This window comes from Ixodes scapularis, unplaced genomic scaffold (assembly GCF_016920785.2).
Source record: "Ixodes scapularis isolate PalLabHiFi unplaced genomic scaffold, ASM1692078v2 PGA_scaffold2__306_contigs__length_199485367, whole genome shotgun sequence".
Lineage (NCBI taxonomy): Eukaryota > Metazoa > Arthropoda > Arachnida > Ixodida > Ixodidae > Ixodes > Ixodes scapularis.
Window position 1 is genome coordinate 143,706,525 of NW_024609857.1, and position 121,896 is coordinate 143,828,420.

Consider the following 121,896-nt stretch of genomic DNA (forward strand, 5'->3'; position numbering starts at 1 on the left):
TTGTATAGGCAACGAGACCATGACAAACCCTTTTGGTTGAAAGACGATAGTTTTGTTTCTGGAATCGTAACATTGTTTACGATGCCGTTAATGTTCATTGGTTCGAAGTTGTGCAAGTTGAAGTGTGACTTCTGTACATCGTATCTGGTATTTTAAGGCATTGCTGTGATGTTCCTGTGGGTGGAGGACGGAATATAGTATCAAGAGTAGACGTAGGTTCTCTTTCATAAGCAAGGCGAAAAGGGGGTGATTAGTCATACCCTGTGTAGAGGTATTATACGCGTAGGTAACAAATGGTGATATGATATCCCAGTTTGTGTGTTCAGGAGAAACATATCGAAATCATTGCTGCAAGGGAACGGTGAAAACATTCTGGAAGTCCATTTGTTTGTGGATGGTAGGGTGACGTGGTTTTGTGGATAACATTGCATGCAGGGATCACTTCTTTCAGCACATGAGAAAGAAAAGCTCGGCCCTTGTCGCTAAGCAGAACGCGGGGTGACCGGTAGCGAAGGAGCAGGTTTTACTGAAGACATTGGCTATTTTCGTTACGTTGCCGGTGGGAATAGCAGTCGTTTCCACGAAACGAGTAACGTGGTCTACAGCGGTGACCACCGAACGGTTTCGAAAGGCCGTGAAGAGCAAGGTACGGGTATTGATTTTCCAGGAGGTGGTGTAGTGCGATGTTTGTGCTGTTGACATAAGACATAAGACTTTATGTATTTTGCAACAGAAGAGTAAAGGCCAGGCCAAAAAAATTAATAAAAATAAAGCGTTGCCGAATACGAGAATATGTTCTGAATAATCCGAGGTGTCCTGCGGTCGGATCATCATGTAGCGAGTGAAGTATGACGAGACATAATTAGCGTGCTATCACGAGCACCCAATGATCACCATCGGGAGTGTAATTCTGGCGGTACAATATGTTGTTGTTAAGCCGGAAGTGCCGTTGCTGTTGTCTGGAACTGCTCTTGGCGTGGTCTGCCGTTCCGTCCATTTTTTTCAACAAGTTTTCAAATTTCAGGATCTTTGTGCTGTTCGTGCTGTATTCTGGTTATGTCAAGGTTGAAATCCGCGGGTGCGCTTGGCTTGATGTTAAATAGACCAAGATAAGTTTTTATAAGGGGCAGCGAGGATAGAGCGTCTGCATCGCTGTGTGTGCGGCCAGATTTGTAAGTGACCGAGAACTCATATTCCTTAAGACGCAGACTCCACTCTGCGTCTTCAGAGAGTCCATCGACCAAGCCGCCCGGATAAGTTCTTAAAGGGGCAGTGCAACGGTTTTAATGTTGAAAGAATTGCCAGTTTGCATTTTTTATATTGTTCATACAAGCCCAAGTGACCAAAAACGCGTCACCTTTCCCCAAAAAACGGCAATTCTGCTGCGAAATCGCTAGTCAAAAAACTAATTATTTGCCGATCTGCAGCCGCCGGTGGCGGCTACGGGAACTAAAATAATGGCGTCTCTGGGGGATACGCGGAAGTCAACAAACCCTTTCCCCCTCCGCTGCTACACTCGCCGTCAGCCCCGTGGCGAACCGTCCTTTGTGTCTATCGCTCGCCGCGACCTTCGACGAGGCTAATCCTTTGAAAGTCGACAATCGCGGAGGAAGCTGCTGGGGTATCTGAAGAGAGGGCCCCCAAGGGGAAACCACGTGATCCCCCAGAGACGTCACTCGAAAGTCAGCGTGGAGAGTTGAGGGGCACTTCGACCTTCGATTTGTTTCATTTTTTTTTTTAAATAGGAACTGGCGCTCACAAGAAAATACGGCTTTCGGTTTTTCGTTCCATAGGTGACGCAGATTAATTTCCGCAGTTTGCTGGCCAATGTCCGAAAATCGTTGCACCGCCCTTTTAACCGTGGCAAGCCTGCATAACGCATTATGATCTGTGACCACGTTAAAAGGTCGGTAGCAGTAAAAATAATATATTAATGTTTATTATTATTATTATTATTATTATTATTATTATTATTATTATTCAAGCAGCTTTTGCTGCCTGCCTTCACTTCCACATTTCTTGTCATAAATTTTTATATTTCCAAGGCCACTTTTTCGTTATTTTATCTTTCTTTACCTTGGTAATTGCTCTTGTTCCGCAGAAATATCAATTTTCTCGTAAGTTGCCTCACGTACATTCCTTCAATCTTTCCTCGCAGGTCAACAACACCCACGTGACCAATGGAGTGGTACCATGCACACAACCAGTGGATTCCTTACAGCGACCCTGCTGCTACCTATCATTCTTTTTGGTACAATCAGTACCAAGCCAACGTCTATTGTCAACCGCATTCCACACACAGCCCCAACGTATACTTGCCGTTGTACCAACAGGGCGGGTACAGCACTCACGGTGTAAACTATTCCCGCACTGCTTATATGCCAAAAGTGGCCGCCGACTATGTCTTCTTTGAAAGGGGAATAGAGCCATTCACTCGCTGTCACAACCAACGAGTCCCCATCCGGCAATCTGTGGAAACACAAACTGAACATTCAATGGCACCTGCAGATGACACCTCCTGCTGTGCACACCGAGAGCTCTTGCCCACATCACTGGAGGAATGTCACGAGGTCCAGCCGATGGATACCTCGCCAGATTCCTTATCAGTGCCGGAGTGGTCAATCCCACTGCCATGCAGCAGGGCCGATCCCTCTCACTTCGTTGAGAATACAAAAAATCTTCCAGGAGATTCTGTGGAATCTTCCACTAAAGGCGCCAGCAAAATTACAAGCGAGGTGCCGAATGGGGCTCAGATTAAGCGTATAACTGAAGAGGCAATCGTTAGTATTCCACTGGCAAAACTAACGAGATATCCCAAGCCCAGAAAACAAACAGGCTACCAACATTCACAACCTTCAAGCAGCGTTTGTCCTCCTGATGTACTGCATTACCCTTCCGAACCTGAAGAGCACGAAGGAGGCACTGGATCAAATGAACAATTTCAAACCGAAAGAATTTCATCCTCCAGAGACGGAGAAAGCTCCTGTAACTGGGATCGTGGTTTCTCACCTGCGCTATCTAAAACCGAAGAGCATGATTACGTTCTCGTGTACGATACAGAAGAAACAACGGGTGCAGAGGCGAGTAATGTCAGCCGTACTGACGGTGTTGACTCAGCAAATTTAATTTATCAAACAGACGACCCTAACGAAACTCCATTGGAAAGTTTTGAAATTGCTTCCGAAACTTCTTTAGCGGATGTCACGACGAAAGGTGGCCTAAAATGCACGTTACAGCGCACCGAATACCATGATGGTTTTCTGTGGTGCTTCAGTTAGTTGGTGTTCTCTTCTGAATTGTGCAAAGATTTCACGATTAGATCGACCACGCCATGTACAATCTTTTTTTGTAATTTGCTGTTGGTTATATTCATCATGTATCTTCGCTGTATTAGAACGATCGCCATCACAAATTGTTGATTTTATGTATACTGCAGCAATTCTTACCCTTGAATGTATACTTATGTCGGAAGTTTTATTTTTCACATCTTCATATAACATCGGATATTTGAACCCTTGTTGACCACTACACGTTACGGTGAATAAAATCCACGTACAGCCCAAGGGTACTATTGACACAATACGTGCCATTTTGTGGTTCCACGCCCTGGACGACGACACGAGCTGTGCAGCTTTCTGTCGCATGTATCACACTTCCTCTCGCGCCAGGAAGGATGAGCCCCATGTCAACCTCGCAAACGTAACCTTCATTATCCGGTCTCGTCACTCTCCTTCAGTTCATTACTTCCCCAAAGAAGTCCTTTAATGTCGTCAGTATTAGCTATTTTGGTCAGTTCCAACGACCGCAGATGGCAATAGGTGAATACTCGTCGCAATTGACCACTCATTTAGAAAAATTGACAGAACATCTTAAATTCATTTCATTTTTCAATTATTTTCTCTCGAGGCCCGAAGGCCTTACAGAGAGGAGTACGCACTGTAACTTACGTTAAGATACGCTAAGTTCTATATTACAGTCACTGCACCATTGGGTGTGATGTCTGCAAAAATAAATGGAACTAATGAATATCTAGATCAGGGGTCCCCAAACTTTGTGGCTAAAGGGCCGAATTAGGTATATGTCGCAGTCCCGAGGTTCAGAAAATCAACGAGTAAACAAACTAGAAGAAGAAAAATCACTAACTAAATACACCTAGTTAAAAGCCGGCCTACAAAATCATTTACCGCCGGGTATAGGAAAACCCTCCCCGTCACCCTTCCCGTTTCCCCCTCTCCCATTGCTGTCTTGACGGCGGGGTGACTCCTTCTGTTGCAGCCTCTTGGAGCTGGATAAGCCGGGATAAGCTCCCGGCTCATCCATCCCCAAGATGCAGCAACAAAAGGATTTTACTGCAATCAAGATAGCAGCGAGAGGGGGATTGGGAAGGAGGGCGAAAAGGGGATTTTGCATTTAAATACAGAAGTTTAAAATTTTCAAAAGAGTCCAGGGTGCAAGTAACGGTACGGTTCAGTATATAATATAGTTTTTTTTTAGCCCAGAAACCTCACCGGGCAGAAATCAAAGTGCACAGGAATGATGTCATATTCGCACAAGGCAGAATACTAATGAGAATGGTAGGGTTGATAATGACAGCACGCGATGCTTATGACACAGGACGCTAAGCACAGTATACATGCGAACGCAAAATAATTTTAGCGTTTTTGCACATACATTAAATTGATACTGAACTGAAATATCAAGCTCACAAAACAAGGCTGGACGGATACGCGGGACGCTGCAAAACCCAAAAACATCACTCATACAGCGATGTCTCAACGGATCGCCGTACTTTTGGAAGAGACGTGGGCGATCGAACACAGCCGACGAAGCCCCCTCGTCTCTACACGCCGCAGCGCGCCGCCTTACAGCCTTACAGCCTTACAGCTTACATCCGCGCATCCGGGGCTTCTTGCAGAAGCGACGGTCGCTACCCGCAGGGCGGATACAGTGTACTAGAATACCGGGTAGTGTTTGGACCGGCCCGACTAGACAATGGGAACTTGTGATGCTGCGCGTGTAGACAACAATCGCTGCGCTGCAGTCGACAAGGCAGGAGGAAGTTTCTGCAGTCCACACGTGCTGCGGCACGTTCGCGTGCACGCGGTGCACGTGCGCTACCATCATACAGACCCTACTGCCGATGCTCCGGTGTCGACACCAATCGCGATTTACACCACACGCCTCACGTGAGTCGCTCCACTCCAACACTAGTACACTCTGTTCTAGTAGACTGTACTGCGGACTTGGCATGGGCGTACCAACCGGAGGGGGGGGGGGGGGAGGCATGTGTTGGCCCCCCCCCCCCCCCCCCCCTGAAACAGCCGCCACTGGGCAGGGCAAACACTGGCCGGCGGCGCCCCAGTGATACCAAAGGCACCGTCCCCCGGCCCTGGAGGAGTGGGGGGTCTGGTTCCCCCCCCCCCCCCACTCACAAACAAGTTGGTACGCCACTGGGCCTTGGATCCAACATGGCCGCCCTGGGCCATGTTGGATCCAAGCGGAGCACCATTGCGGTACTCTGCCCCGCAAGCGGAGGATATACAGTCATTCTAGGTGTATGGCCTGGTTTAGAGTTCCTCGATATGCTCCCCTGAAGGGGGAGCAGAGTTTCGCATTCGTTTCCCCGCATCGCCACGCCGCTATTCGCCGAGTTCGATCACGTAAGAAGCAAAGTATCCACCGCCGTGCAAGAAGGCCACTGCTGCGGTCGGTCCGCCAGCGTTGCTCGCGCCCCGGCGTATGTTCCCCTGCTTTCGCCTCCTCCTCCTTCTCTCCTGTTTTCCATGCGCGGCAGCGTGCGCGGTGCCGCTATTCGCCGAATTAAGTCACGTGACGAGCAAAGCATCCAGGGCCATGCAGGAAAGCCGGCGCTACGGCCATCCACCGAGGCTGAATGCGCAACTCTGCTACCGTAGGTATAACTATTACCGTGGAAGAAACATTTAGTGATGACTCTCTGTCCGACGCGGCGACCACATTATGTCCGACGCACCGAGCGCTTCACTCGCACGGGGATAGATGGCGCCCAAGTATCGGGTCCCTCCCAAACCGACCGCTCCGGTTCTCTCCCAGCGGTGGTCCCGCATTCCCTCGCTCGCCGCTTCTTGTTGTATCCACGGTGGAAGAAACACATTTAGGTGATGACTCTGTCCGACGCGGTGGCCACATTATGTTCGGCGCACCGAGCGCGCTTCACTCGAACGGCGATAGATAGGGCCCAAGTATCGAATCCGGACAATTTACAGCAGTCTGCCCAACTACGGGGCTGAAGGTAGCCTCCAACGACACAAAAAGGCTTGTTGCAGACACGAAAAGTAAACTGGAGGACTGGTGGCAGAAGATCCACCTCAAAGAGCATTGATACTTATACGCTCCCAGGCTTGGGCATAACCCTCGTTTGAGTCCTCCCGATTCAAAGTGACATAGGGAAGGGGGGGTTGGGGGGGGGGCGAGTGGTATGGTTGGCCGGGAAGAGGTTCCCGCATTCTCAGATCAAGCTCCTGCCTAACAGCTGCGAAGAACGCCGAGCTTGATCGTGTTGAATGCACGTTGAGGTAGCATTATGGAAGCTTTAAGATATACAACGTAGTAAACTCGTTAGCGTTCTCCGCCAAGTCACCATCAGAACTAAGTAGCTCCACGAGCAAGCCATACTGCCGCGAACTGGCGCTGCTTTTTAGGAGCCTATGACGTGTTGGCATTCCGACGCAGCTTCACAAACCGCTACCAGGCCCAATTTTTTTTAATTTGTTCATTCGTTTTGTTTGTTTTTTTGTCTTATTTATAATAGTTTTCTTGACTTCTCTACCGGCACCCAGGACACACTAGTCTAGACTACTGTTTCTGGACTGCCGGCACAACATAGACCACATCTAAACAAAGAAATAAATACCAACATTTCGTTTTCCATGGGATGTGTATACTCCAACGTCGACGAACGCAACGTGAACCAGCGAAGTCCGACGTTCATCGGCCACTGCGCAACGTCACGCCGCGCCGAGAAGCGCCCAAACGACCGTGTTTACAGTCAGCACGGTCCAGCGCGCCCCGACGAACTGTCCCACTTGGCGCATGCGCGTCTCCGTGGCAATCGCATCGTCTCAACACCGTATTTCCGCCTTCTGGTCGGTACCAATCATGCAGTCGGTCGGTCAGAGCGCTGCGGTCGGTGTGATGATGATGGGGGATAACAAGTGCAAACCATTTATTTTCTCCAAAATGTCACACAAATTTTGGCGGGAAAATAATAACAATACCGCGTCTGTCGCAGCTAATCGCTTGGCAGGTTCGCCGGGGTCGTGCCAAGCGACTCCGGTGATTCCGCCGGGATGCTTCGATGAAATCTATGTACGCGATATTCCACAGTAACTTCTTTCTGACAGATTGCTAGTGTGTTATCATAGTAGGCTTTCACGCTGACTCAAGATACTAACACCGAAGAGAGCGGACGATGCCTAAATTACGCAATGCACGCGTTCGAAATTGTAGCGCACTCTACGGAGCCCACACAAACAATACAAGATCCTGTCCCATTTGCATAGCCTACCTACTATATTACAACGTGGGACACACCAGTTGAAATTTTTCTGGCCGGCTAAAGCAATTTTATTCAGACCAGTAAATAAGTTAATAACTACATCTTGTCCCCGAAAACTCCAAGCGATGGAGATTTAATTTGTTCCCCAACATAAAACACTAGGCGTATATTTTTCTGAGGATATGTCATGAAACTTTCATAATAATTATTTAATTAAAAAGTTGTCCACGGTAGTTGGTGTGCAATTTCTTACCTATCAATATTAAACTGGAAATATATTACGCCTTGTTTAACTCCCACTTAAGCAACTGTCATTTGGTTTGGGGAATTACTACTAAAACAAACTTGCATAAAATAATTTTGCTTCAAAAAAATTATGAGCCATTACTCTGTGAACGTAGATGACCAGCGAAGCTGTTTAACACACGACACAGACGTGACACAGAATTTTGAACAAGGGTACGAACACATTTATTACCTTGATTGGTGGTCATTGTGACGAAAGCTACGCGCACACATTTATTGTTGTCTTGATGGGTGCTCATTATTTCGCGTGGACGATTATCGCCGCCCCGAGGAGCCGGAGGAAACTAGACACGCGCGAAGGGACCGCCACCCCGGGAGGGCGGGAAGAAAGGAAACTGGGCACGCAAGCGGCTTGGAACGGCGACAAAGAGAGAGCGGTGCGAGTGCAGACATGGCCGACGCGAAACCTTGGAGAAACCTTTATTATCTATCTGAGAGTCTACTGATCTTGAAAAAGTTGCCTATTGATAACTAATCTATTGAATAGACCTATTGCTAAATTACCCAAGCATCAAGGAGAATGCAGTGATTGGTGTTCTACGCGTCACACGCGCACGCCTTCCCCGTATAAAAGATTCGAAGTAAATAACCAAAATGAAGCGTTGACGAGCGGGCGTGCGAGATGCAATTTGATTTAGGCATTTGCTTTAAAAAAGAGTTACTACTGCTGAGGCCAGTACGTGCGGCGCGTGGAACACCAATCCCTGCAATCTCCTTGATGCTTGGGTAATATAACAATATGTCTATTACCCAAGCATCAAGGAGAATGCCCCCGCAGGGGGCACCTGTGATAGCAGGTGTTTGGAGAGTGGCGTCTCCACGGACCCCGAGCCCCGCAGGGGGCGCCTACACCTTCGGTGTTATGTGCTTGGTGAGTAGCGTCACCACGGGCCCCAGCCACGTGGGCCGCCATACCCGCATGCAGGGGGCACCTGCCTTGGTAGATGCTTGGTGAGTGGCGCCACCGCGAACCCCCAGCTATGTGGGTTTACCCGTCCACGTCTGGCCGTGCGTGGCTTAACCCGTGTCCGGGGAAAAGGGGATCTTGGTGGTTGAGCTGAGCCCGAATACGTTTGGACCCTTCGGGGTCCCCCGGGCGAGGCAATATTCGCGACTCCAACTAACTATAGGTGGCGCCACTCATTTTCCAAGATGGCGGGTTTAGTGAGGGTCAGAGATGCGTGCCGCTGTTGAGCCTGTCTAGTGTGCTGGCTTCACTGAGCGACATAAATTATTTCTGGTAACACGAGGAAGCTAATGTTTTAGGAGCGTAGGTCACCTCTTTGACCTGAAAACAAGAGCGGTGTTTAGCGTATTAATTACGGAAGGATGCGCGTTTTAATTCTGCAGCGAAACCGAAACTTGCCTCTATTTTGGATTTAATTTCTCGACAGAGGTCTTAATTTCGGATTCTTTCATGACTCAAGATGTGTCGCACATCGTAATTATTTACTTAGAAAAGTTATTCGCGGAAACTTTATTTTGTAACATACTGTTCGATCCAGGCTGATATTCGTAGTTGTTGAAAAAATCAGTGCTGATATCTGTGCGTTCTCGCTGCCTTTTTCTCGCTCAGATAATTGTCATGGGAAATAATGACAATTATCCCAGCACAAGAATAAGAGAATAATTCCAATTTTTACAATATGTCCACGAAACGCATAAACTAATAAACGCTGCTCTCACTGCAACAACCCAAGACGGAATCTGAGCCAGACAGCTGAAGTGCGTGTGTGTGTTTTTATAGCACCGCGTGACGCGTAGGACTTCAGATTACATCCAGCGTTTAACTGTTTGTCTATCTTGATAACTATGTCAGAGTTTTTCATATGCTAAAAAGAAAACAAAATTATACCTTTCTGAAAAGACTATTATAGTTAAATAGAGTATTCTCGTGATCTTGGCGTTAATTAGAGGCATACATTGCCGCGATTTGTATTAATAATAATAATATTAAAATTCACATATTTGAATAAGTAATTCTTCAAGCTATAATCTAACTTGTTGCTTATTATCTAATTTTAAACGCGCGAAGAAATATGACAATGAAAACTGTGCTAATGACCATCACTGGTTCCAATTGCTGCATTTTAATTACAAATAAAATAAAAATAGTATAAAATCAATGAAAACATTCTAGCTAATGTGAGAAATCCATGTAAAATTGCATTAATTGTGGGTAAAGTATATTGTGCTATCAAAGTCGCGACTTTTGACAATCGCCGAAACGTCCAAAGTTGCCGCCAATATACTTCCAGACCAAATGCCTAAAAGTTAAAAAAAGCTTTTTTTAATTACTAGTTTTTTCATAACATTTATTTACTTTTGTATTTGCTCGCCGTCGTTTTGCCAATCTCACCCTTTCCAGTTCGAAGGAACTACCTGCTTGCACGTCTGCTCAATGCAGCAGGTTTTGTTGGGGTTGGAAGCCGGTGAAACAGTAGTGAGTTTTAATATTGTCACGGGTGGTGACCAAACAAAAAAACAGGAAATAAACAGAAAGAAATAAACGTTTAATGTGGCGAACTTGTGCCAAAAAATAAAGAAGGAAACAGAAGAAAGCAGAGCGTCGCGGGCGTCGAAGTCGGCGTGTCAGCAGAATCGAGCGCTGGGGCGAGACTGACTCGACAAGGTCGCGGGCGGCCTCTTATCTAGAGTGCTCCGCTATCTCGAAGATTCGGCGAAAGCGGTTCGAGCGTCGCGTGATCGGGGCGAGAATGAACACGCACTTTCTAGAAAACAAAAGCAGGGATAAATGATAGAAGTTACGTGCGGTACATGAATAAACGGGAACTTTCTGGAGGACCGTGACCGAGCGTTGCTTTCTCAGCCTTGGGCGCGGCATTACTCCCCCCTTTAAAAGTGCATCGCCCCGATGCAGTGTAAAACAAATCAAAATAAAAAAGAACGATAAACTAAAGAGTCTTTTGGAGCACAAAAGGTCCACAGTCCTATCGAGCGTAGTACGGCTTCAGGCGCACGACGTGGACGACCTCAGGTCGTGGTGGGCGGCGTGACGATGTTCGTGTTCCGTCGGGCATCACCTCGTAGTTCAGATCCCCGAGTCGACGAAGCACTTTGTAGGGTCCAAAGTATCGTTTCAGCAATTTCTCACTGAGGCCGCGGCGACGGATGGGCGTCCATACCCACACCCTATCTCCGGGCTGGAAGTGGACGTCCCTGCGACGAAGGTTGTAGCGGCCGGCGTCGACGCGTTGCTGGTCTTGAATTAGGAGTCGGGCGAGCTGGCGAACTTCTTCGGCGCGTTGAGCAACCGCCTGGGCGTCGTCGCTCTCGTTGTCAGATGGCTCATGGGGCAGCATGGCGTCCAGCATGGTCGTTACCTTCCGACCATGTACCAGCTGGAAAGGGGTGAATCCAGTGGTCTCTTGAACCGCCGTATTGTAGGCGAACGTGACGTAGGGCAGCACCTCGTCCCACGTCTTGTGCGCTACGTCGACGTACATAGAGATCATATCGGCGATTGTCTTGTTGAGTCGCTCGGTCAATCCGTTGGTCTGCGGGTGGTATGCAGTGGTTCGACGATGGCCGGTGCCACTGAGACGAAGGATCTCTTGCGTCAGCTGGGCCATGAACGAAGATCCGCGATCTGTAATCAGAACCTCGGGAGCGCCGTGCCGGAGGACGATGGACTCGATGAAAAACTTGGCGACTTCCACAGCAGTCCCTGAAGGAAGAGCTTTCGTTTCGGCGTACCGCGTGAGATAATCTGTGGCGACGATGATCCAGCGGTTCCCCGACGTCGAAGGCGGAAAAGGACCAAGTAGATCCATTCCGATCTGCTGGAAGGGTGTAGTTGGAGGAGAAATGGGCTGCAGAAGTCCGGCCGGCCTCGTCGGCGGTTTCTTGCGTCGCTGGCACTCGTGGCATGATCGTGTGTATAGGTGGACGGTCTTGGGGAGCTTCGGCCAGTAATACTTTTCACGAATACGGGCCAGTGTCCGGCTGTAACCAAGGTGTCCGGATGTCGGGTCGTCGTGGCAGGCTTGGAAGATCTCCTCTCGAAGGTCACTCGGGATTACCAGCAACCAAGGTGTGTTGTTGTTGCCGAAGTTCTCTTTGTAGAGTACACCTTGTCGGATGGCGAAGGTCGGCAGTACTCGTGAGAAGACACGTGGCACGGTACTCCTGCCCCCTTCCAGGTGCTCGATTAATGCGCGCAGCTCAGGATCGTCCCGTTGACGTCGTGCCATATCGTCGGTGTTCACTGCTCCTAGAAAGCACTCGTCGTCATTGTCGTCGCTGCAGCCGGAAGGGGTTTCGACGGGGGCTCTGGACAGGCAGTCGGCGTCGCTGTGCTTGCGGCCTGACTTATAAACCACAGTCATGTTGAACTCTTGTAGTCGAAGACTCCATCGAGCGAGGCGTCCTGACGGGTCCTTCAGCTTCGCAAGCCAGCAGAGCGAGTGGTGGTCCGTGACTACACGGAACGGGCTGCCGTACAAGTACGGACGAAACTTCGTTATTGCCCAGACGACCGCAAGGCATTCTTTCTCAGTTGTGGAGTAATTTTTCTCCGCCTTGGACAATGTCCGACTTGCGTAGGCGATGACACGCTCGATGCCTTCTTGCACTTGGACTAGTACTGCGCCCAGTCCCGCGTTACTTGCGTCCGTGTGAATTTCTGTTTCCGCATCCTGGTCGAAATGTCCAAGCACAGGAGGAGTCTGGAGTCGTCGTTTCAGTTCGTCGAATGCCTGCTGTTGCTCCTCGGCCCATTCGAACTTCTTGGCGTCCTTCGTGAGATTCGTAAGTGGTGCGGAAATCCTTGCGAAATCCCGAACGAAGCGTCGATAATAGGCACAAAGTCCAAGGAATCTTCGCACGGCCTTCTTATCTGTCGGCGCTGGAAATGCCGCGACGGCGCGAGTCTTCTCGGGGTCTGGGCGGACGCCTTCGTTACTAACCACGTGGCCAAGGAACTTCAGTTCGTCATAGGCGAACCGGCACTTTGACGGCTTGAGTGTGAGTCCGGCGGTCTGAATGGCTTGAAGAACAGCTCGGAGTCGTCTCAAGTGCTCGTCGAAGTCAGCTGAAAATACTACGACGTCGTCAAGGTAGACGAGACAACTCTGCCACTTCAGCCCTGCCAGTACGGTGTCCATGACACGCTGGAAAGTTGCTGGCGCTGTGCATAGTCCGAAGGGCATCACCTTGAACTCGTACAGTCCATCCGGCGTGACGAAGGCTGTCTTCTCTCGGTCCCGTTCGTCGACCTCGATTTGCCAGTAGCCGCTCTTCAGGTCCATCGGTGAAAAGTATCGAGAGTGGCGCAGCCGGTCTAGAGTGTCGTCGATGCGGGGGAGTGGGTAGACGTCTTTCTTCGTAACCGTGTTTAGCTGCCGGTAGTCCACGCAGAACCGAAGAGTTCCGTCCTTCTTCTTAACCAGCACGACTGGAGAGGCCCATGGACTGCTTGAAGGTTGGATTATGTCGTCATTCAGCATCTCTTGAACTTGCTGATGGATCACCTCCCTTTCCTTAGCGGAGACTCTGTACGGCGATCGATGCACAGGGCGCGCGTCGTCCTCAGTAACAATGCGGTGCTTGGCAACCGCGGTCTGGCGCACCTTCGACGACGTCGCAAAGCAGTCGCGGTATTCGGCGAGGAGGTTAACCAGCTGACGCCGTTCAGGGTCCGGAAGCTTAGGGTCAATGTCGAGCTGCGCTGGCGACTTACTGTCTTGCTGGGGCGGCGAGGATTCGTCAGTGATCGCAGTGATTTCGGCGGGGTTTCGGAGTTTCTCGACGTGGCCCACGGCTGCACCTTTCGTGAGGTGTTGCGTTTCGTTTCGGAAGTTCGTCACGAGGGCCACAGTCCGCCCATCCTGAAGTTCAGCTACTCCCCTTGCGACGCCTATGCCTCTTCCCAGGAGCAATTGGAGGCTTCCCTCGAGAAGAACTTCGCCACAGGAAGCTTCATCGATCCCGACAAGTACGAAAACACTCGACCGCGGTGGTAGGTTTACGTGGTTTGCGAGGACTCGGACCGTGGGTGACGTCGCTTCGGGTTCCTCCGCTGGTGGAGCAGGTTTTCGTAGCGTCAGCCGGTTTGTTCCGAGGTCGATGACGGCGCCATACTCGCAGAGAAAGTCCATTCCGAGGATAACGTCCCTCGAACAGTCTTGCAGAACGACGAACTTGACAGGGCACGTTTCACCGTGGATCTCGACGCGAGCAGTGCATCTCCCGACTGGTGTGATGAGATGACCTCCGGCGGTTCGTATTTGGGGTCCTTCCCACGGCGTCATGACTTTTCGAAGGCGGCGGGAGAGCCTCCCACTCAAGACTGAGTAGTCTGCTCCGGTGTCCACGAGTGCCGATGCGTCGTGACCGTCGATGACGACGTTTAGGTTGTTGGACACCGTTGCAGGGGCGTCGTAGCGATGCGTGGCGTCGGGAGAGTGGGAGCGCTCCGGCGTTCTTGGAGGCTCTTTACATCGGTCGTCTTCGGCAACTCCACCTCCAGGGGTTGCCGCGCCTAGTTTCCCCGGCGAGGAGCGAGGGGCGACAGGCTTTCACGTCGGGGTCGGTGCATCGGCGAAGCTGGACGTCGTGGCGATGGCGACCGGAACTCTCGGCGGGACGCAGGCTCGGGGGACTGAGGTCGTCGCAGGTACTCGTCGATCTCGATAGGGCGTTCACCATGACGGGGGCGCGGGTCGTTCGGGTGGAACCCGCGTAGCCCGAGTCGTCGGTATGGGCATCGGCGGTAGGTGTGGTCCGCTTCCCCGCAATGGAAGCACAGAGGGCGTCGGTCGGGCGTTCGCCACACGTCGGTCTTGCGGGGTGCGTGAGGCTCCGGGCAGGCGTACTGGACCTGGTCGTCGTGGCGTCGGTCGTGCTGCGGCGCAGGAGATTGACGTCGGGGCGGCGTGACATAGGTGCGACGAGGAGGCGGTGGCCGTCGGGCCACTGCGGCGTAACTCAACGTCGGTGGTTCCGGAGCGGTGCTGACGACAACCTCAGGCTGCAGCGCTTGCTGGACTTCTTCCCTGACAATCTCGGCGATTGAGGGCGAGGCTGGGCTTGCGGCGGCAGGTAGAAGTTTCTTGATCTCTTCCCGGACGACGTCTCGGATCATCTCGCGGATGTCCGCGGTGTTGCAGCCGGAAGGCGAAAAGGAACCGACGCCGGGAACTCGGTGATAGTGGGTGGCTCGTGCTAGAAGGGCACGTTCGATGTTGGTGGCCTCCGTCATGAAGCCTTCGACGGTGGTAGGCGGGCTCCGCACAAGACCACCGAAAATGCTTTCCTTGACGCCACGCATCAAGACTCTGAGCTTCTTTGCTTCGGATGCTTCGGGATCGGCGCGGTTGCTCAGTCGCAGGACATCTTCCACGAAGCTAACGATGCTCTCGTTAGGGCCTTGAATCCTCGCTTGAAGAAGCTCTTCCGCGCGTTCTCTTCGGTGTTCGCTCATGAACGTTCTTCGCAACTCAGCCTTGAGTTGCTCCCAGGAAGTGATCGAAGCTTCGTGGTTCTCGAACCAGTTCCGGGCGGTGGCTTCCAAGGCGAAGTAAGCGTTTTGCAGACACTGTTCCGGTGTCCATCCGTTATGACGGGCCACTCGTTCGTACTGTTGTACCCAGTCGTCGATGTCTTCGTGGCTTTCGCCGTGGAATGGAGCCGGTGTCCGAGGAGCGACGGGTAGGTAGACGACGGCAGGAGCGGTGGGGGGCTGCGACTGGTTGTCCATCGTCGTCTTCTTCGGCTTGGGTTTGTCCAGCAGCAAACCGTACTCCGGATCCTCTCCCTTGGTGCGGCGGCTGGTCCGAGTTTCAGGTTCCGCGCTGAGTGGTCTTCTCAGCGAGCTTGGAGTCGGGCTTGCACTGCGGGTCCTGGGAGGGGAACGCTGCAAGGGCATGCGGTGCTCCGCACCTCCACCAAATGTCACGGGTGGTGACCAAACAAAAAAACAGGAAATAAACAGAAAGAAATAAACGTTTAATGTGGCGAACTTGTGCCAAAAAATAAAGAAGGAAACAGAAGAAAGCAGAGCGTCGCGGGCGTCGAAGTCGGCGTGTCAGCAGAATCGAGCGCTGGGGCGAGACTGACTCGACAAGGTCGCGGGCGGCCTCTTATCTAGAGTGCTCCGCTATCTCGAAGATTCGGCGAAAGCGGTTCGAGCGTCGCGTGATCGGGGCGAGAATGAACACGCACTTTCTAGAAAACAAAAGCAGGGATAAATGATAGAAGTTACGTGCGGTACATGAATAAACAGGAACTTTCTGGAGGACCGTGACCGAGCGTTGCTTTCTCAGCCTTGGGCGCGGCAATATTGCGTATACGAGCAAACTCAAGCCCTGTGTGTTTGCGTTAGCTTTGCGCGTTCCACCCTGCGCGTGCGCGGAGCCCGAAATTGCGGTCTTGGATGGCGCATGGCGATGAGGCGCACGCACAACGTGGGGCACGCAACTCTAACGCAAACACACACTGCTTGCGTTTGCTTCTATGCGCAATACTAAAACTCTCCAGTAAGGTACAACGGCTGCAGCACTACGTTGGGACAGGGAAGAGTGTTGTCTGCATTCGGAAACGACATTTCGCGAGCCATGATCGCGAGCAGTTCCGCCATGCTCGCTGAGCAGGAGAATCGGGGGACCCTCACTAGAGCGCTTCCCGTTTCCGCCGCGGGAGGGCGAGCGTCGAGCTGGAGACGCGAATATCGCTTCGGCTCCTGCTTCTTCTCGTAGACGGGTGTCCTGGCTTGGCCCGACCAGGATGATTCCTCCCCCCCCCCCCCCACACACACACACACACTCAGTCGCCTCTTCTGCCCTCCTCTTCCTTCTTTCGCTTTTCCTTCCACTTCCGCTTTTCTTCTACACTTTCTTCCTTTTTCACCTTCTTAGGTGGCAAGGGCCAACCTTGAGTGAAAACAGGTCTTGTCCTTGCAACCACACTCGGGTATAGTGCCCGGGCAGCACTGGTAGAGTAATTGTGTCAGTCAAGCCCATCTTGCTATGACACACTACCTACCCCCTTGTTTGGGCTCCGTGGTGGGCGATGCACCAGGACACTGAACTTTTCACCCCATCTCTTATGGATCTGCACAACAAATCTTTTCTTGATCGGCCCCCGGAAAGGGGTCGCATCGAAGTTTCTACCTCGCACAAAACACACTCTACTCCACCTAGATTCTTAAATTTCTTGGTACTCCACTCTGAAAGCGACAAACCATTCTCAAAAATGTCACCATTTCTTGTTGCAAAGGTCTTCGAGTGTGGTTGGAAAAATTTTCAAGGCTAGAAATCTGGCAGCTGGCAATTTGCTTTTAGAAATTGAGACCAGCCACCAGAGTTCTGCACTCCTTGCTTTCAACTGTCTGTCGAACTACAAGGTTACAGTGACACCCCACAAGACATTGAACACCATATCCAAGGAGTCATCTAGGAGGACGACCTTCTGGACATGTCTGAGAGCGAAGTAGTGGAGGGCCTTTCAGACCAGTGGGTTGTAGCTGCAAGGCACATCTCCTTGCGTCGTGACGGTGAAGAGCTGAAGACGAAGCACATCGTGTTTACCTTTGAATCCACCACACTTCCTGAGTCTGTAAAACCTAGATACCTTCACTGCATAGTTCGTTCTTACGTTCCAAATTCCAGAAGGTGCTTTAACTGCCAAAGATTTGGACACGGCTCGCAGAACTGCCGCGGCAAAGCCGCATGTGCTTAGTGTGGCAAAAATGATCACGCAGCAGACTCTTGCTCCAACGACGCACTCTGTGTAAACTCCGAAGAGCCCCACCCCGCTTACTCCAGATCGTCTAAGACGTGGAAAGTTGTGAAAGAAATTCTTACCCTTAAAGTGAAAGGAAACCTCTCATACCTAGAAACGCGTCGCCACTTCGTTCTTTGTTTTGTTTTTTCGCAAGGGCGGCTTTGCACAGGCGGTGCAGCGGGGACCTACACCACTGAAGGTTGCAGTGGCAAACCAGACGTCCTTCCCGGATGCCAGGAAGCCGCCGCGGTTCCCAACACCCTAGCTGAAGCTTCAGCTTCCTGGGCGTTCACTCTCGGCTCGTAGTCCTACATCCTCCTCCGGCGAGACTTCTACCTCTTCCATGGGGCAGCAGCCTGTCCCCTCTCATGCAGAGGGTTCACAGGCTGTTTCTCCTTTTCAAGATGGGTCGGCTTTGTCCGCACCTGTCAGTGCTTCGCGGTCTCCTTCTAAAAAGAGGGGACCACGCTCCCCATTGAACTCTTCGGAGACAGCGTCCTCATTCAAGTAGCGGCACGATTCTTGTGCCACTCTTCCATCACCCAAGGGGCTGGAGCAGGTGTGCTTAGGCGACTGCCTGCCCAGTACCTCTGCTCCTCCGGTTGGTGGAGCTCGGGGCCGGGGTTTTCCAGCTCGTGCCCAGAGCCTCCCTAAACTGGCAAGCCTCCGCCCATGAGGCAGAACCAATGGAGAAGGGTGCCGAACCATTCACTCCTGCGTCTGACCCAGACGGCATGGAGTGGCAGGTCCCCAAGGGCAAGAACAAAAGTAAAAAACAAATTGTTCCACCAAAGTGATAATTATACTCCACAAAGCTGGTATGTTCTCTCAACGGGAACATCATCCTGCATCCTCAGTCGCTACGCTGACCTCACGACACCTAGATATCTTGTTCATTCCCATTGGTCCACCTACTCCTAGGGACCAGCCGAGACAGAGGAGTAACGGCGACTCCCTCGCCAGTAGCCTCGGCCCGAAGTCTCGACGTCCTTGGAGGCCGGAGGGCGCAGCTACATATAGACCAACCAGAGGACTACTTGCCACTCCCTCGCGGCTTTATTTTTAATTGTTTTTCCCCGAAGGTTCGGTCGGAGCTGCCTTCTTGCAGACTTATTATATCATCATTCATGTCCATTTTAACATTTTATGAAATTTACCTTCTGTGACTGGCTTAGTTTTGCTCTGCTACCATTACACAAAGGTTGTGACTATGTGGTGAAGAGCTAACTGCCTAACTTTAATCATGCCTGTTTTTGTTTTTTTCTTACAATGGAAGTGCCGTGGACTTTTTTTTCAATTACGACGACATCACCTTTTTATTAAATAAACACCGCCATGCTGCCTTTTGTTTGCAGGGGACGCACCTTAAAGAAAGTCACTCAAATGTGTTAAGAAAAGAGAAGTTGAACGCGTCTGCGGCTTTCGGTGGTGCTGCAGTGGTTGTCCAACGCATGGTCCCGTCCACTGAAGTGGCTTTGCTAACCTCTCTCGAGACTGTGGCTGTCCGCATGCTGTTGGACCGCGTGATTACTGTCTACTTAGTGTACTATCGTGGACACTGTTAGCTATAACACGGCAGCGGCGGCCGTCCCGTACCCCCAGCGCCGCATTGCAGGCGCCGTCCGAAACTCCGCGCATGCGCCGTGTGGCGGACTCGCTCTTCCCGCCTGCGAGCACACCCTTGCTTTGTCGTCTGATAGGCGCAGAGAAGACGACGCCACAGCGCTCGCCAATTTTCGCTGAACACGTTTCAGCGGACAACCGCGTAAAAGGTACCCACGGTTCATTCCCTGACACCGCTGGCTAAGGATAATCATCGCCACTAAATGTAATATCACGGTAGATTGCAGTTTTTATGGGACAAACTTGCAGTTATACTCCGTTTCACTTTAGATCTGAGCGCAGCGGACGCTACGAGACGATAGGGCCAGCCAAGCAGCGACAAAAGCGCACTTTTTGCAACTTATTGGGTCACCCGGTCATGCACTCCATGACGTTGCACCTTTGCCGCTATTTGATCGGCTCTGTCGTTTTGTAGCGTACGCTGCGCTCGGACTAAGGTGAAACAAAGTATAAGTCTATTTCTGTACCATAACTGCTGCGCTCATACTGGTTTGCGAACGTATATTGTTAAAGATGCATTGCAAACTCCTGTTCCTGAAAAAGTGCCCCAATGACTCTGCAATCTGCCCCAATAAAAATCGCCGGTTAAAAATGAGTTTGAAACCAGTTCGCTATGGCAAGGGTACCAGACGAGCAGCACTGTGGCATCGCCTGCTCTGCGCCTAACAGACGGCAAAGCGAGGGTGTGCTCGCAAACGGGAGGAGCGAGTCCGCCACACGGCGTATGCGCGAAGTTTCGGACGGCGCCTGCTATGCGGCGCTGGGGGTACGGGACGGCCGCCGCTGCCGTGTTAGAGCTAACAGTGTCCACGATAGTACATCTCCCCGGGATGTCAGCTGCAGTACGAGGAGCTAGATGATCTAATTAACCCCCTATTGGGAAGACCAGTTTGAAAGTGTAACTGGTCAGACTGGTATTTGTACTGGTCAAACTGGTATTTGGACTGGTCATACTGGTCTAACAGGAAATCGAACTGATGCAACTGGTAGCCAGACTGGTCTAACCGGTAGCCATACCGATCTAACTGGTCACCAGATTGCCTTCTAACTGTTCACCAGATTGGCTGAACTGGTCACCAGATTGGCCGAACTGGTCACCAGATTGGCCGAACTGGTCAGCGGAATGGTCGAACTGGTCACCAGACACCGAACTGGTCACGAGACTGGCCGAACTGGTAACCAGATTGACCAAACTGGTTACCAGTTTGACCCTTCTTTATCCCTTTATTTATTGGCTTTCTTCCTTCTTTCTCACTTTATTTACTGGCTTTCAAAAAATTACGGCATGATCGAGCGTTTACTTTTTACTAAGAGATTAATCCCCTGAGCCATTTAATATACTCTCAGAGGTATGACATTGCTGGGAAAAAATCAACATGCTGGGAATATTTTTTATTGCTTAGGCGGTCACCGAGAAATTCCGCACGTTCAAAACGACCAGTATAAAATACGGAAACGCAGAGCTCGGTAGTAGTGATCAGGTCAGTGTGCTGTTGTATTGATGTTTGTATGTGCCGTGTATATGTATGCGCTCAATGGATGTTCAGCTGGTGCTTCTAGTAGGCGTATATGTCTACATTTGTGGATAATAAAGATTCCCGAGGCGCAGTGGTGACGTGAACAAATTAAAATATTTTTGTCGAACCAGTGTGACCAGTTCAACCACCATGTCCAGTTCCACCATCATGACCAGTCAACCAGTATGACCAGTTCAACTGCCATGACCAGTCAACCAGTGTGACAAGTTCGAACCACCTTAACCAGTTCAACCACTATGAAACTAGTCAAACTGGAGAATAACCAAGTTTGAAACTGGTACCAGTTTCAACTGGTCTCCAATAGGGCCATCTTCCGGTGCTGACATTATTTTAGGTGATTTCAATACACACAATCATTTGTGGGGAAGCTGTAGGGGATTCTCAAGGGGCACTCGTTGAACGGTTTCTCCTTTCGACAGGATTGTGTCTGCTCAACACAAAAGAAGCTACTTATCTTAGTTCAGCAACTTGTAGTTTTACTTCCATTGACCTTTCGTTTTGTCACCCTTCGTTAGACCTCCTGCTTTTATGGAAGGTCATCCTAAATTCATATGGGAGTGACCACTTTTCACTCATTTTAGAGTTGAACCATCCTCCTGCTGGTCTTTTAACACGAACCCCTCACTGGAAGCTTGAAAAGGCCGACTGGTAAACCTTTACAGAAGCCTCTTTTATAGCATGCTCATCCCTTGATGATCTTTCCATCAATGATGTCACTGAGCATATTACTCAGCACATCTTTCAGGCCGCTATGCTTGCCATTCCCATGACATTCTCACATATTCCAAAAAGGCAAAAGAGAACGAAGACTGCCGCCAGGCAAAGAAAGAACAGAATCGTGCATGGGGTATTTTCAGGCGTTACCCCTCGTCAAGTAACCTTATCGGTTTCAAGAAAGAAATAGCGCAAACAAGATATATCCGACGGCAAGCCAAGCGGCAAAGCTTCATAGGGTATGCTTCTTCAATTAATAGCAGTGCATCCTCGAAGGAAGTTTGGGACCGTGTGCCTAATATTGGAGGCTCCTACCGGGTATTTTTTGTCCCACTCCTAAACCGAAATGGAGTACTATGCCCTGCTAGCCTAGAAGAACAGGCAGATGTCCTTGGTGAACATTTCGAATTTGTTTCAAGTTCTCAACACTACACTCAGTCATTTCAGAGACACAAGCTACAGGCAGAGAAGAAGGCGGTTCCTATGTCAGGTGGCTTGCAAAAACCCTGTAATTCGCTATTTACACTTTTCGAACTACAGCTTGTACTTTATTCGTCCAAACGGACGGCTCCTGAGCCAGGCGGCATTCATTACAAAATGCTTCAGCCCCTCCAATCATCAACTCTTGAGCTTGTTCTATATTTTTTCAACCGAATTTGGTTTGAAGGTTGCTTTCCCTCATCTTGGAAGGTGGCTATCATTATTTCCCTGCTGAAGCCAGGAAAGGATCCTGCCTATACGTCTGGCTTAAGGCCGATAGCGCTCATAAGCTGTTTTTCAAAGACAGTAGAAAAGATGATAAATAAAAGGCTTATATTTTATTAAGAAAGAAACAAGCTGCTTGGCGATTACCAGTGTGGTTTTCGTTCAGCGCGATCGACGGCTGACCATCTTGTCCGCTTTGAGCCTGCTATGCGAGAGGCCTTTGTAAATAGACAGCATTGTTTCTCTGTCTTTTTTTACTTGGAAAGGGCATTTGATACGACCTGGCGCTATGGCATATTGGAGGATTTGTTCGACATTGGTCTTCGGGCGGAATGCTATAGGTGTCATCCATATATAGTTACCTCCGGGACCGCACGTTTTGTGTGAAGCTTGGGGCAACTCTCTCTAAAGAATTCACGTAAGAAAATGGAGTCCCACAGGGCGGTGTGCATAGCGTCACACTCTTTATTGTAAAACTGAATTCAACTGCTCGTATTATACCCCCTTTGTTCAGTATTCGCTCTACGTCGACGATGTACAAATTTCAGTCTCATCTTGTAATCCGCCCATCTGTGAACGTCGACTTCAACTTGCAATCAACAATTTGGCCAAATGGGCAGATGTAAACGGTTTTACGTTCTTTCCTGAGAAAGCAATTTGTGTGTGCTTCTCTTGTAGCCGCGGAATTTTACTTGAGCCTTCTTTAATTGTGTATGAAGTCCCTATTGCTGTAAAGAACGAACACAAGTTTTTAGGTCTTAAATTTGACTCTAAAATGACTTTCATTCCACATGTTACGAGCCTCAAAATTAAATGTGTGAAATCACTTAATATACTAAAAGTCTTGTCGCATGTGTCCTGGGCGGCTGATCGATGTTGTTTATTGCGCATCTACCGCTCGGTCGTACGTTCCCGACTTGATTATGGCCGTATTGGGTACGGCTCCGCGCGGGCATCGGTTCTCAAGATGCTGGACCCATTCATCATCAGGGGCTCCGACTTTCCACTGGTGCTTTTCGCACATCTCCAATACTCAGCCTATATGTAGAGGCAAATGGGCCCTCACTCGAGAAAAGGAGGTTCGAATTGGGCTTCATGTACTCTTTGCGAATTAGGCATGTTCCTGGTCACCCGACCCTGGGCTGCATAGAACAAATACATTATGAGCACACTTTCATAAATGAGCCTTCATTTGTTCCACCTGTCGCCATGAGGATTCGTTCTTCTGCTGAGTCCGGAAAGCTGGATGTGCTGCCCTCAGTTGTGCAATGCTTGGGCTCAGTAGCTTCTTGGAACCTCATGCCCATCCACTGTGAGTTAAAACTAACAAAATACAACAAGAAAGAGACCCCTAATGAGCGTCTGAGCACCACCTCTCAAGTGCTGGTGCAGAGCAGACTACCTCTGTAAAAAAGGAAGTAAAAAAAGACGAGAAAAAAAATGCCGGAGGAAATAATGCAGGAAATAAGGAAGGATCATTGGTACATTTCACGGGGGAGCTCGTTGTTATTCGAGGCTAGAACAGGAGTGTCGAGGACTAGGACATATAGGACAAAGCATGAGAAAATTGTTAAAACAGCGCAAACAACGAGGGACAAGAAGCAGAACGACACATATACAGCGCTGTGCAGATGTCCTTCTGCTTCTTTTCCCGCGTCGTTTACGCTGTTTTAACCTTTTAAAGATGTCACACCAACTAGCCCAAGCTTCAACCTTAGCGAGAAGATGGATACGCGGTGCGCCATATGCCAAGGGGAAGACGGGACAATCGGGAGTTTTCGTAGATCGTTTCCGCCATCCCGCAATGCTCTCCGCAACCCGCTACGAAACGCGGGTATCTTCAGTCAAGGCTAGCCGCGCGCAGGCGCAGTGGCGGTCTCTTCATTGCGGATAGCTTAGCGGAAAGAGGAAAGCGGTTTACGAACACTCCCTAATAGGTAGTTTTTGTAGATCGCGTTTCCCTATCCGCTAAGCTCTCCGCCACAAAGAGGCCGCTACTGCGCCTGCACGTCGGTGACCTTGACTGTAGAGTTCCGGGTATTGTTGCGGAGAGCGTTGTGGGACGGCGAAAAAGATCGACAAAAACTCCCTAATAGAACATGTGGTGTTGAGGTGCACAGGGCTTGCTGTAGCCGATCGCGGGCGGCTTGGTAGCCATTTCGCTACTCTTGGTGTGTACGGCGAAGGTATCTGATAAACCGACGGACTTCATGATAAATATATCATCGCAGAAGCAACGAAATGTTATTCATCTCATTGCGTGGCCTCGTGATGAAGTTGGAATGTGTTGGTAGTCTTGTGTGATGCGTTAAATTAATGGGCTGCTTTATGTCGAACTTTTCGTTGCAGTTGCTGCGCGTAAGCAAGTATAGCTTTGTAAGTGCTATTTGTTACTACCCCCCTAGTCTCTGTTTACTCTGTTCTTTAAATCTCATTCGCGCGAAGCGCGTTTGTGGCAAACACACAGCAGTCGGATCTTGAGAACGCAGCGCTTCTTGTTTGCACCGTACATTGTGCTCGCTCTTTGTTACTGATGCAGTTTCACTAAATGATTCCATAGCCGCTTAGCTGAAGAAAACAGCGCAGCTTCTGCATTCCGATATGGTGCGCACTACATGTACAAAACTTCACGACCTGACTGTCTTTACGTTTTTCTTCTCTTTTATTTTTTTTTTTTGGAGTGACAACTGAACAAAATAAAGCTCACAACGTTACCGACGTTGCCTTTATTAGCAATACGCATAGTCAATCGAATGCCGGTGTACTTATGAGAAGTTCCATTCGCTTCATTCCCAAGTTCAGGCATCATAAAGAGCTATACGACACAAGCTTACGCTTGAGCAGCTGCAGCGTCAGATTAGCATGTTCTGTGTACTGCTTTGTCGGCATGCCGGCCATGCTGCGTTGTTCCCCAAGAAGCAAAAGAAAAGAAAACGACCGGATATTCACACAGAGTGCGCGAACTGCATTCGGAGGTGCTCTAAAAGCCCGTTTAGGGGAGACTCCGACGGAGTGACTGGAGTCCACTGCTCGTGTCGGAGTCGTGGAGTCTCCGCTTAACGCACCCACTGTCATCATCGTCACCACCATCATTATTGCATTACAGAGGCTGGACACTGACTAGAGTTACAGAGCGCCGGCGGAGAGCAGCAACGTTTTCGGATGACAGAACGACTGCAGTCCTACCATAGAAGGCGACCGAGCAGCGCGGCGGAAGGCGTGCGGTGCGCGCCGAGTCCCCGGTCGAGGAGCCGGAAAACGCGCGTGCGGTGTTTTAAGCGCTTTTAGGCGTGTGGAATTAATGCGAGAATAATGAGAGAAAAGAAGAAAGGAGGAGTTATTAAAAACTGGTTTATGATTATAACTCCTGCCGCAAATGGGAACACAACGAACGCGCTACTCTGACGACTACGACGTCGCGATTTGGCTTCGCGTTACGGGGAGGGTGTTTTCCGGGAATAGAACTACTGCTAGCAAAATAACGCCTAGGATAACGTGCTGGCTTTGCAATATGATTTCGATTCTTTTCCCAGAGATAACTCCTTCAAGTTCAAGCATGGTAGATGTTGTGCAGAGATGTAATTAAATGTTTCAGGAACATTAATCTATAGGAAAAAATAACGTTCTGTTCAATGAAACGGCGATCTTTATTAAAGATGACACATGGTAAGATGTCCAATAAATTACTGGGAATGCACAACACGCATCCAACGACCAATACACAAGGTACTCCGCTCATCTTGTGAATGTCTAGAAAATAGGATAATGAAAATGGCTAGAAAACCCAAAACAGTGAGGAAACAATGGGCAAATTATTAGAAAAGTCTCGTTAAATCACTAGAAATGCAACAACAATAATTAACAAAGATAATACAAAATATTCTGCATATCCTGTAAAATTCCTAGGAATACACACTAAACGCTGAACAAGTGACCAAATTAATTTAAATACCATGCAAAATGACAAAGAATCCACAAAAAATGCCCGACACTTAATATAAAACATATTCATTCTGAATACCTTGCAAAATGACCAGGAATATGGAGAACTTTAGCAAGCACCTTAAAACACCACCGTGAAGTTCATATGCATAGTGTTTGAACAAAGCTTGAAATTATTTAGAACAGAGAACACTAGGAATAAAGACATGATATCTTCAAAGAGACGTTATCGACTGCGGCAGAAAAAGATACTAATTAACTAATTAACTGAAATCTGTTAAACAGCTCTTACAAACTGTAATTAGGGTGTGGGGTTATGTCAGATGGTTCAAGGGGGGGCGGCCGTATTTCAAGAGTTTCATTTCGTGGAATTGTCCTAACCAGCCTGTTTTCCGAGATATCCATCTCCAAACGTTCCACACAATATAGCTAAATTGCATGCAATACGTAAAGATAGGTTGTGACACCGATATACCTGTGTTGTATCCTGTTTAGCTGGATTCTGCGGAACGTTTGGAGAGGGATGTACTGGAACACAGGCTGGTTAGGTAAATTATATAAAATGGACCATTCTTGAAATTCGGCCACCATGAAGTTTCCAACATAAACACCTTCCCTAACTAAAGTATTTAAAAAAAATTACCGAATTGTAATCCAATAGTATGTGCATTGCACTCCCTGACCTCCACCATGGTCGATAAAGTCATTCCAAAGGAATCATTTGATTTATATCAAGCGTGCTTTGCTTAAAAACATATTTTCCCCTTTGGTTGAAGCACGCTGTATTTACTCTAGCCTTCTCTTCTTGATGAGCTTCTGCTTTTCCCTACGGGATTCTCTATCGGAAAAAGTGGTGGGGACAGCATCGTCCCCCAGAAGTCTGTCGCACTGGATCTGGACGAGCTCACCGTTTACATTTCGCTTAAACGCCTTCTCAGTGTATTGTTCTTCAAAGTGCTTCGCACGCACACACCACACACGTACTGTCGAGGGTTCTGTCCGAACGCCTAACCGTTCCGGGACCGTGTCCCCAAACGCTCGGCGTCCCTCGGAGTACGGAACAGCGGCACTTTCATTTTGCAAGACTGGTGACCGCTGTTACAGTTTGGCACAAAGAAAGATTTGGCTCTAGACGGCATTGGACGCCAATAACCGGCTGCGCTCCCCGCGTTCGTCGAAACTCAGCTGGCTCGGCCCGGCGGCACACGCAGTGTTGCCGGCGGCGGTAGCGGGACTCCTGGAAAGACTTGTACGTAATCCGTTACAAGTAACGAAATTACTTGTAATCCCTTTTATTTATAAGTAATTTAGTAACGGAATAATTACATATTTTCTAGAGTAATTTTAAAGCAATTCCTTTACATTTTTTACGTAACGGATTCCTTGTAATCCGTTCCATTTTTTTACAGGACCAACCCCCCCCCCCCTTTCCATAGAGTTTTTTTTTTTTTTTTTTTTGTAAAGTCGAGGCGCAGTGACACTGTCACGCGAATTGACCTGCGCAAAGGGAGGCTTGGCACTTTTCAGTTCCGCAAAGCCTTTTTTTGCAACACCAAGCCCCTGAATCCATTTTTTTAGACCCTAACAACAATGTCAAAAAGTCCAAATAAGCAGTTCTACAAAAAAAGAAAAGGGGGGGGGGGGGGGGGGAGTTATATCCGCTTTCTTAGTCCCTTTGTTTTTTCTTTGCGATCGAAGACGGGGAGAGGAGGACACCAAGTGACTGTGTGCCTCTTCGAGAAGCTCGAGGAGGTAAGTGCACAGATAATAACTGACAATGTCATTCTCAGTTATAGTGACTACGGCCATTTCATAATGCCACAACACGAGACAACGCTCCGTCTATCCTAAAATCCGCTAAAAAAAAGATGTGATAATATGTGAAGGTGTTATTGTCACAAGCATCCTCATTCGTTGCTACACACTTATCATCATCTCTTAGAAAACAGGATGTATTTTTTCTGTTTCTTTCACCTTATTTGACCCTGTTTTAAAAGCTACTTATTTTTTTGTAGTCCAACTTCTAGGGTTGGCCCACTTAATTGGTGAATTGCAGCCAGGTTATCTGCATCTCAGTCACACTTTTTGTGAGTCAGCGTTCTTCTTCCTGTTTTTACCCCAGCAGGACGCATCTTATCTCAAGCAGATATTTTCACAAATGAAACATATTGGTGGCTGACGTAGACCTGATATTCTGGGCTTGAGGAGAGAGGGAAACTCGTGAGCGCGGGTCACAGTACTCTGCCCTTCGCTGCCTAGCTGTGGCATCAGCGGACGTCTATCTGGAGAACACCGGAGTAAACTGCAGTCTGTTCGTGCTCCCTGCATTTTTGAACGGCATCAAAAAAGGTACGCACGGCAAACGTACGTTTACATTTCCTTGTTTTAATCGACGTTATAATTAATTGTTGTTATGAGTGCACTTTTTTACGATTACTTATATTTATATACTGGAAACTTTTTTTTTTTATTCACCAACGTCTCAACCGAGACTCGACATGTTCAGAACCAAAGGAAGAAGAATAACGAGTCAAACCTTATTTATTATTCAATTATCACCTTAATGTTCCAACTATGTTTTGCTATTGTCTGGCCATATAGGCTGGTATAGTAAACCTGTCGTATTACACCTGAGACTGCGGTGGAAGAAATCGGAAGAACTTTCAGTAGAAGGAACAGACACAGAGAACGTCTCACGACATGATTAGCTACCACCAGCTCGCCTGCACACTCACCGTCTTTTCACTAATGGTATAGTAAGATGGACATAAATCAATTCTTATACTAGTTTTGGCTAGGTGTATGATGAGTTTTACTACTTCGCGATTTCGACAATGGAGAATTTTAGAAGATCGGTCCGATGACTCCGAGAAGGGTACCCGGTACTCCGCCGCCGCCTTTTCGCATTCATCATATTGTTATCGGTGGTATCGGAGCGATCTACTTAAACTCTCGAATATCAGGCGCTGGATACTACGACGAAGCTTTGCTCTACCTTCGAGGTAAATAGTACTTCCATTGCTTCGCTGCAGAAGCCCAATGCAGAGCATAAAACATTCGTGAGGAACAATAGGGCACTCCCATCGAGTGCCTTAGTTCAAAGTGTGTTCAGCGTAGCAGTTTACATACTGAGTAAGAAATAACGCAAAATGTCGGGCGAGACTTTCGAGAGTCACCTGTTGCTGAAAATACTCAAGGTCATTAAATGGAACAGGTTACAACAATAACATCTTGAATAAGCCTCTTCCCTTTGTTTCTTACTTGAGGGCAATAATGTTGAAAGTAACGCCACGAAAGTAACGGATTACTTTTGGGGGTAACGGTCACTTTTATGGGAGGGTAATTGTAATTGTAATAAATTACAATTTAGCCTTGAGTAATTGTAAATGTAATTCCTTACTATTTTTCAGTAACGTGTACAAGTCTGCTCCTGGATCGAGCGCCCCCTAGGGCCCCAGGAGCTGTAATCCGTTCGCGTTGCCTCGGTGATCATGGAAAATGCCTCCGCTCATCACACTATATAAAATATAGTCCGCTGCAACTCAACAAGGTGCGTACCGGGGCACCGAAGTGCGCCCCGTTGTCTTGTCCATAGGTGCGCCCCGGACGTCCTCGATCAACGGAGCGCACTCCCGGTGCAGCTTTTCGTTGCCCCGACGGGCACCAAGAATATCGACGGTGCGTCAGGGTGCAGTCCCATCGCATCGAGCACTGCGGCCAGGAGCTGGAATAAATGAGCCTTGGAGCGGCACTCGGTGAATGCTCAAGTTCTTCGGACAGCGAGGACGACGAGTTTCTTACCATTGCCGCGATTACCGGTGATTGCTGCAGTGGCAAGACGTCCGAAAGTTGTGAACTTCGTGGAAAGCGTTGTGAGGCGTTTCGATGACACCGAGGGCAACCGAGGTGCGGTCATTATCTGGTGGTACTCTTTCTTGAACCCACCAGGATAGGAAAAATATACCTGTAGAGTTGTAACCCGCTTCGTGACCCCATCGACAATCACGTGCACGATGTTCATTTGTGAGGGAGTCCTAAATCCGTGATTCAAAAGCCAGGAAAAATTGACAGCAGACGGGCACCGCGCGCGGACGTACGCAAGAAAAAACGAACAAAACACGAAGTGGCGCAGGGTGGCTCTTGTCGCGGTGCAGAGGCGAGGCGCGGTGCAGTTTGCTCTCGAGGTTGCACCGACTTCGCGCAGCACGACCGAGGAGGGTTGTGCACTGTCCTGGTTTCAGGGCGATTCCGGTGTGGAGACTCTCTGGGCCTGAAATACAGTTCCGACAAATCGGGAATAAATGTTTATAACGATGACAGCGGGGACCCGCTGAAAATTCAAGACGTTTTAATAGAACAAGTTTAAAGAAGTATAAATATCTATTAGGGATCGAGGAGTGCCGCTCCCCCGCGGTTACCTCTGGAACTTACGCTCTGTGGCCATGGCCTCCGAGACCCCGAAGCGCGCACGCGAACGTTTTCGGAAAAAGAGCGTATTCGGGAAAGCGTATTCGGGAAAAGAGAAGGAGGCGCCGTCCCTCCGCTGGGAGGCGCTCTCAACCCTGTCATCGAATTCGCCCTTTCAGTGGTTTCAGCGAAGGAAAAGAGTCCAAGAAAGTCTTGCTATGTCGAGTTACTACAGCTTCTACTTACATATTTTTTATGTATTGTGGTAGAACGGTAAACAGTTGCTCTGGGGATGGGGACAGACAAGTCGTGATGCTAATTTAAATGTAGGTATTCATCTGGACATGTTGCGGCTAGTGCTACAAGCGCGGCTTTTGATATTTTGATTGCAGTCTGTAACGCGTATAAAACTAAAAAATAAAAAAAAAGCTTTTTGCGTAGAAAATTTGAATTTCCCTAAAAAAATTATTATGCTGTACTTTTTTTTTTATCTCCGCACATTGTTTTACTTGGCTTTTTGAGCTCGTGCACAAGGTTGGATACTATATAGAGCAGTCCGTGTTGTCCTTTTTTTAATATTTTTATCATTCATTACGCAATTTATGCGGGTCATATTGTGGTGTTTTCTTTTACTAGAAGTACCTCTAAGCCGGAGTTACACTGCTAACACATCATACAAAAGACAGTCTGCACATATCAGTCACCAAGATCATGCGTGGTTCGAATGCCGCGTGCAGAATGCCTCCTTGTACTCGTTGCCATGCGGCATTCGAAGCTCAGATCTCGTGGTGACTCGGGCTCAAATCTGTTTGCAGATTTGAGCCCGAGTCTTCTTACGCTTATGATGTATAAGCAGAGTGACCCCGGCTTTAGGGAAAAAATAGTGGCTGTGAGATACGACCACCACGCAATGCTTTCGCCATTATAAACTTCGTGATAATTCTATGTACTGATTCAAAAGGTGGAGAGTTGTTGTAAACGTCTAGTTTTGGCACATGTAGCACACACCACCGTATCCCGTTATGTACCTCGTGATATAACTTAATTGATATGCAAACATACAATGGGATCACAAAAAAAAAAAAAGGAACTCTGGTTTATTTATAAATTCCAACCTTGTTCCAACCTGGTTTATTCGGTATTCCAACCTCGTATATTTACAGATTCCAAACCTTGAATTTTTAGACTAGACGCGAAGTAGTTTGCGATGCAGTGGCTTCGAGCAGTTTCTTTCGATACGCTACCCTGTCTGTCATAGTCATGCCTATGGTGACCAGGAGTGGCCGTACAAACGTCTCTATTACAATACTATAATTTTTTGTCTCATAATCATCTCTTGTAACTCAAATAAAACTAAAACAAAAAATTAACCTCGTACAGAAAAAAAAATTTCCTGAATAGAAACAACCATGCAGTACTATCTTTTTTTTTTTAATCTCCGCGCGTTGTTTGACGTAGCTTTTCGATCCTGAGCACAAGGTTTGTTACTACAAAAGTGCAGCCCCCGTGTTATCCTTCATTTCCTATTTTGCTATTATTTATTTTGTTAAGTAAATTATGCAGGTGATATTGTTTGCTTGTACTATAAGCACGTTTAGGGCAAAAATTATGGAGGTAAGATACGACCGCCTCGCAATGATTTGGTCACTTTTTTTTTTGTAAACTTCGTGATATTTGTAGGTACTGATTCAACAGGCAGGTAGTTTTCTAGTAACCGTCTAGTTCTTGGTACATGTAGAACAAACCATCACATCCCATTATGTAGCTGCAGTTTGTGATGTAACTTGTTATGCCAAAAAAGTGAAAGCCGTTTACAACTCCCTGTAACGCCGAATTAGAGCGCAGCTCTTGAGGAGGAGGAGGGAAGGGTACTGGGGGGGGTCAAGTGACCTTGGGTGGGGGTCACGTGACCTAGGGGGGTCAGGTGACGATGCCGATGACAATGCGGATACCGATGACGTCATCAATGACGTCACTGATGACGTCATCAGCGATGATGACAATGACGATGCCGGTGACGTCATCAGTGATGATGACGATGCGGATGCCGGTGACGTCATCAGCGACGTCACTGATGACATCATCAGTGATGATGACCATGACGATGCGGATGCCGGTGACGTCATCAGTGATGATGACGATGCGGATGCCAGTGACGTCACTGATGACGTCATCAGTGATGATGACGCTGACGATGCGGATGCCGGTGACGTCATCAGTGATGGTGACGATGCGGATGCCGGTGACGTCATCAGTGACGTCACTGATGACGTCATCAGTGATGATGACGATGCGGATGCCGGTGACGTCATCAGTGATGATGACGATGCGGATGCCGGTGACGTCATCGGTGACGATGCGATGCCGGTGACGTCATCAGTGACGTCACTAATGACGTCATCAGTGATGACGATGACGATGCGGATGTCGGTGACGTCACTGATGACGTCATCAGTGATGATGACGCTGACAATGCGGATGCCGGTGACGTCATCAGTGACGTCACTGATGACGTCATCGGGGGTCACGTGACTTGGGGAGCCACGTGACTTTGGGTGTCACGTGACCTTGGGGGTCATGTGACCCTGGGGGAGGGGTCACGTGACCTTGGGTGTCACGTGACCCTTGGGGAGGGGTCACGTGACCTTGGGGTCACGTGACCTTGTGATGACCTTGGGGGTCAAGTGACCTTGGGATGACCTTGGTTACGCCGACGGCGACGCCGACGCCGCTCAAGCCGGGAACGGGCCCCTAAGAGCTGCGCTCTAAAACAATGAGATCTATTGGCGACGAGCGCGACCGAAAGCGTCGCTGTGGTCGGCCTTCCACGATTGGCCCAAAAGCTGACTATGACGTCGGAAAGGGTATACCATCGGCGGAAATAAGAGGAATGAAAGAACTTTAATTTCGACGGTGTTGGCTGTGTTGCTTTGAGAGCGCAAAGATTTCAAGCTTCCACCATGCTATTTACAAACACCATCGAACTTGTTGTTCGCAAGGTAATGACGTCACAAGGGGGAACCATAGGAGGGCGCCACCGATTCATCTCGCCGCTAATACTCCGCGACAACTTTTCTTGGCAATGCAGTGGAAGGTACAGGCCCCCGTCCCCTCTCCAATTTTGAGTGTGCGCGGGCTCTCCTCCTCTCCCCGGAAATGGGGGAGGAGGAGAGCCTGCTGGGCCACATGCTCGCGCTTGTAGCATCGGCTGCGTCTGGACTGAAGCTGAAACGAAGTATAGAACAAGCGGCCACGTGATCTGGAGCCGATTATATGCAGCCAATGTAGATCATAGCCACGCGCTGGGGTTGGCAAAGCACAGGGCACGCGCTGAGTTCTAGATATTGTTATGGCTCGGCTTTTGTCGTCGTTCCAGCGATTGGACACGGGCCACTACCCGAATGCTTCTCGAGCTAGCAATTATCACGAGCCCAAATCGAGTGCCCACGCAATGCTCGGGTCCAATCTATGAACATTATTCAAATATCGTCATATGGGTGTACTGCGATACCAACACCACCTAGACAGAAGGCCTCCGCATGGTTTCCTCTTCCTCTATGAAACGTCATCACCGTCGGATCGCGCTCGGTCGGCTATTGGACCCGAGCCCGACCTTCGACGCGCTGATTGGCCACGAGCCGCAGCCGAACACTGACGCAGCACTCGTGCCCAATCTCTCGCCTCGATCGATCTGACTATGATGACGCGTGTGGAGGCCTGTCCAGGTGGTGTTGGCGATACCCACGTTACGTCATGAAATTTCGCAAAGGAGAGGTTGAATGAAAATGATCGCTTTTGTCCTTGAAATTACACCGCAATAAAGGAGTTTCTTGGCCAGCGGAGTTCCGTGCGAGTATCCTTGAGTCCCACTAGTGCCAGTAAGCTCGTGTATAGTGAAAAACATTCCACCTGAATATCGTTGCACAGCTCCTTTAAAGGACACTGACAGGGTATTTATGCTCGCCAAGGTTTATATTTGTACATGACACATGAGCAACTATCCAAAACACAATTTGCGGCTCGAAATTCGTTCCTTCTGCCCGAAAACCTCCGATCGAGAACTCGCCGATTTGAGTCGCGCTCACTCTCTTCTCCATGGCCTTGTGCCGTTTTCTATGGTTTAGACGCAATCACCAAAGATATTCAAAGTCATGAGTCCTCGATGGCACTCGCTCAATATTAAAAATATAAAGAGAAATATGATATTCATTTTTTGTTGCTTCTAGAAAGCTGCAAATACGTTCATTTAAAAAAAGAAAATGTGCACAGCTATGTGACTTGGGGTAACTTTCTTCTTTCTCCCCAGGCTAGTTTCGGTTTCGACCAGTTCCTCTATATATATATTTTTTTTTTTACTTTATAAATATATACGTGACGCTTTAGCAAAATATTGATTGGGTAGTCTTCTTACAACCATAATAAATTGCCTAGCCAAAAAGTTTAAAAACATATATTTTTGGCGTGCTTTAGTGTCTCTTTGAAGACCGACGACCAGTTCGCGCTTTCCACTTTTCCCCTCACTTCCTCCTCTCCCCCTTCTGTCCTGTCCACCGTTGCCTGTCTCCTACTCCCCCGTGGTGAGGAGAATCTTCTGCCTTGCAGAATCTCGAGTCTAGTCGTCGGCCTTTAAAGGGGCGGTGCAACGATTTTATGATTAAAAGAATTTGCATCTCGTCATTTTTACGTTGTTTATCGTGTCCCAGAGGATAGAGAAAACATCTCCTTTATTAAAAAATGTCGCGATTCCGCTGCATAATCGCAAAGCAAAAGTCGAGCTTTTTCCCCCACCTGCAGCCCCAAGTGGCAGCCGAAGGAACTACGGCGGAAAGATTACGTGACCTCGCTTGGCTCTAAGCTGCAGCATAGCGCCCGCTAATGTACGCAGAGAGAAAGAGGGGAAGCGTCCTCCGAGATAGCACACGGGAAGCTACACGGCACTCCGAATGCCGTCACTGGGAGTGCGACCAGGGCCGGTTTTCTCGAAGCGATGGTAAACCCATTTTGGTAAACCACGGTGCCTAGGAAGGAAAAAGTACCTAGGTACTGTAATAAACGGCTGGATATAGAACAACAATAATTATTTTTGATTGGGCAGTAAGATGCGCCATCTATCGGTGAAACAAGCCAGTCATTTTGTTTATCCTTTTTTTTCGCTGGTTGTTATCGATCTAGTATGGTATTTTAAGTCAGAATATAATAATGTTGTACTTGAAGACCAATTTATTTGCTTCAGATGGTACGAAGAAATTTTAGCTACTATGCTAGAGTTTGCCGACGAATATTCGAAAATGTAGGAAACATTTCCTTCAATATGTTTCGCCATAAACAACGCATAACTTTCCCGTGTGCCTTCCAGTCTGGCAACGCCGGAGCTGTAGTCACGTTTTTCTTCCTTGCGATGCACGTTTCTGCGATTCCTGCTGATCTCAACTGTTTGTCCCCTTTCCTTTTGCCCAACCGATCCACCGGTGACGAGGAGCTTATCTTCTCGTCACCGTTGAATTGGTGGCCACCAAAGATATGTAGAAACCTCAATGCTGTCGGCATGCTGTGGAAGGCTGTCGGCATACTGTCGGCATACTGTCGGCGCACTGCGAACAAAAAAACAATACAATGTCCCAGCTGTTCACCCGAAACGAAGACTTTATCGAGGATAACCTCCTTTCTCTGCAAAGTAATCGCTGTTCACGAGTTGGCGTGCATAGTGTAACAAATTAAACGTGTTAGTGTAAATACATACCAACACTCGTTCGCAAAACCTTTTTTTACTCACCATAAAAACACTTGCAAGGCTTATGTACCGTCATATGTCTTGGATCCCGGACTGCTGAAGAGTGATGCGTTCGCGGAATGCTGCCGTCGGTTAGTTTAGTAGTCCCTTTGAACTACCGCTTTGCTTGAGGCGCTAATAGGTAATTGATGGAGCGTCATTAATATAACAGCCGGATCGAAATGAATGTTCAGCAGAACCAAGAACTATTAGCCCTCATTAAGCGACGTCGCGGCCATTTTGCTTGTAGGTACTGATCCTCCCTCGGCGCCCCTGCTCTCCCAGTCACGTGACCTAGAATTCCCTCTTCTAGGGACAATAGTTAACTTCAAACCACGGTTCGCGTTCGAGAAAACGGGCCCAGGTGTAACCCTGAAGACTGGGAGTGAGTTGAGGGGTGCCCGAAATGCCAATCTTTATCTTTTTTTTACGCAACAACTAGGACACGCAGTCGAAATCGGTTTTCTGTTCTTTACTTCAGAAGTGTCAGGGGGCAACTTTCAGCAATCTTTGACCGAAGTCCGAAAATCGTTGCACCGCCCCTTTAAGCACTCCGACAGCCGGCCCGGCCTTGCACGACGCTAATCTTCACGAGCCAGATGCCGCTTTATTTTAGCCCAGTATGAATAGCTCACAAATTGCGCGACATGGCAGCTCGCTTGCCCATGCTACACATAATTCGATTACGGTACCCGATAGTCAGTAATATTAGCATATCATGTTTTTTGCTGTTTTTTTTTTAGTTGGATTCATCGGCAAGCATGGGCAGCTTGTTAAAAAAAAGACACCCCGATCGTCCTTTTCTGCGACCAAACCCGCGCGGAAGGACGGAAAAACAAAAATGACAAGCAGCACTTAACAAAACCATGTGCCACAGTTGAAAAGAAAGGGAAACGTCGCGACGGGTTTAGACAAACGACGGACAAAGTTCTAAATTTCCCACTCGCTGCGTACAACCGAAAAAAAAATATATATATAAAACAATATCGACGTCTTTTGCGGCGGTCTGCGAGAAATTGTTCAGGAAAAGCATCCCTCGGGGGAACCTCTTCACCCATATTGGGGATGCACGCATTTGTACGTACAGATAATTTACGCATGTGTGTGTGTTGATGGGGAGAAGCGGTGGTATGATGGCGGCGCCGCCGGGGACCAAAGGAACCGCCGCACCGCTAGTGCTATGGAAGAGCATTCGCTGCACACACACCGAACCGTACAAAAACGTACACGCACACACACACACATGCTTCAGCATCCGTTTTTCCCCCACTGCGGTTCCTCTCCCAACCCTCGAACACGCTTCCAAAGTACATGCCGCTAAAAAACAGTAATGGCTGGTTTGGCCCGACTCATAGACTTGAATGCAAGGCGCGTACCCGACCCGGGCCCTTCATGAATGTAGCCGTGAAGCCCGAGCCTGGCTTGCGGTCCGGGCCGGCCTGTGGCTTGTACCCAGTGTTGTACACGTTCCTAAAAAAAAGGAACGAAAGCTCGTTCCTCGTTCCTTCTGATTTTTGGAACGCGTTCCCGTTACAAGTTCCATCTGTGAAAAAGGAACTCGTTCCCGTTACAGCGCAAAAAAATGGAACGTATCGTTACATATACGTTACATTTGTAGTTTGCTAATTACCATATTTAGTTAAATCAAGCAAAGATTGTTTTCTTTTTTATCTATCCCATCAATACGAAACATACGATACGGCATGATTGTAAACCTGAGACTGGGGCAGAAAAGAGAACACAACAGAAGGTAATAAAAAGAGGAGGCAACGTCTAGTAAAAGAGGAGGCAACGTCTCAATTGAGACGTTGCCTCCTCTTTTACTACCTTCTGTTGTGTTCTCTTTTCTGCCCCAGTCTCAGGTTTACAATCATGTTCAACTTACACCAGCTCGCCTGCACTCTGATTATTTTTTCGTATACGATACGAGTTTGTATGTCGCGATGGAAGAGCACCAGAAGAAGAAAACGAGCGGAAGCAAAGTTTTATTTGTTGATATATTCAAGTTAAAAATCTCAGCTTTTAACCACATTCATGTTTGTAGTGGACGATTGAGACGAGCCAAATGTAACCACAATGCACGAGCGTTTTACAACAACCTCACACGTTTCAATTTAACAAAGTCCCTTGTTAGAACTTAACAACAGTTGCTTCTCGATGTTGCTGTCCGCAAGACGAGCAAGTACAGGAGCGGGTATGGATTTTTGAAGGTCAGTCTTGAAAACTACAAATACTTCTTTGTGAAGGCTGGATTTGTTGTTCAGTTTGAAGGTAGGGGACAAGAGAAGAAATAAAGGTTATGTTTTGTGTATTTTTTAAGTGACCAATGTTCGGGATACAGGGTGCGTTACATGTCTGTCAAATTGTGATCTTGTTGTAACTGTAGCTCTCGTTAGGGAAGTTCAGAAATGGCTGTAGTTGGCCTTAGATTCCTGAGTGTTGGTGTATGAAGGTTTGTGAAACCAAAAAAAGTAGTCGAGTTTGAAATGACCCTCTTTGTTTTTTCCTACGACTAAAAGCATTGCTTTTTGTGCCGCAGTCTCGGGCACTCAAAAAAGAGTCAATGTCCACCAGCTCTCCTGCACCCAAAACTATTAACAAGCGAGGACCACACAAAATTACCCATAAGATTAGCAGTCAAATAGTTAACGAAATCCTGCACTTCGTAAAGATATTGTTTTCGTATTGTAAAAATTTCCCTGTTATAAATAAAATAAAAACTACCCCACTGGACGAAATAAAGGAATGCCGTTACTCTTTCCGTTCCAGTAAAAATGTAACGCGTTCCCGTTCCAGTTCCAGCGATGCAAAATGGAACGGCGGCGTTCCTTCGTTCCTCCTAAAAGGAACGCGTTCCAGGAACGCCGTTCCTTGGAACGCCGTTCCGTACAACACTGCTTGTACCAGTGCAGATATCTACCTGCGACGCTGATGGCTCGCCGCTTCGTTATGACTAGGCGGACATCGCCACCTTGCGGCGAGCGACGGGGTTAGCGCAATTACACTCGTACTGCTGGGGAACGAGTCGAATGGGACGGCTGGAGAAGCCTTCGCGCACGCGTTTCGGGATCTCGCAGGCTATGCAGGCCATGCTGTGGCAAATCAACGTCGGACAAACAAACCCTTCGACAGCAGTCATTAGTGGATTCACTGCAATGGAAGACGACGACGCAAGGCTCGCGAAAGGTATGTAACACTATACCTTTCTCCTGAAAGCATCCAGATGGAAGTAACCTAGGTGGTTCCCTCTTATGTTCAATGTCACCGAAGTTTTCTTAAAGGGGCCCTGTAATCATATTTAAGCGTCTACCTTTTTTGCGGTTTCCACATCTCGTGGGGTTCAGGCAAGCTAGCGGGCACGGAGTGAATAACTAAATATCAGTGCGTCATATTTTAACCGGACGACGCGGAAACCTCCTCCACCTACGGGGGCGACCCGCGGTGTCGAAAGCGCGTAAAATGTGAAGTCTTTGGTCCTGGGCTTACTACTGGTTAGAGCCGCTAAAAGCTTCTTTTTTGTCGAAATACAAAATATAAGTGGCGTGAACCATATTAATTATTTATAAAATTAGTTTTTTATTTTTTCAGTGTTTTAGATCAGAAAAGAAACAAATGCAGTTGATAAAGTACTGAAAGAAGAAATGACCCGTCGACATACCCGCCACCAAGCGTTGGAAAAGGCGGCGCATACTATAGTCGGATGCAACCTGAGAACAATCTTTTAGCTCCACCCACAAGCGCATTGCGCCCATCTGAAGTGCCATCGCCGTCGAGAAAGTAGTTCGCTAGCAACGTTGCTTTTTCTTCTTCCAGGAAACGTGTCTAAAACTACTACAATATTTATTTAATAGACCGATCTCACCAAGCATTCGACGCATGCGCGAGGCAGCCATAACTTTAGTTCACAGGAGGCAATCGGCACTGCACGAGACTGTTCGGGCCCTGCACGTGCAGAGCTCCAGCCAGGTTGTGGCACGCGCAGAAAGACTAAAGTTCCCTCGATGCATTGCGGCAGCAGTGGCGTAGTCAAACTGCCAGGTGAGATCGGTCTATTCATTCAGGACATGTAAATAAGTTAGAATACGTTTTTGTCAACGAAATAGCTGTTTAGTAAAGAAAGAAAGTCATGTCGAATGTACCGTCTTCCCAATTCATTTTCTGTCCAAGATACTGTCTAACATACCGTCTAACATACCTCTCAGCAGTGCTAAGCCTCGCGCCCGCTTCGAAATTTTCGTTGGCGGTAGCGTCGCTGGATTCTCACGTTTTCGCGCAAAAACTGCTGCAAACGCAAGCCGATACCATTACGATTTCGTGGCGTAACCTCGGGCACGTAAAACACGCTGCAAAACAGCAGAATAATTGTCACAAGAAACTAGCGTCGCGTTGCTAAAGCCAGCAGCCATGTTTTGAGCTTTTTTTTTTTTTTTTTTTTCAAAAGGATCGCGACTGGTTTACGGAATCGTGACGCCATGAAAACGATTGACTGGCGTTTCTCGGCGTAGGATTACATTTTCCTCTGAGAGGCATTTCCGGTTTTTTTCTTAGCTTGCAACCGACTATAGAAAGGTGTAGAGGGATCAGGCACCGACGAGAGGCGAGCGTAGAAAAGTCCCGGATGTACGCGGCGGCGCTGCGGTTGTGCTCGAGGATGCGACCGGTTCCGAGCGTTCCGAAGGCCTTCGACGAGAAAGTTTGGCTTGCGGTTTGGCCGTTTGGCGGTATGGCAGCGCGAAGTGGCTCCCGTTCTGAACTGATCTTTACCCCGTGTTTGCTGTCGTTTGTGACCAATGAAGTCTCATTCCGAATTGGTGTTTAATCGCGCAGCAAATGCAATGCGAGCCGCCCTGGCTGCCCACTTAATTAGCCCTGAGAGCGAACACAAGCGTCGCTGCGGTCGCCGCGCCCTGATTGGGTGAGGTGTACCGTGACGTCAGGGGGAGGACTCCGCTCCGCGATCTCGCATCGGCTCGCTTCCCAGCACCGGTTTCTTGGTTTGGCGTTGTGTGCTGCAAGCTCTTCGGGGAGCTGGACTTCGTTGACCCGGTGTACAAGACGTTGAGCTAGGCTGATATTGACGTGCTTCCGTACATTTTATAAGCCTGCTTGTCCCTTTTACCTTTAAAATTGGGTTACAAATCCCGAAAGCTATCGGCGGAGGCAATTCTGCCGATGAACCTCCCCGTCCGTCCACACGACATAAGGCAATCTTGCGAGGGGTCGGTGAAGCAGTGGCGCAAGTGTTTCAGAAGCTGGAATTCAGTTCCTTGCATGTTCATGATTTAGGACGATATTACATCCCGCTTTCAAGGCATTTGAAGTGGCATTTATATCATGGGCCTTTGGGTGGTCGGCAAATTAGCTCACGAACCCGACTCTGTGCTGCCACTCTGCATGCGCTCGTTCGCAGATGTTTTAAAGGCCCTGCGTCCAATAATCTTTGAAGTGCTCGTGGAACAGGGTTGTTTTACATGAATGTAGCTTCTTCCTGAATTAATTATATACTTTATACACGTATGCAGGCATATTTCTTAGAAGCACAATTACTGGAAATTAGCTTGTATGGTAGCAGCAAAAACGGCCGAATTGCCCCCAGCTGCCTGTATGATATGTATTAAACTGCCCAAAATATGCACAGCAATAGTGCCGTAATTTGGAATGTTTATACTTTTCCCTAACATTCTTTATTCCAGCCTTGGGTATTCCGAAAGTACACCGTTTAGTCTGAATTGTCATTTCCAATTAAAAAAGACACTGCTGCAGGTCCCCAAAAGCTTCCTCAGCCTCCAAACTCCCTACAGCTGGACCCTCTGACAGCACAGGAAAACAGGAGGAACAGCAAGCATTCGAACGTCTGCCCAGTGGTAGATACAGCACTATTAGCAGAAAATGTGGAACCTGTGAAGGGCGACAGTCTGCGTGAGAAAAGCTTCTGATATTTTAGCTTCAGGACAATTCGATTTAAGTAAAATATCAATTTTAGGGCTTAAGGGACTAATAAGGAACTAGACACCTTCGCTTACGTTTGTTGTACATTACTTGAGGGATGATATAAACAAGTCCACAGATACCACCAGTGGAGTCCATTGAAATACTATCCGAATCCAGAAAAGGTCAAATGTGAGGCAATGTATATAATAAATGTTTCTTGTTTTTTTACTTTGCCCCTGAACTTGGGCTGTCTTACTTGTGATTCTCTCCCCATGGCCCAGACAGTATTTAGCATTTTGCTCGAGCAGCATGCAGCTTTCCTGCTTCGGCAATCTTGTTTCAAAACAGAGATAAAAAAATAGTATACATAACCTGCCAATTCATTCAGACCATCAGCAGCATTTATTGTGCGAGATGTAATTCTATAGTGATGCTCCTGCAATTGTGGCCATATTTCTTAATTTTCATATACCAGCTGCGATTCATGCGTTGCCTGCCCTGTCAACCATGCTTAAAATGCTGGTTGAAGTTTCGCCTGTAGCTACAGGCCATACATCAATAAAGGCACATATAAAAATTTACACTTCCTACGAAAAACACGCAAAAAAAAAAATAGAACCGAGCGCGCCGACAGCTAGCGTCGTCACAGCCTCCACAGGGCGAGCGGGGCGAGTCGGGGAAAAATCCTCTCCTCGCCGTGACGTCACTCTGGTTCGCCGTAAGGGGGCGCCACGCGAACTTCTCGGAGAACATACTTTAGTGGCGCCCTCTCGAACCGTCGACACGGAGTGCGGCCGCCGTGAGCGCTCGCTGAGCTCACTACCTTTCCCCTAGTTTACGGCCACTCAAGCGACCAAGGACGTCATGAAGGAGGTTATTTTTTGCTTGTTTTTGTAATTTTAATTTCCCTATAACTTTTAAAATAAACCGAAATTCAAAAAAAGAAACGTTTCATTGAGTTAGTACGTTCAGTGCGCTCAGGTTCGGTGCAAATTGAAAACGACTTAAAAGGCCCTTGTAGGGCGCCCCCTTAAAAGGCAAAAGAAGCACATGTGTGATCACGCGCGGACGTGCCGGGCCAGCCGCGTCGTGTCAACCGCCCGCGCTGGATCGTGCGTGGCCGGCGTGGCGTCCGTGTTTTTATTTTATTTTTTTTTTTCGTTATGATTTACGAAACACGCATTTCACTTTTCAGTTACTCTGTCTCTCGCGACAATCATGGACCACATCGGCGAAAGCATATGGTGCCTCATTGAAGGAGAGGACGTTCACAACTGGGATCATGACATCGAGTGCAGCATTGCACCATGCAGAGTCGACGATCGAAGCTTTCTTCCGACGGCACACTGATGAAAACTTACACCCGGTTCAAAAGCATGCTTCGAGCACTGCAGTGCGCAGCAAGTGCGCACCGTATCGCTACAAACAAATATGCAGCGAGCGCGGAAGCGATGCGGCGATACGCCAGGCGAGTGCTAGCGTCGGCGTTGTTTGCCACACAGCGATTGTTTGAGGTGATGATGATGATAATCCGTTGCAACTAAAGAAGGTAGGGCGAAGGAAAGGAAGGCTATGAAAGAGGAAGTAGTCTGAACGCTGGAGTGTAGAGGGGAAAACTTCTTCCTCTCTCCAGCGTTCCGCCTATTCCTCCTCCCGGGCCTTCCTTTGCCTCGCCCTATACCTTCTTGAGTTGCAACGGACTTTAGGTGTATGGCCGAATGAGGGAAAACAATACTTAGAAGAACAGGAAGGAAATATGCTAAAAGAAAGCAAAAATGAATACAGCAATTATTAAGCATAGGGCACTGTGGACTTACAATAGATACGAAGTTGTTAGGGGAATATGGAAAGGATCGAGTCATGGTACAGGGATTGTCTTTTGGCATTGCGGTATTATTCATGAAGTCTGAGGACCAGACGAGCTTAGAAAACCGTCAGAGGAGCGTGGGCAGACTGGCACTGGGGGCGCGTGGGAATACACCAAATGAAGAAGTGCAGGGGGACATGGGCTGGGCATCTTTCGAGGCTAGAGAGTCGAACAGTAAGTTGAAATTTGAACAAAGACGACACACTTGAGGATACACGATAGGCGAGAAAGGTATATAAGCATCTGCACATAAAAAAGCTTCAACACTAAATGAACAAACCGAAACCGAAAACTAAACTTCATATACCAACAGCATACCTCGGCAAACCTCACTCATGAGGGTCCTCACTCACCCTCACTCACCCTCATCTTCACAGGTGAGGTGAGGGTGAGTGAGTTTCTGAACCAGGAAAATTCATGAGTGTGAGGGTGAGTGAGGGCCGTGAGGGCTGTGAGGGCGGTGAGGGCCGTGAGGGCCGTGAGGGCCATGAGGGCGGTGAGGGCGGTGAGGGGTATGAGGGCCATGAGTGCGTGAGGGGCGTGAGGGCGGTGAGTGGCGTGAGGGCCATGAGTGCGTGAGTGGTGTGAGGGCGGTGAGGGGTGTGAGGGCCATGAGTGCATGAGGGCAGTGAGTGGCATGAGAGGCGTGAGGGCCGTGAGGGCCGTGAGGGCGGTGAGTGCATGAGGTGGTGTGAGGGCGGTGAGTGCGTGAGGGCGGTGAGTGCGTGAGGCGCCTTTCAGATCGAGCATCTTTCTCAGCAATTTTGGTGTTAATGGCGGGTTGTTCTCTAGCTTTCCCTAGATCGACACGAATTGCTGAGATCGGGTCCGGCTCGAAATAAACAAGCAACTCGGAGCGATTCGAATACGTTTGAAGCGGCTGCATCCAATCAGGGACGCAAAATTTTCACGTGATACCTCGTGCCGGTGATGATGACACCGAAAGACTTGGTTCTGGTTTGAAATCGATCGTTTTTTCGGAAATAAACTGTTTCAGAAAGGTGCATTAGTATTCTTAACGAGATTTAAATGCATAAAAACACGTTTATAACCCGTAATTGTGTCTAAATAGTGCAAGAAAAATAAAATTTTATGATGACGATGGCAAATTGCAGCAATTGGTTACTGCGTGTGATCGCGGGCGGCCCGTGTTGCTGGTGTTGCGACGTAAAGTTTCTGGGCGAAATTGCCCCATCTGAAGCTGGCCTGAGTGGCGTGAGGGCCATGAGTGCGTGAGGGGTGTGAGGGCCGCAAGGGCGGTGAGGGGCGTGAGGGCGGTGAGTGGCGTGAGGGCGGTGAGTGGCGTAAGGGCGGTGAGTGGCGTGGGGGCCGTGAGGGCGGTGAGGGCCGTGAGGGCGGTGAGTGGCGTGAGGGCTATGAGTGCGTGAGGGCCGTGAGGGCGGTGAGGGCCGTGAGGGCCGTGAGGGCCGTGAGGGCGGTGAGGGCCGTGAGGGCGGTGAGGGCCGTGAGGGCGGTGAGTGGCGTGAGGGCCATGAGTGAGTGAGGGCCGTGAGGGCGGTGAGGGGCGTGAGGGCGGTGAGTGGCGTGAGGGCCGTGAGGGCGGTGAGTGCGTGAGGGCCGTGAGGTTCAGTGAGGGTGAGTGAAGGGCTGAAGCTGAGTGTGACTGTGAGGGTGAGGGTGAGTGAGGGGCTGAAGGTGAGTGTAGCTGTGAGGGTGAGGGTGAGTGAGGGGCTTAGGTGAGTGTGGCTGTGAGGGTGAGGGTGAGTGAGGGCGACCTAAAATGCCGACCTCTGACCAACAGTCAAGTGGCAGAACATACTGCCTCTGAAAAAGGAAGTAAAATAAACCGAGAGCAAGGTGTGGGAGGAAAGAATGCAGGGAAAATCAGCTGTAACTATCTATAGGGGTCGAAAACAGAAAATAAGGAAGGAACATTGGTATGATAATTCGCGGGGGAGCTCCTTGTTATTCGAAGCTAGAACGGAAGCATTGAGGACTAGGACATATAGGACAAAGTACGAGAAAAGGGATAGGCGCTGTGCTGTTTGCCAAGAGGAAGACGAGACAACAGAACATCTGTTGAGGTGCGCATGGCTTGCTCCCACCCTTGCGGAGGGTGAGAGGAATTTAGCCGAAGCGCTGGGATTCGCAGACGAGAATGGATGATACCTACATTTTAATAACAAAGCGGAGATTGGAAGACTGGTGGAAATTATCTAGGGAGATGTGAATGACTTACAACTAACTGACACAGCTGGGGCATGCGGGACACAGAACAATTGAGACTCCATCCCGCGTGCAAATGTCGATTTTTTAGGCTAATTTTAAAGCACTATTCTCGACTTTGGTACAGTAAATCGGCGTTAAATTGCTTACTTTTGTAACTCAAATTTATTGGGGAAATTTATCACGAGCCTAGTATGTATCCACAATAACGAGCATAGCTTATTTTATAAGCAGTTAACCAAGCTTTTAGGTGATGTACTTTTTTATATAATGTTACGCACATGGGCAGTTATGGTAATCCAAATCTGGGAATTGGTCGCTACAAGTGCTGAGTATACATTCTTTTCACAAAGGAAATGTAATGTAAAACTTCATATGGAGGCACACTGTATAGCATGGAACAGCCATCGAAACATTTTCTTTATCCATGAATAAAGCATCTGCGTCTAAAAGTGATCTCAAAATCTTGAGCAGTGACGATTGGCAAGAGTACCTTATCTGCCTTAAAGAGGCACTACCACCCTAAAAATATTTTTTTTATAACGATGCAGATTATAAATATAGACACGCCAAAGATATCACAATGCAAAAAAAAAAAAAAAAAAACGCGCACGCGCTTTTTTATTTTTGGCGGTTTTCTCTCCCGCTTTTCACCTCCTCGCTTCTTTTGGTTTGTGAGGTCAATTATTATAAAATTTAGAAGCTCTGTAAGCGATATTTCTACAACATTTCATAACGGCATTCGTAAAACATGTTTTTTAACTCAATTTCGAACGCACTATGGCCCTTCTTCTTGAAATACCGAAAATCGGAGTCCGGTGTGATGTCGCCTCCTGGCTTTTTATCCTCCCCCGGAAAACATGGCGGCGCTCGACGCCTGTAGCAGAGGACGATCGGCGAGTCGGGAAATTGGAAGAAGTGGTCATTTTAGGGGCCCGACGACCTCTCAGACTTCAAAAAGGAAATCGTCAAACGGTCAAAACAACTGGGTTTGGTGTTCGTGTATTGTAGTTTCGGTTGTGACTCCGCCGGGGCAGCCTTTCACGCAGAGCCGGCACGACGTTGTCCCTCACGTCGATCACAAAAGTCCACTGCGCGTTCTCTTAAACCTCACACCGTTTCAAAGAATTTGAAATCGCTGAAAGGGCCCTACAAGAGCTTTAAACTCGAAAGTCAAGCGTCGCCTGCTCGCACAGCGATAGGCGACACGCGCTTAGCGGTTGATCGCGGTACGCGGGCGAACAGGACAGATAGGCGAGAGAGAAACTCGAGTGCGACTCGGACTGTGTTCCAAAATTTACTCGATCCGACTCCGGAGTAAAGTTTTCGTACCGTGCCATACGCACATTCGCGTTTGAACGCGTTTGAGTGCGTTGCGGAGTCCTTGCGGCCAGGCGCAGTCGCTTGCGGACCGACGCGCGCCTTCCCGCAACGCTCGGTAGCGCGACGCAAGCGAGTAGAGACTCGTTCAACTTTCCGAAGCGTTGCGGTGCGTTCGGGCGCGTTCGACCAATCAGAAGCCGAAAGAGGAGAGGGGTGACGTGTTCGCTCGCCCCACCCGGCCGACTCGGCCGGGTGGGGCGAGCGTCTGTTTTTTTTTCGTCCGTTTTTTTTTTATCGTTCCCCATCTTACTCGCGCTTTCTCGATGACGTTTGAACTCGCGTTCCAGAAGCGGCTTGTTTACTCCGGAGTAATTACTCACGCTACCCTCCTCGATCGGGGGGTAACGTCGGAGTAAATCGAGTAAATACGTCACGTGATCTGCTCGTCGTCTGCTTTCCGCGCCGACAACCGCCAAAGCTCGTTTGCTCCGTTGGCTTTGGTAGCAGACGTTCGAAATAATAAAGCATGAGGTGCAGCCATTTATGTATGATTATTGCTATTTGCTGTTTTCAACGCACGAATTGACTGCATTACATCCAGACCGTGCACCTTCCCCGGGAAGTTTTACTCGTTATTATCGGAGTGCGAGCGTAAACAGGAGCTTCTCCGTATTCTCGTCCTGGGCGTCGGAGGGAATGCCGTATTCTCACGTTCAAGGCTGAAAATGTTTGAATGCATTAAATGATAAGGTAGTATTTTTGTTTCCTCCAGAGTGCGTGTAATGAGAGGATAACGCTTGTAAAACTGTGATGGCTTCGATGATTTTATTGTAATCATATTCGCGTCAAAGCGAACGTCAGTTTCATGTCATTCTTGAGAAAACACCCTCGCGCTGTACCGCTACACCGTGTGGAATCAATTTCTGCAAAACATAATCGCTGCAAATTACAATACGTGGAATATATGCATTTAGGGAGATCGCGCTGATTAATAAAAAAAAAACATTTTTTTATATGTAACTGTAAGGAGTAAGTAATTTTTTATCTCAATATACAGCTCAAAAGGAAGGTGAGTAAAAGGAGCTGGTGGGTCCACCTAAAAAAAACGCGTCGTCATTAATATTATCGTCTCTTCGAGTGCTTTCTTCATAATCAAAAGGATTGTCTGCTACTTTCTGCCTCTGTTTTCGTTTTGCCATAGTCCAAGACGAAGGCAATCCCCGTAGTATCCAGGTCGTTCCAAAATCGAGTCGCGGATCGTTTACTCGCGACGTCACGTGGTATTGCCTTCTGACGTAGAAGGGAGGTTACTCGGGTAAGATATGGAACATAGCCTCGGACGACTCCATCTTTGACGCCACTGCACTAGCGCGGATCACGCGGGAACTTCTAATTCGGTTTTTGGAAATTGTTCTTTTTTTTTTTTTTTACTTCACGAATACTAAGTCTCCGAGATTCGAATTTTAAAGGTAATGTCCAGGCATCGTTTTCAATCGACGTGTTAGTGCCCCATAAAACGAAACTTGCACTATTCTTTTAAAAAGCAAAATTCCAAAATTTTCTGAAGAATCTTTTTTTTTTTCTCTCTTGATTTGAAGTCGCTCATCATTAAACTCTCGCATTCAAAGTTGCATATCATGATATAGAGATGTCATACATTTCTAAAACTTTACATTTATTTCAGCATCCGTTGATGAGCGCCCGGAAGATTTTGACTTGCACGATTCTGTAATTGTTTTAAGAAAAAAAATAGCATTTATGACATTTACAAGCTCTTGTGTTCGCCTTAAATACCAAATGTCAGCTAAACAATTGTCTGTCATGACTAGCAGAGTTCAGTGGTATTCAATAAAAAAGTATCAGACTATAGTTTGAAGCCTATGTCTGCTATTTATTTATTTGCAAATGCTGTCGGCTCATAGGTCATTACAGGGAGAAATATTATGCGTCGCGCAGTCCACATCTATGAAGCCAGCACTGCCTCACAAAAAGGCGTGCCCATTGAATCTTGCTATTCAGTTGCATTGGTTCCTTGTGGTTCGATTATGGCTGCATTTCGACCTCAGAGTACAAGACGCACAGTTTGAACCCTGGATAACCTCTGTCATACAGCAACCTCTAGGGAGTGTGCACAGGCGGTTTGGACCCAAGCTGTGTTAGCCCCACGCAGCGTCAAAGGGGTCCTGGCGCCAAACAAGAAGAGGTCGGGAGAAGCCTCAAAGTCTGCCTTGACCCCAGAGAAGGTAGAGGTCGTAGCAGGTAAGTTTCTAGACACGAGATTTCAATGTCTCGTAACATTTTGCTATTTTATATTCAGCGACAGTGTCCCACTGGGGCAAGGAAAAGGAAGTCGACATGGGAGAGGTGCTGCAGAACCTCACGTTATTCTGACAGAGAAAATACATGACTGCATCAAGACTGAAAGAAGATTTCTGCTCAACGAAACCAGCAACAAGAATGCCGAAACTCTGCCGAAGTTTTGTGTAATGAATTGTTAAAGAAATTTTCTTTTTGCAAATATTTTTAGCACTCTTAGGGTGCAGCGAATTTTCTTATCTTTTATTATTTTTATTGTGACTGCTTTAATAAAGTTTCAAATCTGCCTTTTCACGTTTCTATTGTTTGTCAATATCACTATCAGGGATTCAAGCTGCAACTGGGAGCACGCAGTTGCAACTCGAATCAACTGCAACGGGGACCTACTCCAGCTGAGACCAAATGAAACTGGTCCCAGTTGTAGCTGGGACTATACTCTGTTTCACCTTCTGATGTACCGCAGTAAAGGCTACAAGCGCGAGCTTTTTGCTCAGGGCACATCTCGGCGGCACATGCTCTCGTGCAGTAAGGGCAGCTGCCAATGCTATGAGCTCGCGCTTCTATAGCCTCCACTGCGGTACAACATAAGGTGAAACGGAGTATAACTGGAACCAACTTAATCTGGGACCAGTTCCATAAACCAGTTGCAGTTGGTCCCAGCTGGGACACCAGTCAAAGATTTTCGCACTAGGAAGAGCGGAGAGAGAAAAAATGCCATCCCCCTCTCTTACCCCTCGCGTCGTCTGCTCCGCCGAGTGGGCTGTACCTAACATCTGGCTGGCGTTCAAACTCGGTTTAAAATCGCGTCATTTTGGACATTCCAAGCGCAGATGCGCGGATTTTGATTTGAAAATTATCGTGTAATGCTATATGTTCGATAAAAATACTAACCGTGTCTAATTGCAATGTTACCTGCGTGCGAATGAAAAAAAAATAAGGAAAAACTGTGCCAGAGTGGCCGATCGCTCCAGAACAGGAGTATTGAGGTGTGCCCTATGCCAAGGGAAAGACGAGATAATATAAATCATATAAAGACGCGATAATATAAAAAGATAATAAGGTGCACAGGGCGTGTTGCCTTTCCTGAAGGGGGCGACGGATTTAGCTGGAGCGCTGGGGTTTGCAGACGACAATGGAACAATAGATGATAAGTTCATTTTAATAACAGAGAGGAGACTAATTGTAAGACTGTTGGAAATTATATAGGGAGAATTGAATGACGCACAACTAACTGCCACAACTGGGGACAGGCGGGACAGAGGAAAATTGGGACTTCCTCCCGCATGGCTCCGGCCCAAAGTCTCCACCCTGTCTCCCAGTGGGCCCAGGGCAGGGGAAACGAAGACTAGGTTTCACCAAAGGAAGATTGGCAACTCCCTCGCCGGGGGGAAAAAGCGCGGAGGGTGAAGTTCTTAGTTTCTATTTTTTTAAAGGGCAACTCCGCTTCATTTTTGATATTTAGAAAACTATGTAACCCTCTTCAGTATCATATAGGAAGACCCTATGTCAAATATCACGATCTAATTCCGTCTATATATTTAATAAACTGGCGAGCAAACTCTCAAGTCAGCCAAGTCGCCGAAATCTGCCAACTCCAGCGTGCGACGTGAGGCGCAATCGCCAGCGAAGTCAATGCGACGGAGTTGGAGCGGCCAACGTTTAGCCACTACGTCAGAGGCATGACTACGTCATTCTCACGTTTTGTTTGTTTTTACTTCTCAGAGCGAAATTGAACGATGACGTCATGAGTTTCTCCCCCCGGGTGTTGGCTGAACGGCGTTCACGTGATCACCGTAACGCGGATGCGCTAATTTGCACTGCCCTGCGTGCTTATCGGTCTGTTTCTCCGCTCCCCCTCTCCTCTTTCGTCTTCTCCCCTTCCCCCTCTCCCCCGGGCCATAACCGTCCACGGCATGCGAAGCGACCTGCCCGCGTCGCGTGTCCTGGCCCTCGCACCCCACGAACGTCACAGGACCACGTGGTTCGACGTGACGTGGCCATGACTCTGACGACACGAGACCAATGTTGCCTGACGCAACCGAAGTTTCGGTTTTGGTATCAGCTGATGTTTGAATTAAGATTACACAAATAATATTCCACATTTCGCGAATCCGAGGACGTAGAGCTGTTTAGTAGTGCTTTGTGAAATGGAATCACATGCAAGCCTAAATTTTTCGGAATTGAGGGCAGTTGCCCTTTAAAGCGCAGGTGCCTGTTTCCGGCTGGAGCGAAGACGCCGTCGCCGTCCGCGTAACCGCGCGTTGCATTATGGGACGTTTCCCATAATGACGTCACACGTGACGTCACGAGAGCAAACTTTTCCCGCTGAATTTGGCGGGAAATATTTTGCGCTAAATATAGCGAGGAAATCTTTCCGCTAAATATAGCGGGAACATTTTTCGACAAATATAGCGGGGAAATTTTACCCCCGTGACGTCACACGTGACCCTCCCCTCCGTACCTTCTCCTCCTCCTCCTCAAGAGCTGTGCTCTAACTGGGCATTACAAAAAATTTTAAAAGTCATGTTTTCTGGTTTTTTTCTGGGTGGGGGGGGGGGGGAGGGAAGGGTCCGATCTTTTGAAGTTTAATTACAAAATTGCACTTTTGATTCCTAACTTTTAGGCTAGGTGGCGCAAGCTACCGCCTAATATAAGGGGTACGGGCGTTAGCATCCGTCCACCCATTCATTTTGTTTTTGTTGTGCACGTTTCATTTTTTCTACACATTTTCGCCAGGTTCATCAACGGACGAGCGTGCGATCAACGTTACTAGATACCTTCAGTTATCAAACTCCCCCGGCGGCGGCCGTCGATGCGTGGCCCGTTTTCGTTTCCGCTAGCCAGATGGCGCGGCGGCCACCGTTAGCCCGGTGCCCTGCGCTTCGTAGCGCGACGCGCTGGCGGTTTGTGCAGCAAATGGAATTATTTACGAAAACGTTAGGGCGCAAACGAGCTGGTGAAAGTTTAACATAATTTTAGACAAACCCACCGAGACTGGGGAAAAGACGAAGGCCAAAACAACACACAGTCTCAACTCTGTGTGACACTCGGTGTGTTGTGTTGTCCTTCATCTTTTCCCCAATCTCGGGGGTTTGTCTAAAATTATGGCAATCTTTGCCTTGGAATTGTGTCATGCATTGCGCCTCCGATTTTTGCAGTCATTAGGGACCTCTTCAGACGTTGGGCAGAGGCTCTAAATGAGCGGAATGAACAGGAAAAAGGAGCAGCGGCGAAGCTGCCCGGAAAGTAACACCGCCACTGTTTGCGTACTCGTTACTGAAAACGAAAAATGAGCAAAGCAAAGAAACTTTATTCTCTCGGGGGCGCGAAAAGCACTTAGTGCGAGACACAAAGACGCACACACAATGCAATTGTTGAACACGGTTTCATGATAGACGAGCTTTTTTGCTGGCGATGGCGACTCTCGAGAATTGCAGGCGACGGTTGACATCCCTCGCGTAAAAATGCATCCGCGTGACTAAAAAAAAAAAAAAAAAAAAAAAAAAAAAATACAACACTTGGCACATGAACGTGGGCTTGTGCTGATCACAACCCAGCCGCGTTACATTGCACTTATCCAGCTTGTCCAGAACCTTCCAAAACAAGTCCCCACAGAGACCTTCCTCATCACGAGAGAGTGAAACTGCTGGGGTGCCTCAGGCTGCCTTCCTTGAAGCTCCGATATATAGTCAAGTATGCGTCAGAACCGACGACAGGAGCTGCTGAACTAATGTCATGCAGGCACAACTGGCACTCTGTGCGCTTGCTCGTTTTGTGTACAACATACCCAGATAGGTAATACGCAACACTGTCGCCTGGTGAACCTCTAGAGTAGCTGTGCTCATCACTCTTTGGTCAGGAGTAACACATGGAAATGTCATTTCCAGTAGCCTAGCCTGAATCTCATTGCTCAAGCTAGCTCTGTTTGATCGACGAGCCTCTCCAGCGGTCTTCAATGTGTCCTCCACACGAACAAGTACAACATTCGGCTCGCCTTGAACTGCTGCAATCGACCGCTCACCTTGTTTTTTTCGGCGCCTGCTTTTTGCCGGGGACAGTCTGCGAGTAGGTGCTTTGCGTTTCCGTGTCGGTTTAAAAAGATACTTAGGACGATTCGGGAACAGGCGAGGCATGGCGTCGTGCTTCAGTGCCAATTTGTCGCACGGTATAGCTACCACATCACCACAAACGTTGTGCTCGAAGACCTTCAAGATGTCATTATCGTGGAAGTGAAGGTCGCAAACGGAAGACGAGCTCGAAAGCTTTTTGCCCAGCCTTGGTACTGCGCGCTTCCAGAGTTCAAGGCGGTCAGCGTCGCTGGGTGGCCTGAAAAAATGTCTCTTCTCTCCCGCAAATCGCACAGAATCGTTCCCGCTTTTACACCGTTGCACGAGAGCGTGGCATGGTTCATGCAGTTGTAGCACGATGCACAAACGCAACACACGCGGCTACGAGCACAAACGTAACCAAACGGAAACACCGCCGCCGCACAATACCCGCAACGTGTTTCACGTGTTGCTATGCCGGGTCGGCCGTGGGGTTTGGCGCCTGCCGGGCAAACTCCGTCGCGCGCGCCCCCAAGCGGAGCGCAACAGATTGGCGTCAGGCGGAGCTCCGCAGTTTGAGAACTGAAGAGTATCTAGTAACGTTGCGTGCGATGGCATGGCTGCTTGCTCGTGGCCGTTAAATTTCAATCTCGATTTGGAACCGTGCTAATAGTACTACCATTAGCTTTTTCATGAACACGCTGGATTATGCGCCGAGTTGCATGCTAGGTTGAACAACATTTAGACGCGTTGTTCAGCTTGTGCGTCGTATCCGGCCAGTTCGAGCTTTTGTGAAAATTCGTAAGTACAAACCATGGCCTCCGCGTCAGGGGATGTGGTGCCGCGCCAGCAAAAGCGCAAACCGAAGAACAAGAACACTGCTGCCCAGCTGTCGGCAAAGCATGGTTACTCGCCCTCCAAGAAGGGCAAGACGCGCCAGGACGATGCGCCGGCGCCGATTCAAACCCGCACGGCTTTTCCTAGGAAATTGCAGTTTGCTTCGAGCAACTGGAAACTGCTACAAGAGGTGAGATGTCTGAAATTAGTCATACTGACATTAACCCTGCATTCGCAACGCGTTTCTGAGCGTTTGTCGCATCGTTTGTAAGGGCTGCCGTTCTGTTTGTCAGGGAATCTTACTTGGAGTGTTTCGTAATAAAGCTCGCAGTGTCTTATTAGGCTCACGAACCTTCTAAGTTATGGTTTGCTGAACTATCGTTCGCTAAATCGGTGACGTTGTAGCTTTACCCGAGTCGCCCGTTTCTTTTCACTCGATGAAAGAGTAAAGCGTCTCCCTTCTATAGTTGGTTTCTGCGTAGTCGTTCGAGACTCACGCCACCTCACTACCTTCACCTTATCATTTTAGACACTGAAGATTGGTGACAAGGCAGAGCATACCGTCCAGCCTCCCCATCGCCAAAGGAACGGACGTAAACCGGTGGTGCCCAGTCCACCTGAGCAGACTCGGTGAGTCAGTGGCATCTCTTAGACTGCTTGGTTCTGTCCCACAAATGGAAGAGTGTGGAACACTTTGGGGGACTCAACGGCCACCCTTTATTCCATCAGGAAGGCAGAAGTGTGGTTTGATGGCGTCGACCCGATTCTGTTGGACCCCGAAAACCAAGCTCCTCAGCCTCCCCCGGCAGCCACAACAGCTGCCAGCCATGGTTTGGTCAAGAAAGGCACCTACAACAAGTGCGTAGTAATTGTTGCTACATCACCATCGGTGGCTTCATATACAAGGGTTCACGAGCATCTTAGAATCAACCTGTATAATTGTCACTAGCAGCAACTTTCAGCTTCCCTGCAACCATAAAGTTGATTCTAGGAGTGCCACAGTTCCTCATGTTAAAGGTTAGCAAGGTTGTATGCGTTTTTAGTTTGTTTGCTGGCAGATGTGACAAATCTGGAACTTACCTGTCAACTGTCAGTACAAATCTTTGCACTTTGTCTAAAAGTTTGGTCTAAGCATCCTTTTCTTAATTCCAAATTTCTGTTAAGTATTACAGCTTTTTTTTTATTGTTGTCTGTAACGTTGCATGTACACTGTCAAATTCAACTTTTATTTCACTTTAAATAACAAATGACTGCCTCTTGTGATATAGAGTTCCATTTCCACTTCCAGAGTGCAAGATGTAGGGTTCAAACTTTGGGCGGTCCCTCTCACAACGAGCCTTCGCGGCATCGCTCATTGGCTTTGCGCTATAAAAAGCCAATATTTTCTTTTGTTTCGACGAAGTTCTTGGAATGTGTGTAAAGCATTTGGGGGGCACTCTGGAAAGTCGTTGCATTTCCAAACATTATTATGGCAGTCATTGTTATGTTTTTCACGAAATGTTGCCCATATTCAGAGTTGACTAAACGTGTACTGGTGTAAGCCTTTTGTTCACCGTTCATGCTCACTCGCAGGCCAACTCGGGTGGTGGCCATGGACTGCGAGATGGTGGGCGTGGGCCCCGAGGGCCGGGACTCTGTACTGGCCAGGGTCTCGCTGGTCAACTCCATGGGCCACTGCATCTACGACAAGTTCGTCAAGACACTCGAGGAGGTGGTGGACTACCGCACGGCTGTCAGCGGCGTCAGGCCCAGTGATCTCGAGAAGGGTGAGTTCGTCGAAGGGGTTGGGAACAGGGTGCTGAACCCAAACCGAAAATTGGATCAAAGCCGTTATCTTTGATTTAACCAAAACAAAATCAAAACCGTAATGGAACGTTTGATTTTGAACCCTAAATGGAATGAAACCATGTGGCTGTTACCGGTTCATTGGAAACAATTTGGCGTAATGAAATCTGAGCTGCGACTGTTTTTGCGGGTGGCGGCAGCTGGGGTGAAAGCAGTTGTGGTACAATGAACCGGCCTATCATTGTGCTGTTTTACTTGTCCTGTTTGCAGGCACCTATGTCTTAAAAGACACATGCAAAGGAAAAAAGTTTTTAACATTTGTTTGGAAAAGGAGGTCATAAAACGAATTTACTACGAAAAAGAAAAATTTTTAGAGCTATATTTATGGCGCGATGCGAATTTGTAGATGGCGCCCGCGGGTGCCGCGGAAAAGTGGTTTCTATTTGTCACGTGACTGGTCCCTATTTGTCACGTGGTACTTGCACTCTTTCGGAAGCTTCCTATGGCTTCTAAAAGTAGCTTATTCATCTTTGTTTGAAGTATAACAAAAAACTACGATTAACAAGTAACTTTTAGAGCCCAAAGGAAACTCCTGAAAAAGCGCAAGCAGACGTGATAGACCTGTGCGCCAGTCAAATGACGGCGGCGACGCCCCGAAGCAGACAAACTTCTGCGGCGCCAGCGGCGTGGAGAAACGCGTTGAAACTGCGTCGCACAACGCTCAGTGTGCGGTGGCAGCGACGCAGCGCGGCAGTGCATGTGACCAGCAGCGGCTCCCGCGGGCGCCAACTACCAATTCGCTTTGCACCGTAAATATAGCTCTGAATTTTTTTTTTTCTTCGTTGTAAATTTGTTTTATAATATTCTTTTTCCATCTAGCCTGTTTGAAACGAAAAAAAGCTTTTTCCTTTGCATGTGTCCTTTTTAATAAATTGGTTGGGGCGTATTTCCAGAGGTAGTTATGGAAGCATGGAAAAGTTGGACTTGCAGATGCAATTCACATAATGCCTTGTTCAGGGTGTCTAGCGACTGGGAAAACCAGGAATCGTCAGGGAAATTTTAATTACCGGGAAAAGTCAGAGATATTGTCAAAAAGCGAGCTCAGTCAGAAAAAATGAGCCGGAAACGCCATCGAGTGTCCGGAACAAAGACTTGGGGACAGAAAAATTGGCAATAAATTCTTCTTAGAGCAGAGCGCGGGCTCTGCTCACCCAATGTAGTGTGTGCTACCTGGTGCAAAGGGAACAGCCAACAAATCCAATCCAAGCCTTGGATTGGATTGAGATCACAACACTAGGCTAGATCCAGTTAGAGCTTCTAGATTTAGTAACAAATGGGAAAGCCGCAGACCCCAATCCAATCCAAGCCTTGAACAAAAGTATCCAAAAGTGTGCATCTGGCGGCCATGCTGCCATTTGGTCATTAACGTGTGTGGTTGAGCTTTGTGTTTTCATTGCGTTTCTGGAAGTGACCTCTTCACTGGCAATGTCGGCGGCAAGAAAGTGCTCGTTGAATCCAGACCTGACGAGTCCAAATATTTAGGAATTTGCAAGTTGGATTAAGCCCGTGCAAAATGATTCTCACAGTGCTCAATGCTCAATGCCTTATGTTGTAATGGTTATATATTTAGCCGCCTCTCCAGCGGTCAGGGAATTCCACCTCAAAACGTCAGGTAAAACCTGGAAAACGCGGGGAATTTCAAAATAATAATTTGCTAGACACCCTACTTGTTAAGTGTAAGCTGAAATTCCACCTGAAATTTTTTTAATAGAGGCAGTCTGCCAGAATTTGTTTAGCAATATTTCTTCAGTTGAAAAAGTTGAAAAGCTAATACTTCTCGCAAAATCTCACTTGAAAGGAGCATCAACCTGAAGTCTCTGCAAAGCGAAGGTTCTTGGAGAGGACAGTGATTACTGTTGTGCAAGATGTACTGGTATCATACCAACATCACTGCAATTTTACACCGAGATGAGAAAGACATATTTATTACCGTTATTAACAGTGGATGCAGCATCATTTCCGCGTGGCAGTGACATTGCAGCCAATTCACCTCGTCGCACTGAATTCAGGTTGGAGGTTGTTGTTTTGTAGGACAGCGGGGCGTTCTTCAAGAACCACACGAAACCGATTCTGGAATGAACTCTTGTTTTCAGGCGAAGACTTCTACAAGGTTCAGAAGGAAGTGAGCGAGATTCTAAATGGTCGCATCCTGGTTGGCCATGCCGTGCACCATGACCTCAAGGTGAGGCTGTGGGTGTGGTTAAGTAAATTAGGCTAGAATTTTTCTAATGGGACGTAAAGATAACCTCCCGCATTTACCCTAAAGCCAAGTGGCACGGGAGTTTCTCTTTCTTGTCTGCGAGAACAAACCAGGCATATCTATGCCCTTCACAAACTTCGGTCGGCATAAAGGGCACCAACTGCAGTGCACATGCTTTGTTGCACGTGCGCTGGAGGCAAAATTACGGTGTTAGCAAATGTTGCAGATATATCTGACCGAAACTATGCAGAAAGTTGCGGAGGCAGCACTATAATATGCTATGGGCACGCTGACCGAAGGCGTAGCTCTTCCCCTTGATACTCCTTCAACTTGCTCTTCTGCCAGCTTCTACGCCCGTCAAAATGTTATAACGTGTACATTTAGCCAACACGTTTCCTCGCCGACTTCGGCCTGGGCGGTGTTTCGTTGAGGAGGGCAATACGGTCCGGAGAGTGAGTGCAGCCGTCCTGTGCCCTCTTGTGCCCAGGTGCTCTTCCTGTCCCACCCCAAGCGGCGCATCCGGGACACGAGCGCATACCGGCCCTTCCGGAACATGTTTGGAGGCCGGACCCCGTCCCTCAAGGCCCTCTCGGAGAGGATCCTCGGGGTCAAGGTGCAGGAAGGAGAGCACAGCTCGGTGGGTCCCAGACTCTCTCTCCCCGACACTTGGAGGGCACCACGAGACAATGTCAGGGGAGAAACGGGCGGGGGGCGGGCACGCGCATTTCCTCTAGCAATGATTGCCGGCGGAAATATTACCGAGTGCATGTTAATCGAACGGAGAAAGTTTGGAGACACAGAGCTGGCAGCATCTTTTGAGCGTAATTATATGACAATTCTAGGGGGTCCTTAACCCTCCGAGTATAAGACGGGATATTCAGGTTTGGGAGGAGGGGGTAAAAAAAACTGCTACTGTAGTCGGACACAACGTAATACTGTGAAGGGGAAAAGGGCACGCACGAGAAAAGCCGTTGTGGAAAGGAGGTCGCTCCACTTCCAACTTTCCTAGTTTCTGCTCTTTTCCTCCCTCCCCCTGTCTGTCTTGTGTTGTATCCAACTATTGTCATTTGAGCATAGAACTGCATATTGTCCCGGGGTCGGACAAATGACTTTCGTCGCTGTTTCAGTGTTGCCAAACTAACACGTAAAATTTGGTAGTACTACAAAAAAAGTGGCAGACTTCTTGGCAGATGCAACGAGGGAAAGTGCTCAAAATTGTACTGTATAAGAGGTAACATTTTCAGAATAATATGGTAAAATGAAACATTGCGAAACAATATTTCTTCGTTTTTTTTTCCATTCACATAGTACTTATTTGTCAACTGCCTTTCGCGGTAAAAACAGGACAGGAGGCTCTTTTGGGGCAAAATGATGGGACAATGTTATATGAACCTCTAAAACAGGACATCTGGTCACCCTAACCAGTTCAGGTTTTCCTGCTAACATTTTTATGTAATTAACGGTGATTTATAGGTGAGGGAAGTTTAGGCCACATCAGTACCTATGGGAACTTTTGTTTGACAAAGTGGCCTTGACTGGGTGACTCCAATGCTTCAAAACAATAGTTAGTTCAATACGCACATGCAGTAGGCTCGCAATAATCGGGGGCGGATCCAGAGGGGGGGTACGGATGTCCTGACCCCCCTCTTGAAGTCTGCATGTGTAAAAATTTAGAGTGGAAACGGGAAGGGGGGGGGGGGGGGGGAAAGGTCTTAAACATCTGATACGCTGACCAACACCTAACCCCTCCCCCCCCCCCCTCAGAAAATACCTTCGTCTGCCCCTGGCGATAATTCAAACTCGGATATTTCATGCTTCCTGTTAATTCAAACAAATGTCAAAGTTTTGGTTGTCCCACTATGTTTTAATGCACTCAACGGGCCTCAAGCAGGGCACCATCAGCTATAAAAACGGGGACAACGTGGAAATCTCCATAGCAACTTGAGTGAACGCTGCGGCAGCGTCCGCGCAGGTTGTTATGAAAACTGCCGTGTTGAGCCCGTTTTCATTGCTTATTAGTTCAAATTAGGCAACATTTTGGCCCGATGAGGGATAAATTTTTGAGGGGTCATACATTTCCATACCTGCCAAGTCTCCTGTAATACCAGAGGGACTCCAGACTTTTTACGAATTTGTACAGTTGTACAAATGACAGTCAAATCTGGAAAATGCAAATTACCCCCCCCTCCTCCCCACACTTAAACAAGGAGTTTTTGCTGTCGTAACAAACGGCTGCAGTGAATGATAGCGAGGCCCAGCTGTATCTCGCTAGTATGGGCAGTGCAATGTAAATGTGATGAGGATGTCTTCATATAAATTTGTTGTTTATATTTCTTTTTAATGAAAAAATGCAACTCCCCCCCCCCCCCCCCCCCCTTTTAGAAATTCTCCCAGATTTGGTTTCTCCGCACTTGGCAGGTACGCAATTCACAAAACAGGAACCCCAATATCTGCTTTTTATGTGTAGCCATTCTTATGGCAAATAATAATTTTATTTTGCATCATATTTAGTTCAATTTTTGATAATTAAAACTTGGTAATTCAAACAAAATTTGTGACTTTCTGGAGTTTGAGTTAATGAGAGTCTGTACTTGTTTACGATGCCAAGTCACATTTTAGTGACATCGAGCAATATTATTCGAGCCGACGGTTGACTGCCAGAACCAATATTTATAGGTCGGTGACTGCACAACGGCCAGCGTGTTCAGGCTGCGTCTTGGCTCGTTGAGCATCTGAGTGGGAATGAAGGCTACTGTACAACCTGCTTGATGCTTCAAGGAATTGTTACGAGACTGTGGAAGATCATGCACAATACTTCAGGAGTTCAAGCTGCACCCTAATGAATGTCAAAGTTCCCGAACACTCTCCCACTTTCTCTGTGCTTGCTCGGGTAAATCGGTGAAACGAGCGGTTGAATTCGGCTGACCACGCAGAGAGAACTTTTAAAACTTGCAAATGCTGCAGACAATTTGGATTGGTCTGCATTGCGGCAGTATAACCTTTTGTGTCGGGTAATCACAGTGACAACAAAAAAACTTGCAGCAGTGTTGCCGTATCTCGCAAAGCCACAGTGCAGTTTTTGGTGAAACAAGTTACTTCAAAACGTTTGTGAAATTCTTTGGTCAGAATGATGTATCATTTTTATTATGAATGACGGTGTTTCGAGTCCGATAACTGGTTCCATATCTGCTTGGTGGTGCCAGCTAAGACCCACTGATGGAGCGTGATTTGAGCACTTTGTGCCGGTTGCACGTGGGAATTTGTGGGGGCACTTTTAGCTACCGAGGTTAGTTTCCAGACCATGGTTAGAGGTACCCGTGCTTCAAGAAAACTGGTGCTCACCCGTTTGCCATTTTATGACATTTCTCAGCATTATAGTAAAATGGTATGCGAGAAAGCTGCATGAAAACACCAGGACTATGAGCAGAAAGGAAAGAGAATTTCCCCCCCCCCCCCTCCCCCTCATGTTTGCTTAGCACTTCCAATATCAGTGCCAAAGAATGCTTTTGCACCGATATCGAAAATGCTGTTCTTTTGCATTCTTCACTTTAAAAACAATGAAATAAAAAAATAATTTTTAAATGTCTTGTTTTTTTTTGGTTGGTTTTTATACGTGCATGAGCACTGCTGTCAGCACTAAGTTAGTGCTACATTGTATGTGTGAGCAAGAAATGGAGGAGTTGAATGTATCTGAGCACAGTTACAGTGCCATAGGGCTGAGGAATAGACTACTTCCACAAATTCGTCACCACGCGCGTTGCATTCTGGAAACTTCCCACGATGCAATACGTTGCGATGAGGTGCTTCAAGTTTTGACATAAGTCTGTTGGCACCGTGGTGTACGTGTGAATAGGCCTCAAATGCGCCAAAGACTCGCACAGCAAGGCCTGCCTTCCAACGCAGGTCCAAGATGCCCAGGCGACCATGCGTTGCTACACCATGTACAGGAAGCGGTGGGAGGAGGACATCAGGACGGGCCGGCAAAGGGCAGCACTGCTGGCTCAGCAGGCGGCACAGCAGCAGGAGAGCACCGCCTAGGCGACGTAGCGCCATCTATCCTGCCACCGGTGCTCTCGCAAACGTTTCTGCCGTGGTGGAAGCTTTTCCTATGCCTATGAAGCCCCTCTTTTTGTACAGCCCCCTCCCCAATTTCTTCCCTGGGCCACATCTATGCTTAGGAATGTCTGGGTCAGATTTTCTTTGTTCGTTTGTTGGTCTACCAGGTGGGTCGGTTCTTTGCCATTTGTTGGGGAACAAGAATGAGACTGGCTGCTGTGTGAACAATGGCAATCTCTCAAACCAAACTGTGTGCAAAAACATGATGATTAAATGAACTCTTAACAATCGGCACTGAAGTGTGTTAATTTTTGGAATTTGGGAGACATTTTTGGGAGGGCGATCTCATACCCCAACCGCTTTTTGTAGGTGTTTGCTTTTTCCTATATCATTTGTTTTCAAACAGACAAGCAGCAACCATTTTATGCAGGTTTAAATGACTGAAGTGTACTCCGATTTCATGGCTGACCAAATATTCCTTCAGGTGGACTAATAAGTGCATTTGCAAGACAGAAAAAACTTTCAGCCTTTCCACTCTGGTAAAGAAGGAAGACCAGTGAAGCTGTACTACAGTGCAATCCACTTATGATACCACATATAACGATGTACCACTTATAACGATCAGTTTCTAGACTGGAAATAATCAGTTTCTAGTCCAGAAACAACGATAATCAGTTATAACGATTGAAATTTGGGGTTTTCTCATTATCATTATAAGTGGGTTGCACTGTATAATGGAAATGAAGTAATGGCCGGCTGCAAGTCGGCAATCCAGAGTGGAAAGGCTCGAAAGGTTGCCGCCATCTATGAGCGACGGTGGCAACCAGACAACGGGCAAGCTGGTTGTCTGGTCTCTATGGGGGCCAGATAGCTCACCCAGGGTGAGCTATCTGGCCCTCATACTGAAATGAGTTTGAGACCACTGCTTTAGGATGGATGGATGGATGGATGGTAATGCGTATACCCTTTGTAACGGGTGGCAGCTTGCACCATCTAACCTAACATTTCGTCATCCCTTTTTCTTCTTTTTTTAATATGTATAAATTTTGTTATAACAGAACCCCCCCCCCCCCCCTTTTTTAAAGTGATCCCATTGCTTTTTATTTGTATATTTTTTTTACCCTTCCCTAGATTTTGTCTACCAATCTCCTTTTAGTTACCACAATTCTTTCCCTATCCCTTGTCCATCCACGTCTGTAAATCCCCAGAGCCCCCTCCAAATCCGTAGTCATCCCCCCCAAGAGGGTGGGACGAAGCCCCGTGCACCTTAAAATTATGTGTTCTAAAGTTTCCCTCTCGTGGTTGCATATTTTGCATAGCGTGTCAATTTCTTGGAATTTAGTTCTATACGTTTTTGTTCTTAGCACCCCCGTTCTTGCTTCAAACAGTAATGAGCTCCCCAATCAATTATCATACAACTGTTCCTTTCTTGTTTTTGTGCCCTGTATATTGTTAAAGCTGAATTCCCCTGCACTCTCTCTTTCCGCAATTTCCTCCCTGTTTCCTTTACTCCCCTTTCTACTGATATGCTCTGATCGGCTCCATCTCGTTGAATGTATTTAAATCTCAGCTTGCGGGTTCGGTTTGTCCACTTAGTGTTTAGACTTTTCATATATCGATACTCGTACACCCCCCCCCACCCCCCCCCACCCCCCCCCACCCCCCCCCCACCCTCCGTTTTCGTTGCCCGTGTATCCTCAATTTTAACTAGTCTTTGTTCAAATTTTACTTTACTGATCACTTCTCTACTCTCAAAAAATGCCCAACCCATATCCTCCTGTACTCCCTCATTTGGTGTATTCCCATGTGCCCTCAATGCCAACCTAACTACACTCCTTTGCTGTATCTTTCAACCTGCCTGGATTTCTGACCTCGTACACAATATTGCATTCCCAAATGACAGTCCTGGCACCACGACTCCCTTCCATACACCCCTAACGACTTCAATTCAAGGATTTTAAGGAGCTGTACGAACCCTGACTAAGGCAAACAAAAATATCCAAAAGGATGAGAGAAAACTGTTGTGTTTCACAAATTATTGAATTTTCGAATAGTAGTTTTGAGTAATGCTCTATTCAGTATTCGCTTCGAGATGAACTCTGATATTCGGATTTTTCTAAATGTCAACTGCGGTGCGTTTGCCCAGTTGAGTGCGCTTTTCACCGAACACCGGTGCACCGAGGAGAAGGAACGTCCGCCGAGATTGTTTTCGTTGGTGTTGCTTCTCTGGTGCTTGGTAAGTGCGCGTTCAACGATGCTAACCTGCTGCGATCAACACTTGAACAGTATAAATATTGCTGTGGCCATTATGCAAGAGTACAGTCACCAACCAGTTTTTCGGACGCCGATAATTCGGAATTGTCCGGTATTTCGGACCTAAAAGAGGAACCGTGGCCTGCGCGATAGATATTGCGGATATTCACGACCAATGTTTTGAACAGCATGAAGTTAGATTTTCTTAATAAAATCGTCGTGAGCGATCGGCAGGAAGAACCGCCGAGAAGCCGCCACTTGAGATTCTATGTTGGCTGCACATGGATTGGCTTGGTTTGGCAGCATTACTTGAGTACTGCTAGGTGACCCTATGCTAGGGCTTTTTTTTTTTTTTTCTCTAGCTATGCGTCATTATCATCATCATTATTACTGAGACGATGAGTCCTCAGCGAATCCTTATGCTGCAATTAGGCTCGATAAAATTTTTTTAATGAGAACGCTCTTGATCTCCCGCTGCTTCCACGTTGCGGAAGGCTTCCGACAATGTGATTTCAGCTCAGTCCGTGATTTCAGAGATGATGTTTCTGTTGACTGAACGAATCTGTTCAGATCCTCGACGGCTGTTTCCTGAAGAACAAAACTTTAATCAGGCTGGGATGTCTCTGGAGATTTTTAGGCAAGTTGCTTGAAACGGCTGAAGCAGTTACGACACAAAAGGTTGGCACCTCGTATGGAGTGAGCTGCTCCTGGCATATGCTTCTTTAACTAAGTGATGTCCAAATCCTTCACACTGCAAAAGTTCCTTTGATATTAAATTTTTTTTCTTGTGCCTGTCGAGATGGCCCGCACAGAACACCCACTTTAAGCTGCATGATTTAGCCATCAAAACGCAAGGAGTGCTAGGCGTATACTATAATCGCAGACGATACTCCAGATGCATCCGCAGGATGGTCTACGAGAAAGGCAAGTGAAAGTGAATGTTACCTCTGGGGTTTCTTATCGCTTTCAAGCGACCGGTACGCTTTTCCTTAGTGTTTGTGTTCTCTTTGCGTTTTATGGTCTACCGTGGCAGCTGCTCAAATGCTGTAAGGAGGCACGCCGGTTCCGCCGCGCCATATTGTGTTACCGCCGGCTATTGAAAACAGGCCCAGTGAAGTATGCGGCATGAGTGCCTCTCAATTGTTAGAACCGGGTGCATTTTCTGCAACTCTTATACAAAAATGCACTAAGAATTATCGCTTTGAAACCACCGTCTGCTTCTGTGCCGTCAATTTGTTTCTGACCACCCTCGAGCATTTTCACTTTGTAAAAATAATTAATTCATCTATGGGTCATTACGCCCCATTCACGGTGCCACAGCAGCCTTGATATGGCCATATTTCTAGCTTTATAACTTCAAAGACAAAAGTAATGCAACATATTTTTGCAGATTCTGTAGGTACCTGTTAATGGCCTTAAGTGGGAGTTAAAAAAGAAAAACAAAGACGGCCTTTTTTTTTTTAATTGATTGATTTCCAACCTTGTTAAAGCTTAAAATGGTCCCTTATAAGCTTTAATCAAAATTTGTTGGGATACCCACGACAATGCACCATTATGAATAAGTTACAGGACAACATGCTGGCAAAGTTTGAAAGTTCTGGTATTTATGGATGAAAAAAAAAAAAAAAAGATAAAATTAAGTATTTTTTTGCTATGTGCAGTGTTTGCTGTTTTCATCTGGAAATTAACAATGTTGATCCTTAATGATAAACATTTGGAGTTGATTCTCCGCATACGTAGTTTGTCAAGTAAGTATTTATAGACCCATAGCAGCATCACTTTTCTGGGGAGAGGTGCCCAAAATGCCAATCCGCGCAGTTTACAGAAAGCGCTTTGCACCAAGAGTGTGCCTTTATTTTATTTTTTTCTACAAAGACAAAACATTTTTTTCGCTAAACAGAATTTGGTTTTGTTCTGAGGGGTATCGAGTTAAATATATTATTTTCGTAAAAATTAAAATTGGTTCTGGACATGGTCGGCCAAACTTATGTGAAAACAGCCTACAGATTTGCAGGTTGCGCAGGTAGTCTTAAACAGAGTATGTCGAGCATTTCTGTCTTGCTTCTCAGTGAATGAGCTTCCAAGCATTCTTTTCCCACCACCAAACATATTGTTATCACTTGGGAACGTGGTTTACTGCTCATTTGTACATTTCTGTTGTCATATTTCGGTGCTGCCATGAGGTGCTCTTGGTTCAAGAAACACAGGACAAAATTCACTACCTTTGCAATTTTCTTCTTTTTTTTACACTAAGTTTGGGGGGATTGGTACAGCCATGTTTGTCGGTGTGCCGAGCCACTTTTTAGGCAAATTAGCAACCATAAAAAAATCTTTAGAGTGCCTTTTAACCTTTTGGTGGTTCTCTTCCTTGTGAGTGGCAAAAAGGGACACCTGTATCTCGAATTGCACCATGGCTCAAACCACCACGTCTTGGCTTCTTCGTGCGCATAAAGGCAGGTGTGCGCACGCTACTTGCCGCTAAAGTAACTAAGCCAGCACGGCATTAGCACTACTGTCAGCACTAACTTAACGCCAAGTTGGTGTTGTATTGTGTGTGCGAACAGGAATAGGCGGAATTGCATGCAGTAGCAAGCACACCGATACAGTTGTGCGCTGTATGTATGAACAGGCCTTAACACTGCCATGCACGCAAAATAACAATCGTTGACACTACGAGGTGGAAACAAGCAAAAAAAAACGCTACAGCCTAGCACGCCGTGATTTGCAATAGGTTATGGTACCTGTAATGGGTGCTCCATCCTGGTGAGAAGAGAAAAAAGTCTCAAGTTTACAACATCACGGTCACACGAGAGGCTCGAAAGGCTTTTCAATATATCGTTCACTGGGGATCGAACAAATGTTCCTACAGGTGTCTTCTGGAAATATCCAGAAGTAAGCTCGGAGCAAGGCCACAACTAAGCTTTCAATTTTGATGAAGCGAGCTTGCGCCTCGCACATTCGACGGAACAAACAAATAATTTTTTGACTGCACGCAGACTAGAACAGTTTGCCAAACGAGTATGGTAGTACCATTGCAAAGCTTCCAATTTTATTGGCACGAAGGAATTGAGCAAGCACTGAAATGGGAAGGACGCAATCCATGGCTCGCACGGACGCAGCTTCAACAGCCATTGTGATGGCCTCGCGACTAGCAAGGCCATCACAATGACCACCTATTGCAGCTTACTATTTAAAACACAGGATTTCTTTCTCTCGGCAAGAAGAAATGGAAATGTCCGTCGGCACGGTGCGACGACGTCACGTGCAAGCCACGTATTCGTGTGGACCTTGGAGATGCATTGCTTAACTTCTTGCTTGGCACCTTCCTGAAAAGGGCATGGAATGAGACTCTTACCTGCATCAAGGTATACTCCGTCTCACTGTAACTTGGGAAAGGGTACGGCCCCAGTGATCCAATCGGCACGTTGAAGGGGAGATGTTAAACTATCGCACTACTAGTAAATGAGAAGTTGGAGGCCCAGAAAAAAAAAAAAACTGAGCTCCGTAGAGCCAGGGTTTCCGCCGACGAGAGCGCCCGGTCCTCCTTCGGGGCCGGCTTATGTAGCCTCGAACATATGGACGCGCCCGGGGAGGCCAGTAGCTGTTGCACCCACTATCATTCTGAAGGGTGCGCCGGCGGCGCATTCACCCTACTTGGGCGAGGGGGAGCTGTCCCCTTCAGGGAATTCAGCCTCGGTTCCTTCTATCCAGGAGGCTGCAGCAAATGGTAACGATGACTCCCACGGCCTGGTTGAAGCTAGGCCTAGATAGGGATATAGGGAACCCCATGGTTCCGACAACCATCAGTAAGGGCTGTTGCGTGCTTCGCCTCTGTCGAGGGGGAAACGGCATTTGCTCTTCGTCAAGTTACGGTCAATAAAACAAAGGACCAGCGAACGAGACACCTCGTTTTCTGTAGGTTTATTCTCACATCCCAGTTTGTACACCTCCGTTATGTGGATAACATTCGATTAAATACAGGAGCTCTCTTCTTGAAAACGGCCGAGGGGAGAAACTGTCCCCCGTGAATGAAACAACAAGCGGAAAATGTCTCCCCTCCCACCCCAAAACTCTGAGAATTGTGGACTCTTTTCAAACTAAGGTGTTGGTGTGAGATACTTTTTTTTGGTTTTGTCTGTTTCCACAATGGACATGCAAGTGCTTTGTAGAGAAGACTAGTGTTGGTTCAGCTCACTTGGTCTCGCGCAAGACCGAAATGCCTCGTCGTCGTCGCTACTTCTGGGGATGGATTCGAAACAACCTTCCACTTAACGAACCAGCTGTAAATATCTGGCAAGCTTTTTGCCCTCTCTTCCAACAAGTATATACATGTAACATATATTTATTTTATATATATATATATATATACCTCCAACTACACATTGTGAACATTGCAGCATGAAAATACAACGTAGGCAGGGGCAACATCCGACATTCTCGTGTTCAAATGGCGCGACTGCCTCCAGTTTTAACGATGGGCTCTGGGAGACTGCACGGGGTGCTCCTGGGATTTTCCTTATAAAGACGAAAAACAGGATAGACCACTCCCTTCCTTCACTCTGTTCATACTTTGCAACCTCAGCCGAGACAATTTGGAGCCCCTTCCTCTTTACAGACATGCTTGGCGAGCACAGGGGAAGCCCGCCATCATCGGCCTAAAAGAATGCTTCTGCAGGTCCGATAACTGAGTGAGCTCAAAGGAACCATGAAACAATTTTTGTCACTTTCACTGAACATTAATTTCTAGAGTGAATTCCCAATAGACCGATCTCACCAAGTGCGTGACGCCGCCATAACTTTAGTTGAAAGGAGGCAGGCGGGAGTTATCAAGACACCTCGTGCCGTGTCATGCTCTGAACCGGTAGTGCTTCAGGGAGGTTGTCCCACGTGTAAAAAGACAAAAGTTCCCTCGATGCATAGCAGGAGCAACGCGGCGTAACAAAACTGGCTGGTGATATCAGTCTATTTTCGCAGCAGTTGTACTATATATGTTTAGTCGGTTCTTCTTTACATTTATACAGGCCGTTACAGAAAATATAGCAGTTAATCACTTCAACTCGCCAGCAGAGCATGGGGTCGGGTATTCTGGCACCGGTTTCCGTTACGGATGTTTGCGTGTCTGGGGTGACGGTACTTGGAGCAAACGCTGCACCTCAGACCCCGTTACAGTTTGGTGACCTTGTTACAGTTCAGGGTACTTGTCTCCGGGTAAGGCCCGGCAATGAAGCGGTGCTCACATCAAGTCTGTTAGCCACGTTTGGCTGTAATGTTTCGGCTCCACAATTGAACACACAAACTTCGGTGACGTTGATCAATGTCCCCGCATGGCACTAGATGTGTTGCAATGAAGTTAGCCAGCCTTCATAGGAAACAAAAATACTCCACTCCAACTTTTTTTTTTTTAAGTCTCATACCAGAAATTAGGCTCTATGTTCATTACCCTTTTGTCAAAATTAAAAAAAGAAAACTGAGACAGGAACTTGTACAAAAAGGAGCAAGCACACAGATCTCCCTTGTTAGCCTTACGTGCTGGCTTCACGCTACGAGAGAATTGTAAAACTCGAGCCCAAGATAAAGTTTCGTGGTCCCTTTGAGATGCCCAGTCATAAGCACGCGCCAAATCTGCCCCATTTCTTGCCCACTGGGCACGACGACGCGAGAGTAAAAGTAATTAATTCTGTCGCCACCTGTCTGCCATTTTCAAAGGACCTCTCGCGGAGTCTCCCGAGAACACCAAACAACTGGAGAGATGTTTGTACAAGCACAGTGAGAAAAAAAAAAAGAAGAAAACCCCGTTTCTGTTTTGTACACTAATCCTGAGCATCCCTCGCAAAAGAAGGGGTTTTGCGTCATCCACATCGTTCCCCAAAGAACCGCACCCCGGATCTCGGCCCCACAAATCGGGATCACACGCGGCGGCAACAACACGCTTCCTGCCCAACTCGTCTGCTTTCTTTATTAGGAGAAAATAAATATGGTTTCTTCGTGCCGAACGTCGGCGCAACGTTTCGTAAAGTTTCCTCGCCACGACGGGACGACCAGCCGTGCACCCGTCCGAGGAGTTGCATACCGCTCCGCAACGATGGGTACGACAGCCACTTTCTTGAGACTCATTCCGAAGAGCTCTCAGCTGACAAGCCTGTGCTCAACGACGTCTTGCAAACTTCAAAAGATCTCTTACCTCTCCCTAGAGGAACCCATGTGACCCTTGGCAAATGCTGCGGGTCGTAGGCTGCCCTCACGGGTCTCCCCCCTCACGGTAACAATGGCGACTAGCGGAAGCTGTTCCTCGCAAACACGGGGCACAATCTCGTTTTGCTCGCATGTCTCTAATCCGCCCGGACTTTGATCAAGATGCCTGGTTCCAGCATGCCCGCATTCGGGCGGGGAAGGGCCGACGGGCTCGGGGGCAAGAAGAGGCGGGGTAACGAGCGAGCTGGGCGGAAACGGTTCCCGCCCACAGTGGCACCAAAACAATGAACAGGTGCCGACCTCCACCTCCTCCACGTCCCTTCAACCCTAAACCACACCCCAATGTGCCTCTCGAGAAAAAAAGCAGCTTCTCCCGCCGCTGCCGCCGACAGCAAACTACTCCCCCGGCAACTCCCTCTAATGCCACCAAGCGGAAACACGCACAACACTGCAAGCGGCGCACTTTTCCTCCGGACACTACGACTGATCCCTCCCTTTAATCCCAACATGTGCGTGAGAAGAAAAAAAAGGTAATCATGTGCGCATGAAAGAAATGAAAGAGACTGCTCGCGAAGCATCGCCGCAAAGCAGACTTTGCGAAAGAGAGAGAGAACTCGTCCCTCCCAGAGACAAGACGCGCGGTGCAGAGGGAGTCTTCCTTCCAAAGCGGGAGGCCAAGGGGGCTCCGTGGGGGCAGAGAGATACGAGGGGAGAGAAACACTACCGTGGCGTCCCCCTCCTTTTTTCTTTTTTTTTTCTTGGCCTAGGTGGATGGCTGGGGTGGCTTGTGGAGCCCCCCTACAGGTGGTAGTGCTGGTCTGTCTCGTGCCGTCCGTTCTCAGGCTTTCATCTCGCACTCCCGCGCCAGGTGGCCCACCTCGCCGCAGTGGTAGCAACGGTTGTTGGTGCGTGTCGACCGGCAGTTGCGAGCTATGTGGCCACGCTCGTTGCAGCTGAAAGAAAGCGCACGGGACCGCTCAGTCTTGGGTCCTCCGAAACTTGCTCGACCTCACTCCAGAACCAAGGTTTTGCACCTTGATATTAAAAAAAAGTAGCAATGTCCTGCGTCGCCCCATCTGTGTCGTCACACGATATCGCCCGCGGGAGTGATTCGGATCTACTAGAGTAAGAATTGGAACACAGTCAATCAGATATCCTTTCATATACTTCTATGCAGGAAGACTATGCCAATGGGCAAACAACTTGGGTGCTACAGGTGATAGTGGTTCAAGTTCAGAAGCTGACCTTGTTAAAAAAGTCCACCATTCGCTTTGTTCAAAATGGTCAAGAGTACTATTTCTGTTTAACTTCGCAGGAACGGATATCAAAAATATTATATTGGGCCAGAAAAAGCAAAGTAGAACAAGTATAATTTGCACCTCTGGAGATAAAAAAAGGAGAAACGATATGGGTCAGCTTGTATTATTACTGTATTTGGCACCTCGATTGTAAGTTTACGTGGAAGAATAAAGTATCTACAATGGCGCACAGCACGAGTTCAGCTCAACCCTGAAGCTGGGGTTGGGTAGTGTAACGCGCATTTTTTGCGGCAAAGGATAAAAACCTAATTCTGGTTTCGGAATCCTCGGGCCAAGCTCACATTTTGTAAGATGTTGCGGACAAAATATGAACCCGCTAACCATAGACTCTAAAGAAAAACTAATCTAACGGGCAGCAGGCAGGAAAATGAGGGCGATTTGCTCAAGGGAAAATGCAAACATGGCCGTCCTTCTCCCTTCACCTCACTTTCATAATGGCAAACAAAATGTGGACTGTGTGTCCCCTTTTTGGAGACACAAGGGGATGTGCATCCCCAAATGGGTACACACAGTCACCTTTATGCTAGTAAAACAGTAAAGGTTACAAGTGTAATCTAGCCTGTGCTCCTTGCTTTGAGAGGTGCTTTTTTAGCACAAGGGCTCGTTCTGCAAAAGCATCCTAGCAGGGCTTAAACTTACAGGTCATGCGCTCGTGGCCTTTAATCGATAAAGAGTTTTAGATTAATGCACCCAAGCACTTTTTCGCGTCCAAGGAAACAGCACTGTCACCATTGCTGATGTGCAGAGCCCAAATCACATTTTGGGTGCACACACCATTTATCACAAATAGCGTAGGTACCCAAAGTGAACGACAGCTTGTTGCTTTAAACCCCTTGCTCCGGGGGAGAAGGAACAGGCACCGTACGGCCCAAAAAACATGCTTTTCATGTAAGGCTTGGCAAAATGTTTGGCGCTGGAGAATATCCGCGATCTGTTTTAATTCCCTACTTTGGACTCTTCTTGTTCCCGTCCCGCCCATTAACCCCTTAAGTACCACTTTTTCTTAAAAAAAGCAACCTAAAAATGCTATATAGTTTTATTAGCATTTATTATTATTATTATTTTTATTTATTATTGTATAACAGATAAAATTTTAAAAGTTTATTACGCAAAAATCAGCGGCGGCGGAAAAAAAAGGCACCAACTAAAAGGAGTGCTGCCATCTATATGATCAGCGCCGCAAACTACTCGAACGAATCTAGCTCGTCCGTGGTATTGAGGGCTACCGGAAAAACCATTGGACTAGCTGAGCTTGTTCGTCCATGGCATTTTTAACCAGCTCAGCTCGTCCAAGGCACTTTAAGGGTTAAAAGTCACGCGGCGAAAGAGCCCAAGTATGCACTAGATCTCCATAGGGACAAAAGGTCACTATAGACCATGTCACTCAGCGTTCCATGCAAGCGCAACACCGCCATAACTTCAGTTCACAGGAGGTAGGTAGTGCATGAGACAGCTTGTACCGGCTCGTGCTCTGCTCGCACGAATTCGCAGCAAGGTTGTCGTGCTCGCAGAGACTAAAGATCCCTCGATGCATTGTGGCAGCAGCCGCATAATGAAACTGGCTGGTAAGAGTCCACGTAACCAAGCATGATAATAAAATGAGAGCCATGACCAGGCACATTTCTACAAAGCAGTTTTTCACTTCTTAACACATGCACCCAGAAAAAAATTACGCTCGGTCGCCTTCAGTATTACGCTCCAAAAGGCCACTAAAACCAACCAAACGATGCAGCAGAGCTCAAAGCAGATTCAGAGACGTGGAATATATTACAATATATGCTAAGCCCTACTGGTTTGTCATGGTTGCCAGATGAAAACAAAAACTCTTCCAAAAACGGGTTCGTTTTTGGAAGAGTGCGCGTGCAGCGAGGTGCAGGCAAGCGGAAACTTATCGAAACAACTCAAATGGCACAGCTCGATTGCCCTTGTGCACGTGAGACACACTTAAAGGCTGACGTACAAACTGTTTTCTGCAGGGAAGGTAATCCTGTTAGCGCTCCCCTCTCCTAAGCTGCGACGGGAGCCAAGTTAGAGCAATGTAAAAAGTGGAGAAGACATAGGGAAAAAGGAGCAAGGCAAAAGTGGAAAGCGCGAAGTGTATACGTCGGCCTTTAACAACTTGACGAGATTCGACACCGGCGTTTAAGTGCAGTCGATTGCGAGGGGGTAAACTGTCGTTGAGCCATTGACAGTCGAGAGCGCCCGCGTGACAGGTGTGAGTGTGTCAACCGAGCCAATCCAAACGCAGGGCCTCACCGATAACAGACGTCGGCGACAGTATCGTTGCCGCCGGCCTCAGGGCAGTCTCGGCTGATGTGTCCCAGATGGCCGCAGTTGTAGCACTTGCGGTCATCCCTCTCGCTGCTGGGGCAGTCTCGCGAGATGTGCCCCAGCTTGCCGCACAGGTAGCACTGGAGAGACAGGGCACCACCACTCTTGGGGGAGGAGGGAAGCCCAGCTTTTAGAAACAAACACGGGACAAGAAACAAGCAGAACGCAACAAAATAGAAACACCTCGCACCACCAGGGGGCGCCCGAGGCAATGGGAATGAGTTCAACGAGGAAACGGTGTAGTCCAGAAGCTGCCCAGTCATACGGTCGGGGACGGGTCGAAAACCCGACGGAGGCTTCGCCTCCGGCACAACCTTCCCGCCTTTTGATGGTACTTCGTTGCACGCGCAACCAAAGCGCGGTGGAAAACAACGAGCGCGTGCTGGAAGGGGAGCTTCTAATGGGTTCTTGACCTGTCGCCCACTTTAGAATGCCTCAATGTCCTTTCGTTTAGGGTGACGCCGTTCTTTGCAGCACCATACCCGATGCCAACAGCACATGCTCGTGGGGAAAATCCGATGAGGGTGCCAGTAACAAATGCCGCCATAGCACAGTCGATGCCGAAAACTTGTGCTAACAGACGTGCTTTCACACACTCTCGAAAAAAAAAAAAAAAAGAGTCTTGAGCAAATTGATTAGATGTCATCACCCTAAGCAAAGGCACACATAAAGGCACCCTACCCTATCCCGGGTGCCTTTGTGTGCGCTTTGCTAAGGGCGCCGACGTCGAGCCATTTTTGTTGCAACACCTTTGGTTCTTCTTTTTGCTCGGGAGCACTTGGAAGTGTCTCCTGGCATCCTAAACAGAGGAACATTGAGGCACCCTACCCTATTTTTGTTAATTTAAATGAGAGGTGATCGTTATAACAAAAACTGTTTCAGCAAACAGTATTTTAGAGTCCAATAAACTTTACTTTGATGAACTGAGGGAGGAGCTAAGTTAAGAAAAAATGGCAATAGACCTTTTTTTTTTTTTAGTTTTGTTTTAATTAACCCTAGCTCTTACTTCAGATAGTGCAAGCCTCAAGGTGCATATTATCATGAGCAAAGCGAGTAACCTCTCCGTTTGCAGATGCCAGTGGCATTAGTAAGTTACCATTCAGTAATGTTCAAGGTTGAAAGTCGTCGGTCACTTTAGTAGAAATTAAGGTAGACAACTGGGAATATATTAATGAATATATAGTGCAGGTAGATGGATTCTTACATTTCGAATTTAGAGTCACGAAGCTTTTAAAACGTTTCCCCAATTTTGTCTCCCATCGCTTCTCAAAATGACAAATCAAATGTACTCGTAAGACTATCACTAGTGCATCGCACTAGTGTTAGACACTAATCTGAGGTAGAGAAAAACCCCAATGTGGAGCAAATTTATGAAAAGGATAAATTACTATCTCACATTAGTAAATTTTGGTCAAACTGTGGTAGACAAAACTAACTTTCTGAACTTGACTGGACTCCCAAGCCCCAAATGGTCATGGTATATGAGGGCCCCCTGAGAATGCTGGAACCAGAACAGAGGGCAAATTAAATTTACCGTTGAATTCATTCCCATTTCAATAAGCACAACCAAGTAAAAAAGTATAATTTACACAACAGAACTAAACAAAGTAAAAAAAAAAGTAGTGTACATAAGCATGGCTAGAGAACAAAATTGGTTAAGAAACAATAATAATGCACACGGAGAAAATGTTTTCATGCAACTAATAATTACAGGCACATAAGCAGAGTTTGCAAAAATATGAAATATATGGCCTGCCTTGTTCGCATCTTTCCTATACACCAGGGGTGGCCAGGCTGAACCGGCCTAAGAGCCGCAAACAAAACCACGGAACTTCAGGGAGCCGCGGATGGGGGAGGGCCAACTGTTTAGAGCAGGGGTTCTCAAAACTTTTTGGTCTGACGGAACCCCAGGAAGCCTCAAAGACTGCCGCGGAACCCTCCCCCCCTCCATATTTGCCGACCGAGAAGCAACAGATGCACAATTGTAGGCAATTTTGCTTGTGTTGCTTCCCATATATCCCCACCATATCAATCGCAATGTCAGTACAAATTCATATGTAAGCGCTTTGCATGGTCCTGCCGTGCAGCCTGCGGCGTAGGGGGGGGGGTGAGGGGAGGGGGTTGCAATTTGGGTGTTCACGGAACCCATGAGACCAGCTCGTGGAACCCCTGTGTTCCCCAGAACCCAGTTTGAGAACCCCTGGGCTAGAGCAATGAACGAAACTCAAACTACTTTCAATCTATCCCAGTCAAAAACAGTCCAACTGTACGTAAGGAAGCAGTACCACAAGACCGCCTAACCGCAACCTGTTTCGATTTAAAACGCATTCCATTTCTCTTTCTTGGAGAAGTGCTCGTGTGACCGGGAGGGAGGCGGGGCAGGAGGGAGGGAGGGAGGGGGGAGGGAGAAGGAAGGGAGCGATCCGCGAGCCGCACTTTAACACGCGAAGAGCCGCTGTGGCTCGTGAGCCGCAGCTTGGCCACCCCTGCTGTACACGTTAGCTCCAAAAACTGAAGGTTATTGCAGGAAAGTTAAAAAACAAGTTATAACAGACCTGTATAGGTCACTCTAAAGCAAACAGAATGTGGGGACCACTGGTTGAACATTCAAACATGGTACCCAAACGACAAAAGCACAGTAGCACTCCACATTGGAAGATGGCAGATAAGAAAGTCAGACCAAGCTATTTCTTAGAGCTTATCAACGGTTACACATGTTCTTACTTAATATAGAATAACTAATAATGCTCCCATAATACTGTCAAGATCTTATTTCAAGGCCCATTGAACAAGTTCAAAAGAGCATCAGAAAAATCTGTTATGAGACTAGACTACCGTAAAATCCCGAGAGATGCCCCACCCCCGAAAGATAGCCCAACCTTATTTTTGGCTTGGTTTGCTATATTTTTTTTAAACACCGAAAGATAGCCCATTCTTACTAATCGTAGTACAGGGATCAGTGATGGCCTCGGCGTAAATGCGGCTGTTAGCTATGGTAGGATATACGCGAACATTGCTGACTGGGAAGTACAGATATCTTTGCTTCGTTGCCGGAAGGGACACAACCTTAAAATATCAATTTTTAAAACTTTTCTTGATTGTACATTGAAAGTTAGCCCACCCCATATTTTCACCCGATTTGCTCTTCATGTTAGGTGGGCTATCTCTCGGAATTTTACAGTACTATTATTTTTGTGGCCTTCTTTGTCGAATATTTGAAAGGAAGGCCCATGTGGGTTTTTCTGCAATATGAGAATATGCCATTGAATGCTTATTCCTCAAAATCCGGAAATGAGTTGCAGCAGGCACTTGTGCAAGAGCTCTCACTCTGCAGTGGCCAATGTCATCTTCATTGCCTTATAAAGATGTTCAGGAAAAAAACATATACGAGTACAAACATGCCAGCAAAATAAACTAGAATTAAACTAGGGTTTCTTTAGTAAGTTATTGACAGGCACAATATCTTTAAAAAGATATTTTCAACGATATAGTTTGGCACATTTTGGTCGTCTATATTCTCTTTAAACTTGGAGGAATTATCCTTCACTTCCCTATTAGCGGCGAGATGTTTCGGTGGCGCCCTCGTTCGGTTGCCTTTCGTGACGTCACTACCTTGTGAACAACAAGTTCGATGGTGTTTGTAATGGGCATGGTAGAAACCTAAAATCATAGCGCTCTCAAAGCAGCACTGCCAACAGCCTCAAAATTGAGGTTCTTCCATTCATCTTATTTCCATCGATGAGAGATCTTTTGCTGACGTCATTGTCAGCATTCGGCCAATCGTGGCAGGCCGACCACAGCAATGCTTTCGATCGCTTACGTCGCCAATACACCTTTCCAAAAAACGCTCCTAGGCCGCCGCCATGTTGCTGATGCTGATGCGGCTGGTGCGACTCTTGCGCCCTCTATCAGCTAGAAGTGTTCTGCCACTCTCTTGGACTCTGAAGACCCGCTCAGCGCGGTTCTCTACCTACTTCTTTGTGGTTTTGCATTCAACGTTTTCTGGCCTTTTTGAAAGTTTCCACTTCATTTTTTTTAATGCATGCTGCGTACCCTTTCTGTCTTACCTTTCATTGTGATAAATAAGGCTGGTAAGTGCCCGCCATTCAAGCTTTTCTGCTTGGCATTCACGGGAAATGAAGGAGGTGAAGGACGTCGAACGGCCTTCGACGCGATTTTGCGAACATTGTTCTCACCCCTCCCAGAGATAATCTGCGTATAATCCCGTCATCTCCAAAAATAGTTGTCCGAGTTGGGGTGGGAAACGGGTCAGTCGTGTTCATTCCTTTGCCCTGGTGCTGTTGTGAAAACAGGAAGCTCTCCCGAAAATGTGCCCCAAAACGAAGTCATCTTGGATTCCCTCCGATCGTCAAGATGCGACTGTCGTCGACTGTGACTGTGTTATTTGAGATCTTTCTGAAATAAATTATTTTCAGATAACGCTGCATCGTGTGGTACATACAATATATTGTTCGGATGTTAACACTTGCTAAATTGCATGTTGGTGTCCTGTCCATCGGTAAACACGTTATTTGTGAGCGTGAAAAATGAATGCCTTTCGGCTGTCATCTGTTGTAAATTATTTTCGACAGCTAAGCGCTTTGTCGTTTGACATGCGGTGATTCGCACAGCGCCGTCAAAACTTATCGTAAAAAAAAAGAAAGGAAACTAGGACTATTCACTTCAGTTGCGTTCGTTCTGTCGCGCGCGTACAGGACAAAAATTGTTTATAGGTTTTCTCATTGTTTTTTTTTTCCAAATGTGATGCAATGCTTTCTCAATGACCTCGGGAAAATACAAGCACCATGAAACAGAAAATACAGCGGGAAAAGATGAGAATCTGTCCGCCAGCAGTGTTTGAAACTGCACCTACGCAGGCAGCGCCTATCGAAATCACAGTCCACTCGGTTTGGGTTACAAGAGACGCCGGTAAGAGTCTAGCCTCAAACCCAGTGACTGGGCTGGAAAACCGGTTTGCTGCCCCTGGGGTCGAGTGTTTCTTGGAAAGATGTATATGCCACAAATAAGGTATACAGGGTGTCTAGCAAATTATTAATTTGAAATTCCCTGACTTTTTCAGGTTTTCCCTCACAATTTTGGGCGAAATTCCCTGACCACTGTACAGGCGGTTAAATATGTAACACCATTACAACACAAGACACTGAGCATTGAGCACTGTGAGGGTCATTGTGCCAAGCTTAATCCAACTTCCAATATTCCAAAATATTCGGGTTTGTTCAGTCTGGATTAAACAAGCACTTTCTTGCCGCCGACATTGTCAGCGAAGAGGCTACTTACGGAAACACAATGAAAACATGGCCGCCAGATGCACACTTTCGGATACTTTTGGCAATTAAGGCTTGGATTGGGGTCTGCGGCTTTCCCATTTGTTACTAAATCTAGTAGCTCTAACTGGATCTAGCCTAGTGTCATGCCCTCAATGCAATCTAATCCAATCCAAGGCAAGGCAAGACTGGGACTAGATTTGTCGGCTGCCCCTTGGCATTGGGTACCATACTCTACATAAGGTGAGCAGAGCCCGCACTCCGCTCTAAGCACAATTTGTTGCTAATTTTTCTGCCCCGAAGTCCTAAAGGCTTTGCTGAAGGCACTCAATGGCATTTCCGGCTCATTTTCCCTGACTGGTCTGGCTTTTTGACAATATCGCAGACCATTCCCTGAATTTTCCCGGTATTTAAAATTTCCCTGACAATTCCTGGTTTTCCCGGTCTCTAGACACCCCGGGTATATTAGCAACCAGGGTGGGAACTGGAGTCTCACGCCCATAGATTTAAGTCTTCGGGAATCACAAAGGATACCTGCACAACTTGATTTATTGGGAAACTTGGCAACAGCAAATTCACTTCTGGTCACTTTGACCCAGCCATGTACAAAAGGCAGGAAAGCTAAACTAGTGCAGTCTGCACAAATGGATTATACGGTCAGGGGGGCGCGATGGTAGGAGGCTATTCATCACATTAAGTGATTAGCTTAAATTTGCCCATGACTTTTTTAATTTATAAAGATAAACTTGTGATTTCAACAAAAAACTTGCTGACCGTCATTGAAAACCACAAAGTCAGTAAATTTTGGAAAAACTTAAAGCATGTGGTAAGCACTGTGGTGCACTAAAGTTACTGCTCATGCAACAGGCACAAGGCTGGGCGTGCAAAAATGCACCCGCGCGGATTTTCCATCTCTCATGGTATTTGCATGGTAGAGTTTCCCTCCGAGGAGGGGATGAAACGTCATCAGGTCTTGAGGCAGCGTGCGCCACGTCGCAAATGTCTTCCAATCCCCCGAGAAATGCAGGGAGCCACAGAGAATCTGTGACCGGCCTGCGGAATACTATCCTTCATCCCGTCGTACCGACCGGTGCCACTCCTTTTGAAGAAGGACTACAGTCGGCAGTGCCGAGCTGTGGGATGCTTTTTTTTCTTCTTTCCCCTGCCTTAGTTTCAATGAGCTCCCGAAGGTGGCAAACACATTCACAAAAGGGAAGACCCCATCGACCCGGCTACACGAGACTCCATTGTGCAAATGCTTGCCTGGATTTTCATTTCAACATCACCTTTGCCTCCTTCCAGTCTTCCCTTCTTACATACCTACAATACTCGGTTTTCTCAGGAGGTAAAAAATCTGTTGTGCGAACACATCATTATCATCATCATCATCATCAGTGTTTTCGCAATGCCAGCATTGTGGCTGTTGCATGAGAGGTAGCTTTAGCACACTACGGCAGTCCCACACACTCGAAGTCTTTCTGATATTTACTGATGACACTCAAAAAGTTTAGAATTAGAGCCATATATTTATTTGCATTAATTAAAAAAGTTATTGAGCAAATCTTAGTTAATTATCCTACTCATCGTGACGAATAGCCACCTAAGTGGGCTCGCGATAATTCAAACTCGGATATTTCGTAGTTCTGGTTAATTAATATGAATTTAAAAATTTGGGTTGTCCCGCTACATTTTTAATTTATTCATTTGCCACTTAATTTGAACGGCGTTTTCGTGTAATTCATACTTTTTGTTCTCGCGACCCCGTTGAGCCCGCTTCTTTCTGAGCACCGATGCGCTGCGGAGAAGCAACACATGCGGAGCTCGCTTCCGCAGGCGTTGCTTCTCACCGCTGCACCGGTGATCGATAAGAAGCACGCTCAACGGGGCTAAAGCAAGGGGCACATGAACAAAAACGGTGGCCGCGCGGCAGTTTCCATGGCAATTTCCACAAACAATGTGACGTGCCAGCATGGCATAGGTCCATGTCACAGAGTCCCCGCAAGTTGCTATGGAAACTGCCGCGCGACGCCAGTTTTCACTGCTCACGAGTCCCCCTACTTAATAGTTCACAATAGACAACTTTTTTGCTCGATGAACAAACATTACTTTTGTTTTGAGGTGTCATGTGCTGTCTAAACAGTCATTAACATTTTTGAGAGATAAATAAACTTTGTTATGAATTTCACCAATGTTCCATGAGTGGCATACCTCTTTATGATTAGTAAGCCTGTGTAGAGGAAATCATCAAATATTTGCTTTGTATGTGTAGCCATCCATATAGCAAATCATAACTCATCTTGCAACATATTTAGATGAATTTGTGATAATTCAAACAAAATTTGTGACTTTCTCAAGTTTGAATTACTAAGAGTGTATGTACTGCATATTGTGTCCCCCTGGCCGTACATCTCACCTGCACAAGCCACATTAGAGCAGCGTTTGTGACCTTTCTAGAACAAATCCGTTGGGCCTAAAAACACCCCGTATAAAGCAGCCCCAAACACAGTGATGGAAGTGCTGCGCCAACTGCGCCAAGGACGCAGTCCTGCTACATGTAGCGCCAAATCGTCATTTTACCGAAGAATTGCGCCATGCCTGCGCCGAGATGAGATGTACCAATAAAAAATAAAAATTGAAGTCTTATCAGAGCGCGTGGCAGTACCGCGGTATTTTCCGCGCCGCAACTGTTACGCAAACCGAAACTGCGAGGGCGCATTATCATCATCATCATTGAAAGGAACAACGTTAGCAACATCTGAGACCAAAGCCGCAGAGGCTAAGCGAAGAACCATCCCACTGAGCAGCCTATTTAAAAAAAAAGAAAGGGCTGAGCTTGTGGATGTTTTCAATGTTGGCCTGCCCTGTTCCCGTGCGCTAGCTGCCAGCAAAGACAAAGCTAGCGCGAGCCCAATGCTCTGTGCATTCCCGACTCTCGCGTGGGCTCGTGCAGTGTGGGCACCGTTACGGGCTCCATGCGCGTGCTTGTAGCTTCGGCTGCGCTCGCACCGAAGCTGAAACGATGTACAGTTTAGTTGCACCAAACTCTGGGTGTAGTGCTGGTAAAGCCTCACCGTCCTTTTCGGAGCACAAAGCACTGCACGACTGCGGTGTCTGCTCCGCGGGTGTCGCTTCTCTGCAACGCGTCGGTGCATGCCAAGGAGCACACTCAACGGGTTAACTCGTCGTGATCCGATCGTGACTTCGCCAGTACATCGAAAATGAATATCAGATACCGCACTATTTGAAGCTGCTGCCTGAAAGACAACTCTAATCTGAACTAAAATATTCCACAACAGTGAGGGTTGTTAGATGCTGCTGCAGATGCATTAAAAGAGGTGCAAGCTGATATAACTAAATATCCTGTACCATCAGAACTCAGTGTGACATATTTAATTGTATTTTTTTTATCTGACGAGAAAGCAAACTTTATTTTAAAATTTTTTTTTTTTTTTTTGTGTTTACTTTGTTGAATTTTATACATCCTGTCTTAAACAGGCGACAGGCGCTGTGTTCCAATAATAGAGATTGGCTTTATATAGCAGTGCAGCATTATTTCATTTTCAAGTAATATGCCAACATATCCCGGACCCTGCTCCAAAAGGGCCATTACCTGCTCCAAAACAACATTTTGCCTGCTACGAGGCCTGCTCCAAAAGGTCAAATGGCACTTCCATCACTGCAAACATTTCTAGCTGAAACCTCAATTCATACCACATTCCCCTAACTCACTGAACAACCAACTCAAGAGGTAAAGCACTCATTTTTTGCGCCCTTCAGTGGAGAGACTTCTCAAATTACAAATGGTGCCATAAGGGGTGGTGGTCTGGAACTCTACCGAATGGTGGAACCCTAGCTGAACAAAGGATATGGCAAAAGCTTGAAAGGTCTATAAACCAAACACCCCCTGGAATGTGCATTATTGTTTACGGGGCATGCACCCTCCTCCACTGCTTTACTGCGCCGAGACCAGGAAAGGTCTCCTCCGCTGCCATTCGAGGCAGATAGGAATTCCTTGATATCAAATAGTTTGAAAGCCCCTTTAGTCGATAAACCAAACGTTTGCAGCAAATGCGTGTGCACTACAAGCCTAGTTTTAAAAGAAATTTGTTGCTGAGAACGGCTTTGCAAGATGTAATTTATCCAGTGGAATCCAGATGGCACACAAATGTTTGCATTAGTTGTTTTCACATTTATGCAACATCTTGGGCTCAGAGCGAGCATACTAACAGAGCGTTTGGACGGTTTCAGTCTTCCTGCAAGCAACTCTATCTCCTGCCAGTTTCTGTATGCAACTACCTCTATGGGCAAGTACGTGATCTGCGTAGCCCATTTTAAGCCGAGGTTGTTTTGTTTGCTAAACAAAACGACAAAAGAGCCGCTGGATGGAAGTATGAAGTTGACGAAAAATGTATGTCGTTGGTGCCTCCGAGAAGATGTTCTAAGGAAGATGAAGTAAACAAAGCACACCTTCAAGGGAAGCAGAGCATGCTCCTCGAGGTAGAAGAGTTACTTCTGCAGTATGCGACAGACACCCACAGCAACGGTCATGTTTTCTTGTTTCTGTACTTTCTAAACTGCATTTGTTTTGTCTCTTACCTAAATTCCTAGATAACAATTACTTTCATAAATACTTGAAACAGTTTGTACCATTTGTATTTTGGATTTCGACTAAAAAAAAGCTTTTAGCGACTCTGACCAGTCGTAAGGCAGGAGCTGACCAGGACCGACAACGTCACGATTTCGTCACATGCCACGCGCGTTTGGTACCACAGGGCGCCCCTGTAGGAGGAGGACGTTTCTGCGTCACCCGGTTAAAATATGACTCACTGATATTTAGTTACTCTCTCCGTGCCCGCTGGCTTGCCCGAACCACAAGAAATGTGGAAACCGCAAAAAAGATACACTTAAATAGGATTGCAGAGCCGCTCTTTAAAGGGGCCCTGCAAGGACTTTTTTACTGGTTTTTATTTTGTGCCAAACCTGAGTGCACTGAACATAGTAACTTAGTGAAACTTTTCTTTTCTCGAAATTCCCTTTATTTAAAAGCTATAGGCAAATTAAAATTACAAAAACAAGCAAACAATAACCTTCCTCATGACGTCCTTGGTTGCTTGAGAGTGGCCGTGAACTAGGGGAGGGCTATTGAGCTTATCGAGCGCTCACGACTGCCGCACACCGTGTCGACGGCGTGAGAGGGCGCCACTAAAGCATGTTCTGGATAGGCTGTATGCAGCAGGCGGCCAGAGTGGCTCTCACTGCATTTGCTGCGCGATTAAATACTAATTCGGCATGACACTTCATTGGCCACAAACGACAGCAAACACGCTGTAAAGATCAGTTCAGAGTGGGAGCCCACTTTGCGCAGCCATACCGCGAAACGGCCAAAGCGCAAGACAAAGCTTCTCGCCGAAGGCCTTTGGAACGCTCCGAGCCGGTCAGATCCTCCTGTCCATACAACCGCAGCGCCGCCGCGTACATCCGGGACCTTTCCGTGTCGGCGCCTGATCCCACTACAGTGTAGACCGCATATAACGTATGTCGTGGAAGTCGCGAAAATCCGCACTATAAGCAGTACCGCGCTATAACCAAAACATCAATTTTTCAGGCCAAAATGCATGCCATCAGACAACTTACCTTTGTAAAAGAATTTATTTTATGTTAGATGAAAAATAAAGCTTAGTTTGAGGAAAGTCTTTATTTCACCAGACTAGTACACTTCTCTCTCAAGTGTGTCACACATTTTGAAAGAAATGAGCGACTTTTGCCTGGCGCAGCCTTTTAAGAATGTCGCGGGTTGCGGGCGGACGTTGCGAGCGTTCAGGATTGCTAACCCTAATCACTTATCTCTGGCAATGAAAATGCGTGAAAATTCGCATCCTTTATATGGTATGCGCCAGTAATACCTTCAACTTGAGCACAGGCATGAAATACTCCAAATAAGAAATCTGGGCGATCTTCGAGGAGACAAATGCTTAAAAAGCACCACTGTAGTCAAAGTAGACAAACACGACGACACAGGCGTTTCTGCCGTCTTGAGAGTGCCACCACAACATCGCCGCACGAGTAGGTGGATCTTCCCTTCTAGTACGTGCTGGGTTATCACAGCGACACACAACGAAAATTCACAGTCAAGGATAGCGCTTTTACGCGGAACGATGAGCTTCAGTCACGCCGTCTACGTCGACGATCAAAACCGACGCCATGTTTGCGGATAGAAGCAGCTGGCCGGCCGGCCCGCGACCAGCATGCAACGCGCGTGAACACTTCTCCTCGACCTGCGATTGGTTTGTCGCTGCGGCTGTTTCCAACGCAGCGCAGGGACGCACGCACGTGAACGACACGTGCGTGCGTCCCTCCACCGCTATGGCAACTGAAGCCTCTCTCTTTGCTTCTCCCCACTTCTTCGAGCAACCTCCTTGCCCCACGAGTACCGCTTGCAGCTCGCGCCGTTATCTAGTGTCGCACAGAAAAGCGTGCTCTCTGCATCGGTCAGTCGGCGCAATCGCCGGGCTGTTCCAAAAACCGCACTATAACCGGTATTTCCCTTCGCGCGCCCGCATTTTAAGCGGTATGTAATTACATAGAGTTCTATGGGAGGCGACCCGGTGGTTTAAAAAAGCCGCGTTATACCCAGTCCTGCACTATAAGTGGTTACGTTGTAAGTGGTCTATACTGTACTCGTTTCTAGTATGCGCCGCCTTTCCACCGCTTGGTGGCGGGTATGTCGACGGGTCATTTGTTTCCATACTTTATGAACTGCCTTCGTTTCTTTTCTTATCTAAAATACTGAACAAAAACTACTTTTATAAATAACTGAAACGATTCACGCCACTTATATTTTGTATTTCGACTAAAAAGAAGCTTTTAGCAGCCTCTGACCAGTAGTAAGCCCAGGGCCAAAGACGTCACATTTTGCGCGCTTTCGGTACTGCGGGTCGCCCTCGTCAGTGGAAGAGGTTTCCGCGTCGTCCGGTTAAAATATGACGCACTGATATTTAGTTACTCTCTCCGTGCCCGCTGGCTTGCCCGAACCCCAAGAGACGTGGAAACCGCAAAAAAGTTAGATGTTTAAATATGATTGCAGGGCCCCTTTAACGCTCCTTAAAGGAGACATGCAAAGGAAAAAAGCATTTTTTTTAAACATCCTGGCTGAAAAAGGAAGTCATAAAACAAATTTACAACAAAAAAAAAAAGATTTTAGAGCTATATTTACGGCGCGATACGAATTTGTAGTTGGCGCCCACAGGTGCCGTGGAAAAGTGGTCTATTTGTCACGTGACTGGTACATATTTGTCACGTGTTGCTTGCGCTCTTTCGGAAGCTTCCTATGGCCTCTAAAAGTAACTTATTCATCTTTATTTGAAGTGTAACAAAAAACTAAGATTAATAAGTAACTTTTAGAGCCCATAGGGAACTCCTAGAAAAGCTCAAGCAGACTTGATAGACCTGTGCGCCGGTCAGATGACGGCGGCGGCGCCCAAAAGCAGACAACTTGCGCGGCGGCAGCGACGGCGGCGTGGAGAAACAAGTTGAAGCGGCGTCGCTCAACACTCAGCTTGCAGCGGCAGTGTGACTTGGCGGCGGTGTGACTTAGCGGCGGCAGCGACACAGTGCGGCGGCGCACAGGCGTACCACGTGACCAGCGGCTGCTACCGTGGACGCCAACTACAAATTCATTTTGCGCCGTAAATAGAGCTATACATTTTTTTTTTCTTCGTCGTAAATTTGTTTTATAATAATCCTTTTCCATTCAACCTGTTTAAAAAAAAAAATTTTCCTTTGCATGTGTCCTTTAAAGGGCAGCCAACTACAGTCAATATTTTTTTTAATTTGGGATTGCGACCGTTTTTAGCTAAGGCAGTGTCCCAGAATTGCAAGGTATCATTTTCTTTTCGATATTGTGTGCAGCTTTATAAATATCACGGCTCAAAATTTGGTTTCGAGCGTCTCTGGCAAAACCGAAACTTCTCCGCTAGATGGATGGCAGCACTGAACATCAGCCGTACGACCGCGGCGCGACGTCGCAAGGATGCTGCGTCAATGTTGCTCGACAAACAGCTAACCTGTTCGCCACTTGCTAAAGAGCAGTTGGCCGCATCTTTAAAATCGGTTTTAACGGGGAAAGTAACTACACTCCGACGTAATATGTCGGCTGTGATCATATTTTGTGCCACTAAAGCGATAACAGTCATTTATTTTGGCTTCGTTTTTTACCAGAGTTGTCCTTTAAGAAAAGGTTAGCCACAACGGTTCGAATACTTGTGTCATCGAAAATTTCCGCGATGGCTCGGAGAATCACCTTCTTCGAAGTTGAACAGTAGGGTAATCTGTCCTTTGTGCGAATTATTCAACTACTCAAGAAAATACAGTCATGCGCTTGCTACTTTTGCGACTGAAAAAGTGTAAGGATGACGTGTAGTCAAGAACTAGGCAACAGGCAGCACACATTAGGGCTTCAAGTGATGCTACTCATACACACATAATGCTTGCAATCAAGGTGAACCTTCTAAATGCGAGAAAAAAAATGTGAAAAATTGCTGATGGAAGTAAATATTTTACCAGGGAGAATACTGGATAAGTGCCTTGTCCGAGGGTTATGAAGCTATTTGAGGGATGGCACAACGAGTGACAGTGCTACCTTCCATGACAAACATCTGCCGTGTACCAACCCCCTCCGGCAGTGAGCATCCGAGTATGTAAAACATGAATGTCTTCCCCCCCCAGAGAAAGCTCTTAAAGGGCGACTCCGCTCAATTCCAAAAATTTCGGGATAATGAGTGATTTTACATTAAAAAGCACTAATAAAAGGCACTACATAATTTGCTTTGAGAAAAATGGGGTATATAAGGTTAACTCTCACTTTAAACAAGAGAAGAAATCGAAACTAAAACTTCAGCTCCGGCTGGCAATATTGACCTCGGGCTGCCAAAAACATGGCTGTTGCGTGGAACGAGATGTCACATGTTCCTCTACGCAATGATAGGTGGGATAGGGGCGGGCCGGCAGACCACTGTTTGGGGCAGGCGTGTGCCAGGCGCAATAAGGCGCAAGTGTCATCTGCACCGCGCTCTTCACCATGTTTTGGTGTCTACGACATTTGCCGACGTCTGCACAACTGCCGCATCCGTCTGCGCATATAGTGTGAACTAAATTCTGTGAGACATTTATCACAATTGATGAGATGACGACGGCAGTAATAACCGGACGGCTCCCAAGATGTACGCTGTGCGGGCGCATTACGCCAATCACGTGGACAACATGGAGTGCCAAGAGGAAACATCACTGACAAAGACCCTTTTCAGAAGTCCAGAGAGCAACACTGGTGGTCGCCACTTCTTGGGTGCGAAGCGTACGGTCGGATCAAACTCCTCGCCGAACGCCGACACAGCACTTTCGCAATATTGGCCGAGCAGAGTTCATGCCAAACATTGACGCAACCCTCGTGTCCCATGTACAATCGGAGCATGTGCCCAAACAACGGCAGGCTCTGATATTTGGCAGATCAGCTACAATATGGCGCGCACCTTCGAAAAGGGTCCATTGTCACCCTCAGGCTTTTGGGGGTACTGCAAGGTGCATGCAGCCGTGTCACAATAAGCGCCCGCACAGCACTAATTGAATGTGCAAACGCTAAACGCAGGACGTGTAAAGTGCCTGCCCAGTTAACCGAGATGGTTCTCCTTGCTGACCACTTCACCGAGTGCCCCCCCCCAGTGAAAAGTAAAGGAGCCCATCTTCACATGTGCTCCTTCTGGATTTTTGTGCTTGGACCCAATAGGCCTTCCATTTCCCAGTTATTCGAGATTATATCCGAATTTTGGGCGGAAGCTTGACCGGTATTTCAAGGCAAGTTAAAGGTCAACCTACAAAACCATTTTCCGCAGGGCAGAAAAATCCTCCTCGCCACCTTTTCCATTTACCCCTCTCCCACTGCTATCTTGACAGCAGAAAAATCTTAATCTTTGCATCTTGGGGTTGGATAAGCCAGCTGCTTAACCAGGCTTATTCAGCCCCGAGATACAGCAAGGAAAGATGTTTCCTGCCTCAATATAGCAGAGAGAGAGAAGGAAATGGTAAAGTAATTTTGTAGGTCGGGCTTTAAAGGGGCCCTGCAATCATATTGAAGCGTCTTCCTTTTTTGCGGTTTCCACGTCTCTTGAGGTTCGGGCGAGCCAGCGGGCACGGAGAGAGTAACTAGATATCACCGAGTCATATTTTAACCGAGCGACGCAGAAACCTCCTCCACCTACAAGGGCGACCCGTGTTGCCGAAAGCGCGCAATATGCAAAGTTTTTGGTCCCGGGCTTACAACTGGTCAAAGCGGCTAAAAGCTTTTTTTTTAGTCAAGATACAAAATATAAGTGTTGCGAAACGTTTCAATTATGTATGAAAGTAGTTTTTGTTTAGTATTTTAGATCAGAAAAGAAACAAATGCAGTTTATAAAGTACGGAAACAAGAAAAGACCCGTCGACAAACCCGCCACCAAGCGGCGGAAAAAACGGCGCATACTAGAAAGGGCTAGGGGGATGAAGCTCCGACGAACGGCGAGCAAAGAAAGGTCTCGGATGTGCGCGGCGGCGCTGCGGTCGTATACCGGCTCGAGGATCCGACCGGTTCCGAGCGTTCCAAAGGCTTTCGGCGCGGGCTTGGCTGGCGATTTGGCCATTCAGCGGTGTGGCAGCGCGAAGTGGCTCCCGTTCTGAACTGATCTTTACCCCGTGTTTGCTGTCGTTTGTGGTCAATGAAGTGTTATGCCAAATTAGTCTTTAATCGCGCAGCAAATGCAATGCGAGCCGCTCTGGCCGCCTGCTTCATACAGCCTGTCCAACACATGCTTTAGTGGCGCCTTCTCGAGCCGTCGACAGGGAGTGCGGCAGCCGTGAGCGCTTGATGAGCTCACTACTCCTCTAGTTCACGGTCACTCAAACCAGGACCTACGACGTCATGAAGGAGGTTAGTTTTTGCTTGTTTTTGTAATTCTAATTTGCCTATAACATTTAAAATAAAACGAAATTGGAGAAAAGAAAAGCTTCTTTAAGTTACTACGTTCAGTGCGCTCAGGTTCGGTGCAAATTAATAACCAGTCAAGTTGTTGTTGCAGGGCCCCTGTAAGGGGGGACACTATCCCAAAAAGTGAATGACTGAACCACTTGTCCGATTCCAATGACATTTACAGAGCTTGTTTCCATTGATGTTGAGAACATTACTGTCAGATTTTGTCAGCCTGGGCGAAGTACAAAACAAATTGCATATGTTCACAGATGAAAGCGGGTGTGTCTGTGTAGGAGAACTATCGTTTTGAAATTACTTATAAATTTGTTGTTTTCATGTTATATTGCTTTAGGACAGTTCAGAGCAGATAGCTATGGAGCTATATTTCTATATTTCTATTTCTTTCATAACAAAAAAAGCCACATAAACATACTGTTTTTTTTTTTATTTCCATTCTTTGTCCAAAATTTTAGTTCTTGAGCATGAGAAACTACAAAAATAAAAAAAATACAAGCTCATAGCCACCTTCCCCTTAAAATTTCACCCCAGAAACTCATAAAAATGAATCCAAGCTAAGTCATAACAAAACAATGGTTTTCCTGAAGTGAAATTTATGCCAAAGACTTTCAGCCTTTCCATTTTGGTGAAGGAAGACCAGCAATAACTGTACACAAGTCGGCAAGTCAGAATAAAAAGGCTGGAAAGGTTGCCGCGATCTATGAGTGACGGAGGCAAGCAGACAACCAATCGGCAAACGCAACTCTGGACAGCTATCGTACGGACACGATCCTGGAGAAACTAGCCCTTAACAGATCCGCTGTAAAACAAGAATAGAGAAAAATGCGTTCCAAGTGCTCCAACCTCCAACTTTTGTTTAGCATCGGTGGACCGAAAATAATTTATAGGAAATTAATTATGCTGTGTAAACTAATAAAACTTTCTGGGAATACTCTCAAGATGTTGGTAGATGTAAATATGACATTTTCCTAACTCAACTTTTTTCGTAGAAATTGTTTCTTTCTAAATAGTGTCCCACCTTAAGCATGCTTCTAGTCAAGCATTATTCCTCAGTTCACACGTTTTCCCGTATTGGAAGGTGAAGTGACTTGGTTGACCTCTATAATGCCAGTCATGCCTATTTATTTTTGTCTACAAACATTTTTTTTTAAAGTTGTTATAGCTTTGTTTATAGCAAACTTGGCTTGCTCTTCACTAGACCGTGGCTACATGAAAGCAGGATTACCATATGGAATTTCCCACTTATATATGTAGGCACACATCTGTGTTCTTAAACATTTTCTTGTTCAGTTCCAGAGTACCCACCAAATTCCATTTTACACTATAGTGTAGCGGGACGCATGCTCCGGGTGAATATGCACTTTTCAAGGTTCTGTTCTGATATAACCCCCCCCCCCCCCCCCCCCCCCCCCCCCGTCTTATCACGCAATAAACCGGTCCAGACTGGAGTGGCACAAAACTTTTATGTCTTAGTTTTTGCAAGGCAGATTTAAAACTGCCGAGAGTGCAGACAGAAGTGCCCCACACATCTGAGTGTGGGGCACTTCTGCCCCACACTGTGTATTGAAAGTGTATTGGCAAAGGGCAATAGTATAGGGGAAGTTGTTAAAGGCTGAATTGCATAACTCGTGCCTACAAGGATGAAGATCGACCTGGGGATGCACCCCACAGAAGGCACTCTCGAGCTAAGAGGGAAGAAGAGAACAGCCAGCTCCTTGCAGCTGTGTCAGTAAACCCTTTCCAATTGGAGCAGGAGCTTCAACCTGGCAATCCAGGCGTCTAACCAGACAGTTCTGCTACAGTTGAGAACTGCCGTCTCAAAAGCAGACGACAAGGAAGCGCAAAGTGGCACAACGAGCACAACGGTGGAATTGTCTCGACCTCGACATGCATCACTTTGAAGATGCGGCAGGCAGCTCCGACAGTATCATGCGCCACATGTCGTGGCATTCATTGCAGCTCGTATTGGCCACAATGGTATAAGTCAGTCCTTGTACCTCCTTTGTGTTTATCCTTCATATTCTTGGTAACTAGGGTAAAGAAAGTATAAACTTGAGAAAGACAATATATAAGGAGGATAACTAAATAAATGCGATAGCCGAGTTCTCTGTGCCTGCCCGCCTGCCTGCCTGCCTTCCTGTCCTGATCTCGGGCATCAGGGCAGGCATCAGGTAAATCTCGGGCAGAGATCTACCTGATCTCGGGCATATCGTAAAATGTGTGCAATACCCCATGTCCTCCTCAATTTACCGTATTTACTTGCATAATGAACACACCCCCTACGACGGGTACCAATATTTAAACCCGTTTCTTCCCTCCCCCCGTAATAAACGCACCTCTAATTTTCGTCTCCGCGAGTCTCGAATTGCAACCAACGCAACAAGCCAATTTTTATTTGCCGGGCCAAGTCAAGCCAAGCCAAGCCACTCTCGTAATGGCTGCAAGCGAGTAGTTGCGGAAGTGATCAACCATGAAACCGAGCCGCGTACACACTTGACAAAGCTTGCGTTGAGGAACTGCCTAGCCCCGGACATTCTTCGCCTATCGGACGCATTGATGTCAACAAACACGTCGTTGTCTGTGGTCTGCTTTGAGACAGTTAAGTCGTGAAAGTGGTTAGGCCTAAGAACGGTCACGTTGCTCTCCGTGCTGAATGAGCTTCGTACGGTGCTTTCTCTTCGGCAAATGGCACGCCGAAAGCTCCCTAAAAAGGTTTACAATTCATAAAGCATGGTTACCGTGGCGCAACCCCGACCAGCCGTGTGTGCGCCTCCATCAGTGGAGACGTGCCCAGTACCTTGCCGTTTCATAATGGCACCTAATATATGACATTTGCACGAAGTGTGCAAATGCAAAACTTTTACTCCGCATAATGAACACCCTCCCAAATATGTCAATTTGTGGGGACAAAGGTGTGTTCATTATGCAAATAAATACGGTACTAGGCCATTTTTAACATGAAGCAGAACAGAGGGCAGTGAAATCATAATGAGGTTCCGCTCCAGCTTGACGGATTCTAGGACCAACCGGAAATATTATAGTGATAAAATCTTTTCTATACAAACCTTCATGGTAGATATAAAAGATCACGAGTTGCAGCATACCACATAGTGAGGCAACATTGCAACACAGATAGGTGCCGTCAATGCAGCATGCTCATCCAAACTAGCATCGATCAATTCAAGGAAACCAGGAAAGCAACGTCCAAACCATTAGTGCTCGTCATTCCAAGAGAACCTTGTGAACAGGAAGGAAATAAACAAAATTGTGTTTGTGTACACAAGCACTATCTTCTCCCAGCCACCCGCTCGTCTACTCGCACTTCAGACAATGACAAGCTCGCTAAGTGGAGTCTTGGAAAAATGCAGCATGCAGAAAAAAATGAACAAATAATGACCACGTTTGTGTTTTCCCATTTATTCCAACCTTTCTGGGAGAATATCTTATGTACAACAAAAGAGCCCGATGATAATGTGTGCCCCTCTTTCTCGTCGCCAGTTGCAAACACCGACCTTGCTTCCACCATTACATTAAGTTTCCCACACATGTGCTCCATCCCACAACCATTGCACCGAGACAATAGGGTCATCCCACACATTCTAGGGGTCTGCCAACGAGGGGGCGGCACGGGGAAACGAAAAGCAAACAACGGCACGACGGTCCTTGCTTTGAGACATCCCCCTTCCAAAAGCCTTCAGATTCATTCGGGAGGCTGAAAAGGGGGGGCAAATGCAGGAAGAGGGGAGGGGGAAAAAAAGCATAAAGAATAAAAGAAGGAAATGGTGGGACAAAAGAAAGCGAGAATAAACAAAAAGTTGGGGCACCCCACACGCACGCGTTGGAGAAACTGGCATATCGAGGTAGTGGTGACAAAACACTGGGGTTCATTTAAGTCCAAAGCAGCCAAGTCTACAATAATGAATGTTGAAGCACAACTACAGATTGCCGCTACCTACGGGGGTACACGTCGAACCGCTATTACAAATGCAACATGCAGACGGCGAGCAAACTTCACACTAATGCCTCACTGAGCTACCAGATCTGCAAGCCCGTTAGCTGGCACCGCACTAACGAGCGAAACTAACGCAAGAAAGCAATGTGCCTGAGACCTAGGTTCTCAATCTCGACAAAAAAGTCGGCACATTCCCATAAGTGTCATGGTACCCTCAATCACAGTGACCTTCGTGCCGTTCCAGGCCAACGGGCACGCATGCGGCAGACACTGAAATCAACAAGTCGAAGCAGCCACGAGAATTTGCTCTCTCAATGCAGCGCACAGCACAGAAAAGAAACTGCCACGCAAAAAGAGCAAGCAAGAACCTGAAGCCTCACCCTTCGCTCATCCTGCTCGCAGTCCCTGGAGATGTGGCCCTGCTTGTGGCAGATGTAGCAGGTCTTCTCCTGCTCCTTGCACTCGCGCGCAATGTGGCCCATCTTGCCGCAGTTGTAGCATGACACTGTCGTGGTGAGAAATGCCATTGGAAAATTATTTGACCTTGCAGAGTGTTGCTAGTAGACCACACACAAAGCATACAGCACTCCTCATGTGTCAGGTGGTAGAGGTGCACAGACCTGACCTTACCTTACCAGAGCAGAACTAAAGTCTCTTTGCAAGCTGCACGGCCTTTCAGAATTTGTGGACATGGTTCATTGCCAACCTACACTATAGCGCAATTTTTAGCACAACAAACAGTATAATTTATACTGCTGCAGGATGTAATGTCAACTTGTCTCATCAGTAAATACCTTTATTGACTCTGCCAAAAGATTTCCCTTATGTGGTATAGTCAACTTTCAATTTTGACTGGTCTGAACCGCTGGTGCAGTTATGCCAAGTGCATGTAGAATACTATAGAAAATGACATGCAGTAATTATAAGGCTAAACTTTTCAATCTATTATTTCTAAAGAATTTTTGTGCGCTCCAGAAATACGGGAGTTCTAGGAGCACAGAAGACTTCACGATTATGCTGGCCACACAAATGCAGTCAAGCTGCAAAGGCATGACCTGGTACGGGAAAAGTAATCCACTGCACATTCTCTAGTCTAGAAAGTGAACAGTGCAGCCAGTCCAAGTACCGCCTGGCACATGCATCATCGTCCAGTGTCATTTCTAGGAAACATGCGAACAGCAAGGCCTTGCGGCATGGCCAACCATGCTGACCCGACGAATAGACGATTTGCAATTTTCCCAAGCACCCCGGCCCGCGTGCGAATAATTGTGGGAGAGACTGTCTCTCGCCTGGCCGCTCTGCCTTGAGATTGCATTGCCTTGTCTCTTGTCTCCTCTTAATCCTGTTTTTCGATTCTACTACCTATTTTTATCTATTCCAGCGTATTTTTTGTTGCCACCAAGTGTTTCTATTCTTTTTTGCACAGAATATTTCTTGTATATATATATGTACAGTCGAACCCGTTTATAACGAACTCCATCGGACACGCATTTTAGTTCGATATATCAAGTAGTTCGTTATAGCAAATATCGCTATTTCGTGAGGACAGCAAAAGCGAGAGAGATGAAAGGAAACCGCGCGGAATAGCGGCGAAGGCTGCCGAGCGTAGCGAGCCTCACGCCGGCGCTCAGAGCCGTGTTATCGCGAGGCAGCTTTCATGATGGAACATAAGTATTCATATTTCTATCAATAAATTTCAATATTAAAACATATCATCTAAGAAAGCCCGAAAATTTCTAGGTAACGGACAATAAATGAACACGACAATTCCGTAAAATTGAGAAGGAAAAAAAAGTTGTGGCACTTACGACAGAGAGAAGTCTTTATTACCTGTTCTTTTGATATTACCGACAGAAGCTGGTAATTTTTGCCTGCGTCTTCGCTTTTACTGCGTCCTTCAAAATTTCGTCCTCGACACGAAATAGCTGGTTTACCAGACTTAGTCCACTTCCCTGAATCTGGGAACAGTAGCGACGGAGCACTTCCGTCGCTACTATTTCCACCTTGGTAGAGAACGGTAACGATGAACGCACCTTGGTCGCCATCTCTTGCGGGAACAGGAAGGACACAAAGAACAACGAGCCTTCTCGGCAAAACGCTAGGAACAAGAGAGCCATGTCCGGCCTGGTACGGCTGCAGGATGATGTCATCAGAACGTCATTGCACGCTTGCTCTATCATTGGCCAGCGCTTCCGCGGGGGCCGGTTGCGGGCGTTCGCAGTCGGTGTTGTGACTCATCTTCTCAAGGGTCATTGTGTTTTTCTTGGTTTTCTCTTGTCCTCTGTCGCTCCGTGCATGGCAGGGAAGCCAGCGCGCTTCCGCAGGGGTCGGTTGCGGGCGTTCGCAGTCGGTTTTGTGACTCATCTTCTCAAGGGCCATCGTGTTTTTCTTGGTTTTCTCTTGTCCTCTGTCACTCTGTGCATTGCAGGGAAGCCCGCACGTCTCCACGGGGGCGGTAGCGGGCGCTCGCAGTTCGATATATCCGATGTGTGGTTCGTTATAGAAAGTATATTTCTCATGAATATTGATCTTAAAATTTCGTGTGTTCGATATAGACCATAATTCGTTCTAACCGGGTTCGTTATAAACAGGTTCGACTGTAGTATTTGTGTTTTTATTTTGCCTTTTTTGACAAGAGTGCGAACGGATAACACGCCGCTTCGCGTGTCGTTCCCCGGGTGAGTACTACTGTTGTTACCGATTCTTATCGCGCTGTTAGCTGTTCATTTTGGTTCATTTGACCTGCGTGCAGTCGAGAGGAGCCATTTATGAGCACCCGCGCACATGTCATAGGGGTAAGCATAGCTCTGAATCAACAATCGCGACGCAAGAGCCGAGTGCGCTGTGATTTGGCCGCCCGCGCTCGCTCCGTGGATTCTCGCTGTAGCGTATGCCTTCAAGTTCCGCTTCCTTGACCAAGATACAGCACGCCGCTTTGTCGTCGCGAACCATTTGTCCGAATGTTTGCGAAGCTGAGGCATATGCAACGCTGCGGCGCCTGACAACTGCGCGCTGCGGCGCAATCCCTTTGCAAATGCCGACGGCTCAATGTTGTGGCTTGAATGCGCCTATGGCATGCCTTCGTAATCTATCTGCTAAGCTGTTAGCTGTTGTCAGTTGCCAACGCCCTTTTTCAAGTGCAAAGATATGTCGCCGCGAATCATTTGTCCGAACGCCTGCGAAGCCGTAACATTGTTCGGCATATCCAACGCTGCAGCGCCTAACAACTGCACGCAGTTGTCTTCACCCGAACGCTTCGCAGGACGCTGTCTTTTGGAAAGCGGTGCCAGGAAACATGCTGTGCGATGGCAGCATTGTTTGCACAGCCTGGCACACAGCAAACTGTACCACCGGGCATGTTGCTGCTGAAGGTGACCTAAAAAAATAAAATACCTTGAGCTGACATCTTGACTAGAGAAAAAAAAAATTGTCGAAGGAACTACGAGTTTCAAGATAACTGCCTGGGTGACAGCACATTTCTGCACTTCAGAAAGGGTGTTTGCAACTGCTTAGCAAATAGATTAAGAAGGAATACCATAAGCGCATACAACCCATGACGTTGGGCCACCGGCGCTTGTGAAGGGCTCGCGCCCTCTGCCCGAAGTTTGTCAGGCACCGCAGCGTTGGATATGAAGAACGGTGTTGCGGCTTCGCAGGCATTCGGGCAAATGATTTGCGGCAACACATCTCTGCACTTAAAAAAGGGTGTTGGCAACTGACAACAGCTTAGCAGATAGATTATGAAGGCATGCTATAGGCGCATTCAAGCCGCGACATTGAGTCGTCGGCGTTTGCGAAGGGATTGCGCCGCAGCGCGCAGTTGTCAGGCGCTGCAGGGTTGCATATGCCTCAGCTTCGCAAACATTCGGACAAATGGTTCACGGCGACAAAGCGGTGTGCTGTATCTTAATCAAGCAAGCGGAACTCGAAGGCATACCCTGCAGTGCAAGTCCACGGAGTGAGCGCGGGCGGCCAAATCACAGCGCACTCGGCTCTTGCGTCGCGACTGTTGATTCAGAGCTCTGCCTACCCCTATCACATGTGTGCGGGTGTTCATAAACGGCTCCTCTTGACTGCATGCAGGTCAAATTGAACCAAAATGAACACCTAACAGCAAGATAGGAATCGGTAGCGGCAGTAGTACTCACCCGGGGAACGACGCGCGAAGCGGCGTGTTGTCCGTCGGCACTCCCGTCGAAAAAAGCAAAATAAAGGCACAAATACTATATATATTCAAGAAATATTGCGCGCAGAAGGGAATAGAAACACTTAGAAGCAATAAAAATACACTTGAACAGATAAAAATAGGTAATGAAATCGAAAAACAGAAAAGGAGACAAACGACAAGGCAATGCAATCTCAAGGCAGAGCGACCAGGCGAGGGACAGTCTCTCCCACAATTCTTCGCGTGCGGGCCAGGGCGCTAGGGGGATTTCGCAAAAGGGTTATTGCCCACTGGCTGCGAATCGGAAAAAAAGCCCTAGTGAATATTTTTTTCAATGAGCGTACTAACGTTCTGTGGTCTGCGATCCCCTACGGACAAGGAAATCGTGCAAGTGAATAGGCCTGGTGTGGCACAAGAAAGTGATGAATACGATAAGAAACCATCGATTTGCTCCCTGCCCCGAGCTCCACCGATTTTAATCTGAAGTGAATTGCAGCACCTCGTCAACCTCGAAATAACAAGGGTCAATTGCACATTGAATACTAACATTCAAGTACTAAATTGTGCTTGATGCAATGCATTGGTCATCAAGTCAGTCGCGCTCTTATTTCCTTCAATTGGCGTCTACCTCTTTTTTTGCAACATACTGCAAGCTATAAACATGCACTTGCTATGTTTGCACATTCTAGTAAACAGGCATTTTCCAGAAGGTTGTCAAAGGAACAATGAACTGGTTTTCTCGAGTTGGCCGACTGAGCTCAGAATAAAAAATTCACTTTCAGAACGACCAAAATGGGGAGTATCTGTTTTCGTTTATATGCACAAGTTACTTGCAGAATGGGCATTTACGAGGCTCACATTCCTTTATATTAGAACTATGCAATTCAAAGCACCTGCTGTTACAAGATATGATCTCGAAAAATCTCGCTATGCAAGCGTGCCCCAGCACGTAATACCCACCATATTGAAGAATAAAAAAGGGTGCTTAGAAATGACCAAATGTTTTACATTAATGCTGGGAGGATTCTCAATTATCAACCGGACAATCTTGAATTTGGTCAGACTACAGAATGGGTTTGTCCTCCCCGCAGGCAACCGCACACCCAAGAGCTCTTAAATTGCTGGTGCCACTCAGCGGACTCACTCTCATCTGGTCCATGCTGGCAGTCCTTGGAAATGTGACCGGTGCCGTTGCAGCGGTAACACCGGTCCTCCGCCTCTTTGCAGTCCCGGGCAAAGTGCCCTATCCGGTTGCATTTGTAGCACTTTTCTGCATGGGTGCAAACAAACCAGGGTCGGGTAAGATACTCTTTAGATGAGAACACACAGCACTGCGAACGCTGTGACGCGACCGAACAGATAAAAGTCCTAACGGCGCACGGCCGATTAGCCTATGGCGACAATGTTTTTGCCGACCAGACGGCGCAACTGAGGAAGAAAAGAAACAAACAAAAGCAGAGAAGTGTCTCGCTGCTATGGCACCCGGGCACACACACTTTCCGCTCGGCGCGTCTGCTCCGACCTTGATGGACTCTAGCCTAAACAGCCAGAGATGTCTCAGCCCCAATGCGTTCATAAAACCGTTCTTGCTGCCGTCGAGGCACAAAACTAGGGTCAATGACAAAGCCGTGTCAAAGCAACATGTGTAGCAGAAGCACGAAGCTCTACATGACACAGCACACCCAGAAACAGGCTTTAAAAACGATTGTCTTCCATAGATGAGCATGGAAAACCGGGCCTGCGACAGGCCACCACTAGCCGCTTATCGAAGAGTTCTGAGCTGGCTTTTGAAGGTTGTTACAATTCTTTCATTCACCGTCTGATCCCCCTCCCCCACCTCCCCACTTTTTAAGAGTATGCAGTAATGTGATTGGCCTAAGCCATTTTGGAGCCCCTTTCGGAGCAGCCAAAACAGTGTTTTGGAGCAGCAAAAGTGGCTTTTGTGGCAGATATTCTTAGAAAAATAAAAATATTTGTTTTAAGTGCTGTACAAACAAAGGGCACTTTGTGTTGTGTTCTGATGTGACGTGCTGTAACGGAACTCGCTGCTTGTGCTTTTACTGCTGAGACATCCCACAATTGTAGTGCTGTAGGCACTGCCAAGCAATTCCGAAAAACCGCTTGCCGCCGTTTTACTGGTACCCAACATGCCAGATTTTCGTCAAAAGTAAGCAAACGTAAAACATGGATTGCAAGCGTCCCGGCTGGTGCCTTTGTCGTGCAATCATGGTCGCATGCACGTGACGGCAACTTCGGCAGGCTTGCAGTTGCGCGTGCTTCGTCGTGCGAGCGGAGACAACGGCTGCTCGATCTCAACCGAAACCACGCCACTCCGCTCCGTCGCCAACTGATTTCCAAAATTGTATGCAAAATGTAGCTGTCGATTATACGAGAAAAAACAGTCCAGTGGCGCATACTTGCCAGGCCGCTAAACAAGGTACAAGCTAAACACACAAAAAAAAGAACTTGAGCGCATCGATGCAAGACACTGCGAGCCAGAGTCAAAAAATTCTTGGAACAACTGAACTCAAGATAAGCAAGCGCGCTGTGCGGGTTCAGCGTGCAGGCATTGCCTTCCTTGCTTTAGCTCACTTCTCTGCACCAAATTTTTTCGTGGCAGATTTTTCATGTACAGGGGGTACCTCTCGAAAGGAAGCCCACCGAGAGAAACCTAGGTAATGAATACTTCGACACAACAGTCCTTGAGATAAAGATAGATTTTTTTAGTAATGTATGATTAAAACAAGAAAAGGAATGTTGATGAACATGTGGCGGTACTTAGTTTCATTTTAGAATGCGCCATAGCTGTAGCCATGCGGGGACGGCAAGGCCCGACGTCGCGCGACCACATTGATTGAAAGGCAGGGACCAAATATAGTTTTCCCACGGCCGCTGCTTTCAGGAGCGAGTGCTTCAGCTCACAAAGTAACTCCCCCAGCGCAAAAACTCAGTTTCGTTTCACAGCATGACGGCAAGGCTGGTACCCGGCATGCTAGTGTCAGAGCGTCCGTACACATCCACGTCTATCGTTGAAAATGTTTTAAAAAAAGATGCGAGACGAGACCCTCGACACGTCGAGAACGCGAGACAGCGGGAAAACCATGCAAGACCGGATGGACAATTGATGCAGGGTACTTGGTGTCAGGCGGCCGCTTGCGCCACATAACCCACGCATGCTCAATTACGGTACTCAGTTTAGTTTCGGTTTTGAAAGGCGACCAAAATTTATGTTTTGGCACAGGTTTGGCACAGATTACCCATATTTTGGCAAAATCTAGCGAATGTAGCAGGGTTAGCCCCTTGGCACAGTTTGGTGCAGCAATCACATCACTGAGTATGTCTCATGCAATTTGCATTCCTACTCAAGGTGCTAAACAAAGCAAGCAATTTTGTGCAGTCCTATGAGACGAAACCCTTGAAGGACAGAGATTATTCAGCCTTAACTACCGCTAAATCACTGCCATTCGTGCCCATGGTCGGCCCCACCTAGAGCCACTGAACGACCCCAAGCAAATGCATCCCTCCACTACCTACGCCGACACCAGGAGAAAAAAAAATGATGAAATAAATTTGCCCAGGAGCTCTAACCAGTCAGTGAAATAAGACTGAGGTTCCATGCTCTGGGGAATCCTTCAAAATCTGTTTTTTCGTTTCATCAAGGAAGTTCTTTTTTTATTTTAATGTTTTTTTTTTTTATTTGACTTTAACTGTCAGAAAAACTTCAGAGTTTAACTGCACTTACATTGAAGAAAACATCATGGTGCGTGGAATTGCCAAACATCGAGGGAACACATACATAACATGAATAAGTGAAAAACTTCCCAGTACCTACAGAAGTAAACGAGATCAAAAGTTGAGTTCTCGGAAAGAGAAGTGGCCTCTCTGACGGTTCAGTTCCTATAATACGCCACCAATGTTCAACATAGCCACACGCTGTGCTTGATGAAGTGCAAGACATGACTTGAGTTCCAGGCGTTGTTAAGGTTTGGCCATTTCCGTAATTCTAGTGATTGGAAATAAGCCACTACCCAAATGCAGTGATGGAAGTACCATTTGACCTTTGGAGCAGGCCTTGTAGCAGGCAAAATGTTGTTTTGGAGCAGGTAGTGGCCCTTTTGGAGCAGGGTCCGGCATATGTTAGCTTAATACTTGAAAATGAAATAATGCTGCGTTGCTATAAAAAGCCCATCTCTATTGGAACACAGCGCCTGTCGCCTTTTTAAGACAGGATATATAAAATTCAACAAAGTAAACACGAAAAAAAAAACCATTTTTTAAATAAAGTTTATCTGCTCGTCAGACAGAAAAATGCAATTAAATATGTCCCACTGAGTTCTGATGGTACAGAATATTTAATTTTATCAGCCTGCACTTCTTTTAAGGTATCTGCAGCAGCATCTAACGACCTTCACTGTTGTGGAATGTTTTAGTTCAGATTAGAGTTGTCTTTCGGGCAGCAGCTTCAATTATTGCGGTATCTGATATTCGCTTCAAAAATTCCGATTCATTTTCGATGTGCTGGAGAAGTCACAATCAGATCACGGCGAGTTAACCCGTTGAGTGCGCTCCTTGGCATGCACCGACGCACTGCGGAGAAGTGACACCCGCGGAGCAGACACCGCCGTCGCGCGAGTCGCGCAGTGCTTTGTGCTCCGAAAAGGATAATGAGGCTTTACCAGCACTACATCCAGAGTTTGGTGCAACTAAACTATACTTTGTTTCAGTTTCGGTGCAAGCGCAGCCGAAGCTACACGCGCGCGCATGGAGCCCGTAACGGTACCCACACCGCACGAGCCCACGCTCGAGTCAGGAATGCACAGTGCATTGGGCTCGCGCTACCTTTGACTTCGCTGGTAGCTAGCACATGGGAACAGGGCCAACATTGAAAACATCCAGATGCTTGGCCTCTTTTTTTTTTTTAATAGGCTGCTCAGTGGGATGGTTCTTCGCTTAGCCTCTGCGACTTTGGTCTCAAATGTTGCTAATGTTGTTCCTTTCAATGATGATGATGATTATGAAAATGCGCCCTCGCAGTTTCGGTTTGCGTAACAATTGCAGCGCAGAAAATACCGCGGTACCGCCACGCGCTCTGATAAGACTTCAATTTTTATTTTTTATTGCTACATCTCATCTCGGCGCAGGCATGGCGCAATTCTTCTGTAAAATGACAATTTGCCGCTACATGTAGCAGGATTGCGTCCTTGGCGCAATTTGGCGCAATTGGCGCAGCACTTCCATCACTGCAAATGATCGTGGAGGGATTGAGTGCCACGAGCCAAAATCAAGTGCTCATGCAGTGCTCATGTCCCATCTATGAGCAACATTGGAATATTGTCACTACAGGCTAATCCCTGTGTCTGCATGAACGCAGCTATCACCATCACTTCATCACCAAAATTTACAGTGACTGAAAAAGAAAAGCCCGCTTTCCTTACCGAAATTGCACCGCGACAAAGGAGCTTTCTAGTCTGTGGTGTTGCGTGCGGGTATACTTGGGTCCCACTAGTGCAAGTAAGCTGGTGCAAAGTGAGGAACCTCTCAACCCAATGCCGTTGCACGGCCCGTGCCCATAAATATGCAGCTGAAACTAGAATGGCAGCTAAAATTGGGCAACGAAATGCCCACAGTTCGAGACGGCAGTCTTTCCCTAACTCGCACTGCTTTGCAGTGCAGTCTGGAGGTGCTGCAACGACCTTATATCGAGGTCCCATTACAAGCCTGCAGAGAGAGAGGCCGATCCACCCACCTCGTATGGGAGGCTTGTAGTCCATGCGTCCCCGGGGGCCCCCTCGGCCCCCCCTGGGGCCCAGGCCCCCTCCCCGGCCGACTCCGCCGCCGTCCTGGAAGCATTCTCGGGCAAAGTGGCCCGGCTTGTGGCACTTGTAGCACTCGGTGGCACTCATGCTACGCCGCCCGCCTCTCGCTCCCTCCGCCCCCGCCGTGCTCTCTCTGCCCTCTCTCTCCACGCTCTGGCTCCCTCCTGCCTGAGAGAGGAAAACGGGGAGGGTCAGAGGAAGCAACAAGACAAAGACGGCGACGAGACAAGCGAAACGATACAAGATGCACTGCCAACCGGTGCTCGCTGAAAAAAGTGTGCATGATAAAAGCCATCTAAAAGCGACAATGCTCAGTTTCGCCTTACAATGGACCGCAGCAGACGCTACGCGACATCCTAGCCAGTCCAGCGCTACGAATACATAACGTGCCAAGCACGCCCAGCCCACCGCTGCACTCTGCCTGAAAGTCATCAACACTAGCACGGCATGGACAGGCTTTGATGGCTCGCAGCGTCCTTCACAATCAATCGTAAGATAAACGGGGCATCGTCATCATGTGTAAACAGTGTTTGATATATTCCAGCTCTTTTTCTGCTCAGGATACCAACACTTTGAGTACACCATCTCTGCCTTCGTTCCTAATCGTAAATGTCTCCTGCAATTCTCTGGATATTTGGTCTCATCCCGAAACGAAACGCCGGGGCACAGGAGCATCCACTATAATGAATAGCAAGAAGGCCAGACAAGCACGTGCGCATTGCCATCATGTGCCAACAGGCATGATTGTACACACCTACCAGTCTGGCCAATATATGCCAAACTGCCAGTCTGTGGGATTTCGTACGTGGCTCCCATGGCACACTCGGCGAGTTTGTTCCGACATTTCTTGCCACGCGGGTGAACCGTTGGCTCACATTTGTCACACTGGCAGTCGGATAATAAAGCCTGGCACATTTAAACTCAATAAATGGTCTCGGACCGTCGGCTGACAAGCTTGCTTTTATTTTCGGGGCAAAGTTTCGTAATAATGTTTCCTGCAACAAATTGTTGTTTCACTGCCACTGCCACGTAGCAAGAGCAATTACCTATTGTGTAAGCAAGATGCACCGCCTGAATTCTGCAATTTATGTAATGAATTACACAAAATTAAACATGGTAGCAGCTTAATTTTACATTAGTTTATTTTCTGACGAGACAGGGGATCAACTCGGTCACTGATGACATAGAGACAATTGCATTATTTGCCATCTTCCTCAGAAACCATGAGGCCCACAACCCCTTTGTGGCAGTAGCACTGTGCTTATACAACATGTTTAAAAACGAGCCCGTTTGCCCACACAAGGAGTGGGCACTGCACGTGCGCAGAAACCAGATTCGTGCGAGATGATGTGTTCATGGATGCACAGTATCAACAGCAGCACTGCTGCAGTAGTATGACGTCAGACAGTTGAGTTGGTGTATTGAGAGGCAGTCATCCTAGATTTTTTCTAGTAAAAAAAACACCTCTTCACTAAAATGTAATGCTTATGTTGTGATCATGCTCATGCTGTAAACATAATCATGCTCAGGTTCCAATCATGATCATTCTCATGTTGTGTTATGATCATACTCTGCATGTTTGTCACCAGAAATAACACACACTTAGATTAAGTTCAGAGTATTATACCAGAGCTGCCAACCCTACAATGCTGAAAATACTACAGGGGATGCCAAAAACCACAACAATTGTGTGAAAAAATATGAAAACTGTTTTATTCTTCAAAAACTTGGTTTAGGTAAGAAAAATGCCTCAACTAGGGCACAAACACATCATACATTGCACAAAATGTCTTATTCTTTAGAAGTAGAAGGTTGGGCCAACACTGAGGAAGTTGCAGCTTTTGCTTTTCTTTGGAAGTTGTTGCCGAACACTTGTTCATGGCACTTTCCGGACTGGCTGCATCTCACAACTAACAACTGCTCAAAAGCCTTTTTCGACATAGAGGAGCGGAACTGCGTGTGCCTTCTTCACTTTGCTGAAAACTCTTTCGCCTGTGCCTGGTTTAACGACGACGTTAAAGAGCAAAGTTCTTGCTCTTTAACGTCTCCTCAACAACCACTGTGAACGGCACGTTGTGTTCTATCAAAAATGTCGTAAAAAGGCATTCTGCTCGGTAGTGTCGTAATCCGTTGATCGACTAAAGTACCCTCCAAGCTTCAACTAATTTTGCAGAGTTCTTGTGCTTTTTTGTATTCAGATGACACAGAATGGTCCTGGCGACCAGCGTGCGAAATGTTATCGCAGCGACACAGACTACCAAATCCCTAACTTTCGCCTTTATGCGACGTCTTCATAAATGGAAAGTCGGTTGAATAGCAGGAAATAAACACTTGCAAGTATTTTTTGCCCAAAATCTTGTAACAAAGATGGTTTGAAGAGATCATGATTAAAAGTTCCAGTAACGCAACGCACAATGTTCGCCACAACCAACCTCGCCACAACAAAGGAGATTTCCTAAACAGTTTTGGATTAAGATCGATGGATGGATGTTAGCGGCTATACCACCCCTTAAAACAATGACCTCAATGACAATTGCCTCACAACGAGGAGCGGTAGCTCGCGCCTCCTGGCATACAAGTCGATTTACCAGTGTTGCCAACCCCAACTTGTAAACAGGCAGCTTAAACAAAAACTTTTTTTTTTTTTTTTACACGCGGTGCGGAATATTGTACAAATATTGTTGTTAATACGATAACCAAAAGAAACCGCTGAAAAGCGGACACTTTACGATAAAATAATCGTAAAACTTGGCAGGTATGTTATACATACAAACAAGGAGGGCTTTACAATGCAACGCAACTAATGATGTGAGTGGCGCTCAAGAGATTTCCTGGAACCACCCAGGGTTGGAACACTGCACCTTGTGCTTCGTAGATCGAAATGGAACCTCAATGGAACAGAGGCAGTCGGCATTAAAAACAAGGTCACAATTTGAAGATCTCGGCACCTATTTCCAAGGTCAAATTCAGCGAGTACAAATATGGGCTGCCAAGTTTTCTGTGCGTGCAATGGACCATTTGAGAAAATCGACGATTCAGGAGGATCTGGTATGAAAATACGTGAGCATGCGTCCAAGCAAGTGCAGGCACTCTCTCGACCAAGGAAGCAAGATTTTGCTGGCCCTGCAGTTACCTAGATCAAGCTCCACCAAAGCCTATTGTTCCTATTATGGCTGATCTTTTTGCTCTGAAGGTCGTTCCAAGACGCTTCTCCCCTCTCCTTCCTAACCAAATCCATGCAGTATTTCGTCCTCGGAATCCCCCATCCCCGTCTTCCACCGGGCGGCACCAGTCATTTCTAGGTTGATGGGTTTACAACAGCCAAGGTTTCGTACATCGAAGGAGAAAGACAAAGATCTAACATTACATTACGATTGTACTATGAGCCCTCTGCCAATCTTGAAGTAGATGTCCATTTCAATTGGCTGGCATAAGTTCTACAGTCAGTCAGGATCCTGTGCAGTGTAATCACTGGCATACATTTCGGCTGAATGCACTGGACGCATGGCAAGACCACCAGCACGAAAGATTGGACTCGCACTCATTATTCCGCGACTCTCATCCAAGGGCCAATCCTTTGTTTACGAGGGCTCAAACAGGCATAAGAGGGGAATCTTGACTGGAAGAGACGTTTACTGGCTCAACTTGGGACCTGACTGCGACTCATTCGTAATTCACAATAATTCAATGTTTCACCGAATATATCAAATTACAGAAAAAGTGACCTGTATAGTTTTCAGGTGCAATACTGCTCACCTTGTGCACTGAAAATACAAAAGAACTCAACAAAAATACCTGTATAGAGGGTCATCGAGAAGAATCCGGAAAATTCACCACATTCCGGAGAACACACAGAGGCAAAGACAAAATTAATATCAACCGTTTTATGTGCTCTGTTCGGTCTGCCGCAAAGTCTTCCTGACTGACAGATTACCTGAACGTCTTGGCAACGCTGTAAACTTGTGTTTTCTTGTAGCCATACCACGCAACGATTTGCTTAGGCGACTTTCCGACGTGAAGTAATTTAAGTATTGCTGCCACTTGGTCATATTCCCTGCTAATTTTTCAGCAAGTCATAAATTTTTTATTATGGGATGGTCCGCTGTCGGATCATGTGGCCGCAGAAGTGCAATACGGTCGGTTAGCTTCACTTGAGAGACGAAATCTAAGAAAAGTGTGGATTTATCTCAACAACCCTGTACAATATATATACTGTAAACGACTTAATTTTCGCGGGCTCAAATTTTCGCAAATCAGGCCGAAGCTGGAAATTTAAAATTATTCGTGGGTTCTAATCTCCGCGAATCGAGTGTCGCTTCCGTAGCGTTTACATATTGCCCGAATTGTTCACGGGACGTATTTTTTGCGAATTGTAGGCGATTCGCTAAATTCGCGAAAATTAGGTTCTCGCGAAAATTTTGTCGTTTACAGTATATATATCTATATTTTTTTGTAAGTCAGCTTTGAGCATTTGAAAACTTTCATAAGCGAGAGTGCGCAGGCAAGATGGTCAGGAAACGACATACTTGTAAACGCTAAGATGAAGAAGATAAACTTTATATTTTTTTTATATGTTTTAGGGTTTACAAGTACGTAGTGTCTAGAGTATCGTCCGACGGTACTCTTGCAGAGCGTTCAAGTGCCGTCCCACGGTACTCCACTCATACGTTCAAGTGCCGTTCGAAAGTCTCGTATAAAACGAGTTCTTAAAACAAGTTTTTTGAAGCCGAGTGTAGCGTAAAGGTAAGATGTCTGTCTCAAAAAAAAAAAAAAAAAAAAAAAAAAAAAAGGTAAGATGTCTGTCTCATAAGCACGCTATTCCGGGTTCGATCCCCAGTGCGGGCTTACTTTTTGTTTTTGTTTTTTCAAACATTTTATTTTGTCGACGCATTTGGCGCTGTTTACATTTATTTTTTTACGATTAACACAGAAAAAAAAAAAAAAAGAATAAATGTTGTCGCCGAAATTTCGCTGAACGAAATGGTATGGGACTTCGTTTCCGGAGGTGCATCGGGTACAGCAGGGCTTGGTTCGCCGGCTGGACGCCGCGAGGCGTCGTGTACGACAGGGCCTAGTGGTTCAATTGTTTTGTAATTAGCAGCCGCATACTGTCGCCGCGAAGCGGCGTGAACGCCGGCGAGGGGCTGTGTTAACGAGCCCCCCAGTGATACACGCGCCGTCCGGCTCTCAGACGGCACTTGTAGGCGCGATTGGAGTGCCGTCGGACGGCACTGTAGACACAGCGTTACAAGTATGTCATTAATTCAAAAACTGCACGAGACGCAACCGAGTTAACTACATTAACAGCAAACAACACAGCCAGCATACTTTCGCTCAAAAACGAACAAAACCGGAAACATTTTCCCAGCAGCAAAAATACTCAAACTTATACAGTCTGAATTCTGTCAGAATTATCAACAGCAGTAATCCAACAGATTGTTTGGACAGCAACCGTCTCCGATGAGCCCAAGCTCGTAAATCGAAATATATCTATATTGCTTATCAGCGCTTCAAAACCCATAAAAAATAAAAACGTATCAAATTTCGATAACACAGCAGGAACAATGACATACTGCACTCAAACGCCACAACTTCATTCCATGGTAAGGCGGCAAACGTCATTCCACCGACCGAGCAACACAAGGGTCCGCCGATCAAATCAACGCTGCCGCAGCCATTTTTCGCTCTCCTGCCCGAAAGCGGAGGTTTGAAAGCATCCGAACCGTCATTTCCGCCCCAAAATTCAATTGTCTGTAGTTAAAATAACAATAATAATAAAAAAAAGAAATTCACTTCCTGTTCCGCGTACGTTGTCGTTGATGCTTCGCTCAGGAGAGCAGCACGGATACACGTCCGAGTTCAAGGTCACGGACAAACTGGGTCAATGCTACCCCTGCCACATTTCGGCCCCGCACATACTTCTCCGATATTCTTGGGACAAGGGGTCATCCATTGGGACGACGTGGAAGGGGAAACCCAGCCCTTTTCCAACAGCTGGTACTTGAAAAGCCGTCACTGACCGCGAACAAGCAAATAAAAAAAATATACGCAACGTAATAATAATAGTAATAAAAAATGCGTTCGATTCAAAGCAGCCGGACGGTGAAATGTAACGAGTGTTAAGGAAGATGTTTAAGCTTATTTTTATTTCGCAAGCTCGAAAGAGGTTAGGTAACGTTTCGCGAAATAGCCCAACCAACCGTTTCAATGCCGCGATATGAGATAATAATACACACGCCGCGGAGGGGGCTTGTCTCTAACCTTCGAAATCCAAACACAACATTAGGCTTACACAAAAAGAAAAACAAAAAAAAAAAAAGATGCTTCTACTGCGCGCTGTTTACTTTTGGTGGTAGGGGGCTACAAATGAGGTGTTAAAGGAATTAAATGATTTGAGCGAGTTCCTCGGCAGCGTGTAATTCGATCTCCTGCCAATCCGGTTGGATAGGCTTAAACCTCGTTTTGTTTTTTTCTCCTCATAACAGCCCGCGGTTGCTCGAAAAAGCGACGATTAGGCGCCGACTACACGGAGCCTCGGTCAGCTCAAACGACTGCACGGTTGGATCCCCCGGACGTCCCCAGCAAAGTGCACTCACCTCGTTTGTCGAATTGGGCGTGATCAGATGCGCTGGGTTTTATTAAACAATATGGAATATAAGAGTATCAAGGTATCCGCGCGTCACACGTGGGATTTGCGCACGGCCCGCCACTTCGGTGCCCGAGGTCGGTATGGAAGCGAGCGTCTCTTTTTGCACACGACGACTCAGCTGACGCACTATCGCCAAAAAACTCGTGACTCTGGCGGGCGATAAGCAAACTAAATTTGAAATTACTAGTTTTATTTTTTTGATACAATTTTTGGGCTTAGCTTTCAACTATAAATTGAAAAAAGTTTACTAAAAAGTTTATTAAAGTACTAATGATGATACTTGCAATAATCAGTTCAAGAGTGTCTCCGCTAGGTAGACATTCAGCCTTTTGATTCCGAAACCGAAACCAGAACGAAGGCAGTAAAGTTCGTCTAATTTGGTGCCACTGATATAAAATACGTGCGTAGACGAGGCTTTTTTTGTTTCTACGGGTTTTGTCTGCCGCATTTTTAATTCGAATAGTCACGATCATATTATGCTAAGGGATCATATTACGCTATATTATGCTATAAAATACGTGCATAGACGAGGCTTTTCTTTGTTTCTACGCGTTTGGTCTGCCGCATTTTTAATTCGAATAGTCACGATCATATTAAGCTAAGCTAACCACGGATAAAACGACAGAAAATATAAACATAAACCCAGAAAGGTCTCTTTTTTTTTCTTTTAATATGCTCGATTGAGGAATTTAGAGTCGGCAGCTAACTTACCGAAGTCCGGAGTTACGTCGTTTCTACGGACTACGTGGTCGAGCGTTATGAGTGTCGGAGACACGGTGGAAAATCAGAGAGGTGTCGGAACAAGGTCAGAAGGAGGGCCGAAATTCCGCCCGGGCTTCGCGCGGGCCCTTTCGGTTTGGGGCTCGGCTCGCAGTCGCCATCGCGCGCCGTGCTTCCCTCGCGCGGGGGCGGACGCGCGCTTCTCGGCCTTGAAAACGTTTGGACGAGTAAGGTCAGTTCCTCGAGCTCCTTTCATGCTGCGCCACCTCACGGCGTTCGTCAGAAATTGAAGTCAACCTTCGACACACGTATACGCAGAGAGGCGGCGTCCTTCAGGCACCTCTATTCTTTCACCGTGGTCTAAGAAACGAACCTGGACTCCGGGAGGCATTGATGATACATATGTATATAAGTTGAACATAATACTCGAAGAAGATAACAAGGCACTCAAGTTCGGAAAGGAAAGAGGGAGGGCTAAAAAAAAAATTGTGCGACTAGTAATTTTGAGCGTAGACGCGCATATTGTTCCGGAGTCGGACAAGAGACTTTCGTCACTGTTTCATTGTTGACAAGCTATAAAATGTTAAATTCAGTAGTACTGAAACAGAAGTCTGGTAAATGTATTGGTAGGTGTAACAAGAGAAAGAGCTCGAACTTGTGCTGTATGGGAGGTAACACTTTCATAATATGTTAATTTTTCTTCTTCTTCTTCTTCTTTTATATATAAAATTGCATTTTTAGAAAAAAGCTGTTTCGTGTTTTTTTTTTTTTTTTATTTGCTTAGTACTGACTTCTCAACTGCATGGTCCCGCGAAAACGGGACATAATTGCTTTTCCTAGGCGAAATGATGGGACGATGTAAACGATCCTCTAAAACGGGACTGTCCCGCCCAAAACGGGACATCCGATCACCCTATACAAATGAGAACTGTGCGGAGCTGATATAGATGTTCATCTGAGGTTAACGACACCACCACCACTACATTTAAATAACGGAGGCACGTGCTTTCACGATAACTTGGCGCGCTGTACGAGGCTGCGGCCCCCGCGACCCAATAGGGAGTTTTCGTAGATCGTTTTCGCCGCCCCGCAAGGCCCTCCGCAACCCGCTACGATAGCGGGAACTCCACAGTCAAGGCTATCGGCGCGCAGGCGCAGTAGCAACTTCTTCGTTGCGGAATGCTTAGCGGAGGAGGCAGCGCGGTCTACGAAAACTCCCTAATAAAGGCGCCAGAGCAAGACACGTGATAACACTCCATGGTCGAGACCACCGGGGCCTCGTTACCTCTACAGCAACAGAGCCCTCCGCGACAAAAAAAGACTCATAGGCTTCTTTTTTTTTTTTTTTTTTACGGCAATTGAACTCGCCCGATTTCATGTATAACGAGAAGATATGAAAATAAAAAAAATAAATAATCACAAATTTATGAGTTTCAATTATGTTTGACCTAAAAAAATTACACCACGTCCCTATCCGCTCGATTTTTTTTCGCCTTGTAGTTAGGGGCGTAGACTTTTTATTTTCTCGAGAAAGGGGGGGGGGGGGGGGGGAGGGGGGCAGGCTGAGAAGTTCTCCAGGGGGAGGGGGGGGGGGGGGAGTGCTTTTCTACGCAATTTGTTTTACACCGGCAATTATCAGTAGTTTATTTTAGGGGTACATTTTACAGCATATGTATATCGTCATGTGTCCGTGGCTGTGTGTCAATAGGGAGTTTTCGTAGACCGCGCTGCCCCCTCCGCTAAGCGTTCCGCAACGACAAAGTTGCTAATGCGACTGCGCGCCGATAGCCTTGACTGTGGAGTTCCCGCTATCGTATGCGCGTTGCGGAGGGCCTTGCAGGACGGCGAAGACGATCTACGAAAACTCCCTATTAGGGAGTTTTCGTAGATCGTTCTCGCCATGCGCGATCACCGTGCGCTACGCTCGCACGGTGCGCGATCACCGTGCGAGCGTAGCCGAGTCTTCGTCGCCGGTACCACGGTGAACGCGCCGGCGAGCACAAATTTGAAATGTTTAGTAGCGACTCCGTGGGAGTCACTACTAAACGGACTTTTTGAACAGCTCCTGAGGGAGTAGGCGCCCTCTATATTGTCACGAATGAGGCGATGATAACTGAAGAAACTAAACGTTTAATGGGGCGAACTTGCGCCCTAAGCAAACAAAACAAAAAGGGAAAAGAAGAAACCAGCAGAGTGTCGCGGACGTCGATGTCGGCGAAACCGCAGGATCGAGCGCTGCAGGGGCGAGACTCAGTCCGGGTGGCCACGCGGAGCTCCTTTTGTACAGGCGTGGGCTTCTGGAACAATCGACGTAGAAGGTTCGGCGTGTAGAATATTCTAACCTCGAATCAGCCCCCAACACGGTTCTCAATTTTACCAGAACATTACATTAAAGTTAACATAAATGCGTACCCGCGGCCAGAAATCGAACCCTGGCTTTCTGCGTAAAAGGTACGCGCGATAACCGTTCGGCCACGAGCGCGCTGCCTACTTGTCAGCTGCGCTCGCGGCAATATAAACTTCCGTTTTTTTTTTTTTTTTTTTTTTTTGGTGGGACATTGCAAGATGGCAGGCTGCTAAGGAAGCAGACCAAGCGGACGTAAAAGTGATCGATCCCGCGTTACTTCTCACCAGAACTGGAGATTGAAGCTAACGAAAGCACGCTGGGATTCCATTTCCCATGTATTTTGTCAATAAAGGCAACGTGGGCGTCATTTTGTTTACATGCCACTACTGGAAGCTCGTTACATGGCACGTGAACAGCGTCTCGGTATGCTTGGTAAGGATCATGGCCGGGGGGGAAGGGGGGGGGCTCTGCCCCCCCCTGGATCTCACCAGGGGGGGCACGAACCCCAATGCCCCCCCGTAGTCTGCACCTATGCTTGTAGTGCCGTGGCCGTTGGTGAGCGCCGGCAATCGCAGCCGCGTAATCGGCCGTTTCCGCTGAAAGCATCGCACTGTGCCCCCACTGTGCTCTGGCATTAGCACCCGTCGCAGATTTGCGGCTAAATTGAGCGTATGGTTGTCTCATGAACTGTTCACGAAGTGCTCGCTATGCTAGCGGACGGATATGTTGCTGCGGTTGATGTTCATCCCAAGTTGACAGATTTCGGAGCAGACGACTCTGGCTAGCAGACGACAGCCGCTTCCTCCGGGCCTCGAAAGGAGTCAAGAAACGCTTTTCCAACTTTTTCCTGTTTAGCTTTCTTCCTCAACTGATAAATCGCGCATTCTACCAAACAGGTAAAGAAGACGGAAACGGGGGACTCTCGTTTGTGTAATCCGGACACATCCATTTTCCCCAGGGACACTGACAGGGTATTTATGCTCGCCGAGGTTTTTAGTTGTACGTGACATATGAGAGCTCAACTACCCAGAACAGAATTTGCGGCTCGAAATTCGGTTTCTTTCCGCCCGAAAACCGCCGATCAAGAACTGGCCGGTTCGAGTCTCGCTCACTCTCTTTTCCGCGGTCACGGGCCGTTTTCTAGGGTATCGATGCGACCACCAAATTTAATCAAAGTCGTGGGTCACTGAAGGCACACACTCAATATTAAAAACAGAAAAAAATATGAAACCCATTTTTTGTGGCTTCTAAAAAGCTGCAAATACGTTGATTGAAAAAAAAGTTTCACAGACAACCGGAAGCATTCTGTGCGTGCGTCGTTTCGCATATCGTGGGACTCGCAGGGACGCGATGGCAGCGGACGACGTGCGTGGGACCTCTATTTCAGAACTGTCGTTCGCGGTACCGGAGAATTTTGTCTGCCTTTAAAAGAGAAATTTGGGACTGATCAAAAGAATTGGTCTTCATCCCGTACGACACGCCCGACCACCAAGCCGATTTGCACGAAGACGTCGCCGAGCCGTCGCTCCCTTCTCGTGGCTGAAGATATCGCTCGCGCAAACGTCAAGCACGACGTGTCTACTTCGAGTTGAATATGCACGCGTACGGTTTCTTTACAAGGTGAGAATGTCGCCAATGCGGGGTGCATCCCGACTTCGACCCGGGAGTGCTTTTGCTAAAGGAAAATGGGTAGCAAACTTTCCAACTTACAGTTTATCGGCTGAATTATTACTAAGGAAAGAGATGACCTAGTTTCGATATAGTGGGAAAGACGTCCGCTTTACACGCCGTAGGACCGGGTTCGATCCTCCGTGGAACTGTTTTTTTTTTCTTTTTCATATGTTTTTTGATGTCTACATTTCTTTTCTTTTTTTAAAATTATCACTGAAGAAACAAAAAAAAAAAAAGAAACAAATGTTGTGGACGACACGTCGCTGAATCAAATGGTATGGGATTTCCTTTTTGACACCTGCGAACTCAATGTAATCACTTTCCAGAAAATGCAAGCAGCATATAAATCAGGTAGCGTCCGCTTTCCGAGGTGCCCGTAAATGATCTACAGGAATTGCAGCCAGCCATTGGTCCCGATCCCGTTGATCTTTCGGAAACTCTGTCGCACAATGCCACTTCTGTTTCGGACGCAGGACATGTGAGCCAGCTCTTCACGCAACATCTTGGGTGTATTCTTTTCGGAGCCGATCAAAATTCACCACGGGCACTCACTACTCATCTCCAACTCCTCAATATACAAAACAACTCATCTTGGAGTACAGAACAACGAGCGCAACATACATAACTGCAAAAGAATCCCACGGCGAACAGTTCCCGTACGCCGCATGTCGTCTGCTACCGGGAAAGAGAAAAAAAAAAAAAAAAAACACACGGTCGGGTGTAGACACGTGACTTCCGCCACTCGCTCTCTTCTCTGCACTTCTCCGACCTCCGTCGGGTTTCGGTTTCGGTTTCGAGCTGTTGCGTCTTTTGACTTTATTAAAAAAATACGCTACTCTGTTGCAAAATATTAATTGGGTAGTCCTCCGGCACCATAATGAAGCGCCTGGCAAAAAAATTAAAAAAAAAATTTTGGGGGGTGTCAGTGTCCCTTTAAGACCCGTTCACACTCTTGCGACCGACTTCGACCGAAAGAGACCGGACCGGTTTTTAAGCCTTTTGCGACTTCTTAGGACCGGATGCGATGCAGCGGAGCTGGTCCTAAAAAGTCGCAAGAGGCTTGAAAACCGGTCTGGTCTCTCTCGGTCTAACTCGGTCGCAAGAGTGTGAACGGGCCTTTAGCCCGTCGCTCAAAATTCAGACAAAAGTTGCTTTCCCCACCCCGTTCATCCCGAAGCTGACAGTGCTGTGAAAGTTACGTGCTCGTTGGGCCAGCCACACTTTTTCCACGTGATCTCGCTCTCTCGCGCATACCCACGCGCAGAGAATGAGGTCAGGCGATGAAAGGTGGGCGGCTGATTGGTCTGGCAAGCGCGTAGCTTCCACCACAATGTCAGCTTGGGGGTGAAGGGAATAAGTGAGGTCCGGCGTCGTGTGACGTGCGTTTGGAGCCGGTGACGCGGGGCGGGGTCCCCGGATGCATCCCAGTGAAAAGGCAGAGAGCTAACGAAGGGAACGAGGAACGAAATAGTCCGCACTGTTTTCAAATTTCCGTACCGAAAGTCAGGTTTTTGACTTTCTACCTTTTTTCGTTTGGCCCACTGAACGATGTGCTATTAGTAAAATCCCAATACAAATTGATTTATTACAGCCCAAAATGTGTCCCTCTTTAGGCCTCGCGCCTCGCATTTGGCCTGGTGACACAAATGCTCCCGTGAGGTCGGGTCACGTGCTTCGCTCCGGCGCTCTTATTGGGTGGCGGGGCCCTAGCCTCCACAGTTCGCCAAGTTATCGTGAAAGTTATTGCCAAGTAGGCAGGCGAGCTGGTTGATGTTACACATTTTTGAAAAACTGGAGACGACGGACGAAAAAGGGGACAAGACACAAACCGTCTAAACTTTTTCGTCCGCACTTTATTTAAGCAAATTTTAGTGAAATTTATTGAAGAAACGATATCGGTCAAGGGTCACAAAAAGGGGGCGAAATGTCGCACTGGGCCAATGAGGCAATTTATTAGAAAAACAACAACGAGGTACTAAAGCGAAATGAGAAAAAAAAAAAACAACTTAGTTCCCTTTTTTACTTTCTGGTTGTTGACGTTTTCTGTAAAAAAAAAAAAAATAAGCGACCGACTGGTCCACAACAATATTTGTTCTTGCTTTCAGGTGAAAAAGGCTCAAGTCTAAAGGAAGAACACCAGGTTTAATGATTTAGTCTTCTAGTGAGTGAACTTTTTTTTTTATGTGGTAGCATCCAAAACTGCATTTTTTTATTTATTTAGGCTATGATCGATCTATTTGACTTGGTTGGCAGTACAAGGGTGTGACAGAGTCAATGACTTGTAGAATATGAATAACCCACGCTGGAGGCGATGCAACTGAAGCTGCTCCCTGCTTGCCTCAACTTGTCAACTTGAAGGAAGAAGAAGCCAGCTGAGCGTAAAGCGCGAAACACATGTACGACGAAACCGTCCGATCCGACGTCCGACCGCGCAATACGACGGTCGGAGGCGAGCGTTTTCAACGCTCTCCAATGCTACGAACACCCTCTCCCCCCAAGGTCATTCCGGCAGTCCGCACGTCGGATCGGAAGGTTTCGTCGTACATGTGTTTCGCGCTTTAGACGTGTCTTTTCGACCGTCAGAGAGCCAGCCGAAGCAGTGACACAGACCATATATTCGATCGACAGGGGGCTCACGCTGCTCAGTTACAAAGGCCCGCTGAAACCCCTAAAAACCTCCTCCTCCCTCCTCCTCCTCCCCCCCCCCCCCCCCCCCCCCCCCGCGTTCCTGCGTCCCCGGTATTTCGGCCGGCTCGTATCAACACCTCCTAGAAATAAGGCCGTAGCACTCGGAGTGGTTACGTCACAATGTCGGAAAAGGAAGGCCATGGCGCAACTACGTAAGAAAATATCTGGTATCGACGTGAAAGAAAAAATGTTTCTTGTCTAGCGGCGCGGTGGTGTTCGTGCGCGTTTATCCGACATTAATATAGGTTTTAAAAGCGCAGTCTTGTACAATTTATTATATATATAATGTAAACGTAATATACAACGCGTTACCAAGGTTGAAAGTACCAAATTTATATTTATCATTATTCCCGTAACCGCGGGGCTACGTGCAGTCCCGCAGCAACCACACACTTTTCGAATGAGCCGGCTCCGATGCGACATTTTATTCTTTCATACGGGCTCCAATTCTGGTAAATTCACGTTTTGTGTGAGCTGCTGACTGTCTGAAAATAAACGCTGAGACATTTCAGAAGGGAAGGGAACCGAAGAAATATCCAGTAATCGCCGCAGGGAGCGCTCACGAGCAAGAGATGGGTCGTCGTCCCACACTGCTGTTGGTGCTCTCGTGTGTGGTTCTTTTGAGACTTGTTTACTTCTTGCCGTCGTTTTTCTGTCGTCCCCGCAAACTCGAGTAGTTTTTTTTTTTTTTGTGTTTGCTTGATACTACGGCATTTACGTGGATTCGCGGAATAAGTCCTGCTACGATTTGAGTGGCATGTGTGGCAACTAGTCAACGATGACACTGGTCGATTATCGATAGACCCCTTTCTCGACGAAGAGACTTCTTGGAGTTCGTGTTCAGATGTTTTCGTGGAGGCTATTGCGGGACGTATGGATACGATCGACAGGTGAGAAATAACTTATTTACGGGCTTTCTTGGTCATGTAAGACGCAAAAAAAAATGCTGCAGTCGATTTTTTTTTTTGTGATATAATGAAATTTTGTTCTTCGTCGTTATCCGTGTGCTGTTGCGTCGACATTTGTAAATATGCGTGGTAATTTTCTAGTTTTTACTGGAAGATGAATAACATGTTTGTGTGATTATTGAAAGTGTGTTATTTGTGCTTATGTGTTTATATATACTAACGTTATTTTCTTGCCTTTGCCGCGTTTATACTACAATCTTAACTGCGGTAATAGTAATATTGTATACAAAATAAGTTATATTTGTTCTAAGGCAGCTCGAGCCCATAGAGAGAAGTAAATTCGTTGACTAAATAGTAAGTTTAGTAACCCTGTCACAGGGAAAAGTTAAGAGATTTTCATTAAATGATATGGGATGTAATCAGCTCGCGGTCTTGAGAGAGAGCGTCGCAAGCTGATTTTTTAACCCCATAATGTCATTTGATCGAACTTATATTAATTTTGCCATCTGGCCGGGGTTTAATGCAAGAATTCAGTGACTGCACGCGATAACATCGCTTACATTATCGTAAGTGACACTTGTCTAACCGTGTCCGCGTTGACTAAGTCTACCAGATTTTTAACTATGATCTGTTTTGCTGTGTCCAATCAGTGCGTGTCTCGCCATTTTGTCGAAGTATTTCTGTATAAAAATAATGCATTCCTACAGCAATAATTGCGTGACTCAATGTTTTCGACTAAAAACAATTTAATTTTTCTATAGACGTCTTACGTATACCTCGTGCCATGTCGTACCGATTATTTAGCGGTGTAATGTTTTGCCCGAGTAATAAAGTGTTTTCTAGACCCGGAGCTTTCATTTTAGCTAATATGACACGCTTATATGTGACTAAAAACGCGTTACGACGGTCGATCCACGCGTGTTGCCTTTGCTTCGACGCGCGCCCCCGATGGCCTTCCTTTGCGACGTCACGAGAAGAGCACTACGGCCTTATGTCTAGGAGGTATTGCTCGTAAGTCGGACACGCGAGGAGCCCTCTCCAGACGCTCGAGACCGGCCTGCTAGAAGTAAGCAGCCCATGGCAGCTCCGCGAAGACCACCACCGCGAAGAATGCTGCTATGCCTAACGCACATATCGTAATAACCATCACAATTTCCCTTGTATATTACATCATCACATAATCCCCTTCACTAGACGCGGCACCGCGGGCCCCCTTGGTACGGGCTGTTGCCTTTCTGCGGTGCCGCGGCTCTCCTGAGGAAATAAAGATTATTATTATTATTATTGTTGTTTTTGTTGTCAGTGACCATCTTGTTAACTAAACTTAGTGCTGATGAAACGGAGAGAGAGAGAGAGAGGGCAATTGAGAAAAGTGTCAAACAGTTTAGTGAGATGTTGACATAAGTTAACCTGAGACAGGTAAGGCTGGCTTGAGCGGCGTCGCCGTCGGCGTAACCGCGCGTTGCATGCAACTCAGGTTGCATGCAACCCTCGCTGCATGCAACCCGCCGTCGTCGGCATAACCACGCGTTTCATGCAATTCAGGTCACCCCGAGGTCACGTGACCCCCCTCTGTACCCTTCCCTCCTCCTCCTCCTCCTCAAGAGCTGCGGTCTAATTCGGCGTTACAGGGACTTTCATTTTTTATAGAGACAAATAAACTTATAATTGTTTTCGGATCGCTGTGTTCGTCCC

General features: G+C 47.3%; 2 protein-coding genes and 1 pseudogene across 2 annotated transcripts; 1 reads left to right on the top strand and 2 right to left on the bottom strand.

Moving 5' to 3' along the window:
• Positions 1–53,296: 53,296 nt before the first annotated feature.
• LOC120849560 lies at positions 53,297–54,080 on the bottom strand (annotated as a pseudogene).
• Positions 54,081–54,560: 480 nt separating this feature from the next.
• Positions 54,561–63,188, top strand: LOC8043070 (RNA exonuclease 4). The gene is made up of 7 exons (XM_029987876.3): positions 54,561–54,983; positions 55,323–55,423; positions 55,523–55,651; positions 56,366–56,559; positions 58,732–58,820; positions 59,326–59,475; positions 62,742–63,188. Exons 1-7 carry the CDS (start codon positions 54,771–54,773, stop codon positions 62,874–62,876), a joined length of 1,011 nt encoding a protein of 336 aa, XP_029843736.2. The 5' UTR covers positions 54,561–54,770; the 3' UTR covers positions 62,877–63,188.
• A 5,865-nt stretch (positions 63,189–69,053) lies between these two features.
• LOC115312841 (cellular nucleic acid-binding protein) lies at positions 69,054–111,946 on the bottom strand. Its single transcript, XM_029971775.4, has 6 exons — positions 111,815–111,946; positions 105,149–105,386; positions 100,547–100,672; positions 95,618–95,742; positions 74,915–75,093; positions 69,054–72,292 (listed from the first exon to the last, which is right to left on the bottom strand). The coding sequence occupies exons 2-6, from the start codon at positions 105,303–105,305 to the stop codon at positions 72,178–72,180; spliced, it is 702 nt and encodes a 233-aa protein (XP_029827635.2). The 5' UTR covers positions 105,306–105,386; positions 111,815–111,946; the 3' UTR covers positions 69,054–72,177.
• Between the last annotated feature and the right edge of the window lie 9,950 nt (positions 111,947–121,896).

Coding starts and splice junctions, on each gene's coding strand:
- LOC8043070 (XM_029987876.3), top strand. CDS start 54,771: ATGGCCTCCGCGTCAGGGGATGTGGTGCCGCGCCAGCAAAAGCGCAAA. Junction 56,560..58,731: donor GCCCAGTGATCTCGAGAAGG/GTGAGTTCGTCG, acceptor TCTTGTTTTCAG/GCGAAGACTTCTACAAGGTT. Junction 59,476..62,741: donor AGGAAGGAGAGCACAGCTCG/GTGGGTCCCAGA, acceptor CTTCCAACGCAG/GTCCAAGATGCCCAGGCGAC.
- LOC115312841 (XM_029971775.4), bottom strand. CDS start 105,305: ATGAGTGCCACCGAGTGCTACAAGTGCCACAAGCCGGGCCACTTTGCC. Junction 75,094..95,617: donor GCGAGCAGGATGAGCGAAGG/GTGAGGCTTCAG, acceptor TCCTCCCCCAAG/AGTGGTGGTGCCCTGTCTCT. Junction 72,293..74,914: donor GTCGCCGACGTCTGTTATCG/GTGAGGCCCTGC, acceptor GCTTTCTTTCAG/CTGCAACGAGCGTGGCCACA.